This window comes from Oreochromis aureus, linkage group 17 (assembly GCF_013358895.1).
Source record: "Oreochromis aureus strain Israel breed Guangdong linkage group 17, ZZ_aureus, whole genome shotgun sequence".
NCBI lineage: Eukaryota > Metazoa > Chordata > Actinopteri > Cichliformes > Cichlidae > Oreochromis > Oreochromis aureus.
Genome location: NC_052958.1, coordinates 620,631 through 764,809, shown reverse-complemented (window position 1 = coordinate 764,809; position 144,179 = coordinate 620,631). Strand labels below are relative to the sequence as shown.

The 144,179-nt window shown below is 41.7% G+C and overlaps 2 protein-coding genes and 3 long non-coding RNA genes across 7 annotated transcripts; 1 reads left to right on the top strand and 4 right to left on the bottom strand.

Annotated features, from left to right (window-relative positions):
* Positions 1-14,136: 14,136 nt before the first annotated feature.
* Positions 14,137-16,989, bottom strand: LOC120433817. The gene is made up of 4 exons (XR_005608785.1): positions 16,965-16,989; positions 16,752-16,809; positions 14,913-15,024; positions 14,137-14,333 (listed from the first exon to the last, which is right to left on the bottom strand). It is a non-coding gene; the product is annotated as an uncharacterized LOC120433817 (long non-coding RNA).
* Positions 16,990-29,657: 12,668 nt separating this feature from the next.
* On the top strand, positions 29,658-85,276 carry lmo3 (LIM domain only 3). 3 transcript variants are annotated; one of them, XM_039600625.1, is made up of 5 exons: positions 29,660-29,939; positions 30,353-30,458; positions 32,815-33,028; positions 72,057-72,182; positions 83,702-85,276. In XM_039600625.1, the coding sequence occupies exons 2-5, from the start codon at positions 30,434-30,436 to the stop codon at positions 83,805-83,807; spliced, it is 471 nt and encodes a 156-aa protein (XP_039456559.1). In that variant the 5' UTR covers positions 29,660-29,939; positions 30,353-30,433; the 3' UTR covers positions 83,808-85,276. The 3 variants fall into 3 exon arrangements, with proteins under 3 accessions (XP_039456560.1, XP_039456559.1, XP_031610844.1); XM_039600626.1 differs by lacking the exon at positions 30,353-30,458 and having other exon boundaries at positions 29,658-29,939; XM_031754984.2 differs by lacking the exon at positions 29,660-29,939 and having other exon boundaries at positions 29,959-30,458.
* An 8,249-nt stretch (positions 85,277-93,525) lies between these two features.
* Positions 93,526-95,566, bottom strand: LOC120434076. Its single transcript, XR_005608933.1, has 2 exons — positions 95,503-95,566; positions 93,526-93,709 (listed from the first exon to the last, which is right to left on the bottom strand). It is a non-coding gene; the product is annotated as an uncharacterized LOC120434076 (long non-coding RNA).
* A 7,369-nt stretch (positions 95,567-102,935) lies between these two features.
* Positions 102,936-104,269, bottom strand: LOC120434091. Its single transcript, XR_005608945.1, has 3 exons — positions 104,184-104,269; positions 103,623-103,739; positions 102,936-103,427 (listed from the first exon to the last, which is right to left on the bottom strand). It is a non-coding gene; the product is annotated as an uncharacterized LOC120434091 (long non-coding RNA).
* A 24,218-nt stretch (positions 104,270-128,487) lies between these two features.
* On the bottom strand, positions 128,488-142,467 carry dera (deoxyribose-phosphate aldolase (putative)). The gene is made up of 9 exons (XM_031754981.2): positions 142,315-142,467; positions 135,375-135,472; positions 135,031-135,178; positions 133,798-133,893; positions 133,554-133,688; positions 133,099-133,227; positions 130,723-130,835; positions 128,836-128,985; positions 128,488-128,755 (listed from the first exon to the last, which is right to left on the bottom strand). Exons 1-9 carry the CDS (start codon positions 142,406-142,408, stop codon positions 128,699-128,701), a joined length of 1,020 nt encoding a protein of 339 aa, XP_031610841.1. The 5' UTR covers positions 142,409-142,467; the 3' UTR covers positions 128,488-128,698.
* Positions 142,468-144,179: the final 1,712 nt, after the last annotated feature.

Genomic DNA, 144,179 nt, shown 5'->3' with positions numbered 1-144,179 from the left:
GTTAACTAATGGGCTCAAATTTTCAAACGAATGCAAGATTAAAGTCAATTGAATCTCCCATTGGGTTTTGACTGAACCCTTTGAAAAGAGGCCCCACAGTGGGTTTCAGAAATGAAAAATAGGGCTTGTTCTAAAATATTAATAACATTTTATACCCTCATTACAGCAAGCAATAACATTTGTTCAGAAACTTCTATCTTTTACCTTTAGGTGGTTCGTGTGCTGCAGATACAATAGAAAGGTGGTGTGGGCGCTAACGCTAACATGAGTCTGCAGATGTTACACACTGGCACGCCTCATCGCAGGACACGACTGCAAATAGGTTACATTCATATTTCATCTGCAAAATCTCCTGCATCTTCAGATGGTTTTCATCATGAGCAATCCAGACAAAATAAATCAGAGGAAAGACGTTTACTGTCAATATTTTGGTGCCAAAAAAGCAAAGAAAAAACAAAACTAGAAAAACATCAGGAAGAGGAACAACAGAATAACCAAACAAAAGAAAGCGAAGCAAAGGGGGAGGGAAGAAAGGGAAAGAAGGTGCTGTCTGACTCAAAACCTTAGAGAGAGCACCGCACAGATTCCTAAGAGGTTGCTTTTTCTTCTTTTTTAACTTCTCTTCCACTATTTCAGGAGCACACAGCAAATCCTCCATCAACTATGATGACCTAGTTTTTCTACTTTATAGAATATGAATTCAACATATTTTACAATGCGTGCTCAAATTCCCATAATGAAGTGTACATGATAAATGAACAGTGGACACATTAGATGTTCTTCAACAAAGCTTTGTTTTCTGCTGTCATTCATGTGTTTGTGTGCTCGTACACACACACAAATGCTCGCTCTCTCTCTCTATGAATGTCTTAGGAGGATTTAAATGTGTCAAAACTCACATTTGAGTCTGAGACAAAGAGCAGCAGGCCCACAGGAGTGACAGGAGGAAGATCTGAAAATTCTTCTGTTGTCTGTAATGGGCTAGATGTCATTAAAAACATCACTGCCGGCCTAATTAAGACGAGACATCTGGTCTTTCCGCACAGAATGGATTGCAGCAGAGTACAAATAACTCCTCTATGACAAGTTGAGAAGTGTCATACATCTCAGTGATCGTCAATCAACATGGGACTTATGGAGCTCTTTTATCATTAATGAGTAAATGTATTAACGAGCAAAGAAAACAGACACATTTAAAAACAAATAAACAAAAAAGGAGCAAGAGAAATATTTGGTTCGTGTTTTTATTCTTCCAGTGTTCAGTCTTGTTTTTGTTGTTCCCAAATAACTGGAATAAACTCTGTAACAGGTAATTATAGATATCATTTTGTATCTTATCCATTAGACATTAATTTTCACTGATCAGCTGATTCATTTAAATGACCTCTTAAACAGAACATGAATAGAACAAGCAACAGAGTTTAAGTCATACGTGGCTACATGAAACTAAATGGACACAACATAGTAAAAATCAGCTTTAACTTATGCATATCTAATTGTTTTTCATACTTTAATATTTCAGTGTAAACTATAAACAACAGCTTAGTGAGCAAGGGCGATAATATAACATAAAAGATTATTGTGTAACCTTTTATATGTTATATATTAATATTTCATTTGATACATAACAGATTATATATAATATCTTTTTTAATTGGTCCTACTCTATTTTTTATGTCTGTTGTGCATTGATAGTGATAGTGATGAACTCAAAGATGATTATAATCTTTTATTGTTATTTATATTGATTTCTTTCTGTTTAATGTATGGTTTTTAACTTTTATCTCTGTTTTTTACTGGAAAGCGCTTTGGTCAGCCATGTTGTTTTTAAAGTGCTCTATAAATACAGTTGGATTGGACACCAACAATCAGCTGTAGGCACAACTGTAGAGACAACTGTACGCTCAACTCTGGAGTTTACTAGACCCTGGTTACCCAATGATCAGTCACTTCTTCATACTGACAAGAAAAAAAACTCATGACACAGGTCATCTGCTGGGACACACACACATACATATATATATAGAGAGAGAGAGAGAGAGAGAGACGTGTATGTATGTATATATATATATATATAAATAACACCCAGCACGCCCCTGCGGGCGGTTTATCCTTCAAGCTCGGGTCCTCTACCAGAGGCCTGGGAGCTTGAGGGTCCCTGTAGTATCTTAGCTGTTCCCAGGACTGCGCTCTTCTGGACAGAGATCTCCGATGTTGTTCCGGGATCTGCTGGAGCCACTCGCCTAGCTTGGGAGTCACCGCACCTAGTGCTCCGATTACCACGGGACCACCGTTACCTTCACCCTCCACATCCTCTCGAGCTCTTCTCTGAGCCCTTGGTATTTCTCCAGCTTCTCGTGTTCCTTCTTCCTGATGTTGCTGTCATTCGGAACCGCTACATCGATCATCACGGCCGTCTTCTTCTGTTTGTCTACCACCACTATGTCCGGTTGGTTAGCCACCACCATTTTGTCCGTCTGCATCTGGAAGTCCCACAGGATCTTAGCTCGGTCATTCTCCACCACCCTTTGGGGGCATCTCCCATTTTGACCTCGGGACTTCCAGGTTATACTCGGCACAGATGTTCCTGTACACTATGCCGGCCACTTGGTTATGGCGCTCCATGTATACCTTGCCTGCTAGCATCTTGCACCCTGCTGTTATGTGCTGGATTGTCTCTGGGGCATCTTTACACAGCCTGCACCTGGGGTCTTGCCTGGTGTGATAGACCCCAGCCTCTATGGATCTTGTACTCAGAGCTTGTTCTTGTGCTGCCATGATTAGTGCCTCTGTGCTGTCTTTCAGTCCAGCTTTGTCCAGCCACTGGTAGGATTTCTGGATATCAGCCACCTCCTCTATCTGCCGGTGGTACATACCGTGCAGGGGCCTGTCCTTCCATGATGGTTCCTCGCCTTCCTCCTCTTTCTTGGGTTTCTGCTGCCTGAGGTATTCACTGAGCACGCTGTCAGTTGGGGCCATCTTCGTGATGTATTCGTGGATGTTCGTTGTCTCATCCTGGACTGTGGTGCTGACACTCACCAGTCCCCGGCCCCTTCCTTCCGCTTAGCGTACAGCCTCAGGGTGCTAGACTTGGGGTGAAACCTCCATGCATGGTCAGGAGCTTTCTTGTCTTGATGTCAGTGGCTTCTATCTCCTCCTTTGGCCAGCCTATTACCCCAGCAGGGTACCTGATCACGGGCAGGGGCGAGGTGTTGATGGCCCGGATCTTGTTCTTACCGTTCAGCTGACTCCTCAGGACTTGCCTGACCCTCTGCAGGTACTTGGTGGTTGCAGCTTTCCTAGCGCCCTCTTCATGGTTCCCATTCGCTGCGGGATCCCCAGGTACTTGTAACTGTCCTCTATGTCTGCAGTGTTGCCTTCTGGTAGTTCAATCCCCTCAGTTCTGACTACCTTCCCTCTCTTTGTTACCATCCGACTACACTTCTCCAGCCCGAATGACATCCCGATGTCATTGCTGTATAGCCTGGTAGTGTGGATCAGTGTGTGTATGTATGTGTATATATATATATATATATATATGTGTATATGTATATATGTGTGTATATATATATATATATATATATATATATATATATATATATATATATATATATATATATATATATATATATATATATATATATATATATATATATATATATATATATATAGAGAGAGAGACGATGTATATATGTATGTATAACAGGGATGGTTCAGGGTCACCTGATGCAGCACTTATTAAAAGCTTTATTACAGAAAGACCAATACAAAGTGGTGCACACGTGAGAAGTGGAACGAAAATCATACATGATTCCAAACATTTTTTACAAATAAATAACTGCAAAGTGGGGTGTGCGTAATTATTCAGCCCCCTTTGGTCTGAGTGCAGTCAGTTGCCCATAGACATCGCCTGATGAGTGCTAATGACTAAATAGAGTGCACCTGTGTGTAATCTAATGTCAGTACAAATACAGCTGCTCTGTGACGGCCTCAGAGGTTGTCTCAGAGAATATTGGGAGCAACAACACCATGAAGTCCAAAGAACACACCAGACAGGTCAGGGATAAAGTTATTGAGAAATTTAAAGCAGGCTTAGGCTACAAAAAGATTTCCCAAGCCTTGAACATCCCACGGAGCACTGTTCAAACCATCATTCAGAAATGGAAGGAGTATGGCACAACTGTAAACCTACCAAGACAAGGCCGTCCACCTAAACTCACAGGCCGAACAAGGAGAGCGCTGATCAGAAATGCAGCCAAGAGGCCCATGGTGACTCTGGACGAGCTGCAGAGATCTACAGCTCAGGTGGGGAATCTGTCCATAGGACAACTATTAGTCGTGCACTGCACAAAGTTGGCCTTTATGGAAGAGTGGCAAGAAGAAAGCCATTGTTAACAGAAAACCATAAGAAGTCCCGTTTGCAGTTTGCCACAAGCCATGTGGGGGACACAGCAAACATGTGGAAGAAGGTGCTCTGGTCAGATGAGACCAAAATGCAAAACGCTATGTGTGGCGGAAAACTAACACTGCACATCACTCTGAACACACCATCCCCACTGTCACATATGGTGGTGGCAGCATCATGCTCTGGGGGTGCTTCTCTTCAGCAGGGACAGGGAAGCTGGTCAGAGTTGATGGGAAGCTGGATGGAGCCAAATACAGGGCAATAGGGATGGGTATCGTTTAGGTTTTATCCGATACCGGTGCCAAACCGGTACTTTTGAAACGGTGCCGGTGCTTAAGCGGTGCTCAAACCGGTGCTTAAAGAATGGAGAAAACAAAATTGTCCAAAAACCTCTCATGTTCAGCTTTTTTTTTTTTTGTAAAAAGATAACAATGTTAGCCTTTTCTGCAGCTATAGGGCATATATGGTCTCACTCTTGGCTGGAAGCAGTGCTTAAACAATGGAAAAAACACAAAATTGGTCCAAAAACCTCTCATGTTTAACTGTTTTCCACTTTTTCTTTGGTCATTTTAGCCTTTTTGGCCAGGGTGAAGGGAGTATCTGCCATCAAACAAGAAGACAGCCGCATGTAACTACGACGGTGTTTGCTAGTTCACCTTACATGCATTAATGTAATAATGTGGTTAGCGTACTCAACGTAAATTACACACGAACAACATGAAGCTACTCACGCAGAGGAGAACGGCGGCTGCTGCCATCATCATCCGTCATCATTTCTGCTACGCTGACAGGGCTAGGGGCCAGGACTCTACTCGTCGGGTTTTTGGGGGATGTTGCTAACTCCGGGTCCGATAACAGGCACCACACCCTCAGTAGATGTGCAAGGTGTGAGGTCTCGCAGCAAGCTATCAAACACGGCGCATTTCTCGGCTTTAAAAAAAACGCTATGCGTCGCCAGGTGTTTTATCACATTTGAGGTGTTACCTCCTTTGACAGTATCACAGTATCAGCTTAAAGCACTTGTTGCAGGCAGCTGAGTTTGCATCTTTTGCTGTGAAGTACAGCCAGACTTTTGATCGCTTCGCCTTGGGCATTTTTAGTCTGTAGCTCTGCTCTAAAAGAACGTAAGTACCTGGCCCCGCCTACTATCCTCGGAAACGTAAAATGATTGGCTAGAATTGGCTCAGGAAAAAAAAAGCACCGAAATAAAGCATGTGCGCTGCTTTTCGGTCTGGTTACTACCGTTTATGTCAGAACCGGTCCCATCATGACACCGGTACCCATCCCTACAGGGCAATCTTGGAAGAAAACCTCTTGGAGTCTGCAAAAGACTTGAGACTGGGGCGGAGGTTCACCTTCCAGCAGGACAACGACCCTAAACATAAAGCCAGGGCAACAGTGGAATGGTTTAAAACAAAACATATCCATGTGTTAGAATGGCCCAGTCAAAGTTCAGATCTAAATCCAATCGAGAATCTGTGGCAAGATCTGAAAACTGCTGTTCACAAACGCTGTCCATCTAATCTGACTGAGCTGGAGCTGTTTTGCAAAGAAGAATGGGCAAGGATTTCAGTCTGTAGATGTGCAAAGCTGGTAGAGACATACCCTAAAAGACTGGCAGCTGTAACTGCAGCAAAAGGTGGTTCTACAAAGTATTGACTCAGGGGGCTGAATAATTACGCACACCCCACTTTGCAGTTATTTATTTGTAAAAAATGTTTGGAATCATGTATGATTTTCGTTCCACTTCTCACGTGTACACCACTTTGTATTGGTCTTTCACCTGGAATTCCAGTAAAATTGATTCATGTTTGTGGCTGTAATGTGACAAAATGTGGAAAAGTTCAAGGGGGCCGAATACTTTTGCAAGCCACTGTAAATAGGAAAATGTTAAACCACATCTTAAAAGTAGAGATTGTACAGAAGAAGACAGCTGAAGGCTTTAAGGCCTATGTTGTACTTTTCTATTGCATTTCTCATTATTGGTGCAAATGGCATCATTCACCATAGCTAACACCTACTCGTATGCGCACCGTACTAATAAAACTGAGTGACATCCCAAAGCATGTTAGCTTAGTCACTAATAGCTCTGCATCTGCGTTAGCATCCTGTAGCTACAGGGAACAGTTTGAGGGATCTGACGTGTGTCATTTACAAATTATATATCTATTATATAAATTAATCTTGATCACGCCACTAGGTACTACATTTACACTATTACCACAGACTGGGAGGCTCCACAATGCTGAGAACTACGTAGATGTATAGATTACCTTAGACATGTCCAACAAAGTTTTAGAAAGTACTGAAAGATAAAATCAAACCATGCAGTGTCAGTTTAAGTCAGACGGTGGTTTTAGCTGTGCAGAGGTCAGATACTGTGAGAATATCAAGTCAATATCATATGCATCAGTAGCAGCTCAATGTTCACACACGGGGTGGATTCAAAAGTATTTTTTTTTTTACCATTAAAAAAGAACCTAGTCAGACACCAAACAAGCCAATGCATGAAAATAATTGGAGCCCAAGGGGTAATATTTGTTCTCCTGAAATAATAATTATTCCTCTGGTCTTCATGTGCCAACGCTGCACCACAGAGGGAGAGCGCAGTCCACCATTATATTTTCATCAGTAACCATTTGTAGGGTCTATGGAGGCAGCTGTAATTCATGCATGTCAGCAGCCTCGCTGTGGATAACACATTTCCTCTACACAGTTTTATCGGGATGTGATACAATACAGATTCTATTATTACAATATCTACACTTAAATATATCTGAGGGGCTTTTAAGAGCATTAAGTGAACTGTCCCTGTTCAATACTGGAGCAAGGACTAGTTATACACTTCATTTATATTTGGTCAAAAACAATTAAAATTTTATTTTTCTTTGAGATTAAATATTTTTTAAAAAAATCTAGAAATCATCATCAACATTACACCAGCCTAAAGTTAAAGCTTATACTGAATAAATATTTGAATAAATTATTTTAGTATAGTCAGGTTCCAGTAGTGTACAGTGAATGGAAAGGCTTAAGCATGAAAAAGGTAACAATAAGCATAAAGTATAACTGTATTGCGTAAGCAACAACTGAACGAGTAGGCGATTCTTACATGTTATGTATCAGTCAGTGGGCTCCACACTAGCACAGACACACAAACCATACCATATCTTATAATAGAACTTGGATAAAGAACCATATTAAGTGAATAAAAAGTCCTTATTTAGTCTAAAATAAGGCAATTTCTATGCAAATCGGCAATAAAGCAGAACTTCTACAAATGCATAAGCTTTCCTATTATTGACATGTGGTAGTTGAAAATCATTAGGCTGCTTGATAGCAGTCATCTTATCTTCACACGTAGTTGCTTATCTTCCTCTCATATGAATGTTTCCGGCAATATTAAGCTGTCCTCCCTGGAGATAAATATCTGCTGTGCAGCAGCCAGTGACACTATAGCAGCTGATTATTTAGCCAGGTAATTCGTTTAGAGACAGAGGGCTGGAGCTGAGCAGCCACATGATATTAACTGCAAGCAGAAGATCACTTTCAAAGTGAACCTTGAATGCATTATTGATTGACTGCTGATATTTTTCTTGGAAAATGAGTGCCATTTGGCTGTTATCTAACATGAGCCATTATGGCAAGCCTTTGCCTGTCTTATCCCAACCAATGGAATAAACTCTGTTTGACTCAGCTGACATTGTGGAGGTTCCTTCAATAATGATCCATATAGACAGCACAGAGGCACAAATGCTTTTTAAAATGTCTCTTTTATATTATTTGATTGTTAGTGTGCTTTGCTTATGTGGCTGTAATTTGTCTGCAAATTTGCATTTGCTAGATTAGAAGACGACATGCTCTCCAAATACCTTTAATAAAGTTCCCTCTTCTTTGATGTAATCACCTTTATGTATGTGAACGGTGGCTGTAATGACTGAAAAACTAATCATCCTCACACACTCACACAATACAAAGATAAATAAACTGTAATTAGTTAACTGCTGGTGCTTTTTAAAATTTCAGTTGAATCAATGTATCTTTCATTCCTGCTACAACAAGGAGAAATCCTTCCTGCAGTTATTTGTTGTCTAACACCAAAGCCTGAGACATGTTAACCACTCTTGCTCCCATCATATTACTTGGATATTAAGTAGTTATTACTTTGGTAACTGAGTGGTAATAATTTAGAATTACCCCATTATTATGCTCCTGTTTCTGCCTTGTTACCCTGCTATTACCACTTCAGCTTTAATAGAAAGTGCTGCCCTACTTTCTTGATAATTTCATGTTTATTTTCATATATTTTTCCTATAATAAGTAAGATCTGACAAAACGTTTGAGATTCTTATTACAGACAGCACAATACTCAGCACATTTACGTTATTAAATTTTTGTAGAGTAAGAAGAGTATGAAAAGGTTAATAATGTGTTGTATTAGTAATACTAAAGCAGGGGAATAGAAGCGACTAAAGAAGTGATAAAAATCAGTACTGATTGTGTAACACACGGACTCAATCATTGGCTTTTCAAATTCCCCACACAGCTGGCCACTAATAAACTGTTTACTGTAAAGGTAGAACAGTGAAGGCTTATCACACAGTCTACGTTTGTCTCCTCTTCACCGGGCCCCGGCCCAGTCTGCATGCATTCACCTACAGCCTGAAGCCTCCACACTCTGGACTATTCTCATTTTAGTGAAGGTTCTCTTAAGCTTAATGCAGAGGCTGCTTCCTGTTAAAAGGAATTTTTTCCTTCCTGCTCATAGGTCAGATTTCACTGTCTTATTTTATGGTCTTTACCTTGTCAATGCTCAGCTTGTCTCTTTCCATTTGTAAGAGTAACAACTCCTTTTGCTGCACAAAAGACAAAGCAACGGTAGTTGAGACCACAGATTGATCAACCCCTGCCACTAAAGTCTTCATTTTACCTGGCAACACACCTTTCCTTACTAATGCAGCCTTCAACACTTCTTTAATCTCATCTTTCAATCGTTTATCCCCAACATAGACATCATAATGTTCAACAAGTTTCAACAGTTCTTTAGTACAACTATTCAAGAGTTCCTCCGCTGGAGACTGAACAAAAGCATCAACTGTAGCTATAACAGCAAAGTATTGATCCTTGAAATGCAAGTGAAATCAGCACTTCCCCACTAACTGCCTAACCAAAATCTACTTAACCAAAGCCTAGTCTTCATGCAGTTACTTACGGTGGGTACTTATGCACTGAAAACCGCCAGAAAGAGAAAGGCAACTGCACAAACAGCGACCCCCTCAATTCTGGGGACGTGCTCCCGAGACAACTGCTCTAACCGTGTTCACTGCAACAGAAATTTCAATGGATGATTCTCAAGAGAGAAACACTCCTTCAACCTAACAGGGAAAGCACTGGTTTTAATTTATGCATATTCAATAATCAACACAGCTCATAAGCCCCAAAGATCACACAAGACAGCACATCAACACTAGCTCCACTAAATTTAAGTCTATAGCAAAACATCAGTGTTAACATGACTGCCTTAATCTTCCTAACAAAATGGCCTCCCAAACAAAATACACAACAAACCCAGAATATCAAACCACCACAAATAACCAAACTCATCAGCAATTAACTCAACAATTGCCTACAAGGCAAGTCCTAGCCAAGACACAACTAGACAAAGTCACCTAAACAGATGAAACCAAACAGCATTAGTTGCAATCAGCTGCAAACAGACCAGCTCTCAATCAAACGTTAGAAAGCTTACCAAACCAGGATAATTGCACAGACGAGCCCCCATTTGTCACAACCCGGCTCATAGGAAGTGACAAGCAAGAGGGAGACCACACACAGGCTTTTAAAGGCTGTAAGACATATTTAATGAAAATAAGGTAAAGCAACTTAAACACAATTTAAAGGACATAACAGCCACAACTGAAACTTCCAAATGAACATGATGGGTGCCAGACAGAGAGAGCGAGAGCAAGACAGCCACCGCTGGTTCAGTCAAGGTGTCTTTATCTGCACTGGGACAGGCCTTCTCAGGTGTGCTGCATCAATAATTGGGTCAGCTCCACCTACCTGCAAGAAACAGGTAACAGAAAAAGCAAAACACAAGGCCAGCCCACTGACCGTCACAACCTTAAACTATAAAGCACCTTGCGCTGAGGGTTCTTGTGATTTGGCTCTAAATAAATAAAATTTAACTGACTTCATCTTTTTATCTAACTACACTGCTCTAAATATTCATCACATCACAAGGTAGCTAAGGCTTTCTACAACGTCAAAGGAAACCCCTTTGGCAGCTATTTTGACAAAAGTTTAAAGTGAAGTGAAATGCATTCTCTATTCTATTCTATCAGCGGCTTTGGGCCCCTCCTGGGGTATCCTGTCCCCTCCACCTACACTGGCCTCTGGCCACTCCTCTGTTTTGACTCCTGGCTGACCGCCTGAACTGTCATCACTGTTCTGTCGACTTTCTTGCTCCTTTGTTTTGGTTCCGGTTCCCGTTCTGATTTCGTGATCCTGCCTCCCCCATGTTCTCTGTCTGTTTGTCAAGTCTCTGTTTCTGTGTTAAGTGTGCTCTTATTTTGTTATTTCCTGTTTTATTTTGTTAGCATCCGTCTCATTCGCCTTGTTTCCAGTTTTGCTTTCGCTATCTTGTCTTCTTGGATTTAATTGGAGCTGTGTCTCATTAACTGCTGTTCCTATAGTTCTGATTATATGGAAGAAATATAGTATCATCAGAATCCAACTTTTTTTAGACATTGAATTTATAACACTGAATTTTTATCCTCCAAATTTCCTGCAAAATATTCACCTGCAAAATTCACCTGCAAAAATTCACCTGAAAAAATTCACCTGCAAAAATTCACCTGCAAAAATTCACCTGCAAAAATTCACCTGCAAAATTCACCTGCAAAAATTCACCTGCAAAATTCACCTGCAAAATTCACCTGAAAAAATTCACCATCAAATATTCACCTGCAAAAATTCACCTGCAAAAATTCGCCTGCAAAAATTCAACTGCAAAAGTGTTGAACTTAAATGACCCAAGCCAGAGCAATCAGCACTAGATCGAGTCGAGCGGCTCTCAGCCAATTAAATTACGCTGTTTGATCACATGACACCGTTAGCCAGCAGTGTGTCTCCTGAAAAGAGAGCTGTTTAGTATGGAAGAAATATAGTATCATCAGAATCCAACTTTTTTTAGACATTGAATTTATAACACTGAATTTTTATCCTCCAAATTTCCCTGCAAAAATATTCACCTGCAAAATTCACCTGCAAAAATTCACCTGAAAAATTCACCTGCAAAAATTCACCTGCAAAAATTCACCTGCAAAAATTCACCTGCAAAATTCACCTGCAAAAATTCACCTGCAAAATTCACCTGCAAAATTCACCTGAAAAAATTCACCATCAAATATTCACCTGCAAAAATTCACCTGCAAAAATTCGCCTGCAAAAATTCAACTGCAAAAGTGTTGAACTTAAATGACCCAAGCCAGAGCAATCAGCACTAGATCGAAGTCGAGCGGCTCTCAGCCAATTAAATTACGCTGTTTGATCACATGACACCGTTAGCCAGCAGTGTGTCTCCTGAAAAGAGAGCTGTTTAGAGGTGAGTGATTAAGGCTGTATCCCAATTCAGGGCTGTATCCCAATTCAGGGTCTGCAGCATTAAAGTACGCAGCCTCAACGATCCTCAAGGGCCGCGTACTCAAAGACCGCTAAGGCCGGAAGTGCGAGGCTCGTGAAATGGGACGGTCTAGCCTCCGTCGCGCTTCCCAGGTTGCCTAGCAACCATAACACCAACCGCTGGAAACGTTTCGTACAGCTTTGTTTGACAGAAATGAAGGAGAACATATTTTTGTTCGTGTGTTTGTTTCTACACGAGCTTTGTGTGATTTAATAAGTATCTGATGCTGAGACCACAGGACAGTAAAATATGATTGTTGGCCTTCATATCTGTACTGAACAGTCATTTAAGATTAGCTAGTAAATAACAATTAGCTAATGTTGTTCATGAGACTAAAGTCAGTGTAGATATGATATGGCCAATATCATAGTTATTATATTAATCATAAGTTATTGCAGCAGTGAGTCTGAACTCTCAAATCAAATCACTTCTATTGTCACATCACATGTGCAGGTACACTGGTACAGCACATGTGATGTGACAATCATGTGAATGAACTCTGAGTCAAATACTGAGCTTCAGTAAAGATTCAAGTTCCAGTTATTTATAAGTCCTGTCACCTTAAATCTTCACTCAAAGACAAATATCTTTGACAGTGTATATGTAGATGTATTATATATAAGAGACAAATGTTTGTTTAATATGTTGGCATTATTACATTTGGCTGAATGCTTGCATATATGTGTAAAAAGAAAACGTACGAGCTGTGAAAACTGTTTCTGATACAATGAAGATCAGACTGATATATGAAATATTCCTTTATTGGGTGAGAAAATCAGACCATGTCATAACTGCTTTAAGTCATACAGAATAGATATCAGAGCCTTAAACAGGCTGACTTCTGCTAAATGGGTCAAACTGGGCAGAAAGTATACAAACACATAACATCCTTATAGAATATGATGTAACACTATAGATCAACTTACCTCAGAATATATAAAGCATATAAACAATTACAGCAATATGATGCAACAAACACAGCAGTGCTACTAATCCAAAATACTCAAAGCTTCATAGAACTGAAACAAACATTTATTTTAGCTCCATTCTGCTGCTGATACATACTTTAGGTTTCTGAATATTAAACTTGTTGCTGCCTTTCATAGTGTGTAACTTGAAGGCCCTGAGTACTTTCTCCCACACTGAAAACACTGGAACGATAACATTATTTGAACATTACCTAATAAGGCTGATTCAGGACAGACAATTAGTTATGTTAAACTTTTCTAGCAGTCCTTCACAAACAGGGAACAGTCTGTCTATTCTCTCCATCTGTCAGCTGCTGCTGGCTCTTCCTCCTCCTCTTCCTCACACACTGCTGAGTTTGTCCTGGTGGATCATCAGGGGTGCAAAGCCTCACAGATGATGTGCAGCAGTGGGTCCCTCAGTCTGTCCTCACTCTGGACACTTGCAGTCGTCACACATGGAAATCAAATGTGTGATAAGCTGCAGGATTCAAACACAAGTGTAACTTATAAATACATGTTCATACTTTTATTCCACAATCAGAGAGAAAGAAACAGAGAGAGTGTGCAGGACAGACAGACAGGTGACAGTCTCAGGTGTATACACTGCTACAAAACAGCACAAGAGAAGGAGGATTTAGTGTTTGTGTTATTACGAAGTGCTAAACAAGAAGAGTTCCCAGATGCTACAGTGGACACATGCGTGACTCCTGTGATTAAAGCATCTTTCTTTCAGCTTAACGAGTGAACCGTCAGCTCGTTCAAACACACGTTAAAGTCCGTTTGGCTCGACACCACCGAACAGAGGCAGCAATATAACATAGCTAACATTAACAGTGCAGTGAATCCTGCTTGTGCCGTGATATTCAGGACTGCAAACCGAGCAGCATCACTGACTTTCAGCTTGTTGTGTTTGTGGATTTATGACTGACTTTAATTATCCATAAAATCATCACATTCTCTGTAAGAAAATCAATGAGTACTAAAAATGTGCACCTTTACCTGTGTGTTTTCTGGAACAGGAACAGGGTGATATCTGTGACCCAACTCCCACAGCTGGTTGGGACTCATGTTGTTTTTCTGTTCGCAGTGGATGGTTGTCCCATCCACTGCAAAATGTATTAAAATCATCCTCCAGTCGAGGAAGAAAGACGTAATGGCAGCAAAAGAGGTGTGCAGCATTTGAAATGTCAAGAAGGTCTTCTTCCTCAAGGTTGTGAAGAACATCGTAGTAAAGCATGTAATGGCCACCCAGAGGTCTCTCCACAGTCGCTCTATTCTGAAATAATATATAAAAAATATTTAATTAGGTATGGCCTTTCTTTGGTGTGTATGAGAAATTCCTGCTTGTTTCTAACCCTACATGAAATGTGTGCATGACAACAGTAATAATACATTATCAGGGCATGTAGGAAGGACCCAGGCATATCACTTAAAAGGTGCCAAAAGGGTTGTAATGATCAGTGGCAACAAATGAGATGACAACCAGACCATTAACACAGAATGAACATTCAGGGAAGGAAGTAACAGACTGGAAAAGGTGTGTGAATAACTAAAAATAGGGCAGAGTCCTGAAGGCTCTTTGGGGTTTGTAGGACCTGTCCAATATTTTCTTCCTTGAGGGTAAATAATGGAAATTGAAAGAAACAACAACAACAACAAAAACACCTGACACATATCAGACAATATATCCTGCTGGATAGGGCACTGTTCTCTAAAGACATTTTACTATAAAACTTTTTTCATAAAGCTATACCCTTTAAATGTTTATGTATTTTTAAATAATGGAAATAAAGCTGCAACACCTTCCATCTTATGTCAGAAACATTGAGGTTGACAGTATTTTATGAGAACAAACCTTTGATTGTGCTCACTCATTCCTGAAATAAAACTGCCTCTTCCTGTGCCATGAACAGTAAACATCAGCCGTGCAACCTCCACATTTTCCCCATCCGTGGTTGCCACGAACCCTGAAAACAAAGAAAAGTACCCCAAAACATTCGAAGCTTTAAACAAACTTAGATCTGACAATAAAGAACAACATGTGCCTTAATCAAAGTGTTTAAAAAATGTAAAAGAATCCTTAAAATCTTTGATTGCTACTGCTCTAGAAGGCATAAAAAAAGTCTCATGAATGCACTTTCCAGCATGTGTCAGTATGAAGTTTAACACAGCTGTTAAAACATTTTCAGGATTTAACAGGATAGTAACAATTATTTAGATTTATTGAATTTGTAGGAAATTACACAAGTGCCATCTTGTATCATTATGATCTGTGTAAAGAGACAATTTTAAGAATATATTTGCAAAAATACGTTAAAGTTGGAAGTAACTGGCCAATGTTCCACTCTTGAAGATCAGCTGTGCCCATTTGTTGCACATTGTGGGAATGGAGAAGTTGAGGCCCTTGCAGGCTACCCACAATTTTCCCCAAACTGAGCGACCCAGCTAATTCAACACCTTTACCAAGCAGTGCTGTTATGTAATTGGATACAAGGGGTGAGATAGTAATATTTTCCCTCCTTGGTTGTAGCTCCCTGACATTACAAGGGTAATCATTTTATGATGTCGGGTTCAGTGTTACACCAGGATTTCAAATACAATATCATCATCAATAAGAATTAGTATTATCATTTCAGAATTGTAGGTAACCACTTTTAAATGCCATAGACTACTTATTTGTTTAATTTGATGTATTCTCTCTAGGAGAATGCAGAGGGAATATCCTGTTTAACTTATGCTATCTGTTTAAGTTTAGATAGTATTTGTAAAGATATTGACCATATCCTTTTCTGAAAGTGTGGATATAATGGAAGGGGTAAGGTACTGGCATGCCACAACTTTATAGTTGTTAAATTCTGGGTACAAGTATGCATGCCCATCTTGTACATGTTTTTTAATATTATTATTATCATCATCATCATCATCATCACCACCATCCTACCCAATTACATGTTTCTTTTAATCAGGTTATGCTGTTTTAATGACTTTACAGTATAATTTACACTGTATTCCTTCAATTTTCCCTAATTGTATGTTATATTAATCCTATATTTCCGTTTTAATATTTCTAATGTTTGCCTTGTTTTCTTCACTGCCTGGTCTGCCTCTGTCTCGCCTGTATGGATGCATTTACACCTAAATTTCCCCAACAAAGGATGTTTTAATTCACCACTATTTCAGTGAAACACGAGTCTCCCATCTTCCTGCTACCGGTCTCGAAGTTTTTGTTCACCAAAGCACACACCAACTTCATACTGACGGACATATCACTGCCCTATTCCCGCCTTGTCTGACCGTGTTTTGTGGCTTTGGTTCACTTCACCTCACTCTTCCCCATTCTTGTCATTAAATCAGGCCGTTCTGCAACCATGGCAGCCATTCACTCTATGGCTTTATTCATGGTGTATTTTACCCCTTCACCAAATGCCGTTCTCGTTTCCCACATTATATTTGCAGTGTTCGTCTATCTATCAATATCTGCGGAGTATGGTTTTGTACCGAGTATCCTATTTTGTAGAGCACAGCATGTAAAGGTTAGCTCGGTTAGCAGGATGCTAGCATGTAGCGCTTAGTGAGACACGCCTCAGACGAGTTGAGCAAAGACCCCGTCTGTGTACTTTATACGTGACCAACGGATTTAAATAAAATTAACGTTTCAAAAGACAAACTTGAAGATAAAACACAATATACTTACCGGAGAACCGCCAGGGTTTGCCGCTGCCATCTTGCCGCTCCTAAATTCAAAACTGCCTCTGCAGACAGGCAGGGAGGCGCGGAAATGTTCGTTGAGTTAGTCAAATGTTTTCCTCAGTTCGAGTAGATGATAAAATAAAAGAAAATGAATGGGATTTTAAAGGACTAGGCGTTCTGTAATGATCTCTATTTAGGAGAAAACTTAATCACTCACCTCTAAACAGCTCTCTTTTCAGGAGACACACTGCTGGCTAACGGTGTCATGTGATCAAACAGCGTAATTTAATTGGCTGAGAGCCGCTCGACTCGATCTAGTGCTGATTGCTCTGGCTTGGGTCATTTAAGTTCAACACTTTTGCAGTTGAATTTTGCAGGCTTAATTTTGCAGGTGAATTTTTGCAGGTGAATATTTGATGGTGAATTTTTGCAGGTGAATTTTTGCAGGTGAATATTTGATGGTGAATTTTTTCAGGTGAATTTTTGCAGGTGAATTTTGCAGGTGAATTTTTGCAGGTGAATTTTGCAGGTGAATTTTTTGCAGGTGAATTTTGCAGGTGAATTTTTTCAGGTGAATTTTTGCAGGTGAATTTTGCAGGTGAATATTTTTGCAGGGAAATTTGGAGGATAAAAATTCAGTGTTATAAATTCAATGTCTAAAAAAAGTTGGATTCTGATGATACTATATTTCTTCCATAATGGGGTGCCCTCGGCCTCTCGGCCCGGGGCTCGGTCACTCAGGCACAGCTGGCTGCCGGCGGAGCTCATGGGCACGTCACTGCAACCCCCCCTGGCTTCTGCTCCGCGGCTGCTGAGTGACCCCTCATCTGGGACTCTCCTCAGCTCTTTCTGGGATAGTGGCGCGGCTGCCCCTCTGTTGGTCTTCCTTGGTCTCTTGTGTTCTGGGGGCCTCTGGATGTCTGGAGTTTTGATCTCCTCCATACCTGCTTCATGCCCTGGAGGTCGGGGCAGTGGCCCCCCCCACACCCTCTAGCAGATCATTACATGAAGGAACCTTTTAAAAACAAGCGCGCTCATGCTCACAGGTGTACACACGGGTGCTCACACACACAAACTACACCCTTTTGAGCTCCTACCTCAAAGCACACTGTGCGCTGTCGATCTCACGTGCTGCACCATAATGTTTAATATTTAGTATTTACTGTCATATTCACATAGATCATTGTGATCTTGTTTATTACTCTTGTCTTCTTCTGCTTGCTTTCTTTTTTCTTTCTCAACAGGTGATCCAGGTGATCGATATGTATTTTTTTTTTTGTCTGCTTATTCTGTTGGTTTTTGTTTTTTGCCCTTTTTCCTCATCCCTCTTCTCAGGTTTTTTTTTTTCTTTCCCTCTTTCTTTCTCCCCTTTCTTTCCACCAGTCAAGTCTGTCCCGTATTCAGCAAGTGAAAATAAAATAAACAATAAAAGGTGAATCAGATGGACCATTACGGCAAGGCTGGGATGGTCCATTTGGTAAAGTAAATCCGTTGGGCATCTTTCTTCACCTTTAGACAATAATTCTGATGGCAAAAGAACCAAACGGGACAGGTAAAAAAAAAAAAAAAAAAAAAAAAAGGAAGGTGAACGGACGCAAAGCTACTGGTCCAGACGGGATTCCCAGCCACGTCCTCAAGTCATGCGTGGCTCAGCTGGCTGGAGTGTTTACACACATCTTCAACCTTTCCCTCTCTCTGTCTGTAGTCCCAGCCTGCTTCAAAATGGCCACCATCGTCCCTGTACCCAAATCCTCCACCATCTCCTCATTGAACGACTGGCGACCTGTAGCCCTGACCCCCATCGTGAGCAAATGCTTCGAGAAGCTGGTCAGGGACTTCATCTGCTCTGCACTACCCAACTCACTGTACCCTCTACAATTTGCATACCACCACAATAGATCCACTGATGATGCCATAGCCCTGACACTACATACTGCCCTGTCACACCTGGAGAAAAGAGACACGTATGTGAGAATGCTGTTTGTAGATTACAGCTTAGCATTCAATACCATTGTTTCTTCGAAGCTGAACAGCAAACTGCAGGATCTAGGACTGAGCAGCTCCCTCTGCAGCTGGATCCTTAACTTCCTGTCTGACAGACGCCAAGTGGTCAGGCTGGGCAGCATCACCTCATCCCCCATCATAATGAACACTGGTGCTACACAGGGGTGTGTACTGAGCCCTCTCCTGTACTCACTCTACACCTACGACTGCACGGCCACTAGCAACTCCAACATCATTGGGAAGTTTGCGGACGACACTACAGTGGTGGGTCTTATCACCAAAGGTGATGAGACGGCCTACAGGGAGGAGGTCAGCGCCCTGACCCACTGGTGTCAAGACAACCATCTCACCCTCAACGTCGCAAAGACAAAGGAGTTGATATTGGACTTCCGGAGGTGCAGAGAAACACACAGCCCCATCACCATCAACGGTGCTGCTGTGGAGAGAGTGAGCAGCTTCCAGTTCCTTGGTGTACATCTGGCTGAGGATCTCACATGGTCAGGACACATAAACAAAACGGTGAAGAAGGCACAGCAGGCCTCTTCTTTCTCAGGAGACTGAAAATATTCGGCATGAGCCCCCGCATCCTCAGGACCTTGTATCGCTGTGCCATTGAGAGCATCCTCACTGGATGCATCACCACCTCTCTGCGGTAGAGTATCACTTCCTGTTCCTGCTCAAACACAGTGGTGTTTTTGACTAGCTTATCTGCTTAGCAATTTAATTAAAAACTGTTAGATACATTCTTTTTTCAAAGTATAATCTGCATGTGCTTCATCCGAAGCACACTTTGTGTGTACTCACTACCTAACTTATAGCCAAAGTATTCACTCACTGTGTTTTTACTGGTTCGCTAGCTTAGCTTAGCTCGTAGCCAACTCGTTAGCAGCATGGCCTCTTCACCTGTCCGTCCTGCACTTTCATGCTCATTGTGTCAGATGTTTAGTTACTCCTCGGCCTCCTTTAGCAGTAATGATACTTGTAACAAATGTAGCATATTTGCAGCTCTGGAGGCCAGGATTACTGAATTGGAGACTCGGCTTCGCACCCTTCATTCACCCGTAGCTAGCTAGACCCCTGTAGCCGGTGCAGCCGAAGATAGCGTAGGCCCCTCTAGCTGTTCCCCGGCAGACCCCAAGCAGCTGGGGAAAGAGGGCGGCTGGGTGACGGTGAGGAGGAAGCATAGTCCTAAACAGAAGCCCCAGGTACACCACCAACCTGTTCATGTGTCTAACCGTTTTTCCCCACTCAGCGACACACCCGCCGGGGGTCAAATTCTGGTAATTGGTGATTCTGTTCTCAGACATGTGAAGCTAGAGACACCGGCAACCATAGTCAATGGGGGGCCAGAGCAGGCGACATTGAAGGAAATTTAAAACTGCTGGCTAAGGGTAAACGTAAATACAGTAAGATCATAATTCACGTCGGCAGTAATGACACCCGGTTACGCCAGTCGGAGGTCACTAAAATCAATATTGAATCGGTGTGTAACTTTGCCAAAACAATGTGGGACTCTGTAGTTTTCTCTGGTCCCCTCCCCAATCAGACCAGGAGTGACATGTTTAGCCGCATGTTCTCCTTAAATTGCTGGCTGTCTGAGTGGTGTCCCAGAAACGATGTGGGCTTCACAGATAATTGGCAAACCTTCTGGAGGAAACCTGGTCTTGTTAGGAGAGACGGCATCCATCCCACTTTGGATGGAGCAGCTCTCATTTCTAGAAATATGGACCAATTTATTAAACCCCCCAAAATATGACTATCCAGAGTTGGGACCAGGAAGCAGAGTTGCAGTCTTACACGCCTCTCTGCAGCTTCTCTCCTCCTGCTACCCCCCCAAAAACCCATCTCCATTGAGACTCTGTCAGCTCCCAAACAGACAAAAAACAAACTAAAAACCAGCAATAAACAACTTAAACATAAAAAAAAATCACAAAGAAAGAACAATACAGTATCCACATCTGAACCAAAGAGTAAAACAGTGAAATGTGGATTATTAAATATTAGGTCTCTCTCCTCCAAGTCTCTGTTAGTACATGACTTAATAATTGATCAACAAATCGATTTACTCTGCCTTACAGAAACCTGGTTGCAGCAGGATGAGTATGTTAGTTTAAATGAATCAACACCCCCGAGTCATTCTAACTACCAGAAATCTCGAAGCACAGGCCGAGGGGGTGGTGTGGCAGCAATTTTTCACACCAGTCTATTAATTAACGAAAGACCAAGACAGACGTTTAATTCATTTGAAAGCCTGATGCTTAGCCTCGTCCACCCCAGCTGTAAAACTCAGAAACCAGTCTTACTTGTTATCATCTGTCGTCCGTCATTTTTGACCAGGACATGTCCTTCAACGCACATATTAAACAAATACGTAAGACTTTCTGCTTTCTTCCATTTGTGCAACATCTCTAAAATTAGAAATATCCTGTCTCAGAGTGATGCTGAAAAACTAGTTCATGCATTTATTACTTCCAGGCTGGACTACTGTAATTCTTTATTATCAGGATGTCCTAAAAACTCACTGAAAAGCCTTCAGCTGATCCAAAATGCTGCAGCAAGCGTCCTGACAGGGACTAGAAAGAGAGAGCAGATTTCTCCTGTTTTGGCTTCCCTTCATTGGCTTCCTGTTAAATCCAGAATTCAAAATCCTGCTCCTCACATACAAGGTCTTAAATAATCAGGCCCCATCTTATCTTAATGACCTTGTAGTACCATATCACCCTATTAGAGCACTTCGCTCTCACACTGCAGGCCTACTTGTTGTTCCTAGAGTATTTAAAAGTAGAATGGGAGGGAGAGCCTTCAGTTTTCAGGCCCCTCTTCTGTGGAACCAGCTTCCAGTTTGGATTCAGGAGACAGACACTATCTCTACTTTCAAGATTAGGCTTCAAACTTTCCTTTTTGCTAAAGCATATAGTTAGGGCTGGACCAGGTGACCCTGAATCCTCCCTTAGTTATGCTGCAATAGACGTAGGCTGCCGGGATTCCCATGATGCATTGAGTTTTTCCTTCCAGTCACCTTTCTCACTCACTATGTGTTAACAGACCCTCTGCATCGAATCATATCTGTTATTAATCTCTGTCTCTCTTCCACAGCATGTCTTTATCCTGTCTTCCTTCTCTCACCCCAACCGGTCGCAGCAGATGGCCCCGCCCCTCCCTGAGCCTGGTTCTGCCGGAGGTTTCTTCCTGTTAAAAGGGAGTTTTTCCTTCCCACTGTCGCCAAAGTGCTTGCTCATAGGGGGTCATATGATTGTTGGGTTTTTCACTGTATCTATTATTGTATGATCTACTGTACAATATAAAGCGCCTTGAGGCGACTTTTGTTGTGATTTGGAGCTGTATCAATAAAATTGAATTGAATTGGGTCTTCTGTATCTGCACATTCATCTGCTTTGGCTTTGTGACTGCAGTTTACCTTTTTTTCCTCTCTGCACAGGAGACCTGAGCCCAGGATCAGGAGCTGAGGATCGGACTGAGCAGAGCGATCTTGTGATTGCTACTGAAAATAGTGGATCAGATTGCTTTATATCTCTCTAACTTTATAGCTTTAAACTTCATGCATGTTCCTGTAATTGTATTTAAGGAATGCTGAATTTTAAAAAAAATGATGACAGGACAGCTGAAATACTGTTTACTCTGTGAAGTATCGGATGGTTCAGAAGAACTACATACTGTTAAGTCTAAGTAGATATTGTGGCCTCAAGTACAGCATACCTAAAATAAACGTGTGTTATAAACAGTGTTGGCTGTAACAGTGTGATGTATATAGTAATCTGTACTATACTCGGAAATCACATTATAGTTACAATTATGTCATTATTTGTATTACAACAGTTCTTCAATGATCTGCATAATGGTGAGATAGAGAGAAAAAAATCATCCAAAAAACAAGCTTTTTTTTTCCTGCACACCTTTAGGTTGCATGTGGCAGGATGACAGCGGTGGAGCGGAACAGCGATACAGCTTTTCTGGAGCAAAAATGCAAACATTATTTTTATTCTTACATCCAGGATAGAAACAACTGCATTTTTCTGCGAACACAACGTTGACTCTTTGCAACCATCTGCACAGACAGCATGCCAACACAAACCTAGCAAAGCATCCAGAGCGATGATAAAGCCGTGAACGGTGACCCCAGCTCAGCAGCTACCTGATCTTCAACAGGTAACGAGCTGATGAGCATTCAAACCAGCAGCCTCCGTTTCTACCTGTTTCTGTTTCTAAAGTCCAATCACTGTGGAGCTCATTTTGAAGCATCTTTGGGCTGATTTTTAACTTTTGCTTTGTGTTCATATGTAAACACTAAAGAAAGATTGATAGCATAGAGATTTGTGTTGGTGTGTGAGACTGTAGCCTAAAGTTTTATTGTTAACTGGTATTTATCAGTGCATTTTACAGAGTAAAAAGTAATGTAACAAGTAGTGTGAAAAATTACCAAACATACTCCTTTATTTTTAAAAAAAATAATAAGTAATATGTAATACATTATGTTTTTGAGTAATGTCTCCAACACTCCATTTAAACAATACAGCTGAGGACTGCTTTAATAAATGAATTCAAATCAAATAACTTTTAGCAACAACTAGCTTTTGAAGTAAAGATGAAAAAATGAAATAAGAGTTGCAAGTTTACAGGACGTGTGTATACTGTTGGCTTGTAACAGCTCATCCTGTACTGTGACACCAGTCATGCCTGTGATAAACACATTTATTTTTAGTTCCTGTTTGAGTCTTTTACAAACTAATCATGCCAGAAATTTCATTTTCAAGGGCAACAAGGATACATACTGAAAAATAAAGACCACAGTTCAGTTTTATATAAATACTAACTACAACGAACATGCCAGTTAAACATCTCTAGTGCTTTATGTGATGCTGATGTGCACGTAGTTTTGCTCATAATAACAACACAGGACAGTTACACCATGTCATAATTTATTTATGCAATGTGTGAAAAACTGAAAGTGAAACTGTAGTGGAGATATCAAAGATGGGCACGGCTGTGGCACTGATTCAGTCTTTGAGCACTACGGTCACTCCGGTGTGTCGGCCAGAACACCACTTAAGGCCAAATTGTCCCAGAGTAGGAAAGAAGAAGGGAGCTTGAGGTTCTGTTTGAGGCACTTTATTGTCACCACTCAATTTCTGGGGCTGTAAACACAGCGGGTGTACATAGGTAGGTGTGTGTGTGTGTGTGTGTGTGTGTGTGTGTGTGTGTGTGTGGTTTTCTACAAAGGAAATAAACAAGGGAAATAACGATAAATAAAGAGAATAGACAAGTAAAACACTCAAATACAGACATAATACAATATAGTTAACATAATCAAATATAAAGATCAGAAAAAATATAGTACACTTCAAACTGCTCACACTATGCAACTAAACAGCATTAGTGCGAGGTTAAGTTACCGTGGGGACATAGGAACTACTTCCGGTAGTTGTACAAAATAAAAGCTTCCCTATTATAATCAGCCGTAATGCTCTTATTATGAAGGGCAAGCGGGAACGCGACTCTTCCGGTCAAACTACGATCGCTATTTTATTAATCCTTGTACCTAATTGTTCGCTACAAACTCCGCTACTTTAAAGTAAACAATCACAAGCATCACATGCAACATACAGAGAAGGTCTGATACCACAGGAATGACATTATGGACATACGAGCGACCGTGCATGCGTCAACAAAGCTAAACCGGGGTAAGCTAACAACATAAATTAGCATATGAAATGAGGATGAACTCACGCGTTGCATGCGTGGCCTACCGCTCCAACCACGGACTACATTAGCTCCTAAATGGTAACATACTACAGTACTGACACAAACAAAGGCAAAATACAACACAGGTCAATACTTACTTGTCATTTACGCACACATAACACCCCCCAGGAAACAGTGCACCCCCTCCGGACCAACACTGCTCATCCGACATTAAACTGCCCACCTTACTAACCGGATGATGTCACTAGACGGTGGGCTGGCCCAAATTGGAGAGGGTTGAAAATTAAATGAACTTATATAAACTTAAAAACACCAATAAAACTATTCTGTGAACTTTGGGGCCTTTTATACAGAAACTTTCCAACATTGCTTCAGATCACTGACGTTTGCAGGCTTGTGTTTATGCAGAGCTCTTTTAAAGTCCCATCACAGCGTTTCAGTCAAGCCAAGGTCTGGACTTTTACAACGCTTTGATCATCCATTCTGTTCACTATTCACCTGACCAATAATGACACCTCCCCCTGTTTGAAATAACACAGTACGACCAATGAGGGTTCCCCTGTGCCATCCCCAGCATCTAGGGTGATCATTCTTCCCAGTTCCCACATAGACCCACTCTTTTATCATTATTTCTATTCCTATTGTTAAGAATAATACTAATTATTATTGCTATTATTATTCATATAGTCAAATAATGCACATTCACATGACCAGACAGTTTGTTCATACACAAGCTACATACACAAATGACTAATAACTTGGTTGAACAAGAACAAACAAATTATTTCTGGTGTAATATTTGAGATACAAGACATGGGCTACTGGAAACATCCATATCTGCAATAATTAAACATCAGAATCTTAAATATATAAATAAATAAGCACAGATTACTGAAATATTGTCAGGCTCTGGGCATGCTTGTTTTTCTGTCTTCTGCTGCAGGTGGGGCAAGTAACCACGCCCAGGTGACGCAAGTAACCATGCCCTGAGTGGGGCGGGTAACTGCGCCCTGGGTGGAGCCAGACCTCCAGCTGGCTCTTTGCATACATTGTGATCATCAGCTGTATATTTACCTCCAACTGTGCCTGAGAATCTCTGCCAGTTTTGCCCAGCCACTGCAGTGTTTGTTGTTCTGGTTTCCAGTGAACTGACTTGCAACACTCACCACCTGATTCAGTCCCACTTTGGATTCCAGCCTCTGGGGGTGTTGGCTTTTTGGAGGGTTATGCACAAGTGCATTACTATTGCATCCACATTTCTATAATTCACATAATCTTTATTTTTGCATAAGAAAAAAAAACATTCAAACAGATAACCAAAAGAATTATAAATTGTCCTTCAGTCTCATAATAAGGTGGAAAGAAATAAATCAGTCAGCTGATTCTGGGTCTGAATAATCAGCTGGTCTGAATCTGCTTTACATGACTCTAATATAACTCAGTGTTTTTAAGTGTATTAACTTTGGGTTTTACCTGGTTTTGATCTCTGCTTCCTGTAATGTTTAGTCTTAATTTAGATCAGCAAGCAAAATTTCTTATATTAATACGTTTTTCTAATGACTTGCTTAAACAAGTTTACACAACAATAAACAAATATTTTTGGTTTAATATTTGAATATCAAAAGAAAAACCAGTAATGTACAAAAATATTGGGATGAGAAGTTTTTTTTATCAGATGTTTGTTTTATTGTAAAATTGAAATTCATTTTATATTTGCAAATCTGTCCACATGTAGCGTGTTCAGAATATTTCTACTTACAAGACAGTTAGAAACAAACGCCTACTGTGTATGTGTGTGTGTGTGTGTGTGTGTGTGTGTGTGTGTGTGTGTGTGTGTGTGTGTCTGTCTGTCTCTATAATGGAACATGTCTCTAACATGAACACTGAAGGTCACTAACATAGACTAATAACATGTACTGTGTGTCAGGTTATTTCCACATGCACGCGGCTTGTTACCAAATTTTCACGACTTCTGGCCCCAGAATCGGCCAGCAAAGATTCCAATATGGCCCCTGCATGGCTTTGAAAAATATGAAGGCAGGCATGTAATTTTGGGCTTTTAACTGGTTTTGTTTATAAGTTTTAACAGCTTTTCCTGCTGATACAGAGCTCCTCCACAGCCATTACATATTACACAGTCGTTACATTAATTTTTTATAATTAATAGATAAAGAATTAAAGGAAAGGTTCTGTTTTTCACTGTCTACTATAGAAATGTTAGTTTTTAAATTTCATCAATCAACAATTTTTTTCCATATTTATAAAACAATAAACAACAACGTTTTTCTGTATTTTGACACATTTGTCATGTAGAAAAATTGATACATGTGTTTGAAACTGCACTTCTTCAGCTTACGTTGAGATCAGGGATTGAGGGGTTTGATCAGTTAGGACCAAAGTGGGCTCGATGTTCCTGAACCAGATGATCAGGACAAACAAACAAACACTGCCAGATAGCCACCGGGCTTTAACTTGTCCTGTGAGGCCTGCGGGTGCATATCATGTTGATATCTCCTGTTATGAAAACATTCTCACATGGCAACAGTATGTGTCCCATTTCCTGACATCATCAAAAACAATTTTGTTACATTTGTGAAAACTTAAAGATCTGGGAACAATATTTCCCACATCGTTATTATTTCCCCAATACTTTATTAGTTTTCATCATAAAGAGTTTTTTATGTCATGCAAAAGTAGGACATTACCCTCTACTCGACGCTTTCTGTTTCAGCATTCGGGCTAATGAAAAGGGCTACAGGAGTGACACTGACTGGTACTATTAAGCTACATTATCACTACTCTGTAGCTCCTGGCATCTCCACCCAACGCCTTTTCTATTCAAAGTTGGCATCAGAGGAATTATTTGAGGTAAGAGATGAAGACAAATATTACCATTAGGATGTTTTATGGCGTATGTCGACTCAGTTTTCCCCCTCGCTCGCTCTCCCTTTTCTCCATCTGTGCCACTCACTTTCTCTCTCTCTGTCTCCCAACGGGGATGAAAAGGCAAGGAGAGAGAAAGGAGGAATAGAAAACTGAGTGAGCGCTGTCAATAGCAGTGAGTTCACTGCTAATCTGGCTACACTACAAAGGTTAGCAGATCTGACTGTCAATAGTGTCTTGTGGGGAGGAGGGAGGAGACACGGAGGTGAGGTGGTGTAGGGAGGGGTGGTCGCTTTGAGAGAAAGAGATACTTTGATATTTCGGAATGTTAGAAGGGTGAATGTGGAGAACTGGAGGTTGGGGATCTAATTACCGGGCCATAATTGGGGGCTGGGGAATAGGTTGCCGTCCTCTCAACTCGCTGCAGATCAATTATGTTAAGAGAACATCTGTAAGTAGAGCTTAATGAGGTCCATTAGAGCAACATGCGCTGCCTTCCCTAACGGTGCTTGTCAGCTTCTTGGATGAGCTGGAGTGTGCTGCCGACTGGGGACCTTGTGGAGGGGCTTAAATAGGAGAGGAGGCTCGACTGTGCGCTGCTTTTCCCTGTCAGAGAAACAGAGAGACACAAGCAGGGAAGGAGAAGGGGGAAAGGGATGCTCTGTGAGAGAGCTGCAGGAGTCACAGAGCAGCAAGGGGAGCAGAGTTTAGGGTCAAAGCTCAACTATTAACAGTTATCAAACCATAAAACTTTGGCGGCAAAGTTTTCTTTAGAAAAGCAGGAGCTGGCCGAGCTCTCAGAAAGTTACCTTCTGGAGATTTTCATTCAAAGTCAAGAGAACACAGAAGACACGAACCACGGCAGTATTTGTTTTGGGCGTCCCTGGCTGTAGCTCCTTCAAGGTATGTGTTATAAGTGCTCTGCTTTTCTTGGTTCTAAGTTAAAGCTTAGCCACAGCGAGGGCTGCGTGTAAAGTGCTGGTTGAGCTCCCAGGGAAGAGATCGGATGGAAATGTAGCAGATTTGCTTCCTCCTGAAATGTCATTTATGCAAGGCTGTTCAGAGCGTGTCTGGTTTTGGTGCACGTTCGTCTTCATTACAGGCTGATGGTTGGGGTCATAGCGTATAACAGAAGTCCCCTCTCTCCGGTTTTGCATTTGGCAGGAGTACTGTATGGTGCATGAGAAGACCGGGCTAGCCGCGCGATGCTCGCCGCTCCCCCGCTCTCCACATACACTCCTGCTTTCTGTCTTCATCTTATATTCATACGGAGAATGAATAATTGGCTGAACACAGCAAGTGAAAGGAGGGTGGAAGGGCACCAGGAGAGGGGTGGAAGCCTCACACACACTGCACACACACTGCAGCAGATTGCATGATTACCGAGATAGGCCTCCTTGAAATAATTCAATCCATGACAAAACCTAATTACTGGCAGGTAATACCCTGTCAGCTTTAATGCATCTCATCACTCATAATGGCGCGGAGAGCATTTTATGACCCAACTCATTATTGCTGCATTTTTGGCTGGAGTCACATGCCAACTATTGACTTGTGTCTCCTCCTTCTGTGCCTTCCACACTTTCATTTGTCTATCATCATATTTATACGATGCATCTGTGTGTGTGATAGGGAGCAGTGGTGCGGTGGGGAGGAAGGTTTGGGGTAACCATACCGTGACACTCGGGCCTCCTCGTTGTCTCGTCTCATCTAAACTAGGTCGCTAATTGATGCACGACTTGACGCGAAAACCTGGTGAATGCATTTTTCCTTTAATACAAGAATGATTAAAAGCAACTATGGAGAGATGATAATCCGAGTTGTTGATGTTAACCCAGCTGGAGACCTCCCTTTGCCATTAAAGAAAGAACTGGCACAGGCTGGTGTCATCACAGAGCCATTATATGCACTGGGATGTTTGCATTTTCTCACACTAGTCTTTTACCCAACAAAAGTGCAAGCAGTAGACAGTACTTTCTTTTTCTTTCTTTTTTTTGGCTTAAGCTCGGACTGATCTTTTTAAATGTTAATAATTAGAACCCTGTGCAGATGTAACACTGTAGGACAAACCACGACTCTGGCCAATTACCTGAAATAAACAATGCAAGGAGTTACATCTGTGACTCTCTGAGAGCTGCTCATCTCAATATTAGTATCAGTGTTAGAAGAAAACTGCTCTACCTACACGTGGACTATTGCATTTGCTTCTGTGTCTATAATGTAGGCCCCAGGAACCATCTACACGCACCCGTGGCTCCAAAATCAAAGAAAGTGGGCGTGTACGGGAGGCATCCTTTAGCCAAACAGCTGCTAATAACTGAATGATCATATCGTGTCACTGCTGAGAAGACTGGAGGTGGGACAATAATAAGAGAAACTTCATTCTCTGACAGACCCGAGCACTCCCTGCAGCTTCCACCTGTAGCTAGCTGCTGACACACCAAGCAGTCGCTCTTGGAAGTCTTTGTTTCCAAGCTCCAGGTCAATGTGGCGACCAGCGCTGCCAGTTGCTCTGCAGAGGCAATCTGTAGTTGCTTGAAATCTCTGCTTTAGTTTAGGCTTCGGTTTAAACTTGCTGAGAGAGGTGAGTGATCAGAAAAATGAGCCTTACTGAAAACAAAGGTGACAGAAATAGTGTCGAGTTGCATGAAAACAAGGCTTCATACGTGTAAGAGTTTGGGAAGAGCGCGCTTACTGCTCGGTGAGTGAGCCGCTGTGCGTAACCTCTGCTCTGCCTGCTGATGAGCCAAGCAGCATGCAGCAGGAGCCGCTGTGATGAGGTTGCCAGTGTCGTGGAGGGGAAGCATCTCTTTGTCGTTCTGTCATTCGCTGCCTGCCTCTCTCTGCGCACCGATAAACGTGCTCTCACACACTGTGCGACGCCCGACGGGAGCAAACGCATCCGCCTGCGTTTTATTAGCCGGTGTTTCGCCTTCTCTTCATTCCACTTTGGCCGCCGTGCTGGATTGTTCCCTCTCTAACAAAGCCTGATCTCAGTCTGCCTGCAGACAGCTGATCTCCGGTCCAGGCGGTTCCGGGTTGCATGGTGGTGCTTCGGCTGCTCCAGCGGCTCAACAAATGCAGAAAAGGGAGAAAAGTTTCGGTAAGACGCTTTCTTTGGCTTCAGCTTGTATGAACGGAACGTTTTCTGTGTGTTTGGAGTGTTCTGCGACGACAAGTTACAGCATCTCTGCGTCGAAGGCGACGCGTTCACATCTGACCTGCTTTTGCTAGAAACGATCCATTATCTAACTTGCCTCATTTTATCGAGAGCACCTCACGAATGCGTGAGAGAGGTGTGCGTTTTGTCAGTAATTAAACGGCAGATGGGTCCACACGGTGCTCTTCCATGTGTTTGTGCGAGGTGCGCGGAAATGCGAGTCTGTGAAATCCGTTATTGGCCTCTAACGATAATGCGCTCCCACGACAACAGTGATTAAACTCGGGGTGAAAATGCGAGCATCAGCTCGCGCTGGAACACCGTTGTTGTCTCTGTTCGCCGTCCTCCATTCGATCGGGATTCACATGATGATACACGATGATGCTGCGGACGCGCAGCAGCAGCAGCAGCTTGGAAGCCCACAATGAACGGGGGGAAAGGGAGGCTACGAGCCAGCCGCAAATAAACAGATATGATTAGTACTCCGAGCTTTCTTTGGGAGCTTTTGTTCAGCACTTCCCCGGCAATCGAAAAAGCGACATTCCTGCCGTGCTTCCCCCCTCTCTGCCGAGTTTATGGCACAGTAAAAAGGCTGTGGAAACTCTTGCTTCTTTTGGTTTGGTAATGAGTCGCGGGGACTTTGTAGTGTTAACGAGGCCGGACGGATCAGTGCCGCTGAACAGGCGCGGGGGAGCAGCCATGCGCTCCGTTCTCTAAATCCAGCCAATTAACAAATCGGCAGCTCCAACACACCGAAACAAACGAGCTGAGCCGCCTGCCGCACCGCGACGCGTTTGGTTTTTGCAAACGACTTCCTGAGAAAAACAAACTTTTTACAGAATTTGTGGGAGATTAAGAGAACGCATATCTGTTTTTACAGATTATTAATAGTTTTTAAACTGCGTAGTTCCCTGCTGTTGAACACATTTAACGCAGTTTTCACGTAACAATTAAACACGATAGTGGATGCTGTGTTCATTCCAGTGAACAGCAGGTTCAAGTCATCTGGGTAGTAAATACTGATCAGTCTGCACTAACAACTAAGCCGAACTAACATAATAAAAAGATGTTAGTAACCTCAAAGGACAAACGACTACAGCGACACTGCTCAGCAGTGAACAGATTAGCGCAGCCCTCAAACTCTGACAGGTTTTAATATTTAAAAATGAGCAGAGCTAAACATATAGCTAAAACACTGTGGTCGGTGTGTGTATGGGTGGGGGGACAAAGGGGAGTGGGACTGTGCCACTCCTCAGAGAATGGCAGGAGAATACTAATTCCAGCCTCATGCAAAAACTCAATGACCCCCACCTTCTCAGCCTCAACGGCCCAACAAAGGCTTTCCATAGTTAGCTCAGGCCAAACAATACAGGCCACTGCAAACCTCCTTGGCTCTAACCACACCCCCAAACACTAAGGTGCAAAAGAGCTGGGAAACTGTGGCGTGGGCTCTGTGTGGGCATGCACTGAAACTCAGTGTTTTCACTCATCGTTGTTTAAAAGCTGCTGTGCTTGGACACAATCAAATGTAAGGCAAACATGTGTGCTAAGGTCAGAAAAGTGTCGGGTTCCTGTAAGAAGTGTTTCTTTAATCAAACAATGCACCACATCCTGCTCTCTGACTGATGTGCTAATCAGGGAAATTGTTGTTTCAGTCTTTGAATTATAAATGTTGCACAGCTTGTCTTTACTGGGAATATCTGTAACACTTTTATGGAAGCTGCTGTAGTCTTTGTACTAAACCTCATTCTGGATCTACTTTGAACTGCTCCCTTATTCACACAGCAGGTTTGCATGTTTGATTTGGCAGATTTTTCTTACAACAGGTGCAAAAGCCCAAAGGTATTTATGTGTCTTCTCTGGACGGGGCCAATCTGTAAACCACTACACTACGGAGCTCTTGTCTGTGGCTCTTATTGTAAATATTCCCAAATAAAGGAAAACACCACACACATACCTACAACATACATACATTTAGTACATGAAATGTACTAACAGTTCACAATTAAAAAGCAAATCTGTAACTCTGAGCATTTTGTGTAGTGCATGATAATACTGACTGTACAGAGACTGAGGGGTGCATTAAAATCAAAGCTTATTATCCCTGATTTTATATCTCATTTCACTTTTCTTGTGAATGTTTTTAATTGCCATGATTTTAAACAGTCTATTAAATGTATGTAACTCAGGTCTAGGTCTCAGTTTAACCTGGTTTTTAATTTTTCATTTAATCTTTCTGTGATCCTTTCTCTGTTTGCATGCTCGATGACTTTTAAAGCTTTGTTTGTGCTTCTCCCAGGTATACAAATGCTTTCCGTCCAGCCGGACACCAAGCCAAAAGGCTGTGCCGGCTGTAACCGGAAGATCAAGGACCGCTACCTGCTGAAGGCTCTCGATAAGTACTGGCACGAGGACTGCCTCAAGTGTGCCTGCTGTGATTGCAGACTGGGTGAGGTGGGATCCACTCTGTACACCAAAGCCAATCTCATCCTGTGTCGGAGAGACTACCTACGGTAAGAGAGACGCTGACGTTTTGGCAGTAAGCAAACGCAGCACACCAAGTGTTAAATGTTCAATTGTATTTTCTTTTTATCTTTTTAGTATTTTGTTTCATGTATAATCTTTTTAAAAAGGCACTAGTAACCATCACAGGAGTGTGAGCCAATTTTCCTAAATTGGTTCCAGGTAGTAACTGCATCCTTGTATCGGAATAACAAGGGTCAGTTTTTAAAGAATTATGTGCATAAAAGACTGACAGCATGATATTACAATATTAATGTAACTACTCACTGAAATTTGATGATTTTATTGGAAATAGCAGCAACTATGAACTTGAAACATTATCATAATTAATAAAGGCAAAAGGTAATAAAGTGCCTGAAGAACTTTTACTTGATTTTCCAAGCAGAAACAGTCCGACCCATAAATAGAAACTTTATTTCACATTAGCGGTGACACATCCTTTATAGCTTCTCTCTCCTACAAACTGGGACATGGAGTATTTTACTACTGTGACGGCAACTGCAACATAAGAACTGTTGTTACTAAATTTAAAAAAAGGAAAGTTGTTTTTTTGTAACTAAAAATGTGAATATTTTATTTTCATTTATGACCCTTTCAGACATTCTCTCAGTCTCTGTGGGCACGTGTGTGATAAGTACAAAAACAGCAGAAAATAAATAAGTTTGTGGCTGTTGTTACCGAATCACTAAGAGTCAAAGCACCAAAAACAAAAAAACCTCATCACAGTAATTCATTATCTCACAAACCTAATTGGTGCACAGCAACATTTCATTATGGCCAAACGATTCATGCTCTCTTTTTGTAATATTTTATCTATTTATCAGTGTGTGAGTTTCAGCAGTACGGTGTGACCAGGTATGTACACGTGGTCTGCATATTCCCTGGAACAGACTGTAGTTTTGATACGTACAAATAGAAATAGAAGATTTTATTTGGCAGAAATCGAGTGTTTCTGTGCTCCTGTATAGAAACATAATTGTTGGTATATTTGTAAGTATAACTGATATCAAATCTGTAGTCTGTGATCTCAGAATAAATCACTGGATCATTTAACTTCTATAAATGGGAATAAAAACTGGAACTAATCATTTTTTTATTTTACAGATGAGGTTTAAAACTTTTTTTTTAACACTGCAATTGTTTTTTCATCCATTGTAATGCTGTAAATATTAGCAACATTAAGTGTTTCCCTTCTAACAACAATCTTTGTAGCTACAGCATTTTAATAAATTAAATATTAATTATCCATCCATCAGGGTCGTGGGTGGCTGGAGCCAATAAAAATGAATTATTTCCAATTAAAATCTTTTTAAAGAATGTTGTTGTTATTATTATTATTATTGTTATTAAAATTTCAAATATATCCATTTCTGACTTTACATTTACATCTCCTCATTAAGCATTAAAGACAACTTTGAAGCATGTTAGGATACTGAAACACACTTTAAGTTCGATCCCTTCTGTCCAGAGAGCTGCAGTGTTGTGTCCATCCTGTGGGCTGATGTCAGGAAACAGCTGCTGTTGTTTTTGAAGTTACTTTCATGTTAAATCAACTTGTGGTTTAAGGCGGGCCGCCATTACAACCTTGAAATTTAATCTGCATTCAGTTTGAAATTGTTTGATTTTTCGATTTGATTTCTGAGAATAAAAGTTTTGTAATTTGACGTCAAACCTTAGTGCTCTGATGAGGTCACTCTTCTGCTTTAGCTAAATGTTTTAATAGAGTTAGAGTAGGAAGTCACATGAAGGTTTCTGACAGCGTTACGTTAGTTTCTTCTTTATTGATTTTCCATCAAACTCAAAGTCGACTGAATGAGGCTGCAGTCTCAGCTGACTGCAGGTTTATAAACAGTACATTTGCATAATGACTGAAAGTAGCACCTCTGACTAACGGTGAGCCGTAACGTCAGTTTTATGGTTATTAATACGCAAATTATCATGACCATTGATCAACAGCCACACTGATCAATGGTCACTGTTAGTCAGTGGTGCTAGTTTCAGATTAACAGATTCAACTTTTTGGGACTGATAATAAACAGTTCATGGAAGTTGTAGCAGAGTTCATGCTGTCATAGCATCACATGGGTAAAGGGGTAAAATGAGCATGCTGTGGGTGTTGTCCCCAGTAGTGTTACAGTTTAACACCTGTGTCACCTGGAGAGTTTTTGGTCCTGAGAGTGCATGCTCGGACCGAATCAGCATCATGTCCCACAAACCTGATGTTAGGGGGTTTCTTTTGTTTGCAGAGAAAAGTGGCTGCAGTATGCTCCACTGTAATCATTTTCTCACATCCTCGGCCATTTTGACATTTTGACAAATTTATTAATAATAGTAATCTGATTGGTCCTTATGCAGTGTTTTGGTTTTTTTGTTTTTCCCTGTCCTGCCCGAGGAGAATTATGGTCTGAATCCTTGGTTGTGCCAAACATATTTGCTTTCCCAGGAGGAGCACCATAGCCTCTCTGTAGGCTCCTCTTGTTAATGTTTTTGTTTTATTTATTTACTTTATTATTCATATTATTGTCTTGTGGATGTTATGCTGGATCAGTCGGGGGGTGAACACCAGACTGTGAACGATAAGTGAAGAAAGCAAAGAAATAGAAAAAGGAAAATCCCCCAGAACAGATCCCGGGCCCCCAGCAGGCCGCTAGACTTACGCAGACCCAGAGTTCACCCCCAGCAAGAGACACGGGGAGCTGGGGCTGCAGCTGAGCACCACCAGCCATGTAATGGAAGTGATCAGTGCGGACCAGAGAGAAATACACTCATCCAACCACTGAGTAATACACAAACTGGGCATAGGGCAGTGAGGACTGTATGTGTGATGTATTTGTTTCCATGTTAGCTTTGGCTACGATGCACAGCTTGGCTGAGGCTGGGATACACATGTGTTTAGTTCCTTATTCAAGAAACTTACTGTTGTTCATTCCATATTTTGATAAGAGTTCCTGAAATAAAATAAAGTTTCCATCTTAAATAACATTTTGAAAATGTTTTATTCCCTTTTCATGCCATGACAAAAAATTTAGTTGATTTTTTTTCTGGCAGATATCTGGATTTTTCCAGATGAGTGTTCGTTTACATGGAACAAGGTGTAGTGATTTTTTTTTTTTTAAATTCTCACCAGGTTGTCAGAGAGAAGTTTATGTAAAGGCTTTTAAAGCAGTTATGACGTTTAATGCTGAGCGTTTTACTGTATGACAGAGGGCTCGTTCTAGGTGCAGCCGTGGGCCGTCCACCGAGCTTGGTTTGAGCCATTTTGAAAGATATAGCAATCTATTGGATAAGAAGTAATCATAAAAATGTGGCAGTTCTAGACCACCGTTGAGTTTTCAAATTCATGATGGTTTGTTTTTCTATAGAAACTTGGAGATGTTTGAGTGTAGTGCCTTAAACCAGCCAGTAGAGGGTTTATTAGCGATCAGTTTGTTTTAGGCAGAACTTCCCACGAGTGATGAAAGTATTTTAACCTGTGAGATCATCTTCTGCCATATTTAGTAGAGGAATATGGTTCAATCATACCGACTCTAATAGCTTGGTGGAAAAATGTATACCTAAATTTGTAATGTTACCCGACTGCAGTGGGGTGGTGGAGGTGATCAGGGCCACAACGGTTTATTTACTCCAGTTAACAGAGTATTTTGATACTGATGAGAACTTATCAATAAGTGTAATTGTTTTAAGAAGACAAGTTTATTTGTTCCAAAGGAAAAGCAATACACCGTCAGCATATAGGCTTATCTTATGGTCTGTAGTTTCATTTTGAATTTCTTTAATATCTACGTTTTTCCGGATAGCTGCTGCTGGCAGCTTGATACAAACAACAAAAAGTGAGGAGGGAAGTGTGCAGCCCCGTCTGGTGGCCCTCCTGACATTGAAGGTTTGGGAAGTAAGATCATTTATCCTAACACTGCATTTAGATTCAATTTATGAAGACTGAACCATCCAAATTTGTGCAGATGCTAATGAAAACTCCCAGTTTACCTGTTCAAAAGTGTTCTCTGCATCTAAGCAGACAACCATGGCTCCTAATTTGTTGATGAAGCAGTAATCTATTACATTAATTAGTCTGTGTGTATTATTGGCTGAGTGTCGACCATTGATAAAACCTGTTTGGTCAGATGAATTATGAATGGAGTGATTCATCTTTGCAGTGAGAGTGGGTGACAGCTGGATGGGACTGTAGGATCTATGCCTGCTTTAAGAGTTCATGTTTGGAGTGGGTGCTAGCGTTGGCCAGTATTCTTTGTAAAACTCTGCTTTTCCTCCTCTGCTACAATATTACAAAATCAAACTCTGAAAAGTGATACGAATACAACATGTTCATCTACTCTTAGTGCATTCCTCTGACTATTTTGCATTGCGTCATGTTTGTTGCACACATATTCAGCACACAGTAACGAGTGTGTGTGTCTGCTGTGTTGCTGCAGGCTTTGGTACATTTGCTGATCAGAGTCACTGTTAGATGTTGCAGAGTAACAGACCAGAGGAGAGAGTAAGATCAGATATACTTTATTAAACCCGATTTGGGAATTGTTTTGTTATTGCTGTTAATAATAATATTAGTAGTAGTAGTGGTAGTATTATTATTATTATTAAGTGACTGGTGCGTGCATAGACACACACAGATATATGCACATGCACGTGTGTGTGCTATACAGTGGTGTTATGAAAAGCACTATTGATTGGTCAAATCGGACTCAATTATTATTCATAATTGAAACAATAATTTAAAAAGTATTTTAGTTTCTTTAAATTCAAATTCCCTGATAGCAGTAGGCAACATCCTGTCCCACGATAGATACAGACATTGTGGTTGTCTTCCATCGATCATGTATAATAAACCTGCTGTTCAGCTCGGCGTTACTTCCTTCTGTTTGGGCTCCAGAACGTTGGACTCGTCCCCCTCTTCAGATTCGAACAGCAGCTCCAACAGAAAACATGTTCTCAACAGCGTTCACTATTTTGAACTCACTGTATTATTTTTCCCACTCTACCTTTGTGTCCACATCGAGTCCTGTGCTTCTAGAGTTTCTACTTTTAACATTAGACTTAAAACTTGTGGATCACATGACCCTAAAACTCCCTTAGTTACACCTCTGCTCAGCCTGCTGACGAACTTGCTGTGATACACAATGAATCACCTTGACTTTACAGCAGGTTCAGTGCTCTGTAGTTTCTACTGGGATAACTGACATACTGGTAACTGTGGAGTTGATGGCAATAATAAAAGAGAATTCCATATCCGTTAAATATTCCAGACACAGAAATGTTCCTTCATAGTAACATGTGCAGGGTTGCACCTTCCTTCTGGTCACTCAGGTTGATATCTCCATCCACCCAAAACATTTTGAGGTGTGGTGCTGACACACTGTGGTCCAGCGAGTGTTTCTGTGAGACACATACTGCATTCCTGGAATTCCCTCTTGGTCTTGAGTAGCATTCCCACCTTATTGCTGAAAGACGTCTGATTCCCCAGGATGAGAACAGACTGTTCATATTTCCTCCTTTTTGCTCTTTACTCAGTAGCTCCAGCGCGATAGCCCAGCTGTTTCCTCTGTAGATTATTCAGGATAGCAGGTTTGGTTCAGTCCAGTCACAGAGGTATAATCAGTGCCATCAGCTGTTCCCGAGTGTAAACAATGCAGCTCACAGAAAAACAACCAGCATGACATGAAGTGTGTACTGTAATACATTTCTTACTTATTAAAAGTAACTCAGAATATGATGAAGGAAAAATCACAGGAGCTGCCTCGACTGTACTCAAAGTATTTATGACTAAAACACTTGTTAACACAAATTTTCCAAATTTTGTGAAGTACAATGTAAAACGCTGTGTTTTGATTACCTTTAATCAGTGTGAATACATGAAATAACTTTGAAAAGTTACAAAACAAATTTCCCACGTGTGGGACTAATAAAGGTTATCTTATCTTATCTTTATATAACCTCATACAGAGACTTTGGGTGTTTATTCAGTGTAAATATATGTATATAATTTAGGGGAACATTTATATTCATGTGATGTTTCATGTAAAAGTAATTTATTTAAATTATTGAAAGAAATAACAGAAAATACAGTTCTTAAAATAAATGGTAACCATTTTAAAACTGCAGAAACTTCACGTACATTTCAATATAAGACAAAGTAAGAACCTCAGTTTTTAGGAACATTGAGTAAAAACAAACTAATAGCTCATTACCATTTTAAACAATATTTGCTGCAAACAGTACAGCTGTCAACCTTATAAACTCCAGATGTTCACAAGAGGCCTAGATATTATCCAGTCAGCCAGTCATTAGGCAGGTAGACGTGGACTAGGCCCAACCCCACTGACATTCTAATGATGAAAAACAAATATCGACTATTCAAAATTTAAAATATAGAAATTATTGCACGTTCCATCCTGAAAGCAAACAATTCAACTGTCTAAAATTGATACTTCAGGAACTAGTTGACTAGACTTTTAAACGTTGCTGGTTTTGCACGTCAACAGTAGAAATATTAGTTTGTTAAACATATTCTGATTTTATTGATGTACAGCAGCAGTTACTGGTTCAAAGATGTCCTGACAGATGGCTGCACCTCCCTCTCTCCGTGAGCTATACACGAGCACGGAGGTAAGCAAACAACTGAGGTGCACTGACAATGTTCTGCAGTAGTCTCATGTTGAATATATGATTTTATAATTAGAATAATGAACAATAGTAAGAAAACAAAAAAAAATGTCAAAAACCTAAAAAAAAATAATAATAATTTATTTTCAGACACAAAAATGAGGTGAACTGGTGAGGGAGGTTAATTCCACTGAAGTAATCGAAATGCCAATAACAAGAGACCAAAGTGTCACATGGCCACTGTTCAGTATTGCACTTGTTAGGTCACTGAAGTGTCTTTATGTTAAGTCTTTGGGGACAGTTTGTCGCCATCCAGGCTCATCAGCACTTTCTGAAAGAACTCGAATGTGGGTTTTAGTTCCTGAGGATGTAAAACAGTCCAACATGCGTGGCACATCCGAGGGAAATACTCCTCAGCTCAGTTTCACACCCTCTATCACTACGCCAGTATCCTCGGGTTTGTCCTCGTCATCGGCACCGTCTTCCTTACGAATCGCGTAAAGCCCCAGGGTGGTCTGTGCAATCTCTCACTTAGCTTCCTCAGCGCTGACAAATTGACTACTTTAAAATATAGAAAACATTACAAGTTCAGTCTTGAAAGCTCACAGGAAAATCCCGATACTAGCCTTCTCAAGATACACAAGTCCTTTATCAGTTTTGTCTTCTGCAACTCAGTAAAAAACAAAGAGACTGACACTAAAGAGCAGTCAGAGGGGATCAGTGTTGCACTGGCCCTGGCTGCAACAGTGAGCTTTATGTTGAAACAGATATACCGTCCACGTTCACTGTGTGTCTGAAGCTGTAGCGGTTTTTCATTGTAGTTGCACTGAAACTGGAAAATCCACCTGTTGGCTGTAATGTGAGGGTTTGTAGACACATTATAAATAAAGACCCGAGTTATTGACTCTGTCACTACTTAGCTAACATGAACTAATGTAAGTCTGTTAGCAGAAACCAACCAACCAACTGACGTGACGTCTGTACTGACACGAGATGCTGCTACACATGCTCTAAAAACTCAATTTAAACACTTGTTTCTTAATTAGATTTTCACAAAGAGTTAAATCTGTGACAGTTTTTAGAGCACACCTACTGTGTGTGCTGTTACTGTTCAGGACATTCTTCGTACCACTCTTGTTCTCACCTAAGTGTTGATTTATTGATGCTTTGCTTAACCCACAGTATGATCATGCAGAGGTGTCATTTCCAGAAAGTATTCTTGTCAGTTTATGGCCTTATTCCAGAATCAGTTGATTTGGTTTCTCGTCCTTGGGGTGCCTTTTGGAAAACTCCAGGTGTCACGTGCCTTTTACTTAGGAGTGATTGGTGCAGTTTCTTCTCTGTCCACAGAGCCGTGCTGGAGCTCTGTCAGACTCATAGTTCCTAACTTTTTCTGTTTAACAAACTTTTAATGAATTCACAACAATTTCAAGCAAACTTTTTTCTTTTTAAACTTTGTCATTATGAGTTTTTGTGTAAAGGATTGAGGTTACAGGGAAGCCCAGCTGTCACAGGGGGAGAGGCAGGGTGCACCCTGGACAGGTCGCCAGTCTATCACAGGGCTAACAAGGAGAGACATTCACACTCACATGGATAATTTAGAATCACCAGTTAGCCTAGCCCTGCTAACTGTGTTTGGACTGTGGGAGAAAGCCAGAGTACCCGGAGAGAACCACACAAACACGGGGAGAACTCCACACAGAAAGCGGCGGCCTGATGCATCTGTGAGCTTCTTGCTGTGAGGCAACAGTGCTAATCCCAGCACCACTGTACTGTGTTTGAAGATTAATTTAATTCATTCTGGAATAATAACATGACAAAATGTGACCTTGACCTCTGACTTTGAGGTCATTGAGATTCAAACTTGTCAGAGTTTCAGTAGATACAGCTTTGGTATCAGTTTCAAACATCTGCTTCGTTCCTGAGTTATCACTTTCAAAACGTGCGTATCCACGCCACCTGCCTTGTGATGACGATGCCCCACCAACCTTTGAGGGTTAAACTCGACACTAGGGTGGGCGGGCAACTATGTGGTAAGGAGGTCATTTCAACTCAACAGTGCAGTAACCGAGTTCAATGAGCAAACAGGACAAATCAATAGAACACCTCGTGTTTATTTAAATATTATGTATAATATTATTGAAATATAAACTTTGCTCTTTCAAGCTGAATTCAAGCAAAATACAAAAAGTGGGGAACAAAGAAGATTGTAGGTCAAGTAGAGGGGCAACGGCTAGTTTAACTATTTCTTTTAAATCAAGCAGCACAAACCAAACAGGCTCTGCCTCAAGTGTCAGACCTCCAATTACAAACAGGAGCAACCTTAATAAATTCCCATTTTCATGGACATTACCTCTGATGGTCCTTTCAGAGCTGGTAGGTGGTACAGAGTGAGGTTTATTAGTTCTGTCTCTGCATTTTTATGGAAAGGTCAGAATTAGTTTGTTAAGAACATCAAGAGACAGTTTTTATAAATGAGTACACCAATGCAGAGAGCAATCAAGACTGGAATAATACCCGAGTCATGAACAGTGTCAGGAGGGCAGATAAATTCTCTTTACTCCATAACATATGTTCAAGTTCTCCTTGGCAGGTATTACATGTGTGTTATGCAAGTCTTTTGTTTGAGGGTTAAAATGACCTGATTGGACAGCCTTAACCTGAACATCGGAACTCTTAGAAAACCTGCACAGCTAGATACCAGAAGCCTGCTATTCTCCGGGCTCCTAAATGATCAGCAGTGACTGACTGGACTGGAACCTGAATCCAATGATTAGTTCATTAGCAGGCCTCTGGAGAACTTCAGGACATGTTGAGGTGGTCATTTAGCCATGAGGCTAGCACTCAGCATCATGGGAACATAAAGACCAAAGCTTGTGAGACTGTAATCTTACAGCCAGCATATTCACACCCTGTACAGTCAAGTTCTATTAAACACCATTTCAGAATTTCAATTAGAAAGTAACATGTTTCCTATCTGAAACTTTTATTTATTCAGACTGAAAATATGCATTAATGCCCTGTAATAATTGAGCTGTTAATCTAAATGTTGGTAGTTTGTGACGTGACCTCGTCTGTTTGTCCGCTTCTTGAGGATTCCTCGACTTAAAGACCAAATGTACACCAGGGAAAGAAACATTTTTTTAAATTCTTTACTTAGGAATCTTAGTAGATTTAAGTAAACTTTCCTTTATATTTTCTAAGAAAAGCAAAGACAGGTTATGGGGAATATTGGGAGCACAAGGGGTCACCGCGGATCAAGACTGACATTGAAAGATTCAAGCCGAGTACCAGTCCTGCTGACAAGTGTCGGATCCGCCTTCTCTGTCATCTGTCAGAGTTTCAGAACAAAATTCCTTGACTGATTTGATGTGAACGGTTTGTGATCAACACCAATCCAGACTGTAACACGGGGAGAGTATTTTGGAGCAGGAATGACGGCTAAGAATGAGATCAGTTTCAACATGTTACTCTTTCATCTTCAAAGTTCAAGGTGACTGAATTGATTGGATGTTTAGTGTCATGTGAGTGGCCTGTCTTTGGATGCTCCCTGACTAATGAATGGCAAATATAGCAAACTGCAGCATCCACATTTGATCTGCAGAGCAACAAAGACACCCAGGGCCCGTCACACGCAGGGCAATCAGTGGCTGCAATATCACAATGCAATACAAGTTTATGCACACACACACATGCACACACACAACCTCAACAACAGCCTTAACTATTTTATTTCTACTTATTTGGTTTATCTCAATCTGTTCGCTCAAGTTAGCAACATTACAAAAACATAAGAAAGACTTCATATTAAGATGATTTTTATAATCCGCTGGCTTTTTCGAGTGCATGATGCACCCACATCCTTCTCCATGTGAACCCCACTCTGATTAGCAGGGTGACATGTTATTAGCCCTGACATAAGCAAGGTTAATAGAATTCTTCAGGCGTCTGAAACCAAGAACGATGTAGTCCCACCGGCAGAGAAATAGTAATCCTCCAGCACAACACCTGCAATAAAAACAACAGGGGAAACCTCAAGAATCAGCACAAATGCAAACACAATCATAGCTATGATCTTTGTGCTTCACTCTCTCTGAACGTGGGAAAATACAACAAGATTATTTTATGACCCCTGTGAAACCAAAGCTTACACTGGTGATACTGGTAATAGCATGACAACACTGTTTATGCTGATATTTGATTTTCACAGTACAGAGGGATGAAAGCTCGGAGGAGGATGGAGAGCAGACAGACTGACACATTTGAGTTTAAAAATGCGTAAAAAATGAAGACTGTGGCGTGCGTGTCGGTGCTAATGTGTGGACTCCAAGGTTGGATGCAGGAGTGGAAAGGCTACTGGGCATCTGTTAATGGAAAACTGTAAATTGTAGGCATCCGCTTTAAAGGCAGCACCAGGAAAACACTCATTTATTTATCTATCTGTTCATTCATTTTTTTAATCCAACTTCAATTTTCCTCTACAGTGGTTTTAGTAAGATTGTAAATGCCAGCAAATGCACAGCACCATCAACACTGCTGGATTTATTAATGTTTTGAAAGGCTGGCTATCAGAGAGGGATAAACCAGCATGTAGATGATGGGTCAGTTTAATCATTCACATTTTCTTCTCATTGAGATCAACTTTTTACTCCACAGTCACTGTGTATAACCCTGTGTGTAAATATAAATGAAAAATGCATCATTTTTTCATCTGGCTCATGATCATTGTAGTTTGCATATCAGTGTCAGGCATGACTGTGACACCAAGTCAAGCTTTATCTCCAGGGACTGGCAGACGATGAATAGGAAAGCCTCTCGCCTCTAACATTCATTTATTTTAAAATATCATTGAGATCAAATTTCCCATCAATACATTTATAATAATAATTTAACAAGCAGTTTAATGTATGATTTCTTGTTTTTTTTAAAGAACAGGATATTCAAGTGAATAATTGAAGGTCGTAATTGACATTCTGAAATATTCAGTCTTTATAGATCAACTCTACTGATTCATAGCTCAATCTACATCATCCATTCTGTCTCCCTTCTTAATTTGAGCATGTGGATGTAGGCCACATGTTGCAGTGAGTCGGCACTGATGGCCTTCTTCTGCCCTGGACAAATTGGATGTAAACCTTAAGTGGCCCAAATGCAAAAGAGTAACTAGGAACCGAATATGACAAATGTGTAGTAAACATGGTTTCCTCAACTATGCTCAGCATTTATAGCACATTAACAGCATCTGAGCGTCATGTCGTTAAGAAAAAGGAAAAAAAATTCAAGCAAATAATTGACACAGGAGTTGAGAGCTGTATCTTGCCCTTTAGTCGTCGTTTCTACTGTTTGCCTCATCAGAAATGGTCACATTGGAAAGTTGGCTGTCTGGAAACAAGAAGAAAAGGCTGAGGCATTCCAAATTGTGCAAGAACTGGACTGAAAATCAGTGGCAACAGGTCTTATGGAGTGATAAATGCAGATTTTACATTTTTGGTTCAATAGATGAAAAGAGTTCAGGATTGAGATGCAACAGTGACTGTGAATGCGACTGGTTCTGAATGCTCAGAGTAGCAAAGCGCTGCATAAAAGCACACAACTTGCCTTATTCACACAAGCACTATTGTCTATGCAACATTCACACTCCGATGGACGTATCGGAGTGCAGCTTTGGGTTTGTGTCTTGCCCAAGGATATTTGGGATGCAGCCAGGGATCGAACTACCAACCTTCCAATGACAAAATGACCTGCTACAGCCACCCCACACGTGTAAAGCCATCTGTAAAACATGGTGGAGGCTACGTCGTGGTTCGGCACTGCATTTCAGACAGTAGTGTGGGGGATTGATTGACAGCGGCTTCATTTTTCAGGATGACAGTGATTCCAAACATACTGCCAATGCAGTAAAAGCATACCTGGGTAGAAAAACAGGAAATGGATTAGACATGGGCACCCCTGAGCCCAGACCCCAACATTACTGAAGCAGTGTGGGATCAACTTATAAGAGCCATTTATGAACTACTGCATTTATATTGGAAAGGGTTAGTATATTCAGGTGCCCACTGGGGAAACAGGGAAATGATCTTTGACCGCATTCTCTGTCGCAGGAATGCCACTAGTGAAAAAAATAAGTTGGATTGTATAAGTAATGTTCAACTGGGAGAGGAATTGCAATTTATGTCCATTGAACAACAAAGAGGAAGTGGAGGCAAAGATGTTTGGACTTTTGAGTCTTTGTAGCGCACAGCTGTGGAATACATAACTGCTTCGGTAATGTGGCACCAAGTACCAGTTTAATGGAACGCCCTGGACCAGTGGTAATGGTGGAACTGGCAGTGAATTGGACATACTGTGTTTTTCTTGTACACTGTATGTTTCAATACATTGCTGCACTTTTTTTCCTTTTTTCCAAGTATAATGGAATAAGTAGGTGGCTGAGCCTTACATGGTATTGTATGGTTTGTCCTATGTCCTAAATATTCTATATTATTCTATATTAATTATTTCCGGCGCCGCTCCGAGCTGGCAGCCAGTATCAGCAGCTCCGACCTGACCGAGTCCCTTTTTCTCTTTAATATATGTTTCTCTGTTGTTTTGTGTTTATTGTTTTTGTTTTTCTATTGTGGACTGCTGTCCCCACGATGGAGCTCAGAAATCTATGGACGATGGTGTTCTTTATTACATTTTTACGGGCGTCTTTGTCCAGAGAGCGCGTGGAGGTCCGACCTCCCATTGTTTACAGCAGGGATCAGCTGTTAGCCCTCGGAGCCTCCGCTGCCCTGCCTACCGCCGAGCAAGCCAACATCCCCCGCGAGGTGAGGAGGAAGAGACGCGGTACTCGGGCCGGGATCGGGCGTCGCAGTAAAGTTAGAGGTACCGCCAGCGATTCCATCTATTATTATGGGGAATGTGAGATCTCTCCCCAATAAAGTAGAGCGAACTGGCGGCTCTTACCCGACATCAGAGGAGCTACAGGAGTGCAGCCTGATGTGCTTCACAGAGTCGTGGCTAACTGCGCTAACTCCGGACTCACACATAAACATGGATGGTTTTCATCTGATCCGGGCCGACAGAACAACAGAGAGTGGTAAGAAGAGAGGAGGGGGTCTGGCTGTGTTTGTGAACGATAGATGGTGTAACTCTGGGCATTTATCTATCAAAGAGACGCTATGCTGTAAGGACATCGAGCTGCTAGCGGTTAGCATGAGACCGTACTATCTACCGCGAGAGTTTACACACGTGATTATGATAGCTGTGTATGTCCCGCCCTCTGCTAGCGCTGCAGCAGCCTGTGAGGTCCTGCACACTGTAACCAGCAGACTCCAAACACAGCACCCTCAGGCCCTTTTCCTGATCTCTGGGGACTTTAATCACATCTCTGTCCTCCACTCTCCCCACCTTCACCCAGTATGTTACCTGCCACACCAGAGACAATAAAACATTGGACTTATTGTATGCCAACACCAAGGAGGCATACAGCTCATCACCTCTTCCTCCACTGGGGGGCTCAGATCACAACCTGGTTCATCTCCAGCCTGTGTATAAACCTCTGGTACACAGAGAACCAGTAGTGAAACGCACAGTAAGGAAATGGTCGGCAGAGACTGAAGAGGCCCTGAGGGACTGTTTCCGTTCTACTGTGTGGGACAACCTCTGCAGCCCCTGGAGGATGACCTCAACAGCATCACAGACTGCATTATGGATTACATGAACTTCTGTGTGGACAACACCGCACCCATCAAAAAGGTACAGTGTTTTTCTAACAACAAGCCATGGATAAATCCTGAAATTAAGGCTCTCCTCAAGGAGAAGAAGAGAGTCTTTAGATCTGGAGACAAACAGGAGCTGAGAGTTGTTCAGAAGAAGCTGAAATGGAAGATAAGGCAGGAAAGGAAAACTACAGGAGGAAGATGGAAGAGCAGCTGCAACAGGACAACATCAGAGGGGTTTGGAACAGCCTGAAGACAATCTCAGGACAAACACCAACCCCCCAGGCTGCAGGAGACTTGGGGTGGGTGAATGACCTAAATAAATATTTTAATAGGTTTGATCAAACACCCACCCCTCCCACAGCATCGTCCCCCCTGCTGCAATCTCCTTCATCTTCAGGGACTGCCTGTCCTTCATCTCAGGACTTCACACCTCTCAGCTTCACACCTCCCAGCTCCCAGTCATCACACCCACCCCCGGCTTCTGTGGACTCCAACCTACACACCCCTCCCCCAAAATCCACTCTTTCTATCTCAGCACTTCAAGTGAGGAATGAGCTTCGCAAGATCAAGGTGCGGAAGGCTGCAGGTCCAGATGGCGTCAGCTCCAGGCTCCTGAGATGCTGCGCAGATGAACTGTGTGGCATCCTAGGTTATCTGTTCAACCTGAATCTGTCACTGGGGAAAGTACCACAGCTGTGGAAGACCTCCTGCGTGGTACCGGTACCAAAGACCTCCCATCCCAAGGACCTCAGCAGCTACAGGCCGGTAGCCCTGACATCACATCTGATGAAGACCCTCGAGAGGTTGGTTCTAAACCATCTGCGCCCCCTGGTGAGGTCTTCATTGGATCCACTGCAGTTTGCTTACCAGCCTGGCATTGGGGTGGAGGACGCCATCATCTACCTCCTGCACCGAGCTCTGACTCACCTGGAGAAGCCTGGAAGCACTGTGAGGATCATGTTCTTTGATTTCTCCAGTGCTTTCAACACCATCCAGCCACGACTTCTGAGAGACAAGCTGGAGCTATCGGGAGTGGACCACCACATGTCCCAGTGGATACTGGACTACCTCACAGAACGCCCACAGTATGTGAGGTCACAGGGCTGTGTCTCTGATACACTGGTCTGCAGTACGGGGGCCCCACAGGGAACTGTGCTGGCACCGTTCCTCTTCACCCTCTACACTGCAGACTTCTCCATCAACTCCCCACGCTGCCACCTACAGAAGTTCTCTGACGACTCTGCCATAGTCGGCCTCATCACAGGTGAGGATGACTCAGAGTACAGACAGTGGACTCTGAACTTTTTTGACTGGTGTCAGCAGAACCACCTGCTGATCAACGCCGGGAAAACCAAGGAGTTGGTGGTGGACTTCCGGAGACGCAGACCCACCACACTGACACCGGTGAACATCCAGGGAGTGGACATTGAGATAGTGGACTCTTATAGGTTCCTGGGTGTTCACCTGAATAATAAACTGGACTGGAGCCACAACACTGATGCTCTTTACAGGAAGGGTCAGAGCAGACTCTACCTGCTGAGGCGGCTGAGGTCATTTGGAGTACAGGGAGCGCTTTTAAAGACCTTCTATGACTCTGTGGTGGCATCTGTCATTTTTTACAGTGTTGTATGTTGGAGCAGCAGTTTATCGGCAGCTGAGAGGAAGAGGTTGGATAAACTCATCAGGAAGGCCAGCTCTGTTCTGGGATGCACCCTGGACCCAGTGCAGGTGGTGGGAGACAGAAGGACTCTGGCCAAAATAACATCTCTGATGGACAGAGTCTCCCACCCCATGCATGGAAATGTTGCTGAACTGCAGAGCTGCTTCAGTGACAGACTGCTGCATCCTCGATGCATGAAGGAGCGTTTCCGCAGGTCCTTCCTCCCTGCAGCTGTCAGACTGTACAATCAGAACTGCTCCCAACAATCATAGATGTTTACATCTGTGCTGTAACTGCAATAAGTTAATCAATCGATTCGCACTACAACCTGGTTTGCCTCTTATCTGTAGTTATTTATATTTAATTTAATAACTGTACAGTACTCTCTGTATATAGTAACCATTGTCCTTAATGTAAATATTCAAGAAAAATTGTGTTTGTTTCTGTTCTGTGTCCTGTGTACTGTTTGTTTGTATATGTGTCTTTTTGGCTGCTGTTACAACCAAATTTCCCCTTGTGGGACAATTAAAGGATTATTCTATTCTATTCTATTCTATTCTAGATCTAGGCTATTTAAAAAAAATCAAACAATCAAAACTTTATTTATATAGCTCTTTTCTAGAAAGAAAATCATTACAGTAATTAATCTGGTGTCTCTGTATTGGCTCAAGAGAGAAATGGATGGACTTTTGCAATGTTCTTTAAATGAAATTAAATGAAAATGCCATTTCTGTTACGTGTTTGATGTGAGCTGCAAATGTGAGTGTAATCGGATAGTAACAAAGAGAGGGAAGGTAGTCGTGGGGGATCACACTACCCGAAGGCAACATTGCAGAGATTGAGAACATCTACAAGTGCCTTTGAATCCCACAAGTGTATGGGAACCATAGAGAGGCCACCAGGAAAGAGGCCCAGATACCACCAAGTACCTGCAGAAAGTAAGGCAAGACCTGAGGAGTCAGCTGAATGGAAAAAAACAAGATCCAGGCAATCAACACCTACTGCCTGTAGGTCGTTAGATACCCTGCTGGGATAATAAGCTGTTAAGTTTCTTGAAGATGTTTCACTTGTCATCCGAGAAGCTTCTTCAGTTCTAACATTTTCAGACACCTTGCCACCAACCCTCATCACATCAAAAACTCCACCGACACTTGACCCAGATGAAACCAGTGTCCTTCGATGTAGTCTCTCTCTTCACTTGCATACACTACAACTGAGAAAGTGGAGACTGTCAGAAAACAACTACCAGAAGACAGCTCCATGGAAAACAGAACCAGCTTCACCCTCGATCAGACCTGCACACTGTTACACCTCTGCCTTACCACCACATATGTTAAATACAATGAGGGTTTCTAAAGACACAAACATGGATGTCAAACCTCAACATTGAAGTTTACCTGAAGCCCACACACACAGAGACCAGTACCTTCTCTTTGACTCCTACCACCCTCTGGAACACAAACTGGGAGTAATCAGGTTCCCTCTGAAACATGCGGTTATCCTAATTGGGCTTTCATCAAGTCAGCAAAGATGCACAGAAAAGAAGCTCAGACACCAGCGAGGGAGGATCAGGAGGACAAACGCAACAACATTGTCATCCCCTATGTAGCCGGTGTATCAGAGAAACTCAAGAGAGTTTTCTCCAAGCACGACATCCCAGTGTACTTCAGACCCAGCAACACACTCAGACACAAACTGGTTCATTCCAAAGACAAAACTCCTAAACACAAACTCAACAATGTGGTGTATGCTGTACAGTGCAGCGAGGAGTGCCCAGACCTCTACATTGGAGAGACCAAACAGCCACTTCATAAGCGCATGGCACAGCATAGAAGAGCCACCTCCATTGGACAAGACTCAGCAGTTCATCTGCATCTAAAGGTCAAAGGTCACTCTTTGAGGATGCCAATGTTCACTTTTTAGACAGAGAGGACAGATGGTTCGAAAGAGGAGTGAAAGAAGCCATTTATGTCCACTGTGAGCGACCATCTTTGAACAGAGGTGGTGGTTTACGACACCAACTGTCTGCCATCTATAATCCAGTTTTGAGATCCTTCCCAGACGCCTTAACACCCACTCACATCCTGGGCCATCTTACCCTTTGGAAATCACATGATAGGGTGGGGCCAGGTTTCACAATGAGCTCACCCGAAACCCTGGCTGATTGTGACCTACACCCATTTTCACACCTTGGCTCGTTGTGATTAGGTAGAGGATCAATAGGGGGTCCAAGACCCAGTTGTGGACACTCCCACAGGGTTTCAAATCTGGGACTGTCCACCAGTTACTCTTAGAGCTGAAGAAGCTTCTCGGAAGAAACATCTTCAAGGAAACTTAAAGAAGTCCAGACGCTTTCCTTTCCTCCTTAGACTACGATGACCTGGATGACTGAGAACCTTCACAGACTCATTGAGTGTGCCAAGCATCAACCTGAACCCAATGAAACCCAATCAAAAATTAATTGAGTCGGTTATCTTATGCAATTGAACACATCCATCACCTCCTGATACTTTCTAATATTGTAAGTCAGTGGTGACCATCGAAGTCATGAACCCCATCTGACCAAGTAGACTTTATTCTAATGACTATTTCGCTCACTGGGCCCACGTCCTCATTTTAGGTTTGACAGTGTTTTAGTAGATAAAGGTGAAAGGCTTGGACATGAACTGAGCTGCGGTTTGGGGAAGGCCTCGAAGGGGGCTGGCAGCGTCTCCCGGGCCTGGCAGGGAGGGAGGGTGGGGCACGTAAACGAGAACGAACAGCTTGTAGAACTGGGGGAACATATGTAGATGAGAACCAGAAGGAGCGTGTTTGGAGGCGTGGTCCCGCTCCTGAAATTCTGATACTTTATCTCCGGTTTGTAGTTATTAGAATCATATTTTGTTAACTTCATTAGGGTAAATCAACCCATTCATGTATCTGAAACTGGGTTCCACTCTTGTCATCGATGGCAGACTGTCAGCTGCTCTACCTTCTGACACAACTCAAGCTCAGTTGAACTAAGTTGCACAGTGGTAGCTTGTGTGGTTTTTACTCTCATCCCATTTATTTGATATCCTCTGTCCTTCCAGACTGACCTTTATGGTCTTAATAAAATGGTCTATATTGACATTAAAGGAATGGAAAGATGGTGCTATGGCTTATGGGCAGGTACAGGCTCAGCTCACCTTTTCACTGAACAGTGAATGTGCCTGTCCACTACAAAATTCTAATTCAAAATGCACTTCTGTCTTTTTAATTAAACTCTAGTGCAGTTTGGAGGCTATTTGACCTTTACTGCCCTATCTTTATGGGGAATGCCACAGGTCATTTCTATGCATATATTACTGGCTTACCCGCCTCCCTTTTCCTCTTGATGATCCTTGAGGCTTTACAGATTAAGGACAGGTTTGGGTCTTAAGTATAGCCTATTTTTAATCTGCTATGTAGGGAGTATTTTAAGGTAGGAGAGCTCAAATATTTAAGGCTTTAGTTAAAACAATTAGAGAGAGTTGTTTTTTTTATGTCATGATTGTAACATAAAAATGCAGTGCTTAAAAAATATCAACATTAGCAGCCACCAGAGTCAAAATTGTTTTTTAAAGAGTTCCCTTTGAGTAAAGTATTATTAAATATTTCAAATCTCTGCCTTTTTTCTGGTGGCGCAGGCAGGAATCCAAATCCCCTCGTCAAGTCAGTCACTGCATTCCCTGAAGGACTTTGTGTCTGGCTTCCAACAGAATGCTGAGTAAATATTTTTCTTTGCAAAGCGAAGTCCAAGTTATTAATTTAATTCAATGCAATTTTATTTATAGAGAAGCAAATCACAGCAACAGTCGTCTCAAGGCGCTTTATATCGTAAGGTAGACCCTACAGTAATAAAGGTTATTACAGCAAAATAAGAAAATCAAAAATAAGATTTGTTCGGTTATATGCTGGAAAACTTTTCATAGAAACAAAATTGATGCTATATTATGCAGTAATACAGAAAAAACAGACACAACCATGCAGGTCAGTTTAGTATGAGAGTAAAGTATAAACAGATACCAGGGATGCTGACACATATTTATAATATCTGTGCATGATGTACAAATTTGTGATTTTTTTCCTTTGTTGAATCAGAATATTTTAGTAATCCCTAAGAAAATTATGTGGTTACAATCGCTCCAAGACATAAGAACAGTAACAAACTGAACTAAATTAAATAAGACAAATTATTACAAAGACTCATAGACAATCCTGAGCATTGTTCGACAGATGTTCAAAGATCTCAGACGCCTCCAAAAATGGAGAGGACTCTAGGCCTTCCTGTAGAGGGCAGTGGTCAGTCCAGTTTATTGTCAGTGTGTACTCTAAGGTATTTATACTCCTCCACATCACCCCCCTCGAATGAAACAGGCGTCCTCCTAATGTCCACAACCAAATCTTTGGTATTTGTCCCATTGAACTATAGACGATTCTGCTCGTACCACGTGACAAAGGAGCCAACGACAGCCCGGTACTCCATCTCATCACCCTCACTGATGCATCCATCCACTGCAGAGAAGTAAAGAAACCAAAACTAAACTCAAAAGTCATCATCCATCCATTTTCTTAATGGATTCAATTCGAGGTTACAGGATTAGACTTTGTAACCTGTGATGTAGTGGACTCACATTTTCAAAAAATGTATCTTGATATATTTTATTAAATTCAAGGATCACTTGGTCCTAAAACCCGTTGGTTTGACACAGATTGAAGAATGACACAAAGGGCTGTGTGCCTTTACGTTGCAGGAGGCCTTGGTGTTCTAATCTTAACTGCAGCTTGGAGCAATTTTTGTTAGTTTTGTTTTTTTTGTTGGGTTTTTTGTTTGTTTAATGTTGTGTGTGAATAAAGTGCCCTGTATGGACACTGCCTGTGTGAGCCTGTACTCCATGTCTTGCCTGGCTACAGCCAGTGGTGTGTTCCACTGCTGGCTGCAGCACATTTGGCTGCCATTTCTCCTCTACAGGCATGTGAGAGTACGATAACAGCACTGCTGTTTAACACATGATGATATGCAGCATGGACCCCACTGCCAGCCCCTCACTTTTTGGCACAGGTGGTTTTTGTACTGTGGTGGAGAATCACCCACAGATTTCATCCTGTATACGCACACTCGTATGTTACGCACACACATCACACAAATGTTTTTCCCACACAAATGTTTTTTGTGACATCAATACATCTGCATGATTCATGTGGCTTGCATGAAAAGATGACAGATGGACTTAGCTGTATGCCCAGCAACAAGAGGATTGAAAAAACTATGGAAGAGACACCTGTTAGTCAAAACACTCTTAATACAGGATGGATAGCTAACAGCTCAGTGACGATCTGTGCAGCTGTAGTTGTCGGGCAGGAAGCTGTGGTTTGAGATTAGCTAGAGTTGGTTAGGTTCAGTGTGATGAGCACTGCTGCTGTGTGTTCAGAGATTTGGGGAGAGCAGCCCAAAAACTGAGTCTCATTTCCTCCATTCTTACTCAGTGCTCATCATCCATAACCTTGCTCCAAGACGTCTTCGGTCTCAGCTGACCACCTGTTTCTCCAACGCTATGAACAGTACACTTGCATAATTACCAAAACTAACGCCATTGACTGACAATGGTCCTTGAGGTCAGTTTCAGTTAATATGCTAATATGCAAATTATCATGACCGTTGATCAGTGGCCGTGAGTACCATTCACAGAGAGTTTGGGAATGACTGCAATCACAGCACTGTGCAGTGGTCAAAGGTGTACTCTCTGGCCCCCTCCTTCAGAGACAGTCTTTTCCTTTTCACTTCTCTAGGCCTCCTTGACTCCCCGTCACCGTTCCTGCCTGTCCAGGATGTGCACATCACATCTAATGAAGCCAGCTGGTCATTTTTTATATCCTCCCTGGTCAACTTGATGTGTTTGTCCACAGACTTAATGTGATCAGCGAATTGTGGTACAAGATTAGATTTTCAGCTGAACCTGTCGTTTGGTGGTGCTCCAGGATAGGCTAGCAGAGCCTTATTTTCAACTGCCTGTATGTACGTGTTGTCCACGATGTGTGAAACAGGGGAACCCGTGGCCCACTCATGTTTCTGTATTGGCCCTAGTATGTGAAGTTTGTTGACTGAAGAGACAGTTTTAAGAGCACATACACTTGGTTGGTGCCATCCTGTAATTTCTCATAAAGAACCTCCACTGCTTCAGTAACTGGAACAAGTGAAGACAGATGTAACACCATTGTTTCATCTGCCTCCATGAATGTGGTGTTTGCAGCTGCTGACCAACAGATTTAGTCAGTGGTGGTAGTTCCTGTCATTATGCAGATTTACTGTTTATAAGGTTGAATAAACCTGCAGTCAGTTCACTCTTTAGTCTGAACTGACTGCAGGTTTATTCAACCTTATAAACAGTAAACTTGGATGGAGTAAACTATGGTACAGTCACTTGGATGGCTGAAATGTTTCTCCCACTGAAAACTCAACATCCAGGTGAACACAATCAACTTTCTGGGATTTCCTTACCTGGAGGATTGACGTTCAAGCATCATGATGTTCATATATGCCCGCCTCAAAATTGTTGAATGTGCTACTGAGCAACAGTAACAACATAACTGCTTGATCATGTAACTACCAAATCACTGAATTTAGTACATAAATGCAATGAATTAGTTATAGAAACATGGAAGACGATCAGTAACGTGTCACTGTGGAAGACATTATTGATACTGATGCATCCTATAGCCTGTTTGTGTCTGATGAAAGAGATCACCTCATGGTAATAGAATTGATCAAACCTAGAATCTGTGTGTGTTACAAATGAATACGAGTCTCTATTATGGAAAAATGGAAGAAACATGTTGACTTGCATTACACAGAACATAAGATACAGTCAATTCATTCTGTAGTCAGGCTTCTGTAGAAATGAAGCAAGGGTGCAGGAGAGGAAGACGTGGAAGCCAGAGAAGCAAATCTGGCTAAAGCTGTTAGAGGAGGTCGGTTTGGTTGGTGGCAGTCCCACCTACACACAGTATGTGGGTAGTGTAGGCTTTGCTATGAGATCTGTACTGAACCTCTGGTTGAGTTCTCAATTACTAGCTGGTCAAACACCACTGTAACCCTCCCCCACCTCCAAGCTGTTTCCAGTACACATGCCAGTGAGGTGTTTCAGGTAATCAGCACTGCTCAAATGTTTTCTGTGCTGACTTGGGAACAACATGTTATGGTACAATCATTTTTTAAACTCTGTTGTCAGAGTGCGTTGAAATGTTGTTGTAAAGTAATACAGTGTTTTTGATGTTGTACTCTGTATCATGATAAACGAAGGAATAAAACTAAAACCTCTGAAACCTGGATCTGTGATAACAGATACTCCAATGAGAAAAGAGCCTTGCTAACTATAGGCAGTTATAGCGTCTCTCTGTGCTCGTGTAAAATGAGATGTAAATGTGGCAATTTTAACAGCCTGATTTATTCATGAAAAGGCCAAAGAGATGAATGCTAATACTGCAAAACTGCTTTGCCCTTGGCCAGGGCACATTGACAAACAAGTGACTCAGTGAAAAAATTAACAACTTCACTAAGTTACCTGACAGCACATCCAGTTCTGCATCTCTTTGTGTGTGCTGGCTGTTGCAAGCCTTATCTATTGCTACATAAGGTACCAAAGATGCATTTTCTGACTTTAAAGAACCTGTAAAGACGGAGCTTGAATGGTTTTAAGGAATGAATGGTTGTTCAAGCTAAGATCCTGAAAATTTAAGTCAAGCCAAAGTTTCACCACTAAGAGGAAATCCAGTGTGTAATTGGTTTTGTGGTATGAAATAATCTGTGTTTCTGCATCGACATCAAAACCCAAAGTGGTGAGCAGCTGCGAGACACAGTAGTGCTGAGGGGGTACTGCTGCATTGATTGCTGATAGTAGGTATCAGTTTTCCATTGGACTTAAATCTGTGAAATGCTAAAGAGGCAATCAAAGCAATCTGCAGCCATGCTGTCAGTCTGATGATTTCTCAGCTGCCATGACTTAAGAGTGCTTGATCAATGAGAGCTGACCTGGGCTTTCTGTTTAACACAGACAAAGGTGGCAAGCTTCACACACACACAGCTCTATTTCCTGTTCCTGAATGTATTCTCACTATTTTCTGTGCATTGATATCAATGTATTTCTCAGTGTTCACTATACGCAACATTGATATCAGACCTCATTGCCTCATAATTTTCATGGTGGCAAAAATGTCTATTTGGCTGTTAAAACAGCCAAACAACAGTCAGCAAGAACTGAAGTACAGTTTGGGGTCCTCCTGGCTTGCATCAGGGTTAGGGTCTTTTATCACGGTCTCTGCCTATAACGAAATATTACAGCAATCAATGTTTTCACATCATGCAATAATGTACATATTCTGGGCAGCGATTCATGAGCCACTATTAAGTTCATAACCATACTCAGGTGGGAAAAGTGTTCTACATATGACAACAAAAGGCCGATGAGTAAAGCAATGCTAACGCTAGTATCAGCCTTTTTTGTTCATCTTGTAGTAGTGACAAAAACTTGATCTACATTTGTGCTACAGAAAGCTTCTTAGATTGAATGATTGTCACAGCTGGGTTTGACCAGGTCCGGGGCTTTTCTAGGCACTCGGTTATTTAACTGGCTGTGCTCAGTAGATTCATTATCAAGATTTCATTTGTCTGCCTTTTCTTTGTCACACATTGTGCTTCATCACCACATTTTCAACCAATAACGAGCCAAGACACTCCAGCAAATGTAGGCGTTCCTGTGCATAATGCCTCACTGTGATATATGGATATACATAATTTCCTCTGGGGTTAATAAAGTATTCTGATTCTGATATAAAGGCTGTTCGTACTTAAGAATAAATATGAAAAGACTGATGGCTTGTTACAGTGAGAGCAACAATCAGCATGTCAGTCAATCATATCTAACCTTATGAACAACATATTTATTATTTTGAGGTCACAACAAGCTTCAGCTTCATTTTCCATCAAATTTGCTTTTCAGTAAAATTATATACCATTTAAAATGTTTAGCATAAAAGTAGTTTGATTACTTGTTTGTAAATACTATGTCCTGTTATGACATATGGCATTTAGCATAACACAAACAAATTTGTCTATCTGTGCAACTTCCACCTTGCAGCTCGGTGAGGTGGCACATAGATGTTAAAAGCACTGAAAACACCCTATAATTGTTCTGTTGTGTCAAGGGAAGCTTGGCTGCCATTAACCTCCCAATACCACAATTCACTTCACACATTTAGCAATTACCTTCCCAATAATGCTTCAGTTTGAGTGTTCTGGAGTTCCTGTAATTAAATTTGGCTTTTCACATGTAAGCTAAAATGCTAAAGGATCAAATTGGGTGATCTTAATCACAAGCGAATAACTTTGAAGGAGGGTCACGTGTACTGGATGTCTGTTTCACGTCTGGTGCTCAATTCTCCTGATGAGATGGGCCACATTAACTGAAGAAGAGGTCGAGAGTGGGATGCTTTTTTGTTTTGTATAATTTGATGGGGAAAATGGGGCACCTTCAACAACAGTTATTATTTAGCCTGTATTCAAAGTTAAGTCAGTGATTTTGAGGAGAAAACTATTAACCAATCATATTTTAAAGAGTCTTCATGAGAGACCCACATGGAGGCGTCGGATAGTTAGGAAGAGAAACCACATTTTTCCTTCCATTGGATTTTTGATCACTGTGTATACATTGTCCTTGTCCTCAATGACGTTTGGGACTAGGGATGGGTATCGTTTAGGTTTTATCCGATACCGGTGCCAAACCGGTACTTTTGAAACGGTGCCGGTGCTTAAGCGGTGCTCAAACCGGTGCTTAAAGAATGGAGAACACAAAATTGGTCCAAAAACCTCTCATGTTCAGCTGTTTTTTTTGTAAAAAGATAACAACGTTAGCCTTTTCTGCAGCTATAGGGCATATATGGTCTCACTCTTGGCTGGAAGCAGTGCTTAAACAATGGAAAAAACACAAACTTTGTCCAAAAACCTCTCATGTTTAACTGTTTTCCACTTTTTCTTTGGTCATTTTAGCCTTTTTGGCCAGGGTGAAGGGAGTATCTGCCATCAAACAAGAAGACAGCCGCATGTAACTACGACGGTGTTTGCTAGTTCACCTTACATGCATTAATGTAATAATGTGGTTAGCGTACTCAACGTTAATTACACACGAACAACATGAAGCTACTCACGCAGAGGAGAACGGCTGCTGCTGCCATCATCATCCTCATCATTTCTGCTACGCTGACAGGGCTAGGGGCCAGGACTCTACTCGTCGGGTTTTTGGGGGATGTTGCTAACTCCGGGTCCGATAACAGGCACCACACCCGCAGTAGATGTGCATGGTGTGAGGTCTCGCAGCAAGCTATCAAACACGGTGCATTTCTCGGCTTTAAAAAAAAACGCTATGCGTCGCCAGGTGTTTCATCAGATTTGAGGTGTTACCTCCTTTGACAGTATCACAGTATCAGCTTAAAGCACTTGTTGCAGGCTGCTGAGTTTGCATCTTTTGCTGTGAAGTACAGCCAGACTTTTGATCGCTTCGCCTTGGGCATTTTTAATCTGTAGCTCTGCTCTAAAAGAACGTACGTACCTGGCCCCGCCTACTATCCTCGGAAACGTAAAATGATTGGCTAGAATTGGCTCAGGAAAAAAAAAAAGCACCGAAATAAAGCACCGAAATGTGCGCTGCTTTTCGGTCTGGTTACTACCGTTTATGTCAGAACCGGTCCCATCATGGCACCGGACACCGGTACCCATCCCTATTTGGGACAAAGACGTTTGTAGTTTTTCCTCTGTGCAAACAGTCAGTATGTGAGTAAACTGAAGCTTTAATTACAAAAAATTGCATGAACCCTTTAAGAATTGAAGCCAGTTTATACCCTGTCCCCCATTTTTAGAGGTTAAAATTTTAGAGAGTTTTATGGCTGGATCCGTCCTGAAGCCGATATGATATCTCAAGTTCAAAGTGGTGAATTTCTTTTTATAGTTTTTCCATTGTAAAATGTAATGTAGGCTCATTAGGAAACCCAAATAAATCTATCAGAGGGACACCAACAATTTTATAATAGGCCAAATACGCCTGGATTCAGAGATGTGTGGACAATCACATCAAAGTTGTGGGTTGACTCAACATCCAGTTAACTGGAACTGTGGAATCTATACCCTTCAATCCAGGTTTGCGTCGATGAATTTCTCTGAGTTTCTGATGACTTGGGCAGGTACAAAGGGGAGAGATCTTCTCTGAAACCATCTCAGCTGTACTGCAGGGCACCACATGCCCCAGGTGATCGTTTTAATCCAGCGGTCCCCAACCTTTTTTGCGCCACGGATCGGTTTATGTCCGACAATCTTTTCATGGACCGGCCTTTAAGGTGTCGCCGATAAATAAAACAAAATAAAACCAGTATCGGTACCAAAAAAAAAGAAGATTTATTCATAACACACGGGAAAAGACCCAGGGAAAGCGAGTTAACGATAAAAACCCTGAAAACCATAAATTTCACACCCAAGCCTCAACTCTCACAGACCGGTACCGGTCCAACCTCCAACATCCTTGCTTCATGTTCCTTCAGGGTTTTGGAGAACACAGTCAAGTCAATGAGAAAACTACTACCTCTTTCAAGTGCCTATCCACCATGCATGTCTCCGTTAGTCTTTGAAGTTTGCTTCATGCATTTGTCAGACCTTGAGGCATGCAGTTAAATTCACAGAAGCCCAGGGGGGGATGAAGGCAGTCTTGGGTTTATCTGCTTCCTCTTCCTCAATCTGATAATAAACAGACTTTAGGTCAAGCAGAAAAACCCCCGCTGGCCCCAAAACCCAACCAAAGTGGCTTCTAGCTTGGGAAGTGTGAAGGCATCCTTTATCGTCTGAAAGTTGAGTTTCCTATAGTGTGTGCACAACCGGACTACCACAATAGGTGAAGAGAAAGGAGACTGACTCTCTAATTACTTGAATATCAAGAAACTCTTGAATGTGCCTGCAGAGAGCTTCGATGTCCCGAGGCTGTGTCGGACAAGCACGGTGTTGTTAATGTGTTGAACCCCAACGCCCCTGGTACCGGGGCAGAGGGAGAACATCTGGTTTGACGAGCTATTCAATTCAATTTTATTTATATAGCGCCAAATGACAACAACAGTCGCCTCAAGGCGCTGTACAATAATACATACAGAGGAAAACCCAACAATCATATGACCCCCTATGAGCAAGCACTTTGGCGACAGTGGGAAGGAAAAACTCCCTTTTAACAGGAAGAAACCTCCGACAGAACCAGGCTCAGGGAGGGGCGGGGACATCTGCTGCGACCGGTTGGGGTGAGAGAAGGAAGACAGGATAAAGACATGCTGTGGAAGAGAGACAGACAAAGCTGTGCCTCCAGGTCTGGTATAATCATCAGAATCTCAGCTAAACGCTCACAAAACAGTTTCCTTGAATTTGCGGGTCCTCAGGTGTGTGCTCACACACGAGGACCCGCACCAGATTCAGATCATAATCACAACTGGGAGCTTAAAGTTGTGACAGCTCAACCAGACAAGTGTGCAATAATAAACCACCAGTTAAAGGCAGAGGAGGGCTGCTCAACAACAGCTGATCTCATATTCTGAAGACCACTGCCAGTTGCAACCACAGTGGGGCCTGCTGGGACAACATGAGACATTCTGCCCTGCAGTTTCGCAGTACTATAGTAACTGATGCTAGAGTGATTGGTATGGACAATTGGCTTTGGAGTTTCAGGGTAAATATCATAGTCTGTTTGTACCTATCAGTAAGAGGCACTCTGAGGCAGCCCGAACATCAAGAACTATGAAAGTTAACCTCAACAGGCAGACCCAGAAACTCTTGGAAAAGTGAAAGTTGTCTGTGTCTGTCCATTCACCCCTTCAACCTCCAAGAGGTCACAGTGTGCCTTAATGTCCTGCTCTGACGTGCCGTTCATGAAAAGGTTGGGGAATAGCAGTCACTTGTGAGCCAAATGGACACACTTAATGATCACTTGAGGTTTGCTTCTGGTACCAGTTAAGACTTTTGAGCATTCCAGTTGTAAAAAACAATAATTCATGCTTCCTAGATTCATACATTTGTGTGTTTGCTGTTAATCTCTGTCTGTGGGACATTCCACACATTTTTAGCCCCTGTTTGTCTTGCACCAGAGACTGGATCTAGTTCACTGGTGAGTCGGAGTTGCTGGGATAGCTTTGCCTTTCCAATGCATGCTGTTTTTACTCCAGCTGCTTCTTCTTTTCAAATACTAGGGCAGAATTTGCAGTATTTGCACAAAAAGAGACAATATACTCATCTTCTCCACACTGAAAGCAATACCAAGGCCTAGGGCTGCCTGTTGGCTTTGCTTTTGTCAGTTTCTGCACATCTAGATTTGTGCTGTCCATCTTCAGTTTACAGGTTTTCTTTTTGGTATGTCCATTCAGCTTCCCCTGTGATGCAAATGAGGCTAACTGGCTTTGCAAACTAGCTATCTGCTTTTTCAAGATCCCTAATAGCATTGGGACCACTGTCTGGATCACACGAGTCCTGTTGATGAATCCAGGAACTGCACATGGGCAATAGGAGGTGACCTGAGACTTAAGCCTTGGACTACATCAGCTGTACCCCTCCCCCCCGAAGCCCATTGCCTCCTGCCTCAGGAAAACCAGGTGACCCCATGTACCCCGCCCATCACCTCTTTGACCTGCTGTGCTCCAGTCGGGGCCTCAGATCAATCAAGGCCCACACCTCCAGACTCAAACAGCTTCCCCTGTTTGTTAGACAGCCCTTGGCTGGACCTAGAACAAGTCTTCTGTGAAAGAGTAAAAATCTCTAAACTGTCTTTCATTGGGCTCCTGAAACAGTGCACAGTGATGTTGCACAACACTGCCTAATGTTGCTTAATCCACCGGCACTAAAATCAACAATATCCCGACAATCTGGTGAAAGCGTTTGAGGCGGTCCTTGCCAATGTGTTCATATGGTACCTCCACTGATGGTAAATGGCTGGCTGATTCACTAACTGGCATTCCAGGCAGGATTGACTCCACAGAGACACACCACCACAGATGTCTAGCCAGTAAGAATTGAGACATAATTCAGTCCATTGTTTTATCGTATCCCATGTGACCAGTCATCAGGTTGTAATGAGCTACCTAGAAGGTTAACACCCAATCGCTTCGAGGTGTGGCCTTAAAGATATCCAGGAATGACTGTGGGTCATCTGCCTCCCCCATATTATGAAGTTTGGTAAGTAGCGGCTGTTACGCCATGGCCCACAAGGCTTTCAGGCACCTGAGTGTGCCATTTGGCCTGAGCCTGCAGTGCCTCCAGCTGGCTGCAATGAACAGCTCTAGATGGTGGTTTGGCTCTTGGTGTATGGCAGCCTGTTACACCAACATCTGCACCACAGCTGGCACTGGCTGTGGGTCCAGTCCTGTGTATGAGGTAAAGTTAGGCACCAGTGTAGCACCAAGCTGCCCCACCAGGAATTCCCAGCACATAGTCGTGCACAGTTTGTGGTTAAGCTTGTGAGCCTGTTTATTTACTCTGTGCCCAGCTTATAGCCCAGTGACCCAGTGTCGCTCAGTTCATTCTCGATCCAGCTTACTCTACACACAGATACTGGTTCCAGCACACTACTTCTTTTTATTTTAGAGGAAACCTGATTAGCTGATGGTCGACAACTGCACCAGCCGCCCTCTTCTGGCACTGCAAATGTATTTGCTGGACTACTTTTTTCTCAGCTTTCTTCAATAACAAAACCACCGTCTGTGTGTGTGTGGCAGGCGCTAGCCTCTCAGTACAAATGCTGAAAGCAACATACTTACCAATTAAGAACTGGGTTGAACTCCAAGTGAGTTAGGTTAAGGTTAGAAAGAAAATGAGAAATGAGAACTGATAGAGCTTGCAGGTTCAGGATTTCCCCAGGACTCAAGGAGGAGAGTCTTATCCCAGATTATCCCCACAGAAAATGAAATAAAAATGTGTTTTAACAACAATCAGTAGTCATACATGCAGGGTATGTAAACTACATGAGTCTGATTAGATCTTCCAACATTAACTTTAACCTAACACAGTTCACATCAGCACCTGCAGCAGATCCATATTTCTGTTTGTGTTCTCCGTCTTGTGCGTTTCTCATAGGTAATGTTTGTTTTGCTGGTTTTTGTTGTATTTTATCATTTAAACTTTTTTTTTCCAGCTGTGACTAAATTCCAAATCAGACAAAACTGGACGAAGAACAACCCCATTAAAAATCCTGTGCTGAGATGCTAGAAATCATTTGGCTGTTATTAACCCGGGGTCTGTAATTATGCAGATTGCCATAGATTTCTTTCTGGGTGCCTAGAAGTGAGATCCAGGGGTTGTTCTCAGCACGACAGGCGGATGAGGGAATGGTTGTGCATTACTGAACTTGCCACATTCATCATGTTGACTGATGGCACAGGGAGTCAGTCCCCAGGTCCCGGTGGTTAATGTAGTGGGTAATTAACTGTCATTTGCCTAGTAATAGGCTGATGATCAATGGTTTGTTAGGAAACAAATTCTAATCCAGCAGCTGATGAATGCCTGCTGAGGCTGGAGCAACTGATGTGATAAGAGGGATAGAAGAGATTGGGGTTTGGGGAAGGAAGTGGAGAGCAAGACTGCTATCAGGATTTCAGATGGCTGCTTGAAGCTCTGCTGCTATCAGCAGCTGCTGTCCAAGCTGGATTAATCCAATTGTTCTCCTGTGCTGGAAAACTCAGACAAATGAATGATAGACGGGTCAACTGATGTCTTTTTTTATTTATTTATGTAACTGTGCCTGCAGATGAGTTAGATTTAGTCTCTTCACATATTATATTTGTCTCTAATGTGTGGTGCTAATAAAATATAAAATAAGACACCATTCAACAGCAACCTGATGATAGATATATTTGGAGGCCATGTTTAATGACCACTTAGTTTCTTAATGTTATATTGTTTCTACTATTATTATTATTCTTTTCCATTAATGCTGTAACTCCAGAGATGTTTTCACACAAGCATTAGAAGTTCTTCAGTACTGCCACCTGGCAGCCATCTTGGAATCACGCCTGTATTTATCCCGCTGACTACCTAGTGTTGGTCAGCACTGGGAAAACTGTGATAAGGCCTGTGGTGTAATATGGACTTAAATTACTTAATATTTTATAGAGCAGGTTCAGAAACACACATGGCGACCAACAGAGTGAAAAGCCGTCACTAGAGCCGCTGTGTCACTCGACCATTTTGAGCTACGTGGTGTGGGACAGTATGGTGAAGTCATGGAAGCTGAATAAATGAGCAAAAACATGTTTTAACAAGAAAAAGAAACATAAAATTTGGGTCCACTGGATTAAAACCTTTTGACCTCTTTAAAGATACATTATTATTCTTAGGTATGAAGCATATGTGATGCCTGGTGTTCTCTTAAAGCACAAGCAACACTGTTCTAGATATGTCCAACCGCTGTACCACCGACAGTCTGGACAAGATGCAGATGACAAATAAGCAACACTTCACCAATTTTCTAATTTTCTATTCAGCTCTCACCAGATGTCAGTAATAACCCATCCAATCCACACATGCAAAGAAATCAAACCATAAATGTCTATAATTAAGTTAAAAGTAATAATGAGAAATGACACAGGGAAAAAGTATTGAACACATGAAGAAAGGCAGATGCATAAAGACATGTAGAGTCATGATAGTATCAGTAATTAGAAAGCAGTCCTGCCACTTAATGCAAATTAATATCAGCAGGTTCATTTACAGCTGATGGCCTATAAAATGTGTCACACAAGAAACACCTCATGGTGAGCTCTCGTAAGACTTTCACAAACTTGTGGTTGCCAAATATACTGTGGCATTGGTTACACAATAATTTTAAATCCACTGTCGGTTCCAGCGAGCACAAGATTTCAGACAGAGTCAGAAAAATGATCAGAAGAGTTGTCTAAGAGCCAAGGAGCACTTAGAAAGACCTGCGATCTGCAGGTATGGTTGTTTCAAAGAAAACATGTTCTGCATGTACCCTCACCATGCATGACTCCAGTGCTGAAACTTCATAGAACCTTCGGGACTTTGTGTGGAAGAATGGGCCAAAATCACCTAAACAATGTGTGCGACTAGTTTCACCATACAGGAGGCCTCGTGAAGCTTTTATCACCAACTGAGGCTTCTGCCTGAAGTCTTAAATAGATTCCAGTAAACGTGTTCAATCACTTTTACCCGTCATTTCTCATTGTTATATCATTTATGGACATCAAATGGTTTGGTTTCTTTGCATTCGTTGTTATTGACATGTGAGGAGAATTTTATGTGAATAGCACCTCAGTACTTATTTTACTGCTGTATTTGTTACCAGTCACAATCTGGTACCATCAGACTCACAGGCCCTGGGTCTTGTACAACTGGTCAAGCAATGAAAGACGGATGGCAGGTAAACTTCATCCATCTTCCTTCCTTACTGGGTGAGCCGAGGTCTACTGTGTACTACTTGTTTGAACAGCCTTTGGCAGCCAGCAGGACAGCAAAGACTGAATCCTGCTTAGACTCGGCTTTTTAAGAGACTCCAGGAATACGTTTAAACTGGTCATATGTTCCCATTAGTATAGGTTTTTAGAAGGTTTTTAATCTTTAAGGAGATAGTTGAAGTCATACAGAAAGGTAGGCGATGAATTATGCAGCAAAAAAATACATATCATTCTTAAATAAAAATAAAACTTAAATGTTTCATTTTCTGTGTCATTTAGTAGAAAATCAATTAATGCATTGTTTCAAAAATAACAAATAAATGACCATTTTCATTCAGACTAATACTGTATCATTGTTAGAGGCAACTGATATTATAAAACAACCCCAGGCAAACGTGAAAGATTTCTTTTATTTTGTAGAATCTAAACAAATCATTGATAAGACAAAAATATTTTAGTTTAATAGCTGAATGTCACTGTTTTGTTTTTTCGGGGGTGGGGGGGGTCCTCCTCTAAACTGATTAATTTGATTAATTGCACTCAGCTGATTGAAAAGCATACCCACTGCAAAGTCAATGAACGCTAATTTATTGTATTGTTAATTCATCGTTTATAATTTACGGTTGCACACCAGGTAGAACACCAGGAGAGATTCCCAAAGAGTGCAAATTTTTATGTGAATCCTTAATTTTTTAATTGCAATTTGATTTATTTAGTTACAGTTTTATTCAAAACACACATCTTGGACAGGAACCTGTCATATTTGGGTGTGTATGCATCGCAGTCTATATTTTTCTTTCAGTTAATGTTTGTGCAAAGATCACGAGGGAATTTTTAATCATTACTTTTTTCTTTGTTTTAGCAAACGATCTTGCACAGTGTGCAATCACTTCTGCATTACGTAAGATAAAATGATACTTTTGTTAAGGTTTTGTGCTCTCGTGTTACATTTTAATTCAATCAACCTCAGAGGAAAGTCATAGGCCTATTTACTGATTTAACCATCCACCATATCAAGCCACCAGAGGACTTTCACCTGAAGTTTTCTAAAGCAAAGTGTCAGTTCTTTTCCACTGCACAGGCTGCCATACGTTTCCAGGAGGTGAGAGGAGAGCATGGCTAGACCCAGAAAATGCCAAAACTGAATACCATTTAGATTCAAACAGAATCCTGAAAACTTGGAATGATTCATTTTTAAGGGCAATCATTTATTATCCAACTACTGATTCAGCTGCTGAATGGCAAAGACGCCCTCCTCACATGTGCCTGTGTACAGTGAGAGAAAGCTACAGTGTAACTGATGGTCCAAACAGTTGTTGTACAAAGCTGCTGTGCTCGAACACGTATTGTCTCTGCAAGTGGACAAATCAGCAAAAACTTTCATAAAATCCAGTTTTCTGCAAGGAAAAAAACCAAATCAGAAGAGATGCCACCCAATTTTCATTTCTCCGATGGAAATGCAGAATTCCTTTAATTAAGCCAACACTAATCCATCAAATAGGTCCTATTTGTTTTTCACCCAATTACTGTGTAACAAGAGATATGCTTCACTGTCTGAAGGTATGTTGACAATGGCCCTTAGTTCTGTAGATATTCATATGAGCACAATCTGCTTCTTTGCCCCTGGGAAACATCCTTTCTGAAGGTTAATAAACAACCCTGCATATCCCACGCTCCGAGTTCATTCATCAGATGGTGATCTCTTACAGACTGAGTGGCATGCTGTTTTATCATTTTAACAATGGAGGCTAAAAGTGCCTCCAGAACTCTGCCTAATAGGTTATTTTGTAATGTGATTTTGTTATCAGATATGTGTTTGCTCTTGCTAGCCTGGTCTTGGTCACTGAGTAGTAACGAATGGTCACATTAATGTCCCTGGAGCAGGGAACACAATAATAAGGTCCTCCCTGGGCAACAGAGCTGGCCACGTCCCATCTATTTCGATGGCACAAGCTGTGGCCCTGCCATTTTTCACTGTGGCGTATTTTTGTGACTGAAGCAGGGGCCATGTATGTCTCAGTGGAAAAATCCTCTCTGACACCTGTCACTCTCCTTCTCGTTCACCAAAAGCAACAGAAGTAGTTGCATCTCCATAATTCTCTCTAGGGAATTTCCCAGAATAATAAAATACATGCATGAGATACAGATGGAGTCAAACTTGTTTAACAGTGAAAGTAAATCCTGAGCTCAAAGCAGAAATTTCTGTTGATTCATAAAAAAAACTATTTCCGAACACGTTTACCAACGAACCGACCACTGAACGTTTGACTGTTTAAAGACCTGGATGACTGAGAACCTTCACAGACACTCTAACATCTATGAGACGACTAAAAACTCATTTTAAAAATAACAATGTGGAAATAAAGGGAAGACAAATAATTAGGCCTCATTCATAAACAGGGTGTAAGAACAAATCTGAGCATGAATTGTGCATACAAATCTTTTATGTACAAGTTTGTGATTTCTTGCCAGAATACAATAGAATAGAATAAGACAGCGGGAATAAATAACAAACAGGAGAAATAAACACAAAACAACAGGATGGCGGACATTAGAGGGCAGGTGGCAAAGTTCTTGGAAGTAGTGCAGATGATTTGGTCTGAGTAGAGTCTGTAGGAGTGGCCTGAGCGATGAGGTTACCCAGACCGTGGCTCAGATGGGTGGATGTTTGTTAATAATCCGAATGCCCCAGAGGAAGAAGCTGTGAGTCTGGAGGTGGACCCGATTCACCTGAGGCGCCGTTCGGAGGGCAGCGGGTCAAACAGGGGATGGGTGGGATGCAAGCGGTCAACTGTGATGCCGCTGGTTTTCCTGAGGCAGAAGAGGCTTACAATGGCCTCCAGGGCAGCCAATTATTTTTTGGGTGGTGTTAATTACCCTCTGCACAGCCTTCCTGTTCTCAGCAGTTGCTCCTGCGTAACAAACACCCAAGCAGTGGGAGCGGTATGAGGCCAGCAGCAGCTTCTGGTCTAGTTATTCTTCGTCAGGACACGGAGGAGGTCCATGATAAGTTCATTTGTTTTAAGAACGTTCAATATCAGGTTATTTTCTGAGGACCAGCGGGACAAATTCACTGCGTCATCTCTGTCAGAGAACCACCAATCCACTCAACCAGTATCATCAAGTATGCCGATGACGTTGGCTGAGTGGATTGGTGTGCAGTCATGTGTAAACAGGGGGTACAGTAGGGGGCTGAGAACACAGCTCTGCGGGTCCCAGTGCTGAGTGACAGCCGGGGGGGAAATCTTTGATGAGGTGGCTGGGGGATCTGATGGTGGTCCAGTGTTGTGGTCAGGATGTTGAGGATTATGGAGCTGAATGCTGAGCTGTAGTCCACGAAGAGCGTTCTCATGCAGCTCTTCCTATTCTCCAGATGGTTCAGGTCATAATAAACTCTGTCTTAGCAAATTAACTCATCTTTTAAACTGAATACTACTACTATTAGTAGTGGTGGTAGTAGTATAAGTTGTCTTTCCCAAAACACTGTAACACTTTACAAAACACAAACATGACGTGATGCATGTGTCCTCCAAACACACCAATTCAGTTCACGTAAATTGTATTTATATAGCACCACATTTCAACATTAGTCACCTGAAGGCGCTCTATATCAGAATGCTCTTTATTTGGCCAAGTTTGTGCACACTAATAAAGGATTGGACTGCGGTTCAGCTGGTCAACCTCCTTTTTCTGTACGTGGACTCCTCATCGTTCTGGATCAGACCAATGTAATGCTCCTCAGCTTCACCTGCTGCTTGTCCGTCAGGAAGCTCGTGATACAGTCACAGGTGGAGGCGGGCACTGTAAGCTGGGTGAGCTTCGGATGGAGATGTCTGGGATTACTTTGTTGAAGGCTGAGCTGAAGTTCACGAATAGTATCCTGACGTACGTTCCAAGTTGGTGGAGGTGATGCAGGATGTAATGCAATCCCATACTGAGTGCATCCTCAGCCAACCTGTTTGCCCAGTAGGCAAACTGCAGGGGGTCCAGCAGGTGCTCTGTGATGTCATTTCCATCCTTCCAATGGACTTTGTGACCACAGACGTAAGGGTGACAGGCCTGTAGTACTTTAATTCTGTGAAGGTGGAGAGTTTGAAACGGGGGGAACTTCACACAGCTCCAGAGATCTGTTAATGATCCAGGTGAAGATGAGGGGCCAGTTGGTTGACACAGGCTTTCAGGCATGAGTGTAACAGGTCCTGGACCCTTTTGGGTCTTTGTCTCTGGAAGAGCAGACGCACATCTTCCTCACAGATCTTTAGTGTAGGAATCAGAGGGGCAGGGGGAGGAGGACTCCAATTAGTCTTTTCTGTGGGTGTGTTGTTAGGGTGAGTAGATTAGTTTTTAGTTAGTTTAGTAGTTTTAGTTACCCTGATCTCCTATATTGTAAGACAAAGACCCTACAATCATAGAGCCAATGAAGAGAACCCAGTTTGTGAAAGATATGCTCTCCCTTTCTAGTCCCTGTCAGTATTTCAGCTGCAGCATTTTGGATCAACAGAAGACTTTTCAAGGAGTTTTTGGGACATCCTGATATAACACTATTCAGCAAAGGGAGTCAGTATAACACTGTAGCCTAGAAGTAATAAATGCATGAACTAGTTTTTCCCAGCATCGCTCTGAGACAGGATATTTTTATTTTAGATGATTTTAGATGATTTTTACATGAACAAATTGGAGTCTATTAGATAGATATGATACAAACCACTGCAGTGCAGTACCTGTAATACCTACAGCATGTTCTAATCGCTCTAATAGGATATTATGGTCAACAGTATCGAACGCAGCACTGAGGTCTAGCAGGACAAGCACAGAGATGAGTCCACTGTCAGAGGCCATAAGAAGATCATTTGTAACCTTCACTAAAGCTGTTTCTGTGCTGTGATGAGCTCTGAAACCTGACTGAAACTCTTCAAATAAGCCATTCCTCTGCAGATGATCTGTTAGCTGTTTGACAACTACTCTTTCAAGGATGTTTGATATGAAAGGAAGGTTGGAGATTGGCCTATAATTAGCTAAGACAGCTGGGTCTAGAGATGCTTTTTATGTAAAGGTTTTATTATTGCTCCCAGGCATTTGATATGTAGCCTATTAACAGAGAGAGAGACTGATCATATTTAATGGCAGGACTTCTTTAAGCAGTTTTGTAGGAATGGGGTCTAAAAGACACGTTGATGGTTTGGAGGAAATAATTACTGAAGTTAACTCGGAAAGATCAATCTGAGAAAGAGTCTAAATAAATGTCAGTGGTATTGAAAGTAGCTGTAAGTAATAATGTGTCGGTGAGATGGTTACTTTTTTTAAAATATTTTGTAATGATTAAAATTTTATTTGTGAAGAAGTTCGTGAAGTCATTACTACTTGCTTGGCTCAACAGCGCTCTCACACTATAATTATCCTTGAATTAATGCACAAAAGTATGAAAAATAAAAGCAGGTATGAGTTAGAAAACAGTTTTGAGGCCAAGTGCTAAGTTAGATATCTAAGGAGTTTTCCATTGATTCCTTACTTTAATAACTTACATATATTTTTGTTCGCATCTGTTCATTTGTGCCTCAGGTTGTTTGGTGTAACGGGGAATTGTGCAGCCTGCAGCAAGCTAATCCCAGCCTTCGAGATGGTTATGAGGGCCAAGGAAAATGTCTACCACCTGGACTGCTTCGCATGCCAGCTCTGCAATCAGAGGTGAGTGGACTAAACTTCTGCTCCTTTCTCATATCTGTACTCATGCAAATAGCTGGTCGGATAGCAAGGCACTGCTACGGTGTAGACTGTTACAATGTACTGCAGTTCAGTACAAGATGCACAAAAAGGAACATCAGCAACACATCATGATGCTCAAGATTTGTTAAAAACAGGGCCATAGTTAGCAGAGGTTGATTTAATTCAATTGCTATAGTTTTTTTTAAACTCATTTAGAAAATAAGAACTAAACAGTTTCCAGTATTTTTAATTTGCCTTGTTTCTTTTTTGTGGAATGGAGGGGGGCCACTGGAAACAGGCTCACAGTTTTATCTACTAATCAGATCAGAAGATGACTGAGGGACTCGTGGTGATGCAGCTAGTCCAAAAAGCCTTGGAATTTGTTAAACATTCATACACAGACTCATGAGACATGCATATAAGTATTTAACATTCAGGGGAGCCCATGAGGTTTCATTTTGCAGAACATTAGCTTCATTATCATCATGGAAACAGTGGAGGGTTTCAGAAGACACTTTTTGGAGGCAATGACAAAAACAGAATGTTGCCAGAAGTTTGTGAAGTGTATCGTATCTGTTTGCAAGGTTCATATGAATCACTTGTTGCTTTTCCGCAAATAGCTTTGTTGTAGCCACATAGAAACAGATCTCCCACATGCACACACATACCAGCCATACTAAGCATCCTAAAGGAAAAGAGTTAGTTTTACACAATTAGCACTGAGTAATTGTTCTGCCACTTCAGTCTTCAGCCTCTCCTAATAGAAGAAGTCAGCTAACTCGATTAAATTCAATTTCATTTATATAGCGTCTAATTACAACTGTCTCCTCGAGGCGCTTTATATTCTAGGGTAAAGACCTAAAACCCCAATAATCAGACGACCCCTATGGAAAGCTAATGGTGACAGTGGGAAGGAAAAACTCCCTTTTAACAGGAAGAAACCTCTCACAGAACCAGGCTCAGGGAGGGGCGGGGCCATCTACCATGACTAGTTAAGGATTAAGAAGAAGAGCAGTAGGAGAAGGCCAGAGTTTAAAATTAATAACTAAGGATTAACCAGAGGTTGGAGTCTCTCCCCCCCTGCCCACTGCAGCCTAAAACCTGCCCCCACAACAAAGGGTAGTCTGGAGTTTGCAGATGACTCCCAGTCTTGGGGCTCAAAGGGCCTGAAGGTGCCCAAGAGCCCATAAGTCACAGACCAGACATCTCAACATGGGCCTGCTCCCGCCACACTGGAGAAATCTGAACACAACCTAATCTTCCTCAAACAAAAGTACAAGCCGCTCGTACAGAGGGAATCAATCACAACGCTACTCATCAGGAAGTGGTCTCCAGGTCGTAACACTTCCAAGCTCAAATACACAGAGCAGCCATCAATAACAGCAGCCAAGACAGAGGTGTGGCAAAAGAGGTGGGCTACATGCTAAACCAAACACGAGAGCCACATGACCCTGTAGCCTTTTCTTTGCTAATGTCTGCTCTCTCAAAAACAAGATAGAGCTAAGAGAAAAATCCCAACATGAAATCAGTGTTTTCCTGTGATTTTTACAAAACCCGGACTGCTGCAAGTAAGCCAGACTCAGCCATCTATCTACAGACCCACTCAACACACTGTGGAGACCACACACATGCCTTGAGTACAAATAAAGGTGAAGGTGTATCAGTTTATGTTAACGATAGATGGTGTGTGGACATTCAGGTGGTGGAGATGATGAGCAAACGTCAAAATGCTGATGGTGAAGTGCAGACCTTTTTATTTACTGAGGGACTTCAGTGCTGTGTCTATACTTCCTGTTTACATCCTGCAGTAGCATGACATCATCACCAAACATGAGACTGCTCACCCAGATGCCATGTTTGTTATTTTAACAACTAGAACTTCTTGACTGTGCTTTCAAAGTCCCATCAACGTTCTGTAGCAACATGAGGGGCATGTAGAAGGCTGTGGCCCAAACCCAGCTATAGTTCTGTGTTCCTCTCAGTACAGGCAGCTCCTCAAACAGCCCCTCCACTAAATAAAATATTAAAGTTTGGAGTGAAGACACTGATTTGGTGCTTTAGGACTGCTTTAATGCCACAAACTCAGGTGTGTTTAAGATTGCTGCCTTAAAAGAGGACAGTTATGATTTACAGGAATATGAAACAATGGTTAATAGCTACATCAGCACTGATAATATTGTCCCAGTCAAATGCTGTAAAATATTTCCAAATCAGAAAAAGCACCTCAGCAACTTTTACGATCACAGTGGAGATCAACAAACTCATTGCAGTACTGAATGGGACCATTCCTGCACCATGAGGATGGGATCGCGCTCTAGCATGTCTTTAAAGTGGCAAAATTGATTGCTTTCCCATAAATACAGGACACTACCCCGGCACACAACATTTAATTAATTTACTTTTTAACGCAGTTGAGTGTTATTTTTGTTTTTACAGTTATTTTATTTTGCTGATTTTTAGGTTTATCTATTAATGGTCTGGGGTCTCTGTGGGGAGGGGGAATGACAGCAGGGAGGCTGCAGAGAGGTGTCTGCAGGACTAAAAGTCTGCATCCTTGTCCCAACTCTGGATAGTTACATTTGGGGGGGCTTAATAAATACTGCCAGATTTCTAGAAATGAAAGCTGCTCCACCTAAAGTGGGATGGATCTCTCCTAACAAGACCAGGTTTACTGCAGAAAGATTCCTGATCATTTATGAAGCCCACATCACTTTCTAGACATCACTCAGACAGTCGGCCGTTTAACATATCCTCATCAGTCAGACCCGGGCAGGTCAGCCCTTCTCTCCCACATTAAAATACATTTAAGCCAGTGTACATCTCTTTTAATATTAGGGCAGTTCATAAACTGTCAAATAAAAGTAGTGCATCTCATATATGTTGTAGACTGAAAGCACCATTTAGATGCCTCTTCTCATGTTGTGTGTAGAATGAAGGACCCAAATTCAAATTTCAGAGGCAGACTTGATGAAACAAGAGTCGACCCTTTTATTTGGCTGATGGAAGTCCAACATAGCAGAAAATTAACATAAAAATAACAGAAGCACAGAAACACACGGGGAACAGTTTGATGCAAAACAGGATGAATGAAAACACACCGTTTATACCAGGCGTAGGGAACGTTAGTCCTCGAAAGCCGGTGTGCTGCAGGTTTTAGATCTCACCCTGGGTCACCACACCTGAATCAAATGATTAGTTCATTAGCAGGCCTCTGGAGAACTTCAGGACATGTTGAGGAGGTAATTTAGCCATTTAAATCAGCTGTGATGGATCAAGGACATCTAAATCCTGCAGGACACCGGCCCTCGAGGCCTGGAGTTCCCTACCCCTGGTTTATACTAAGGCTACGTTCACACTGCAGGTCTTAATGCTGAATTCCGATTTTTTGATCAAATCCGATTTTTTTGTCTGCTTGTTCACACTACAAATAAAATGTGACAGCAAACGCGCTCTAGTGTGAAGCCTCAAAGCGTCCCGCATGCGCGAAAGAAGACGTCACACACAACGCGCTCTGTTTAGACCCAGACCAAACAGTGTTGTTTGACTGATGGCCTTAATATAAAGACTTGTTTTGGATTTTTCGTTTCCCAATTTTGCTTTAAGTTATAAAGTTATTGTGTTATTTACATATGGCCTAATAATGATCCTTATTGCTGTTTTAGAGAGGAGCGGTGCTTCAAAGGATAGTGTCAGATTTCTGTCAGAATCTGCAGATTATACAGTACAAATAAAGTGTTCACGTTTCTCCAACGTTGTCTTCCCATCAGTTTCACTAACATCTACACTGGATGGCCAGGAAGCGTTTGCGATGTCTCCTCGGGCGCTGATAATTGGCGTCTGTCTTGTGTCAGTGACGTAAAAAACTGATTTACTGCGACATGACCGTTCAAACAGCAGTCGCTTTCTAAAATATTGGATTCAGTAAGTACCACATACGAACGTGACCCAGATCGGATTTGAAAATATCGGATTTGTGCCGTTCACACAGTCATACCATGATCGGATATGGGTCGCATAGGGTCAAAGAAGTCGGATTTGATGCGCTTTCGCCTGCAGTGTGAACGTAGCCTAAGACACAAGGAAGCTAATCAAGAGAAGAGGAAACGGGTGGGGAACACAGCTAAAACTAATTAAGAGAAAAAAGGTAAGGTCATTAAAACTAAAAACAGATAATGAAGGCAAAACACTACCAAAATAAAACAAATTTAAAAAACGGCACCAACCACAGTGATAAAGAAAAGCAAAAAATATTATACTCATCTACAGTTAGGCTGTTATTTTAGCATCAACAATTTAGATGCATTGTAGACCCTACGGTATATTATTGTAGGGTCTACCTTACAATATAAAGCGCCTGCCTGACTGTTGTTGTGATTTGTATTTGTATAAATAAAACTGAATTGAATTTCTCTCGATAAGATTCTGTTGTCTAAAAGTCTGTAAGTCTAAAATGTGTTGCCAGTTAGTGATGACCTCAGCATTGCTAAGTCCTGTCTTAGTGGGTCTCTGAAACATAAACCCGGATTAATTGGGTGACCTGTTATTTATTCTTTCAGCTTGAGATCTGTTCTGAAATCTTACTGAAGTTTCTCTGAACGGTTTCTTTGCATTGTTAGCATGGAGATGTGTTACTGTTCTTTGTCTGGCATACTCATCTGATGCACTGTTCACTTATATCAATTTTATCATCTCCATCAAACACGCTAGTCCCCTTGACCCATGGACCCTTCAATAAAGCAATCTAATTTTACAAATGACCCAGAAATGTCTCAGTGGTGCAGCAGAACATGTGAAACATGTGAAACAAATGAGCTGACAGCGAGATCATTTGAGGTTATCAAGTCTAATTATTCCCCAGTCCTGCAGACTGGTTAGTTAGAAGCTATGCTAAAGTCTTCAAGCTGAATTCCTACACCCGGGTTTGGATGTACCGCTACTCATGCACAGTCATTCAGGCATGTATTCATGCCATTAGTAGGTTTGTGAGTACATCCGCACCACAGTATCCCACAGATTAAAGACAGAAAACTCAAAGTCAGTGATTATTCTGATTTCACACCCACACGGGCAGTTTCAGGAGGAGGCCCTGCTGGGCCGTAACAGTCATCACCATTATTAAACTGACAGCCGCATTTTACTTTCCATGAAAAAAGGATCTGGAGCTCAACCCACTTCAGGCATAAAATGTTTGTCACAAGGAAAAGTAATTTCTTTAAAATGATAACTGAAAAATTACTTTAAAATGGTGTCAAACTGAGGGACTAAAGGGGACTAGATCCAGTACGAGGTCTATCAGTGAAAATAAAGGATCCCCACAGTGGATCTGAATGTGGACTTACTCTGTTAAACTGGACAAATCTGTGATTGTGGCCTTCCCACTAGCCAGACCTGTTAGTTTTTCACTAGCTAGCTGGGAAAGAGAGCAACAGTACTGTCCTAGAGCTAACAAGACACACAGCTGCTTCTGAGGAGAGAAAAGATGTTGGCAATACTGGATGTAAAGAATAAGGAAGGAGATATGAGACTCCATCCAGCAAGCAGTTACCCACAGATCAGCCCTGGGGGACAGCTAATCAATGGGGCTGTTGTCAAGTCTCATCATCTTTCCTGTGCTGGCCCAGTTTCTCCAATAAGTCAAGGCCACAGCCCAGAGAGGCTCGGGAAGGTTACAGTTAGCAAGGTGCAAAGGAGAGCAGGACTGACGACAGTCTGGGAGAAGGCCAGTGCTGATAAAGGTGGAGGCTCCACTCTGATGTGGTGGAAGGGGAAAAAACAGACAGCATAGCTAAGCAGAGACACCGGCCTAACAGACAATAAGAGGTCTTTGTCACTTTGTGCCTGTGTTGGTAACTGGGCATGTGCAGCCAGTGTGTAAAATAATTCAATGTTTATTATGTCATTGCTGGCAGAAGAAGAAAAATCTGAAACGAACATAAAAATGAAATAATTGCAAGTGTAACAGGTAACCAAAGGTAACAGTTTGACAGTCATAAAATATTTAGTTTTTTAATTAGAGCTTGTAGGATTTGAAGGTACAGTCACTTCAGTAATCAGCACTGCTCTCCTGCCTGGTGTCTTGAACAAGACATGGGTAACCACTTCACTGGGGCTATCAGGTCTTTAAGCCCCCCTCTGCTGTTACCTAGGGATGGGTATCGTTTAGGTTTTATCCGATACCGGTGCCAAACCGGTACTTTTGAAACGGTGCCGGTGCTTAAACGGTGCTCAAACCGGTGCTTAAAGAATGGAGAACACAAAATTGGTCCAAAAACCTCTCATGTTCAGCTGTTTTTTTTGTAAAAAGATAACAATGTTAGCCTTTTCTGCAGCTATAGGGCATATATGGTCTCACTCTTGGCTGGAAGCAGTGCTTAATCAATGGAAAAAACACAAACTTTGTCCAAAAACCTCTCATGTTTAGCTGTTTCCCACTTTTTCTTTGGTCATTTTAGCCTTTTTGGCCAGGGTGAAGGGAGTATCTGCCATCAAACAAGAAGACAGCCGCATGTAACTACGACGGTGTTTGCTAGTTCACCTTACATGCATTAATGTAATAATGTGGTTAGCGTACTCAACGTTACACACGAACAACATGAAATAAGACATGGGAAATAAGATGGCGCCGGTGAGGTCGGCTGCCGTCACGACTGCTCCGACCACCTTTTCTTCGTTTTTGTTTTTTAAGTTAGTTTTCAGCGTTCTTACATCGTCAAATTCATCACCATTGGGTACATTAGGTATAACAGTGACACTCTTGTTTCTATTGGTATACAATGTACTCACAATTCAAGTTTTAACTCCGGATCCGAGCTGGCCGAGTGAGATCTTGAGGGAGAACAAAGGGACGCGACGCGAAGCGGCGGCCTCGAGGGGGAAACGAGCGGCGCCAGGAACAGGCTGAGAGCTCGTGCACACCGCACACCTCTGCCTAGCATCCTGCTCGCCAACGTCCAGTCACTGGAGAACAAGCTTGATGACCTCAGGGCCAGGATAAAGTTCCAGAGAGACATTCGGGACTGCAATCTCCTCTGCTTCACCGAGACATGGCTGAACCCAGCGGTGCGGACCACGCCATCCAGCCGGCCGAGTTCTTCTCGGTTCACCGCATGGACAGGACACGGGACTCGGGAAGTCAAGGGAGGCGGCGTGTGTTTAATGGTGAACAACAATTGGTGCAACAGCGCGAACGTTGTTCCTCTCACACGCTCCTGCACACCAAATCTGGAACTACTGTCCATCATGTGTCGTCCCTTTTATCTACCTCGAGTTTACATCGGTCATTATAAGTGCCGTTTATATACCACCACAAGCGGACACGGACACTGCCTTATGCGAGTTGCATGAGGCTCTCACCCGCATCAGACACAACACCGGGACGCCCGGCGCTTATTGTGACGGGGACTTCAATAGTGCCAACCTCAAAGCAGCGCAGCGCCGAACTTTCACCAACATATCACCTGCCCCACCAGAGGTGAAAGGACACTGGACCACTGCTACACTACGGTCAAGGACGGCTACAAGGCACAATCTCGCCCTCCGTTTTGCAAAACCGATCATGCCGCCATCTTCCTCATGCCAAAATACAAACAAAGGCTGAAACAGGAAGTTCCGGTTCAGAGGAAGGTCGCGCGCTGGACGGACCAATCGGTGGTCAGCGTTACAGGACGCACTCGACGACGCAGACTGGGACATGTTCAGGAACAGCTCCGATGATGACGCCAACGTGTTTACGGAAGCGGTGGTGGGATTCATCGAAACCAGCGGATGATACCGTGGAGACAAAGACCATCACAACGTTTCCCAACCAGAAGCCGTGGGTGGATAAAACCATCCGCGACGCTCTGAGATCCCGCACCGCTGCCTACAACACGGGACTCGCGACGGGGACATGGACCCGTACAAAGCCGCTGCCTTGGCGACGCATGGAAGGCGGTGAAAGAGGCGAAGCAGCGCTACGGAGGAAACTAGAGTCACAACTCCAACAGAGTGACTCTAGGAGCCTGTGGCGGGATTAAGGACAATAACGGACTATAAAGCACCAACAACCGGTTTGACGAACGCGAACGGGACTCTGGCAGACGAGCTGAACACTTTCTATGCTCGCTTCGAGGCTGCAGCTAAGGACTACAACGATGCTAGCGCTTAGCGGCGCTAACGGCTGCAGACAGGAAGATACTGCCAACACCGAAACGTGCTCGTCATCTCTGAGCATGACGTGAGGAGAGCCTTCAAGAGAGTGAACACCAGGAAAGCAGCAGGACCAGACGGCATCCCAGGTCGTATCCTCAGGGACTGCGCATACCAGCTAGCACCTGTGTTCACTGAGATATTCAACATCTCTTTATCTCAGTCGGTGATCCCCACATGCTTCAAGGAGTCCATCATTGTTCCTGTCCCGAAGAAACCCCACCCTGCTTCTCTCAATGACTATCGCCTGTAGCCCTCACCTCAGTAGTGATGAAGTGCTTTGAACGCCTGGTCAGAGACTTCATCATTTCTTCACTACCAGACACACTGGACACACTACAGTTCGCATCCGTCCAAATCGCTCCACAGACGATGCCATCTCTCATCTCCTCCACACATCACTCACTCACCTGGACACTAGAAGGGGAATTATGTTAAAATGCTCTTCATCGACTACAGCTCTGCATTTAATACCATAATCCCTCCACACTCACCACCAAACTGGAGCACCTGGGACTCAGCTCATCTATGTGTCAGTGGATCTCCAACTTCCTAACTGGCAGACCACGGGCAGTAAGGATGGGCGGACATGTCTCAGCCTCCATCACTCTCAGCACTGGAGCCCCCCAGGGGTGTGTTCTGAGCCCCCTGCTGTACTCTTTGTACATATGACTGTGTGGCCACTACCAGCTCCACCACCATCATCAAGTTTGCTGACGACACCGTCGTGGTGGGCCTTATCTCTGATAACAACGAGACGGCCTACTTGAAGGAGGTTAGGAATCTGGAGACCTGGTGCCAGAGGAACAACCTCCTTCTAAACGTCAGTAAAACAAAGGAGTTGATAGTGGACTTCAGTACTAAGCAGGAGAGGAACTACCAGACCCCTGTCATCAACGAGTGCCCAGTGGAGAGAGTGGACAGCTTCAAATACCTCGGAGTTCACATCACGCAGGACCTGTCATGGTCCTGTCACATCAACACCATAGTGAAAAAGGCCCGACAGCGTCTCTACCACCTCAGACGCTTGAGAGACTTCCGACTGCCCTCCAAGGTGCTCAGGAACTTTTACACGTGCACCATAGAGAGCATCCTGACGGGAAACATCTTAACCTGGTTCGGGAACAGCACCATGCAGGACAGACGAGCTCTACAGAGGGTTGTGCGATCAGCTGAGCGCACCATCCGCTCCGAGCTCCCTGACCTGCACTCAATCTACAGCAGGCGGTGCTGGGCCAAGGCCAGGAAGATCGTGAAGGACCTCAGCCATCCCAACAACGGACTGTTCTCTCTGTTGAGGTCAGGAAAGCGATTCCGCTCCCTGAAGACCAACACAGAGAGACTGAGGAGGAGCTTCTTCCCGCAGGCGATACGGTCTCTCAATCATCACACCACCACATAGAACGGACCCACATATATGGTTCTTACACACACACACTGGACAGTCTGGACTTTGTTTACACTTAATCACTTTAAGCATATTTGCACTGCACAAGACACCTACAATGTGGTTTGCACAACACTGGACATTATATTTCTCCATTTCCATTTAATACTTGTAAAATGCTGCTGTTATTGTATATATATTTATATTTCTTCATACATTCTTATATATTTCTATACTGTGTATTGTGTATTTTGCTGTACAGTTATTTTATTTTAAACTTTAATTCATATATATTTTATCTTATTCCTTCCCAGCTAAATTTACCCTTCATTCTAATTTGTGTTGTACAGTTATTTTATTTTCAACAAATTCATATATATATTTTATTTTATTCCTTCCTAGTTAAATTTACCCTTTTTAATTTTCATATTTATTTCCTGTCTTATTCATAGCCCTTTCTTTTTTCCTTAGGTCACGAGCAGTTGTGTAAGCATTTCACTGCATATCGTACTGTGTATGACTGTGTATGTGACAAATAAAAATTTGAATTTGAATTTGAATTTGAAAATGAAGCTACTCACGCAGAGAAGAACGGCTGCTGCTGCCATCATCATCCGTCATCATTTCTGCTACGCTGACAGGGCTAGGGGCCAGGACTCTCTATTGGGGGGATGTTGCTAACTCCGGGTCCGATAACAGGCACCACACCCGCAGTAGATGTGCAGTGTGAGGTCTCACAGCAAGCTATCAAACACGGCGCATTTCTCGGCTTTAAAAAAAACGCTATGCGTCGCCAGGTGTTTCATCAGATTTGAGGTGTTACCTCCTTTGACAGTATCACAGTATCAGCTTAAAGCACTTGTTGCAGGCTGCTGAGTTTGCATCTTTTGCTGTGAAGTACAGCCAGACTTTTGATCGCTTCGCCTTGGGCATTTTTAATCTGTAGCTCTGCTCTAAAAGAACGTACGTACCTGGCCCCGCCTACTATCCTCGGAAACGTAAAATGATTGGCTAGAATTGGCTCAGGGGAAAAAAAAGCACCGAAATGTGCGCTGCTTTTCGGTCTGGTTACTACCGTTTATGTCAGCACCGGTGCCACACCGGTACCCATCCCTACTGTTACCCCTCAGTGGTCATCTCGTCACCCAGTTGTAGTTGTTTCTTTTGATCCAGCACGAGTTTTTGTGCTCGTACAGTGTGTTTGAATCATTGTCACTTGTCCCAAGTGGATGTAAGAAATTATGCTCTGAATCTGCGATGTAGCCCTGAATAACTCCTGCATACAGGTGGGTCATGTCAGATACCTGAGCTCCACTCACTGTGTGGAGGTCCCAGCAATGAACTCAGCAGTCTTAACACTAAAGGAAGTCAGAGGCTCACTGCCCCCCCCATCCCCCATCCCACATCCCAGCTCCACTTCCCCCCTGGTAAAGACAGGCACTGCTGCTTGCTGACTTTGGTGAGCCTGCACACTGAGGGAGATAAGCAGCTCTCAGGACAATACAACAAAACGTCCTGCTCTTACATGTTCATCATAACCTTCACTGCCCTCTCCACAACAAGACATAGGAAGGTGGGGCTGCCTGGGTCAGTGGGGTTTTGTTTCTCCTGCAAGGGAAAAGGAACCCTGGCCTGAAACACAGATAATTTACTTAGGATACACTAAACACTCCATTAGTAAATATACACACATGCATACACATAAACACTCCACACACTCAAACCAGCCCCTGCATCATCCCCAACAATAATCCCAACACTGCAGTTAAAAGGACAGTGTTGGGATTATTGTAGTTAGGGTGAAGCGTTTGTTGTCAGGAAGCTTGGCCTGCTAGTTTAAAGCCTCGCATTAATGAAATTCATACTTTGGTGAAACTTTGATACTCTTATGTAAACGTTCTCCTTCTTTTCTCTTTGTGTGTGGCAGGTTTTGTGTTGGAGACAAGTTCTTCCTGAAGAACAACATGATTCTGTGCCAGACAGACTATGAAGAGGGGCTAATGAAGGAGGGCTATGCTCCCCAGGTCCGCTGACCTTCACAGGCCAACATGGAAGAAGAGGAAGAGTGGGAGGAACTCCAGAAAGAGTGCTAATGCCTTCCTGTCCATGTTCCCCACATGTACATAAGAAAGACTCCCTGAGAGGGAACACACACTGTTGTACAGAACAGCCATAAAGACGACGTGGCAGGGAAAAGCCCTGGAAGCCTACAACAAACGTTATCATATGAAAAACATTTTTGGATTTTTCTTTGTTCGCAAACGGTGGATGCTGCCTTTTCCCACCCAACCAACAAATACTGGCCTGAAAGGGAATTTTTAACCAACAGCTGGCATTGGTTGCTCTTTTAAAAAAGACTAGTCCCACCCACCGTCGCACCCAACTGCACTGCACAGTCTGTGATTGAATCTGAACTAGACTGGGATATTGTCAATCACTAAAACTGTGTGCTAAAGAACTGAGTATAAAAGTATAAAATCCATCCAGTTTGCCTCAAGTGTGGCAAAATAATACTTTTGGGAGTGTGTGTGTGCGTGTCGGTCCATGTACATCCTTTCAGGCTAAAGACTTCTGTCATACGTCCTTCAAGGCTTTGCATGGTTCAGGTGATCCTTTCAGAAACGTGAAATTCCACACCTGACAAACAAAAGTGAGAAACACTTAACTTTATGCTGTAGGACCATGCAGCATTAACATAGACAGCAAAAGGGAATATATGTCAGACTTAACCAGGGTAAAAATGGAAGTTAATTGTGGACTTGATATTGGACATTTTGGATAAGGTAGACAAACATCCAGCTCCTGAAGTTGCCTCATGTCTGGATGTGTAAATAAGCAACTGTTTGCTAACACCTCAGTCAAATGATTCATTGGGGAATAGTACAGTATGTCAGCTCCTTCTGCAGCCCACAAGTGTGTAAAAAAACTCTATAAGAAAAACTTTAAGTGTAATAGGACAGACTTAACACCTATAAGTGTGAGATATTTCCATGGTTTGACAAGAGTTCCTAAAATGCAGTATTTTCAGTATTTTGGACTGGGACTCTGCCACTATGATTCTGTGATGGGTTGGTATGTTGTTTTAGGTGGGGATGGTCTTTCTTTTATTAAAAACCTCCAGTCAAAGTGAAATACTCATGGACACCGAGAATATTTAAGTGGTTTGTAGAATTTTGAACATGGATAGTTTCAGTCATTTGCACTCACACATGGCCACAACGCCTTCCTCCCACAGTGGGAAGTTTTCCTCGTCAGCTGAGAGGAAAACATCTCATCTTTCTGTATGAGCCCCATCTGAGCTCGTGGCACCATTTCTTAGCAGGACAACAGGAAGAAGCTTCTCTAATCTGTAAATTGTGGATGTACATTCATTTCTGCTTGCTTGTACAATGATTTCTTTTTATGTGTCATCCAGCATGAGAATCTTATTTTTAGGACAATGCTTGTAAATACTATAATTGTAATAATTTTAAACACAAATGTAATAAAGTTTTATTGTCTAACCAGTGGTTATGGTGTCTTTCTACTCTTTCCTATTGATTTGACTGTTGATTTACAAATACATTACAAATATATTTGCTACATTTTACAGTGTTTGCTGAAGCAATGAGGGTTAAGTATCACAGCCAAAGACGCAGCTTTAGTTGTAAAGCAGCCTCAGGAGCAAAGCTGTTCTCTGTCCCATGTTACAGCTTATGAGATATGAGTCATCAAAAGTGCAGTTATTAGTTTCTTTGCTCTTTCTGATGTGCTGATGAAACGGAGGTCACATAACCTAAGAGCAGAGAGCTTTGGTTGACAGTTAAATATTTCCACTGATGAGTTTTTGTTTTGTTTTTGTCAAATCTTTCTATTTTGATCCTGTTTCATGGAGCAAAAGAAAAAACAAAGCTTCTTTTACATGTTACTGTTGCAGTTCTCAACAACAGTGACAGCTGTTTCCACGTAAGGTTTTTCAGTTAATTACCTGGATTTCAATTTAGGATAATCTGGAAAGGTAAATTATTTGAGGTAAAGTTAGACTTCACAGATGTTTCCATGACTTTACAGTTAAGCCAGCTGAATCTCACAAAGAGAGAGAAAATCTTTTTATTTTAAAGTGTGGCACCAATAAGAATAATTCTCAATACTGACACATAGATGCTCTTATCAACACATCTGAAGTCAGATGTTAAGCCCTGAATCTTGATGCTGATTATTATTGGACTGTCTATGTTGTTTGTCTTGGTGATGATGAAGAGGAACACAGTGATGGTCTGTACCATTCAAATGTTGATGAATGCTGTTTTTGTGATTTTGTATATTTTCCTAAATGTCAGACAAGGTGTCATATCTTTTATTAACTCAGGAAAGGTTTGGTGTGGAGTTCTATAATCATCATTATAACTAAAAACATTTAAAACCACAATTAAACCACCAATCACCACTTACCAACAGCAACACAACTTAAGGAAAGTGTAACCACTAACACAGTGAAACATGCACTTTCTTTGTGGGTGGATATAACCCCTTGGTTAACCTTGATAAAGTCACTTGTGTCTTTTGCATATTTTTGAAAATTTTACCTTTTTTCCAGTAAAGGTTTGGATTAAACTAAATAAAATAAACTAAAATTATTTGCAAATAGTTTTAAACCTAAAGACAACATATACATATTAGAGCACAATTAAAACTGTTGTTTTTACAACAGTGTCTGCTAAGTGAGGAGCAGTGTTGGTCAAGTTACTTGAAAAAAGTAATCAGTTACTAATTACTGATTACTTCCCCCAAAAAGTAATCCCGTTACTTTACTGATTACTTATATTCAAAAGTAATTAATTTTGCAATAGTAATCCCTTACATTACTCGTTACTTGAAAAAAGTAATCAGATTACAGTAACGCGTTACTGCCCATCTCTGGTGAGGAGTTGAGTTGTTGCAGTTTAAAAACAAATGTATTAGTGTTTGAAGATAAAGAAATAAAAAATAGTTAATACTTGATTAATGTACCATAAGACATGATGCTGTTATCAAATTCATTTTTAAAGCAGCATTTTTTTTTAAGTAAAATTTCTCGACTGATGTGTTGTCTGTTGTTCTGTTATTTACATTTTAGGTAGCATCCATTCTTTTTTTGAACACTTAGTTTTACTCAAGAGAAGGCTGAGCTGTGAAACACAACATAGTCAGACTGTCTTTTCTAATCACAATGTAAGACGCTCGCTCCTCAGTGGGATCTGCACTGCCCTCCCTCCACCTGAAGACATGTAACCTTGAGAGTAGTAGAAACATGTCCTTGACATTTTCACTGACCTTACAAAGCATAAAGAAAAACTACGATGCAGAACCCTTCACTCATGTGCGTTAACAGCTATTAAGAACCTTCAAAAACATATTAGCTCCAAGCCTGCATGTTGTTAGCATCTTCATCCATGTTTTACAGCTGACCCTCGGTGTGTGGATAGCCCTGCTCCCTTTGCCAAATGGCTGCAGGGGCAAAAATAATGATCTTTACAGACATACCAACGCTATCTGGAACAGATAACACAGGTTTAATGGCTCCTTATCCTTTGGCCCTTACATTGTGATAGGCATACTGGAAAATATCTCCCAGTTGTTGGATCATTAGCTCTTTATTGTAGGCATAATGCACTGTTGATTTTTGTGTGGGATTTGAGTTTTCTAGCGAAAGTGTAGCTCTGCTGTCAGTAGCAAAGGACAACAAAATGCAGAATCAGTAGGTCACAAAACACAACACAACGTCTGCTTCGTAGAAAGAAAAGACAAACATAAAACTGATTTTTTGTATCCAAGTCGTATCTATCTGATTTCTGCTGTTAAAGAAGTATCTCAGATCCTAATCTCAAACTAACTGTGGAGACATTACATCTGTGCTTATTATTTCTGTATAAGCAAACTTTTGCACTATTTACTACCATTCAAAATCAGTTTGGGACCTGTACTCACAAGAAGTTTAACAACAGCAATATACAGTGTGTGTGTGTGTGTGTGTGTGTGTGTGTGTGTGTGTGTGTGTGTGTGTGTGTGTGTGTGTGTGTGTGTGTGTGTTCAGGGAAAGCATTAGGCAAGTTATCACTGTCAGTAGCTTCAATGCAATGAGGATACATAGAAACAAACAGTGAAAGCAGGACTGTGCAGACTTTCAGCCTCTTTGGTCTCAGGGTCTTTCTTTTGATGTAGCAGGGTAACTTCTACCAGATGTCCATTTAGGCCCCAGCCTGCCAATTCAACCATGAACGGAAAATTACAGCAAGCCACCTTGCGCGCACACACACACACACACACACACACACACACACACACACTATTCTTCAAAGTGGCCTGATGATGATGGTTAAAATGGACGAATCATTCCTGAAGTCTTAAAGCTGAGAGTAAGATTTCAATTATTTGAACCAAATATCAAATAATACCCATCAACAGACTTCACACTGTTCAAAATGCAGGAGCAGGACTTCTCCATATATTACACCAGTTTAATGACTCTACACTGGTTGTCCATCTATTTTAGAGTTGATTTTAGGATTTTACTTCTTACTTTTAAGCTCTTGAGGTCCTGGCAGCAGAATATACAGCTCAGCATGTATCAAAAGAATAATCTGGTTTCAAAGTCTTTGAATTCTACAGTTGTTCACTGATAATGACATTGAAAACACCTACTGTGTTTTCTTTCTTTTTTTTTTCTTTTTTTGAGATTTCTTTTAAATTTAATCGCTTTACACAAATCATGGTCACAATACAAAATGAAAACGTTGCGATTATACATTTAAAAAAAAGAAAAGAAAGAACCCCCACACACACACACACACACACACACACACACACACACACACACACACACACACACACACACACACACACACACACACACACACCTGAGGCTCATGTAAAGAGAAACAGAACAAAACAAAACAAAACAAACAAAAAATGTACGTCACACATCTAGAAAATACGTTTATATATAGTCAATAAATGGGTTCCAAGTCGCAGAGAATTTTTGTTGTGATGAGAGAACTCTGTATCTAAGTTTTTCCAGTGGTAAAAAGAAAAGCACCTCCTTTAATCATTGTATATATGAAGGAGCCTTATCAGACTTCCAGTGGAATAGAATGAGTCTACAGGCAAGCGATGTAGCAAATGCTATAGTATTTTCCTGAGATTTACTAATTTCGTATTGAGGTGGCAATGCAGAAATCAAGCACTAAATTCTGCACACTGATGTGAGATAATACATTTCCCCAGTAATTATCCAGGGTTAAGACAAGACCACATCATGTGACCCTCATTTGCCGGATTATGTCCACACCTGGGACAGGCAGGATCGGCTTCTGGGAAAAATTTTGAAACTGAATTAAACCATGGCGAATGCAAAGGGAGGAAGTATGTATATGATTCAAGCAAGATCTCCACTCATCATCAGATAAATCCACGCCAATGTCTTTTTCCCATTAATTTTTAGTTTTTTCCCAAGTAATAGGCCTTAAGCTCTGTATCAGTTTGTATATGACGGAGATTCGCCTTTTGCCAAAAGGATCCATTTCCAAAATAGCATCCACTTGATTTTTCGGAGGTAGGGTAAGGGAATGAAGGAAACAATGTTTTTGCAAAACTTCGTATTTGCAGATATCTAAACATATGTGAGGTTGGTATATTGTAATCTCTCATCAAAGCGTCAAAGGTGTTAAAAGTTTCTGCTGAAAATAAATTGTAAAAAAAACTTCGAACCATTATTATGCCAAATTTGGAATGCTTAACTGAAATGGATGGCAAGAAAAGGGTTAAAAGCAACAGGGAAAAAATTACTAACCTGTTGCAAACAGAAGTGCCTTCTGAATTGAAGCCATATTCTAATAGATGTTCTTACAATTGGATTTGTTATTTTCTTTTTGATTTAGAGCTAGGGATGAGGTTAAGAGGGGAAGTGGATTAGACATCAGTTCCATTTTTACCCAAGCCTCACCCTCGCTATTCTCAGCCGCCCAGTAATAAAAGATAAAATTTGGCAACCCTAGCCCACCAGCCTGTTTTGGTACTTCCAAATATGTTTTTTCCATTCTGGGATTTGAATTTTTCCAAATAAATGTTGCTATTAATCTGTTTAAATCTTTGAAAATTTATTTGGTTATGAAAACAGGAATCATTTGGAAAACATAGAGAAATTTTGGTAAGACCGCCATTTTAACTATATTTATTCTGCCTGCTGTGAGATTATTCTGTTATCATATGTTACCTTATATATGTAATCAAAGTAGTTGAATTATGATACTGCTGTAGATCATATTATACCCCTTAATATAGAGTGTGTGATCAGTATGTAGTTTTAGTTTGCATTATACTTCTGACTTAAAAGAGTGTGAAAATCATTAGACCTATTTGATTGACCTGTATTACTCGACACTGTTGAATGTGTTACACTGTTTCTTGCCATTTCATACTGCTGAATCATGAAGAGAATGTTGTGTGCAGAAGACCTTGTGCCGATAATAGAAGAGAAAAGACCACATTCCATACCCCCACCTTTACAGAGAGCAGAAAGACAGGGAGCCGAGGTCATAACTTAGGCGCCGTAAGAGAGAAAACATGTGAATGTTTAGGCTTTTTATGACTAGGTGGGGGCTACTAGGGGCTATAAAAGGCTGAGTAACCCGTCACCATTTTGAGACTTGCTGTGACCCTCTGCAGGCAGGTCTCCCCATCATGATGGTTCTTATGCTCTTAAGTGTTGAATTATATGGAAATAAAATATTGTTGATTGAGCATTTATACACCGAGTATTGTCCTTCCTTCAGCCCAAAGATTCAAAGAATTGGGAGATTTTAACACTGCTAATGAGATTGGAAGTGTTGCCCATTTTTTAAAATCTTGTGATGTTTGTTTTAACAAAGTGTCAAAATTATGAATCTGCAACTCCATTATTGTGCGGGTTATATTTGTTCCCAAATATTTAAACATTTCTTTTTCTAATTTAAAGGGGAAGGCAGAGAAGTCTTTCTCTTTGTTATTAATAGGGAACATCTGCATAAGTCATCTGCATACAATGATACTTTGCGCATTGTCCCGCCCCTAGAGATTCCGGCAACCTGACTGTCCTCCCTAAGAGCGATAGCTAAAGGCTCGATTACTAAGTTGAAAAGATAGGGAGATAAACTACAGCCTTGCCTGCAGCATCTACTAAGCTGAAAAAAGTCAGAAGTTACATTGTTTGTCCTCACTGCCGCAACCAGAGAGGAAGGCAGTATTTTAATCCATTTTTGAAACAATGATCCAAATTCAAATTTATTTAGGGCCGCATGAAGATATGTCCATTCTATATGGTCGAAGGCCTTTTCTGCGTCAAGAGAAATTATTATTTTCTGACTTTTCTTTTGGCTCTGATGCATATAGGATATTAAGTAGGCGGCGCATATTATAAAATGACTGTCACCCTGGTATAAAGTCGGTTTGATCATGATTGATCATTTTTAGCAGTATAAGATCGATTTGATTAGCTAAGATTTTTGTGAGAATTTTGTAATCACAATTTAAGAGGCTCACCGGTCTGTAGGAGCTGCATTGTGTTAGGATGCCTGGGTCGCTGACCCAGAGTTTTGAGTTTATTATATTATTTATCATTTCTAGTCTTTGGTTTCTTTGTTAGAGTTCTTATGGTTTACGTCTCTGTTCCCTCTGTTGCAGTGCCTGCCTGTGAGTCTGTCTTTAAGTTCAGTCTGTGTTATGTTTCCTGTTTTACTTTGGAGGTGCGTGTCTTATGTTAATGTATCTGGTTTTGCTTCCCCTGTCTCGTTAGGCCTGATTTGCCCCAGCTGTGTTTCCCTCCTGTTGCCCATTCCCTGATTGCTCCCTCTGTGTATTTAAGCCCTGTGTTTCAGTTTGTCCGTGTTGTGATCTACCCTTATCCACCCGCATTTATGCTGTGTGTTCTGGCTGTGTTTATTGTTTGTATTTTGGAAGTTTGTTACTTTGAGTTCAGCATTAAAGCTGTTTTGAGTTCACGTTTGTCTCTGGAGTCTGCACTTTGGGTCCTTTTCCTGCCTGCACACAGCCGTCACATAACACATTGTGAGGGATCCTTACCCTTTGTACCCTCTGTGCTGTACAAAGGGTACAACACAGAAATGATGGCTTGTTTCATAGTATCTGGTAGTGATGGGTCTGTCTAGCACAAACCCCTCACTGGAACGAGACAATTCTACTACAACAGCAAAAAGCATTGGACACCAAGCAGAGCTCTATGATCTCGTGCACGAGGGAGAGAACTGTGACGAGCGCCGTTCCTTCGCTTGACCCCAGTTGCTCTCGTCTGCTCCCTCGTAACACTGCTCTTTATTGAGGTTACATGAATATGCATAAGTTCATTAACATATGACGTTTTACATAGGCATACATGTGAAAGAATACCTTGTCCGTGTGTCGTGTAGGTGTGGGGGGGGGTCAAGATGTGACCCTGTGAAGACTCCCCACACCTGCTGGAGCCAGGGAGTCCAGCAGTTCACTTAAACAAAAGGCTCTTACACTCAAACAGATATACGTGTGTTTGCTATACCATATATCAGCAGGAGAAGATACGACCTCTCTTGACCCTAGGAGGCGTGTGATCTATGCCAGAACACTCTGAAGAGGAGTGAACGCACTCCCCTCTTCACGCTACACAGAATTGTTACAGACCTCCCAGGATGAGACATTCTTTCAATCTACAAACGATTATATACTTCTAAGCATAAATGAAAATAAATAATAAAACATAAACCCAACAGGTAGTTTCTCTTGAAAGAATATTTCCTCTATACAACTTTGAGTATTGGTGCTAGTTTGTCTATAAACATTTTATATAATTTAATAGGGAAACCATCAGGTCCCGGTGCCTTGTTACTTTATTGATTTAATTGCTTCAACAATTTCACCAATGGTTATCTCTCTATCAATTTCTGTTCTGTCATTTACGGATATTTGTGGAATCGGTAATCTATCAGGCATTTCAGCAACGTTTTTTTATATCAAGCGGATCTGAAGTGTAAAGGTTGGACTAGAACATTTTAAACTGGTCATTAATCATTTTCGGATCGGACATCTTTTCTCCAGAGGTTTCACAGATTTCAGAAATCGTGTTAACTGATATGGATTACTTAATTTGATGTGCCAAGAGTTTTCCGGCTCTCTCCCCATGTTCAGAACTTTTGCCTTGATTTGAAAAATAAACGCTCTGTTTGCTGAATGGACAGGATTTTGTGTTCTGAGTTTAGTAATACTTTACACCTACTGTGTTTTCAATCATTAAACAGGAGATTTATGAGTTTGCATGAGTTTAACACAGTTGCCAGTAGGTAGCATAACGACATCAGTGGCTGCCGTGACTCCAGACATGCTTGGAAAAACTATGGGACAACTGTTGTGTGGACATTTGCTTTGCATCCAGAGGGGCAAATATTGATTACCTGGGAACATTGTAAGTTTTGTAGTCGATGTACAAGATCAGGTCGACCACCTGATCTTGTACATCAGACCAGAAGCTGACAGAACAAGAAACGAGGTACAGCACTGTGGAAAAGGAGCATCATGCAATCCAGCGGGCGTCATTTCCCTTCGCTGTTACCTCCTGGGACGCTCATTCACGCTCTGCTCAGACCATGCCCTGCTACAATGGCTCCACCACATGACGGATGCCAATGCTCAGGTCACCTGGTGGTATCTGGCTTTGCAGCCATTTAAGTTCAAGGTGATCCCTAGGCTGGGGGTGCAGATGGTCGTGGCTGATTTTTTTTTTTTTTTTTTTTTCTCTCTCGCTCACAGGGGTGTGTGTGGCGGGGGTGTGGTGTTTGGCTCCACTGCAGCGGAGGGGTGGTGCAGCAGGCTTGAAGGGTAGTGCCATGGAGGCTGAGGTCTAGGTGGAGGTAATCAGGCTGATGAACTCTTTTCCCTTTTTAGTGATGCCGGGAACCTGAGTGGGGAGAGTGGATTCAGCGGAAAACTGATCAGTCCTGGGAAAACGTCAGTGCCAATATATGAAACATTTTGTGCAAATTAAATAAACTCAGAGGAAACAGTTGCCGCCCGAACACTGTGTGGGGTCCAGATCATATTGTCCATCAAAGACTTCCTATTCACCAAGACTGAACGCGGTTTTCACAACATCAAGCCGTGGATCGACCAAAGACCTGAATGTCCTACTGAGTGAGGAAAAAAGAGGATTTTCGGGTCTGGGAACAAAGACGAGTTGAAAAGGATACAGCATGAACTGAAACAAAGGCTGAGAAGGTGTAAAGATCATAGTGTAGCAGGTTAAAAATGACAGCTGAATTTAATCTAGTTGCATCAATTTGTGGGTGCATCAGGTGCATCAGGTGCAATTTGTGGGTGCCAACCCTCCTGATTTTTCAGGGAGAATCCCGAATTTCAGTGCCCCTCCCGAAAATCTCCTGGAGCCACCATTCTCCGGAATTTCTCCTGATTTTCACCCGGACAACAAATTTGAAAAACCATATCCCAGATTGGCCCAGCCAGTTCCACTTTCCAACAATGGCTACTACTACTGCAGCTACTTAGTTTTAATATTACTCTTATTATTCTTTCTGGGTCGCAAAATAAACTTTTAACATATTTTCAGGCGAGAATGTAGCTGTGTAAACTTCAAATATCTGAGCCGGCGAGAACAGCAAACTCCCGGCACATCGTTTTCAAACCCCCGCGGTCTTTCGCTACTCAGGTTAAACATGATATATAAGTCACTTAAATAACTTATTAAACATGTTATTGTTTGGCTTTTTTCAGTGTTTTATTTGTTCGTGAGTAAATCGGTTCGGCTGAGATTAAAGAGATTAGATTAAATTTAACTTTATTAATCCCTCGGGTGGGTTCCTCCGGGGTTTTCACACAGCTGAATAAACGTCAAACAGAAAACTGATTAAACAGAAGTGTGAGATGGTCGAGAATCTACGCCAGCGTCCGGTTATATTTTAGATAGCAAGGAGCAGACGGCTGAGTTTCACTTTCCCGAGAGAGCTCGTGACGTCATTCTGAAGGCTAGACCCTCACAGTCACTCACTTGCGGCCTACCCGGCTTTTGGAGGACCCAGCCCACTTAGACCGCGAAGGCCCGGTCCGCCGGACAATAATAACTGTGACATTTAACTTATTTTATCCGCTAAATAACAAGCATGGTAAAGATGCATGCCAAAAAGAAGTTGGAGACACCACCCGAATAGCATTAAAGAAGTGTGGAGAGGAATGAAACTGATCACTGGCTTCAATCAAGAGATCAGCAGCGGGGAGGTAGCCTGGAGCCAATGAGCTGAATCGGTTTATCAGCAGGTTCATTACTGGACCTCCTGTTGCCCCTCCTCACACATTGCCAATCTTAACACCTCCTCAGCCACCAAACAATGCACCGCTACATGCTCCTTCCCCCATACATCCACACCCTCCTCACAAATTTCCCTTTTATAAATGACTGTGACGTGAGAGAACTGGAGCGACTACACCAAGGTAAAGCTGCAGGCCTTAATCGCGTCATTTCCAGCTTCCTGAAGTCCTGTGCTGCCCAGCTTTCTCACATCCTGCAGTATCTGAGTCTGCTGCAGGAAAAGGTACCAACACTACGGAAGACATCACATTTAGTGTCACAGAAAGCCGCCCCTTTTGACCTTAATGATTTCAGACCAGTTGCCTTGACTTCACATGTCATGAAGGTGCTGGAGAGACTGGTTCTTACTCGACCCTCTTCAGTTTGCTTACCAGTATCTTTTTGAGGGTGGATGATGCTGTTGCAGTGTGCTGACTCTCGGCTGTGGAGTGGTCTAAATGACAGCAAAACAAAAGGAGATGGTGGTTGAAGACATCATGGGTGAAGAAAGAGTGGACAGCTACAGGTACTTGGGCATGCACCTGAATAATAGACTTGACTGGAGGATGAAGAGTGTTGCTGTGATGCTTTGTAAGGAAGCTCAGATCCTTTAATGTGTGCACCAACATGTTTCCAGCCTGTGGTAGAAAGTGCCATCTATTTTGCTGTTGTCTGCTGGGGGGGGGGGGCAGCATCAGTGCCAGAGATGCCAGCAGGATCAACAAAGTAATCTGCAGGGCTGGAAGCATCATTGGTCAGAATTTGTAGAAAACAGAGACAGAAAACATGTGCTCCATGTCTGTTTAGTGAGAAGAATAAGCATTCAAAGCCTTTTTTGAGTAGCTTGATTGCACTATGTGGATGCATGAAAAATGACTTTTGCCATTCTGCAAGAATTTCTGGAGCCTTTTCCTCTAACCTATGTCTCAAAGAGTTGCTCTCGGGAAACAGTGGGTTATGGCCAAGCTTGTTTTAATATTTGAAATTACTGAGTCTCCAATAAGAAGAGTTCTCATCTGGTTCTGCCAGAGGTTTCTTCCTGTTAAAAGGGAGTTTTTCCTTCCCACTGTTGCCAAAGTGCTTGCTCATAGGGGGTCATATGATTGTTGGGTTTGTCTCTGTATGTATTATTGTAGGGTCTACCTTACAATATAAAGCACCTTGAGGCGACTGTTGTTGGGATTTGGCGCTGTATAAATAAAATTGAATTGAATTTGAATTCTCATCTGCCATTTGTGAAGTCTGGAGGGCTCCAAGATGGTTGGCCTGGAGGTGGAGTACTGAGGACTTTCAGTGGCTGCTCGACGCGGCACCATCCCAGGATCTTAGCCAGAGGAGGACCGACAGCAGGCAGTTGTTGTGGCCAAGTCCAGCTGGCTCAGTGAGCACCTCAGTGTACAATGATTGTGTACGGCCCATTTGGAAAATCCTTTGCCTTGTATAGTGTGTGCTGTGGAGAGCTTTGTATTGCATAAATTGTAAGTTGGGGCTTTTAGTCATTTTGAAGGTGTTTAAACTTACAGTGGGTAAAATAAGTATATAAGGCTGATAAGGTGTTAGGTTTGTAACACTGACCACTTCAGGTGGAAAAGAAGGGAACAGCTTTTTAATCTGCGTTAAATGTTTAATGTTTCTGATGGAGAGCCATGCCCTCTGACTGTGTGGATATGTAGACCAGGGGTGTCCAACTCCAGTCCAGAGAGCTACTGTCCTGCAGCTTTTAGATGCATGCCTACTCCAACACAGGTGAATCAAATGGTTGGATTACCTCTTCAGCAAGGCCTGATAACAAGCCATTCATTTGAATCAGGTGTGTCGGAACAATGATGCGTCTAAAAGCTGCAGGGCAGTAGCTCTCTGGACTGGAGTTGGACACCCCTGATGGAAATAATAAAGTCCATTTGCACATACAGACAGCCACTGTGGTCAGCAGAGTGGAGTGTTGTTCAGTTCAGACAAGTGTTCCAGATGGGTTCCTGGAACAGACACAGTGGAGAGTCTGACATCTGGATGTTAAGATTGTAAAGTTAAAAAGTTCAGAAGGGAAGTCACCATGTTCTCAAAGATTCTGTGATTCCTGCTCCATGAAGGTTGGAGAAACTGGAACAGAGGGGTCTTGAGGAGTGGAGGAAGCCCCTAGGGACTTTGTGGTAAACTGAGAAAGAACTCAGTAGGCAACCAGCTGTCATAAGTGTTTTAAGCTGATGCCCTTAAAGTTGAGGCTTATCAGAGATTCAGTATCTTGACTACATTTGACATGTACCTTTTGACTACAATAAAACTAACATGCTTAATAATTCAATTCAATTCAAAAACATTCAGTAACTACTACTTAAATGAGTACAACATTCACATTTTTCAGTTTAGCAGAACTCCGTATTGTTCACGTTTGTAATCTTTTTTTAATTAAACAAAAGTCAAACATGGAGACATTTGGAGAACTCAACTATGTAACACAAAACTTGAACAGCTTAAATATTCTTCTTGAACTCTCTCATACTGTAGTATCTTTACCTTACAGCAGAGGTTCCCAAAGTGTGGGGCCCGCCCCCTAGGGGGGGCGCAGAGCCATTGCAGGGGGGGCGCGGTATGAAAAGAAAAGGAAAAAAAAAAAGAGCGCTTGGACACTGTGGACAGGTTTTTGACGGGGCTCCCACATAAACACAAAGCAGGAGATGAAGCATCGCCAAATATGTTTCCAAACCAACTTCCTTTCAAGCCAAAGACTAGAAAATATGGTGAAGCATGTCTTCCCTTTGGCTTCACCTGCACAAGTGCCGAGGTAGGTCTCCCCTGCAAAATTAGTTTCCCTGCGTGGGGAGCAGCGCTGGGCTCTCCAAATCACGGACAAACAGTATCCCACATTCTTGATTTTTAGTTCACAAACACTTCTTGTAATAACTAACTACTCCTGACATTTTGGACATGTTAGCTCTTTATGCAGTAAAGTTACAGCGGGATACAAATAATATCAGGCTGATCCTGCCGTAATTTGTTCCCCTGTTCAAATCACGGACAAACAGGATCCCACAGCTGTTTATGTGTTTAAACCCATTTTGCACAGAGAGACATTTTTTGAAAAATGTATTGACAGCAATGTTGAACATTATTACACAGGAAAAAAAAAAACAACGTAAAATAATCACACCGTGACGCCTCTGCCTTTCTAAATGGAGGGACAGTAACTGCGTGTGTAAATGTAAGCGTGTAAAACCTGAAGATAGTCAGATTAACAGTATTTTGTCTCTATCTGCCATTCTGCAATTCATCTCATGTAAACAATAACGTGGCACACAGCGTGACGTGAAAAGAGGCACATACCTTTGACGTTGCGTGACGAACTCTGTAATCCTCGTCCACACGTAAACGCAAAAAAGGAGTTTTAAATAATCTCCATTTTCGGTGAATCGCAACGCCGTTTACGTGTTGACGAAAGGCCCAAACGCATAGAAACAGCTGAGTTTTCAAAAATACCCGTGTAGGTGTGGACGCAGCGTAAAAGAGTTAGTAGTATATTTTATTGTGTTACAGAGTATAGCATGGTGGAAAAGGATGGAGAGAATCCCCCACTAAGCTTTTGGGCTGGCATCACTTTAGATTTTGTTTTGTATTTAATTGCATGCTTTGGTGTTTTTTTGGTGTTTGATGTGAAGTGTGGGCCACACCCATGTGGGAGTGGAGATTCTACTCTAGTCCAGCTGCCAGCTATTTGGAGTTGAGTACAGGGAACAGCTGATTGGGGAGGATTGGAGCCCTTCTCTATAAAGGGGAGAGGAAACAGGAAGTGGGGTTGGTCGTTGTTTTGTTTTTTTTGTGGGGCACTGGTGCAGTAGGGAAGCCTCGGAGACTCCAGGAGGAAGTGTGCACATTTTAAAGGAAAAGATTTTTAACCTGGCCTGGTTTTGCTTTTAAAATAATCTGAGGATGTTGGAGGGAGGACTCATTTTTATTGGGATGTGAGTGGATGTGCTGGGAGGCAGGAAAACAAACACTGGACTGGAGACTCTCTGTGCCCCTGACAAGGAAACTGGACCAGTTTTGGGGAAGTTCTAGCTCCCAGGATGTGATGTGGAGATCCAGCCTCGAACGAAGTCAGGCCTGAAAAGGTGGGTGGCAAGCCTTTTTGAGGAAGATGCAGGATTGTTACGTTTTGGCTGCCTGTTCTTCCAAGTAACCACCTTTCCCCTGTTTGTAACCAGGCTAATAATCCTGACCGCGGTGGCTTCGGGCCTTGGCTTCCTGGCCAGAGTCGTGTCTTCAGCCAGTAGTTTTACCCGGAGAAAGAACAAATAAATCTTGTGTAACCCAGTGCAGTGTGCGTGTGGTGGTGTGTTACTGGTCAATATTAGAGCTACCACTTTCTTGTACGGAGGCCGTTTTGGGCCCTACGTAACAATTGCTACCTGTAATTTATTGCCGTTTACTTGTATTTGCTTAATTGTTTACTAAATGTTTGTGCGGGAGGGCGAACATTTTTCTTGTAAAACAAAGGGGGGCCTGGCAAAAAAAGTTTGGGAACCACTGCCTTACAGTGTAAAGTACCTTCAGGTAACTGTTGTTGTGAATCGGCACTATAAAAAAAATGTAGCGAGATGAACTGATAAAACACGAACATGTAAACACCACATCCTCAAAGCGCCCAATGATTCCCCAACGTCTGAGAAAGATTTTCCAATTGTTGAAATCTTAGAACATCCACAATTGGTGATAAACCTCATCTCTATGATTTCTGCACCCCAAATATGGATGGATGGATGGATGGACGTGACAAAGACAAACGTGGTGAACACAATGTATTTGATAAATTCTTTGAAGTGATGGGTACATTAAGAGTTACATATTCATCTTAGACACTTTCTGTGGTTTATGCCATAAGTGAAAGATGACACAGAGCGCTGGGCAGTTTGTCTCTGGCACTAATCATCACCGCTGTGTCACATGTATCTTAGCAGCCCATTCTTTCATTTGAGGGAACCAGCGGATGAAATATTGAGCTGGAATTTCACCACAGCTCCAACACAGCTTCTGCTAAGGCAGGGTGTCTGACAAGCATAAATTATGTTAATAGAATTTAATAAAAAACACTTTACTCCAAAGGTTTCAGTACTTTGAACTGTCAAAATGATGTAGTACGCTACCTGCAGAGAATTCTAAAACTTAAGTTAGAACACTAAAATATTAAAACTAGAAATAGTGATCCTTTGTGAGAAATGACCTAATGAAAAGTGGAGAATGCACAAGTGTGTCTCCCAGGTGGAGTTTTCTGCTTTTATTAATTGGTCTTCCATTATGGTTCGGTATAATTAAGAAGACATGAAAGAGATTTGGGAATATTTTAATGAATGAATTGCTAGTATCATTTTTTTTTTTTTTTTTTTTTTGTCAATCCCACTTTGTGCACAGAAACACACAATGCGCACTGTCCTCGTTATCTAAAAACACCAGAATTGTAATTAAGTTTAAAAAAGGGGGCTTTTATGTTAACACTGATTGATTAGTAATGACGGCCTCTTGAAGAGTGGACTTATCAGAAAATTATTCTTTTAAAAAAAAGGAAAAAATCAGTTTTGTCTGCAGCCTGCCACCCACACAATCTCCCGCCCCCGCCACTCTATTTAACACACAGATGGATGATTAAAACTGGTTGCTTGGCTGAAGTGTTCAATTCCATCATGCAAGAGTGGAAATCAATAATATTTAAATTACCTATGGTAATCACCTACAGTCCAATAACTGGGATCAGCACAAGCTTTTTGCTCTGTGCTGCCGTCGACTAAAACATATGAAGTGGATCATGTATGTCTGTGTTCACTAATGGTTACTCTCATTGTGCTGACGTACAGAAAAACCAGACCCCCAACGTCCACATTATTCTTTATTTAACCAGAATTCAATAAAACATTATTTTAAAAAATTATGTATAAGTTTTATAATAATATTAATAATATCTATTATTTATTTATTTGTTGACTTTAGTCATAAATATTAAATTAATAATCCATCAAATTCTGTCAGGGATCTTCACATAGTTTGAAAATATGGCAGCAATTAAAAATATTAACTTAGTCAAGAGATTTTTACTTTAACTGTTTCCCACACAGAATGAACAGAATGGCTGACAGCTGAGGCGTGTTTGTTTTAAGTTAAATACTCATCAGTCATTTGTTAGTAAAAAAGAAAGAAAAATACAATACACGCACGCACACACACACACACACCGGGTAAAATGGCTACCATTGTCTGTTGTTTGGGTAAATATTATCTGGGAACACTGGGAATCATTTATTTCTAAGTGCTGCTCATGGCTGTGGCTGTGTGTTGTTTTAGTGTTAATATTTTGGGGGGTTTGTCAGGCTTTTTTTTTATTGTAAGTTTTCAACCTTTTAGGATTTCTGATGACGCCACAGAAAACAAAACTGGAATTAAACTGATGATGTAGGCACAGTCCCAGTTATGCTGCATTCATTGTGAGTAAGGCGTAGTGGGCGTGTCTGAGGCTGTTGGTTATAAACGTACCTGTTCTGTTCTGGTCTGAGGAATGGGACAGACCCTGGAGGAGCCAAAGGTCCTGAACAAATGAGCTCCCATGAAACAGGTTTGCTTACAGTAAAGGACACAATGTAGCAAGCAGCCGCCCAAAGCAACCTTGATGATAATTTCACTGTTTCCAGTGCACACCTATGAAGCCAGTCACCTTCAAGTGTAGCGCTGAGGCGTTCATCATATGAGCAGCTGACACTCCTGAATAAGCCAGTCACATCACCTTCTAACAGAACATATGAATCTGAAGTCTCTGAAAATATAATAAGGAAATGAAATAAAAGGAGACTGTGGCCGCGCAGTTCAGGAAGTCTAATGAAGAAAACTGCTTGAGCTGAAGCACTTTTATGAGCTACATCTGCTCCACATGACTTCTAACATGGAGCAGCTCAGTTGACTTTAAAATGCCTCCCTCTAGTGGAACACATGCCCAGCTTAAGAACCACAGCAGGTTCTGCTCTTTACATTTTACTTTGAACGTCTCCAGCAGCTCGTATTTGTTTATTTCTGTATACAATATGTTCTTGAATTAATGCAAGCTGTAGTACAATGAGGAGATTTTATGTTTTTATAATGAATGGTTTTAAAATCTCCTAAATTTGAACTTCACTACACATGGATTCATTCTGTGTGTTCATCAGTTAACAACAGTGAAGTCGAGACATTCAGCTCTAATTCTTAGGAGTGCTTTAGGGCTTTACCACACTGGAGTCTGCTGTAGACTACTTTTGATTTTATCCTTTTATTTCACCTTTAAAAATGCTTTTCATGCTTTATTTGGTATCATTCTTTTCAGCACAACCTCACGTGTCTGAATTTAGTCATTTTTTCATTTTGACATACTGAGTTAACACAATTAATCTAAAATTACACACAAAAAAACATCAGCGTACAAAAAACTTTAGCAAATTATTTTCTAACATGAAAATCAAATAGAAATTGTAAATTTCAAAAACTTGTGCACAAATTTTGCAATGTTATATGGAACTCTTTACATAAATATACAAGCAATGCTTCAGGCTTTGGTATTATTTAAAACTATTTACAGAACAATTAGGTGTCACAGTAATATCCCACACTAATTATTTGTGCCACTCCAGCGAGGTGTATCACTCCTCCTGTCAAATTCAAAATTCAAATTCAATTTTTATTTGTCACATTCACAGTACGATATGCAGTGAAATGCTTAGACAACTGCTCGTGACCTAAAATAAAAGACTATGAATAGGATAGGAAATAAATAAATATGAAAATTAAAATGAAGGGTAAATTTAACTAGGAAAGAATAAAATAAAATAAAATATAAAAATTAAAGTTAAAAATAAAATAACTGTACAACAAAATACACAATATAGAAAATATATAAGAATATATGAAGAAATATAGAACAATAAGAGCAGCTGTACGAGTAATAAATGGTAATGAAGAAATGTAATGTCCAGGGTTGTGCAATCCACATATTTAAGTGTCTTGTGCAGTGCAAATATGCTTAAAAGTGATTTATTTAAGTGACTTGTGACAGAGTGATCTTGTTAATCAATAACAAGATGGCAAATGTAAACAAATGTCCAGTGTGTGTGTAAGAACCATATGTGTGGGTCAGTACTATGTGGTGGTGTGATTGAGAGACCGTATCGCCTGCGGGAAGAAGCTCCTCCTCAGTCTCTCTGTGTTGGTCTTCAGGAATCGCTTTCCTGACCTCAACAGAGAGAACAGTCCGTTGTTGGGATGGCTGAGGTCCTTCACGATCCTCCTGGCCTTGGTCCAGCACCGCCTGCTGTAGATTGAGTGCAGGTCAGTGGACGTTTACATAGCTTTGACTTTTTAATGAATGGAAATATGCTGCAAAATGTGACAGCTTGTAGAATAAAAAGTTTAAACTTCTCTTTCTGTTTTTGTCTTTTTTACAGTAACAGAAAAAACGTGTGACTGATATTTACATGAATATGAGAGCTGCAAACTTATATTTCACCTTTTCCTCATGTGATCATGCAGTATGGTTGCAGGACAGCGGCGAGTGAGGTCGTCTCATTGGCTGACCAATTTTCAGAATCATCTTATAAGATAATCAAGCCTCATTCCTGCATTTCTACAGGATAGCAAAGAAAAGTAAAGCTTTGGACCTCGTGGACCATCAGCGGTCCAGGAAGATCGTCCCCCTCAAATTCCTGAGAGACGGGGGCTTCTCTCTGTTAATGTTAGTGTCTGAGTGCAGCAGTGTGAATCTAAAACGAAGCTACAGTGCACGTCTGTGTGCAACAAGGACAAAACACAAATATGAGACAAACCAACTGTGCAGTATAAAACAACGAGACTTAAACACAACAAATACATTCCAACAGTTCTTTAGCATGACGGTGAGTTAGTTCCTATATTCTTCTTATAATGGTGTTATTATTGCCATTATTGTTATTGTTGGTGATGATGAGTTAAAGTTGTTTTAACTATTATTACCATCATTGCTATAACTCACTCCTTAATCCAGGACTGAGTGGGAAACACTCTCCCTGCACACTCACACTTGTTTTCTTACCAACTCCATCTCGTCTGTAGGTTTCCTGATCGATCCGCTTGAGTCTTTATGGTGTAAAACAGACAAAATTTCAGCTTCCTCTGTCTGTGTTGGTGCTGTGGTCCCTCCCCCTGCATTTCTGCACAGCACTGCTAGCAGCAGCAGCCTCCTGTGACTGGGAGGACTTGGTACTGGTTGTTACATGTCAGGCAAACTGACACTTTTTGTTCCATCTATTTTTACTGTCTTTTTCTGTCTTAGACTTTCAGTTCCACTTTTTTCCACTTCTTCCACACCAAACTGAGTTCTACAAAGTGTGTGAGCACACAGCCAAGGTAGGGGAGGGCCCGCTGCTTTGGGGCCATACAGTGTTGGTAATGATAACGAATGAAGGGGCCGGGGTCAGTGCTTGTAGGGCCGATAGGCAGAAGCCCTTCAATTGACCCATCGGCCCACCAAGCAAATGCCCAGTAGTCCAAATTACCAGTCCAGCCATGAAGAGTCAAACAGGGAAAAGTGGATTATGAAACGTTAGGTCTCTCTTGTCTGGGCTAAAATTTCCTTCTCGTAAAAATCCAACATCACAGTGTTTCACTGAGAGCTTTGAACTGCCCCCATGTTTCAGAGGTGACTGCCAGTTTTCTGGGTTTTCGTTAGAGACTTTGAGACTTTGATCATCTACAGCCTACGTCACATGTTTTCTGATTGGTTGAGGGTCACCTGTCTTTTATTTACTTTACTGGTGGTTCAGGTGGCAGCTCGGACCCTCAGTCATGCGTCCTCTCATCAGGCTGTGCTGAGAACATCCATGTTTCTCCGGGATGGTCGACTCACACGGAGGGTGTCGAACTTTCACTCTGATTGTGAGTTTCTGTTTTTGGATTAAGTGTGTGTGTGCGCACACACACACACTGTCAGAGTTAAAGTCATCATAACAAAGTAAAATCTTTGCCGATTTTTAGCATCATTTTACTAAATATGACCAAAGTAAAACTCTCTAAACTTCAGAATCATATTACCAATAAACCCCACTGATGCTTTTCCATTGGCAGTGTGTTTCACACTGCTTTGTTACATTGCATATTATTCTGTAACCCTATATTATAGAATATAGGGTTACAGAATAGTATTTAATCTATAATCCTTAAATAATGTATTTATTTATTACCTAACCGCAGTCCAAAACCCTGTGTTATGTCAAAAACCTGTATGAGTGACACCTGATGACATATCATACAATGTGATTACCAAAGCGTGTCAGTGCAGGAGTTTAGGCAGGGAAATGCTGCAACGAAAGCTGAGACTCTGCTTCATGTTTCAGTTTCTTCATTGCGGCAGTGCATCTGCTGCTCGTCAAGCAAACAGAATATATGGGTCCCAATTAGATCATCTTGGAGAGCGTACCTAATTTACTGACGATTAACAAGGATTTAAGGAGTGCGAGGTGAAACCTGCTATTTATAAGAAAGCTAACATATAAGATACCACAGCACTGCCTTATAATGGAGATGAAGTTTAATAACCTCAGTTCCTGGTGTTGGCTGCTCGTCTGTTCTCTACATCACTCCTACTTCCCTCACTGTCAGTCTCAATACTGACATCATTTCTCTGTCCAATCATCTTCTTGTCTGCCTCCTCTCTGCACGGTTTAAATCTGTGCTCTTCATCATTCTCCCTTTCAGACTCAGACCCTCCTCCTCCCCGTCTCCACCTCAGACAGAGCTCCACCCGAGCCTCATCTTCATCTTCACCACCACCAGCATCGAGACTCTGAGGGATCCTGTCCCAACATCATCAGTGCATTTTAATGCTTAGACAGACGTTGCAGGTGAAACAGCACTGACATGTCTTCCTCTGTGTCATTAAAGAAAGCAAACTGAATTTTACAATCCACCTGATGATGTTTCTCAGATATTTGAAACTCTGCATAATCACCAAACAGCCGATTCTATTGAAAGTCTCCAGGGTTTGGATCTCGTCGCGCGTCTCTTGGTGGCATTTTTATTTTTCACGTGGCCCCATTCTTCTGGAAAATGCTAATGAAGGAAATTTCCAGTGACAATGAAAGTATACTTCTTTTGTGTGCAAACTTCCCTGTGGGGAACACGAAGCTGCTCTAATTCTGTCATTGTCAGACTTTAACATAAGCACTTGTTCAGTTGCCTTTGTTGAACGATACAACGCGTAGCACGGTCTCAATTCTTCCACGTTAATTTAAAAACAAAAGCCTGACGTTGTATTCCTTGTAGAAACGTTTGGTGCTGCTTACGCGTCTCTCGCTGCATTCAGGCAGTAACCGCTTTCGTTTTTCCTTTTTTGCCTGCTCTCATCCACAGGAGGCCTTTACCTTTGTCACCGAGCCTCACAGCACAGTCTTCACCATCCCTTAACTAACAGGATACAGGTCCAGTCTGAAGAGTTCAGGTTCAGGATTAAAGAGTTTGCAGTTTTGCTGCAGCGAGGTCAAATGAATCAGGACTGTTAAAGGGTCTGTCCTCAGATAGAGATACAGCGACAGTCCAGATGCTTTCATATTTGCCAGCTTGTGTGTGAACAGAAAATGAAGTGTCAAGCTGAGCGATGTTCTCTGATGAAAGAATAAATACATGGAGAACATTATGTTCTGCCACTCTGAAATATTTACATAAAATATAACAACAGGGATTTGCGTGCCTGTAACCTTTATTCTAGATTGATGTGACTTTGATTTTTAGCTTGAGGCCACGTAACAAATGTACGCACCGCTCACACGGCAGGGATTTATGGAGACAGCCTACTATAGACGGAAAAGTTTCTCCGACTTTCTTTTCCTCGCTTCTCTTCTTCTTCCTCTGACACATAAATCTCGGGATAAATCTGGAGGAGAAATTTCACAAAGAAGAAGTTCTTTAATTTCATCAGCACTCCTGACTGACAAGTATCATTATGGATAAAATTATCTCGGTAATTATCCTGCCCAGAGGAGATTTATATCCCTTTGTGAGAGCTTAGAGGAGAAGCAGGAACGTCAGGACGTGGTCTGTGCAGCAGAGTAAGTGCTTTGTTAAAATCAGCCTTTTACTGTGCGAGAGGCTCGTTGGAGGACTTAGTGTGAGGTTCCTGCTCTGCACTGGTTATGCTAAACACAACTATTTGTTTTTGTGAGAGAAACTTGGTTATGAAATATCAGCGTTAGCATTAGCCTAATTTCTACTGTTAAACAGTATTGAGACTGTTCCACTTTTAAGGTGGAATTGGGTCTCATTTGACTTCACCCTGAAGTTTAGTTTTGTTGCTTTAAGCCCAGTCTGACAATGACCGACATCTGAATGTTTTCCTTCGACCGGGATTTATTCTTCTTTTCCTTGTTTGGGATTTCCTTGTCCTGTCGTTTTGATTTGTTAAAAACAAATAAATAAACACTGAGAATGTGTAGGACAAATCCCAGCTGCTTGGATTTTGACATTTTCATCTGTAAAAATGTTAAAAATGTATTTTTTAAAGACAAAACGCGTTCAAACTGTGTAGATTTCGGTTAATTACAACCTTTCTAATTAGTGGACACAACTACACAAACTCACATATTCATTCACTTTGTAACACTTCTTACGGCCACGATCCTGAGTTTTCAGTTTTGGACTTTGAATTTCTGTTTGATGTTCTGTGTTTGACAAACTTTGGGCAGCTTTGCAGTTTTTAATTTGGTTTAATTTTATGACTTTGCTTCGGTTGTGTTTCTCGTTGGTGTTTGTTATTTCGAGTTTATCTTAAACTGATCGTGTGCTTTACTCCCTTTGTATTTATTCCCTTCGCCTGTCTTTCCTGTTCCTTATTTTGCTGGTCTTCATCCCGTGTGCGCTGTGTTTAGCTTTGTGAACTGTCACACTGGCGATTCTGTTTTGAGACAAACATGAGGCGACGTTGATGGAACCCTGAAACTGCAGATAAACATGAATTCCATAAAATTCTAATTCATGTCAGCAGTAATGATGTTACAGACACATCGGTCAGAGGGCACTAAAATTAATATTCAGTCATCGTGCAGCTTTCCCGAAACAGTATCGACTCTGTTGTTTTCTCTGGTCCCCTCCCCAGTTAGAACAGGAGTCACATGTTTAGTTGCATGCTGTCTCTAAATTGGCGGTCTGAGTGGTGTCCAACAATTACATGGGCTTTATAGATAACTGGGAAACCTGGTCTTGCTGGGCGATACAGCATACATCCCAATTTGGACAGAGCTGCTCTTATTTAAAGAAATCTGGCCTAGTTGTAATAAACCCCCAAAATGTGACTATACAGAGTTTGGACCTGGATTTTCAGTCTTACACTCCTCTCTGCAGCTTCTCTCCTCTGTTTATACCCCAAAACTACATCCTCTTAGAGCGGGGTGGGCAAAAGATCAAAGATCTAAAACTGTGAAGTCAAAAATACAAGTCATAAACAGGAAAACAATAATTACAATAATTACACCAGTATTTCACTTGATTTTTGACACATAGCTAAAAAATACTGAATAGTTGTTTCACAAATGTAATCATTTAATCAACTTCATAAGATGTCTTTCAGCTCACGTTTCTCATTCAGTGAGAAAACTAGAGCTGGACCAGGTGATGCTGAATCCTCCCTTATGCTTCAATAGGTGGAGGCTGCTGGGGGATTCCCATGATGCATTGGGTGTTTCTTCTTCACTCACTATGTGTTAACAGACCTCTGTGCATTGAATCATATCTGTTATTAACCTCTGTCTCTCTTCCACAGCATGTCTTTATCCTGTCTTCCTTCTTTCACCCCAACCAATCACAGCAGATGGCCCCGCCCCTCCCTGAGCCTGGTTCTGCCGGAGGTTTCTTCCTGTTAAAAGGGAGTTTTTCCTTCCCACTGTCGCCAAAGTGCTTGCTCATAGGGGTCATATGATTGTTGGGTTTTTCTCTGTATGTATTATTGTAGGGTCTACCTTACAATATAAAGCACCTTGAGGCAACTGTTGTTGTGATTTGGCGCTATATAAATAAAACTGAATTCAATTGAAAATTAAAATCTGTTTTGGGCTTCGACACGTGCACTGATTTATATGGACACAGCCCTGCAGAGTCCACCATCAGAAAGCAGCTCATTGTCTCTTTGAAGATTTTGTGGGATATGACATCACTCGCCTTGTCAGCTGCAGGCCTGGATGTGTGTAGTTTTGTAGCTAACAAAGCATCGACTCCTTAACCCGCTATTCATCAGACAAGTTCTTGTATTTTTCTGCATGTTTGGTCGCAGAGTGATTTAAATTGTAGTCCCTGAACACAGCGACCTGTGAACTGCAAACTAAGCTCACAGCTTTTTCTTTGACTTCTGTAAATAAATATTTTACAGTCCAGACCTTGTTAGAAATGCAGCAGTCAGTATTAATCTCTTTTTTTTATTACATGAGCTGACGTGTCTGACATGAGGATTCACCTGCACATGCATCCTTACACAAATAAAAGTCACACTTTCAAAATAAAAGCAGCACAGGGTGCAAACTAGGGGGCGGGGTCAAAAAGAAAAGACTTTGCACTCATGAACCATGGAACATTGTCATTGATGACCATTACTACCCTCTAGGTATAGCCTCTGAGTCATCCCTCCAGCATACAGTTGGGTTTATGCTCAGATTATAAGTTCTCACAATTTATTATCAAACGGTTAGTGAACGGTTAATTTCAAATGAGTTTCGTATGGCGCCATGGACCTCCATCTCTCTGGCTGCTGCACCTGAGCAGTAAAAACTTTTATAGCATCTGGTAAAAACTGAATGTTAACGTGATTGGTCAAAGCTTCTATAGTTCAAACTGAAGAAGCTTCTTGGATAAGAGGTTTCCTAGTCTATCCAGGGAAACAGGGAAATGTGGATTATTAGACATGAAGTCTCTCTTGTCTAAGTCTCTGTTAGTACATGATTTAACTCGCATAGAAAACAGGTCTGGCCTGGATGCGGCATCAAGCTGGCACTTCTGACTGACAGGTGTCATGGCAGGGTGTATGTCAACCAGATGTGCGCCAGGTCTGGCAATGATGTTCCTATTTTCCTATTTTAGTTAGAAGACCCAAATGCCATGTTGCAATCCTATACCGCTGTGGTAGCCAACGTTTCAAATGCTGGTTTGACAGGTTTGTGAGTGTGCACTTTATCCAAAACCTAGTGAGGATTTACTCATGTTTACTATTGGGTGTCTGTAGTTCAGGAGGTAGAGCAGGGCACCTACTGATCGGAAGGTTAGTGGTTCGATGCCTGACTCCTCCAGGCTGCATGCGTGTGAATGTAGTTAGGAAGCACTCAGTTTAGAGAAAGTGTGTGTGATTGGGTGAATGTGGCGTGTTGTATAGACAACTTTGAGTGGTCTACACAGCAAAGGACCACCAGTGTGTCTCGAACTAGCCATGTGTAAGCACCTTGTGTGGGTCAGGGCTGGGAATAGTGTGTGTACAGGACGGGAGGGGGTCATGAGTGAGGCGATCTCTGGCCAATGACAGTTATTCTTACAGTTTCTGGGACGACCAACTCAGATACCAGAAATTGAAAACTCACTGGTTGTCATGGAAACCCCAAACAAAAGATTACCCTTCTGTTTGTGAAACAACAGATTTTACTCAATAATGTCTCAGAAACACCAAACACGATTTCATTCCCATTTTCATAAAAACTGTTTGGGACCCTCAAAGAGGCAGCGGAGAATACTGAGGCAGTCAGCAGCAGAATGTGCCTGAAAATACAGATTTTATAATTAATCATTTTTAGAATATTTTAAACGAATATTTTATAAATATTTCTTCTTTTCAGTTTTATGAAACACGGTGTGTTTTGCATTAGTAATACTGTGTTAGTTGCATCATATTGCTGTAAATGCTTCATATATCATGGGTAAGTTGTTCTACAGTGTCACATCATAATTTAAAGGATGTTATGTGTTTGTATCATCTCTGCCCAGTTTCAGTCAGCCTGTTTAAGCTCTGATTTCTATCCTGTATGATTTATGCCATAACTGGAATATTTAATATTTATTTAACATTTAATCAGTCTGTTCCTCATGTTATCAAAAACAAACAGTTCATCATAGTTTTATACACACAGCACACGCACTGCAAAAGATACTCGTCTTTGAGAAGATGATATGAAATTGAATCTTGAATCTCAGTGTTTGAAACGGTTCAATTTTACAGCTGTAAATTTTGCATTAAATCATTTTATTTATTAATACAATAAATTTAATTTTGGCCATATTATATTTACATTACCAGTGTGAGCTGACACTACTCATGAACAACATTAGCTAAGTACTATTTACTAGCTAATCTTAAAATTACTGTTGGACACAGAAAAAAGCCGACAATCCAACAACCCTTCTGACCCTCACGGTCTTCTAAAGGCCCAGCCTGACTGTGAAGCCCGGGTCCTGTGAAGGATGCAGTCCCTGACTTAGGACACACCTTTTGTTTTGCTGTCTCCTGTTTTGCCACTTGATGTCACTGAAACAAAGCTTTGAATGAATGAACTCATCCACCAAGTAAAACTGGAAACCAGCTTTGCTGCAAGCTCAGAGAAGAATACAAAGACAAACAGGTCAACTGCAAAATTCAGAAACTATAACTCTTCATAGAAATCACAGGACTTGGAAGACGGGGACAGGTTGTGGTCTTTGTCCAGCCTCTCTAAATGAAAGGCCATGATTGATCGCATGATCAATAACAGTTGCCTGAATTTCATCTGAAACTTGAGACCTTCCAGCTACACCTCTACCTCACACACATTTGGAAGAGGCGTCTCCTGCTCTGCTGAGATAGAGACAATGAAAACTGAGAGGATCCCAGGTTCTTTAGGCGGGTCAAAGCAATCAAGAAAAACTGTAATTACCGTCTGTGTGGCCTTCCTGTTCTCAGTGGTGGTGCCAGCGTACCAAACTCCCAGGCAGCAGGAGAGCACGTTCTCCACTGAGGAGCGCTACAAGGCCAGCAGCAGCTTCTGGGCCAGGTTGGTCTTCCTCAAGGCACAAAGGAAGTGCAACCAGACTCCACCCGCTCTTCATTTATAATGAGAAGAGGCTGGACTGTGGACCAATTATTCAAACACTGACTGTGAGACCAACACATGGGTGTAGCACAGCTAATGAACCAACAACAAGCTGCTAACAGGTCTGTCAGTTGCAGTGAAACCATTAGCAGTTAAAGCTGGAGCAGCCGGGCCACGTAGAAAGTGCAGGATAGCATGATGGCGATTGTGTCCAGCAGGTGTGCGAGCTGGAGCTGCACAGAGGTAGTGACAAAAATGCAACATGGCAGCTCCTATAAATAGTACAGTGGGGGGAGGAGCCAAGTCATCACTCTGTGACACAGCCACAAATAGCTTTAGCTGTTCTTTGTCTTGAAATTGTGAATTTCCCTCATGAATCTTGTGTTTTAATTTATGGATTTGGATTTTTGTCCTATAATAAAGTTTTGTTCTTTTGCTTATGAATCCCATTCCCACTGTATGACCTTTAGCTCCTGTTTAAATTAAACGTTTCAGGTTCAATGTAATAAAAATGAACTAATTACCAGTGTCACTGCTTAAACAATATTTTTACTATCAGCCCATACGTTGATATGATTTCATTTTGGCTAAATAAATTATTGCTAATCATCCCCAGTCTTACTGAACAGTTTGTCCCATCTGGATGTTGGTGTGATTCACTGTTTTCTTGTTGTACGTTAACCTGAGAGAAGCAAAGAGGGTCAAATGAAATCCGGTTGGATAAGTTCACCACACTATATCTGAATATTCTGCCACAGTTTGTAGTGAAAATGCTTACACTGATCAGCTCTGCCAGCTGAGGTCACCCTCCAAACTCTGATTAAACGTGTCAGTTTATTCACCCTATTATCATCCACTCGCATCCTGTTGTCACTGATTGTCTGCGTGTGATGGTGCTGATGTGGAGACCGCTGCTGATCAATAAAAAACTGTACGTGTCCAGAACCTGGGAGGCATTCTGTAATTAAATCAATAGCTGTGCTTGGCTCGTAGCATTAAGATTATTGGCTACGCTGGTATTTAGTCACTGTTGTCTTAAACCGAGAGTATAAACTGGCTACCATAAGAAATCAATGGCTGCATATCACAACCAGCATCCTAATTACCTGGCAAGGGATCAATGTGGTTTTCTGCGTTACCGCTCTCTCAGGAAAATCACAGGACGCTATTTTTCTTGGTGACTCTCCAGCTCAGAAGATTACGCCCATCAGAGTCAGAATACTTTATTATTCCCAGAGGAAGTCACAGCTGCTCCAACACAGTAAAAGAGCAGCGAGGAACAAGTTAAAGTGCCAATATAAAATACTGGAGTATATTACAGAATAGCTCTAATATATATTCTGATATCACACAAAATTGAAATATAAATGAAGCTGAAATTGAGGTGCAGATACTAAGGGTGTACAACTATTGTCGTACGAGTGCTTATAAAAGCTGTACAGAGAGAGCACCACAGGCAGGAATCATTTCTTGTGTCGTTCAGCTGAACATGCTCCTGTGACTGGTTAGCACCTCATGGGGAGGGTGGGAGGTTTGGGAGGGGATCTCTTACTGTTTAGGCTGAAATTGTTTTGATTTATGAAACCATGCAAGGATGTAAAAAATACCGCACCTCAAATGCATTTCACTTTAAAGTAACAAGCCTGTTTTGTAAGGAGTAGAAATGACAGATATTTGTTGTAAAATGTTTGGAGTAAAAGTAAACAGCTGTCAGAATTCAAATATCAGACTGTATTAAAACACACATTTTCTCATTGCTTCAACAATTAAATAACACAGAGAAAAATGTTTCAATAATTAATAATAATAAAAATTTAGAATAATTCATTAATTTTAAGAGGATGGAGGTGCTGCAAGCTTTGACATACTCTTCACGTCCATAGTGTTATATGTCCATATACAACGCCTGACTTCAGGTTCATTGTTAAGGCCTTTCACATCGGACGTGGCATGCACTGCCTCACTGCTAACTAGAGCGAAGGACCCAAAGTCTGTGCTGCGCTGGCCGCTGCGCTCTGTGGCCGCTCTACTACATGAGCCTGCTGCTTGTCATTTCAAAACATGCATCTCTCTGACTTTATATCCTCTCCGAGGGTTTGTGTTGTATTATGTTCAAATGTTTAATAAAAAAAAAAGATGTATCACTCATTCATAAAGAAGAAAACTTTGTAACTATCCTGACTAGTGAAGCGTAAACAGCCACTTCCCTAAAGAGATCATGGAGCGACGCAAGATACTGTTTCCAGTCTGACACACCGACGCACAGTCCTGGGCTCCCGCCTGTCATCATCGTCGGGGACCGGCTCTACTTGGACGGACGGCTCTACCACGACCCCGGCGCCACTCCCTGGTTGTTTTTGAAATAAGTCTTTATGCAGATGATGCTTTTCCTCCAACACTCACAAACCAATCTCTCTGAGGTAATTATATCAATAAACTCTTTTTCAAGAGATTATTAGATAAACTGGTTAAAATCTACAGTTCTTCTAATAAATTGCTCCTTCAAAAATATTAAATATTTAGGTGTTAATGTCTCTCCTAAGCTTGCAGATTTAACTAAATTAAAGCACATCCCACTTTTGAAGACAGTAGAAGTTGTTACGGGTTCGAAATTGAGGATGAGAGTAAAACAATGATAGTCCAGAAAAGGTCGTTCAAACAATTGATTTTAATGAATGCACGCAGCGTGGAGAGGTGTAAACTGCAAAACAGTTGTACATCTCTGCCCAAAATACACTCTAGATTGCTTTTATAACATCAGGGTATTGTAACGCCCCTTCTTGCGCTTACAAACACATAATTTGCATGTACAGAACATTCATGTATTTTAAGAATTAAATGCAACATAGAGGTTCCTCCTTGTGGCATACTCTTCCGAATATGGTGATGACCTAAGGCCTTTGAGGTCACCATGGGCTGGACATCCTTACGTCACCTGTAACTAAGCAAACTCAAATACCACAAGAAGCTGAATACATTCAGGCCTTTGCTCAGCTACTATTTTACTGTAACAATATACTCAGCATATGAGTTATGATACATATATATTTAACTCAATCATTTTAAAGTAGTTATAACTGCACCTGTAATAAACATGTTAATATTTGATTATGATAACCCCTATAATATAAATTATAACATAATGCCAGCAGCTTCAATAAACACTTTGATGAAATGATAATTACTGCAATGATAAGATGATGGTTATGTAAAATAATCCCTGTAATTCCACAATTCCCTCTCTTGACGTCTTCCAAAGACGTCACTACACCATTCCCAGGTCCACTACCTTCGCTCTGACCCTCTCTAGCCGCCCCCTGACTCAGCAAATCCGACAACAACCTCATGTCCTCTAGGTGGTCCAGCAATAAAACACCAGCTCCCACTTGAAAACACTTCATGCTTAAGTGGTCTCTGCTCCTTTTCTGGGTCCCTCTCTAGTGGAAATCTTCTCCTGTAAGGGATAGAAAACAAACAGCCTCTCTCTGCTATACCTTACTAACTTACTGTGTTCATCTCAGGTTCCTGTCATTATTCAAAGTTGGTTCCCAATATCATATCAGGCAAAATCACAAACCCTACTGCCACGTCTGCTTTGTTAAGCTCTTCAGCTAGACTCTGTACCGGTTTGCCAATCTGTGTGTACATGTCTCTACACTTTTAATGTCTAAATGCACATCTGGATGTATGTGCACTTGTGTGTCTATCTGCATCTATGAGTCAGTGGTTTGTCAGATATAAGGCGTTAATGTGAGAAATGTTTCCTGACTATTAACTCCTGATACTCAAGGAACTTTCCTGTTTGCCAAACTTCCTAGGTTTGGCCTTTTACACTTTTACTAAAGAAATTTTAACAGAGCCCAAAGAGATTTTTATTTCTCCTGTGCTTGACAGGATAAGGGAAGTTGTTTTTTTTTTGTTTTGTTTTGAAATTTTTCCCTTCTGTGTGTGTGTGTGTGTGTACATAAGTAAGGATATGATAATCAACATAAGATCCCTGGTTTGCAAATGATTTTCTGCCCCCGCTGCAGGGCAACATCCTACATCATTTTGTGGTGAGTCTATGTTGGCTAGTTTAATACAAATATGTAACAATTACTTCATTACATTGCCCACTCAGAGTTGCGCAGTTTCAATGTATGTGGAGAGTGTTTTCACAGTTTAAACATAGGTTACTCACATTTCTAGCCTGATTATTTCCCAATAAAAGTGAAATCATACATTGCATTTGATTTCACTCATGTATTATCATGTTCTGGGCTCTATCCATTATATTAACTTTATTCAATCTCAATACTCTTTATGTGTGTGAGCAACGCTTTTAGTTTTATTAAACACAACCCAAGTAAAATACACACCATCCCCATGTCAGCCTGACTCTCCGCTAAAAAGCACACTTCAAAATTTTCTATCTGGATTTACGCCTCTTTTGGCCTCAAGCATATACATAACATGCAAAGGTTACTGTTAATGCCCGTTAGACAAGTTTCCATTATCTACAACATTTTGTTTCACCCGGCTCACCCTTACACATTTCCTGTTCACTTATTGCATATTTATCTTTAACACCATTTACCTCAGTAGTTGCTAAGCAGAAACAAAGCAACCTGTGGTCCACCTTTACCCTGTAAAATAAACCCCTGTCATGTTTGTGTCTGTAAGCATGTTTTGCATTCATTCATTACACTCCCCGCCATTCCTGCAAATTAGGAGCTGTAAAGTTAAAAGCTACATAAAGTCCAGGCCTTCGGCCTGGCCTATATATAAATCATGTGTGTTTGTAAGCGTGCATGCAATTAACCTGCTATGTTCTCATCTTCCCTCAACATGTATCACCTGGACACTCTCACCAGTGAAGCTTAAAACCCTCTTGGATAGAACATCAACTCTAAACTAGCACAGTTATGCAATGTGTCTTTGTATACTTTGTAGTGCATTATGCTAAACAAACCAACCCTTTCAATTCCCCAACCCTATCTGTCTCCTCAACGGGTTGTATGTTTTCAATGTTTCCTTATTATTTTGTCATAAAATAAATCAAACAAATAACTTAAGCTGTGTGACGGCACCTTGCGTTTACGCCAGGCTGTGAACTGCCCTGAAGCTACACCCCCTTTCACCCAATTTAATTTCTCAATCTTAGTTTAAACTATTCCTGACCTTCTCCTTCTCTCGTCTGATCATCTCAAGTACGTCCTGTACCAAATTTGCTTCCTCTTTTCAAGTCCCACATTTAATTACAACAGGGGTCCCCAATCTCAGTCCACGAGGGCCGGTGTCCCTGCAGGTTTTAGATGTGTCCTTGATCCATCACAGCTGATTTAAATGGATAAATTACCTTCTCAACATGTCTTGAAGTTCTCCAATGAGTTAATCATGTGATTCAGGTGTGTTGACCCAGGGTGAGATCTAAAACCTGCAGGGACACCGGCCCTCGTGGACTGAGATTGGGGACCCCTGAATTACAAGCTCTAACACATTTGCCCTATACGGCGGTCTCGACGTGTTTCCTGTCTACTTACAAAAATACCAAAGTTATTCTCAGAACTCAGAGCTGAAGTTCCCCTTTCCTAAGTCTATATGTTCTACAAGAGAGCAAGTCGGTAAACAAGTTTATCATCACAAAGGTTGTTAGGTAAAGGTCACGTAGACATTTGCTTAGTAACCCTAAAAGAGCACCTTTCATGTAGCTAATCGCATATATTAACACCCCCTTTTTGTGACACATCTCATGTGTTACAAACTCAAAATCCTTCACTCGAGCTTAGGAAATTAAAAGAAAAGTTTAATCCTATCATATTATGTATAAATGCTCCGGAGCTTAAACCTGTGTTATAAGAAAGAAAACTTAAAACAGAAAAGTTATCAGTCATGTGTCTAACCTTAGTCCAGTCTTTATGTCAGTGTCCAGTCGGTCCAACCTATAGTCTGCCTCGTCCGTCCAGTCACCATCCATTTACACACATTCACTCACATGCATTAACATCAGGTATTGCTGACAGTGGAGACTATCTCGCAAATATTCAGTCTTCACTCTCAGCAACATCAACTCATTTATTTGTTTTACTTTGTTTAAGAAAATAGTTCTTTCTGCTTTTAGACTGGATTGGCTCATGGCAATCCTTTTAGACAGAGACTTAGCCTTCTCCTCTGCCCATTGTAATCTGGAGAAGGTCACCGAGAATTTTTCAGCGCTGTTATCCACTCTTTTGCAGGCCTGCTTAGAACAAAAATGAGAAGAAGAGAGCTGATTGTTAGCTCATCAAAGTACAAAACAAAATCACCTGACAGGTTTTTTCTAAGTGCACTGTTATAAAAACTATGGGCCCTTTTAGACATGTCCATGTTTATCAAAACTCCCTCTATTAAAATGAAAAACAACAGCCCCAAAAAATCTTAAACCATCTTAAATTTCACCCGTTCAACGCACTGAAAACCTCGTCCAAACTGCACCGTTTTACACACAACCATGTCCCCTTAGACACTTCACCATACTTAGATTCAGCCTAAAATATAAACACGTTATAACAATGTGTCAACACTAAATTATAAATTTCTTGTCCAAATCTGCACCTTCAACAGAAATGCATGTTGAAACCTTAACACCTTATTGAATTATTTTCATTTTCTTTCTATACTAATCACTTACTCTTATCAATCAGTGCAAAAGCACTCCTAACTCACTCTTATAAAACTGCTTTAATCACTTTTCTTCTGTTAATTTCCATTTATTTTATTAAACATTCACACCATTCTCTCACTCATACAACCAGCAAGCTGATCTTCATTGCATATGCTTGTGTTCTTAGCCAAGTTTTTAATCAATATCTGTGCATTAAGCTTCAGGAGCTTGTCTTGGTAAGGTTAATGCATTTTCTGTTTGTGTGTGTATGGGTATATATTATTTTGCATCTATGGCTTCACAGTCTCCCAGACTTCTTCCCAACTCTCCAGTTAAGCAGTCAGTTTTCTTTTTCCCCGAGTTACTAGCCCACATTTTGATTTCCCACCTTAAATTACCGCCCTCCTGGTCTTCAGCCAGGAGCTGGGGCTTGCTTTTCAGGTTCCTGGACACATCATTCTGTGAACAATTCCACCAGAAACTTGCCTTAACTTATCCATAGATGTTAACCTCTAACTTTCTTCCGACTGCTGGATCTGGAGAGCCGGTCCAAGTCTGCTTTACTCCTGAAAATAACAAAACTAAGACATTTTCATTATTATCACCAGTGGTTAAATAACCCATTTCTCTGTCTCTGGTCAGAAACACCAATTATGCCAGGCATGTAAGCGTGTTCTTCCCTGCATTTTATGTTAATTGGGTGTAAACTGCTTCTTCATTAAATTAATTCATTGAGTTCTTCGTTGCCTTGCGATGTATTCATGTTAATGTACACTACGTGTGAGCTGTTTCTTCATTGCATCCTATATATTCATATTTAATTTATGCATTTCACCACTGAGCTTTAGATTCAAACTATCTCACTTCTGATTCATTTCAAAATAATCTCACATGTAACAATTTGTATGTGTGTTTTCTATTCATTAAGGTAATGACAATTATCTTCGTTCATTATTCTTACCTTTTCTAATGTTTACCTCTTTGTTATGCTGTAGTGGACATCCCTAAACAATTCATGAGTTCAGGCTTCAATTTTCATTCCAATTATATCCTATATTCTCTCAGTCAAACTCGTCCAGCTTCATCTCTCACTGGTCCTCTCTGCACAATGTCCTGTTCGGGCTTCAAAGCTCCAGCAAACACAGTCTCAACTCAGCTGTTGTCTTCTTCTCTGTTTCTTTACAGTCTTTTCTTTCAGATTAAGTCCCAGCGTGGCAAAATATCACTCAATGTCCAGTGCTCTTCCACAATTCTTTATCCCACTGTTCAACTGCCCAGCCTGTATTTTCACAGTACATGTTGCATTACACTTACATGCTGCTGCTGGTCGTCAGTCGTCATCAGGGTTAATGGATCAGTGGCACTGCCGTTTGCCTGCTGTATTCAAGTTCACGATGTTCTATCGGTCTTCATCAGGCGATTGACTGTCCTTTGAACTTCTTCTCCGCTTCAGGGACAAAGTGAGAGATCCAGCCGCACAATTTCGAGCCAAAAACTGGCTTATTCTCCCAATTCTTTTAATCTACTTTTCTGCTGCTGAACTCAAGGTTGCAATGTTGAGAGAGTCCACCTGTATTGACACACTAAAGCATACAATTAGTAATATATTCATTTTTCTTAAAGGCTTCATTTGCTCCATGGGCCTCGTCTGTCTCTCTGTGTTCTTTCTGTACACACTCAGTTCCCATATATGGGCATGCCAAGTTCCTGTTCACTATTTCCTGTCGCTGCAGCCCCGGTACACAGAGCCATATTTCCTGTTCTTCAAACTAATCTAACTCCTTTATTCCATACACACGTTTAAAGGTTCTAACCTCTTTAGTCATTCAGTAATCGTCTCACACACTGCCTTTTCTTTCAAACTCCCCCTTTTCACTTACTCAGACAAATCACACAGTCACTCAAATCAAATACTGACAGCATTCACACAATTAAAATCACTCGAAATACGCTTTCATACGAGTATCTTGGACATGCCTTCCATGATCAGAAAGAGCAAGTCAAAAGAAAAAAGAAAAAGAAAACTGAAACCTCTCATAGCATCACTGAAGGTCAAATATCTTCATAGACCCAAAAGTAAGCATATTATTTCCCTAGTCAAAAGTCAAACCGTTACTCACAGTAATTTTTAATCTAACAGCCTTTGTGTTTTGAAACTAAAAGAGGAAGGAACAGCGCCTAATTTAAACTGCGCATGTTGTCACTCAACAACACACACACAGAAAATGTAACTGTATATATTATCTCAAACTGAAACAGAACCCATCTAAAAATCCTAAAACATCTTACTTCAACACCCCAAAACACACATCGCTTACAGACATCTTTTTTAATTAAATTATCTCAAATTCAATTTCAGTTCTCAGAACTCAGGTAACAGTCTTAAGTATCAACAGTTTATGTATCCTATCTCAAAACCCCGCAAAAAGTCATACAGTCGTGGCAAGAAATAAAACTTTACTTACATATTGTAATAAACAAAACCAGCGTCTTAAGTACAGGCATCAGCCATGTGTAGCAGTCTCTATAAACTTCCTATCAGTCTTACACAGTTTTACCTAGTACAGACACGTGTCAAGCAAACCCCATACTCATATTCTACAGTTATCATGAAATACTTATCATAATCAACAACAGTCACACAAATATAATAAACATAAACTGCATTTCTTCCCTTAAAACACAGATTGAAGTCGTCCTTAACCCAGGCTCTGCAGTCTGTCATTAGCCACTCATTAGTAAACAGGAAATGTCACTCTAAATAAGTCACAGGCATCTCATTTACATAGACACAGACACACTCTCAAAATAACCAGCCTGCTGCAGTGCCCGTGGCAGACAGAGCCTATATACAAACATAGAAATTATAACACAGAGACGTCTGATAAATTAAATAATATTTACAAGGCCTTAAATTGCACAACCTACATAATTTAGACAAAATTTGAATTAACCCTCCAAGGGACAAACTCCAAGTTTTTGATCATCAATGACAGTCTCAGTTCCAAACTGTATCTGCTCTAATCCCTAAATATCCTAAGTAAATTTAAAAGCGCCCAACGCCCAAGCTCCAAGCTTTACTGCCCAAAAAGTGCATAAACCGTTCCAAACGGCAAAGTGGTCCAACCACTAGTTATTCTGGAGTGCCCCAAGCTCCACAGTGACCAACTGACTATCCTCATAGAGGACGGAGTCTAAGCGCCCCTGACTCCGCAAGCGTTACCTCTGAGCGATGCACTTCCTAGAACATCCCACAGTTCCGTTCTACATAAATTTAATTATGTTTTTAAAGACATCCTATGAAACCACCAAACCAACTTTATTGATGTCCAAGCCCAGCTTTATATTCAATTATAACTGTATGACCATATACAGATTTCAAATGACCTATAATCCTAAATTCAGTAGTCCAACTACTTTAAATTCTCTTTCCTTAGCAGTCCAACTGCATTTCCTTTAATCAGTACTGTCACTTAACCTTACATTATCATTACTTCAACTTCAATTCTCATGAGATTTTCACCAAAATCAAAACAGACCTTTACCAGTAATTTTCAGTGAGTAGACTTTCAATTTTGTCAGAACCAATTCAGCACTGTTTGGAAATAATTCAACAGGTAGTGCCTTACCTTTGAATAAGCCGGCTTATGTCCACTCACTTCGACCACTGACTCATGTCTGCTCGTTCGAGCGCCTCGGACCCTCTCAGTCTCAACCTCCAACTCTCTCTACTCAACCTCGGCCAATGCACCAAATGTTACGGGTTCGAAATTGAGGATGAGAGTAAAACAATGATAGTCCAGAAAAGGTCATTCAAACAATTGATTTTAATGAATGCACGCAGCGTGGAGAGGTGTAAACTGCAAAACAGTTGTACATCTCTGCCCAAAATACACTCTAGATTGCTTTTATAACATCAGGGTATTGTAACGCCCCTTCTTGCGCTTACAAACACATAATTTGCATGTACAGAACATTCATGTATTTTAAGAATTAAATGCAACATAGAGGTTCCTCCTTGTGGCATACTCTTCCGAATATGGTGATGACCTAAGGCCTTTGAGGTCACCATGGGCTGGACATCCTTACGTCACCTGTAACTAAGCAAACTCAAATACCACAAGAAGCTGAATACATTCAGGCCTTTGCTCAGCTACTATTTTACTGTAACAATATACTCAGCATATGAGTTATGATACATATATATTTAACTCAATCATTTTAAAGTAGTTATAACTGCACCTGTAATAAACATGTTAATATTTGATTATGATAACCCCTATAATATAAATTATAACATAATGCCAGCAGCTTCAATAAACACTTTGATGAAATGATAATTACTGCAATGATAAGATGATGGTTATGTAAAATAATCCCTGTAATTCCACAAAGTCTAGATGGAAATCTCTACCCACATCACTCATGTGAAGGGTCGCTTCAATAAAAATGATGCTCTTACCAAGAATCAATCATTTATTTTCAATGATCCCGAGTAAACCCTCACCACACTGGTTCAGAGCTCTGGAGTGTATATTTCTGAATTCCTTTGGAAAGATAAACCCCCGCGTGTCAGCTTAAAAACACTACAAAGGACCAAAGATAAAGCAGGACTGGATCTGACTAACTTTTATCAGTACTGCTGTCGTAGCTTTGCTCTACATACTATCCCGGGTTAGTTTGTGGTTGCATTATGTTACAGTTTACATCCATGTTTTTAAAGTTAACACTTCTGAACCATCAGGTCATTTTTCTGTTAAAGGAACATTTTTGGTGAATTATGCTTGTTGACTTTGCTTTGCTTATACTTACCATTGTTTGTTCCTTTGTTCAGATCTTACATCCAGAGCAGGTGTGTGGGCGGGGCCGGCCCAGCACTTCCTGTTTATATAGGTTCATGATGTCATTGATTGCATCACTGGGTACAAACTAAGCTTTTTGAGTTGCACTGCATAAAGTGTTTTACTTTTGAAACCATTTAGTTGTGTAAATGAGTTTGTAAGATAGATGAATAACCTTTTGTTTTTTGGGCTAAGCTGTTGTTAGTGAGAGACTGATGAGGTGCACAAATCTGTATAAAACCAGTGAGATTTGGACAACTGGGGTTTTTTAAGATGACAGAAAATAAAATACACCAAGAAGAAACTTGACCAGTCTGCTGATGCTGTCTTCTTATCACTACCTCACACAGTCCCATTACAAACACCACCAAGTGTGGTACAATCCCTCACCTCAAAAGCCCCAAAATTACTGTCTAACACATACAGGACACCCCCACCCCCCCCCCCCCCAATGCTAACCAAGCACAGGATCAGGATTCATATGGAATCTCTGAAATCCACATCAGCAGCAAATGTTCCAACACTGGGAAGAATTGTTTCTTCCAAGAGAGATTTCCTCAGTGGGTTTTTTTTTCTTTTTATTTAAATGACTCTCAGTATGTTTAATATCCTCCAGAATCTTGATGTAGTCGATTATTCAGATTACTAAATTGAAGTTTAAAGGTGTGAACGATCCTGTTAAGTGATCTAAGATATTCTCTCACCTCAAAGCTGAACTTTTCTACAGAAACACATTTACAAGATAGAGGCCACTTTACACTGAAATGTCCTTGGGAGTGCAAATCTGCCACTCATTCAAACAGACATTACATCTTTAGACCGCTCGTGGTCACACCTCCGCCTAATCCCCCACACTTAAATCTGTATCTTATTTTAACTTCAAAATGGGTGTGTTGACTTTTGGAGACTTCTTAATCCACAAACAAGGACATATTCTTTTTTTTTTAATCTTATTTCTGTATTGATTTTTTTCACTGACAGTTTAAAGTGATTCCCTCTGACTATCATCCAGCTGTGCTTTTAGGACCCCCTTACTCTGGACTCTAGACCAATCCCGTTTCTCCTTCCCATGGGGTTTCTATTCATTTCTGCTTTCAGATGAAATATTTAATAACTTCATTGCATCAGCAACTGGTGAATTTTTATCTATTAATAATAACAATTCAGTTTCTCACTCAGTGTTATAGGAATCTCTCAAAGCTTATCTATGTGGGCAGATCATTTCTTTTTCAGTTCATGGCAACAGAACCCAAAAATCCAAGCTGCAAAGAGAGGCGGGAAAGCAGGGAGGGAGAAAGAGAGAGGGGGAAGACGAGCAGTAAAGGGCCGTGGGTCCGACTCCAAACCATGCTACTGCCCTGCAGCCAGGCAGCACGTGGTCACTGAACTGGCAAACAAACTGAATCAAATTTTAACTCAAATTAAGGAAGAAAAAATGCCTCAAACCCACCGGAGAGGCTAATGGATCATCTCACAGCACATGATGCTCAACATCTGATATTACATTCCCGTGCTGTTTATTACAAATATGGTGACAAACCAATCAGGCTTTTAGCACGACACCTGAGACGTCAGTCTTCCTCTCGACTAATTTGTCAAGTTAAGGATTCCTCGGGTGATCTTGTTTCTGACCCACTACCTTTATCAGTCTGAGTCATTGTCAGATGATGTTTCTGTTGTTAGTCTGATGGTCGCTGACAGGCCTGATGCACTTCTTAGTCTGGGGTAAATTTTATTTCAATGAAAACAAAAGTCATGCTTTCTAATAACTTTTTTAAAAAGTTTATTATTAAACTGGTCCCTGTACCGTTTATTAACACGGGTATCTAAAGCCTGTTTCATTAGTTCCTACTTGGATTGACTCGGCTCGGATCACCACGGTTTTCAGGGTTTTCCATCACCTGGTACTTTTTTAGTACCTGCTCGCCCGCGTTCTAAGCAATCTGAGCAGGTACTAAAATGTCACGTCGTCAGACTGCACGCAAGGTAGTACCTTAAACCAGTCGATCCAAGTCAAGTCGTGGCGAGTCGATCCGAGTAGGTACTAATGGAAAAGTGGCTTAACTCTACTAAAAAAGAAAAGGACCCCAGCTCCTGTACCTCATAAATGCTAGTTAGACACTTTAGATGCTTCATCTTGAACTAATATCTCAGGAGCCAAACGATGTGATTAAAGCCCATCACCTGTTTGTCAGGGTTCGCACACTGACAAATGTACTTCTCTCTGCTCTCTCCCTTCTGCCCTCGTGATGCAAAGGAAGCACTGAGTCGTGTTAACTGTGATCATCTCTCTGCTGTGTTGCTGTGGTTTTAGGGAGAGGTTTGAATCTCGGGTTAAGTTTCTGTAAACTTCCCCAGCACAGCTCCAAACATGCAGTCCAGTTATTTTACATCATTTCACGACATATTCGACTCTCCGCTCTCTCCCCTCCTTTCTGCTTTGGCTATAGAAACACTCTCAGTTGCTTTAAAATAGCTGCCTTTACTTCATGGAATCTTCCATTATGCTATTGAACTTAAACTGTGTCTTTATGCAGATGACCTTCTTTTATATGAATCTCATAAATCTTTGACTTTTGCTTCGTTCTCTGGCTGTAAGGTTGATTGTTTTCCGGTTAACTCTCTAGCTCTGGCACTCAAACAACCTGATTTCCCTTCAAACTTACGCTGACAGGGTTTAAATACTGAGGGATCAGTATTACCTGTTCTGGCTGTTTGGTTCCCTTAGTCGGCCACATTAATCTCTCCCAGTTTGTAAATTGGTCAAATTAATATAATTAAGATGAACATCTTTCCTAGATTTAATTTTTCAGCACATTCCTGCCTAAACCTTTTTTGAATGATTAGATCAAACTGTCCCTTCATCTCTGTGGGATCGAAGGACCCCCAGGTTGAAATGATCGTTATTACAGAAGCTGACATCTGATGGTGGGGTTGCCCTCCCAGTTTGGTTCAATGCTATTGGTCTTCACATATGTATAAATTGATGTACTGGCTTCATTTTCCTGAATTACTTTGGTGTAATAGAATAGAGGCATCAGAGTTAGCAGAGATATTTATAATGAAGGTGGATTTGCAAATTTCTCAGATTTATTCACCATTTTGAATTTGCTTGCTTCCCCTGTTTCTTCCTCAGTATATGTCCAACACTGGGTTGCATCTTATATACATAGATACTAAACAAGATTTTTCAAAGTCCCAACTGTCAACAGTTTATCGATGCCATGACCCCCCTGCAGTCTGAGCCATATGTTTTATTCCTGCTATGAACTGCAAACATGCTGCACTGATTATTTTGCTATTATGTCCAACATACCCAGATAAATATGAACCCTTTCATTGCTATTTTGCGAACTTTCTCACTTCCCTGCAAAGGTTCTTGCTTTTACATCCCTGGTGACAACACGGTGTATCCTTACTCCTGTGGAAGTCACCTCACCCCCCAAACCTTCCCTGTGGCTCAAAGACATGATGTCATTTCTCAAACTAGAAAAAAAAAAACACCTTCTTTTTTTTTCCTTTTATTGATTATTTTAGTTACTCACCAACCTTGTCTTTAGATTAGCCCACTTACTTGGTAGTTCTGTAGGGATAGTGGCTATAGTGGGCAGGTGATGTTGAAGATGGAGCTGACAGGCAGAAGGAAAACAGGAAGACCACCAAGAACATTCATCGATGTAGTGAATGTGCAGGGTTCGTGTGATAGCAGAGGATGCAGAGAGATCAGCTGAGGCAACCCCTCAGAGGAAGGTGAATGAAAAAGAATTCCTAACTCGGCATGGCCTCGTTCCCAGCTCTTCCACTACGCTACCCCTCCCACACTTCCCCCCACAGCTCGTGCGCCCATCACTCCACAAGTAACCGACTCATTCAGCCAAGGTCAGTGTCTGTAATGTCTTAAAGTATAAAAGAAAGAACGTTTTCTGCCTCAAGATGAACCTCAAATGTATTTGTATGCTGTTCAAACCCTGTGTCTAATCCTCAGTAAAGCAAAGGAAGCCTGAATAAGACGTTCAGCACAGATCAGTGGACAGGTCAGGATCACTTATGGTTGGCAGCATAAGCTGCACGCTTCCTATCGCAGCTCTGTTGCTCTAATGCAGGGGTCCCCAACTCCAGGCCTCGTGGGCCGGTGTCCTGCAGGTTTTAGGTCTCAACACACCTGAATCACATGATTAGTTCATTACCAGGCCTCTGGAGACCTTCAGGACATGTTGAGGAGGTCATTTAGACATCAGCTGTGTTGGATCAAGGACACATCTAAAACCTGCAGGACACCGGCCTTCGAGGACTGGAGTTGGGGACCCCTACTCTAATGGCTCATTTATATTTGCCATCACTGCCAACACGAATGGTGGTTTCTGCCATGAGTGACGTCAAAACTGCTGCAAAAGCCACACTCTGTTGTTTCAGCTTATGGTGCATCTCTTGTGCACAGCATGGTGGTGCATGGTCACCTGACAGCAAAAGTCCAGTTTTGTGTGTTTTTCCTCAGCACATCTCGTCTTTACCAGAGTTCAGAGTTCAAAAGTTCGACTTTATTAAATATTGAAATTTTGACTTTATTCCCAAAATGATCAGTGATGTTTTTTCCTTAAACATTCTTCATCCTTTCAGGAGAAACTTTTAAAAACCGCAGACTGAGATTGCTTTGCTTTCTGTATTTCTTCACTAACACTAATGTGCTGCATTTTACACTCAGAAAACTGGAGCTACAGTATAAATGGCTAATGAGGCTGTGATGTCACAGCTGATACACACCTACAGCCAACATCATAACTTTATACCAACCTCAACTTTGCACTCTGCATCTTTTCCACCGTTTACAAGAATAAACAGGAAACAAACTGTTTTTCACTGTGTTTATTTTATGAAGTGCGATTGTTAAATTATAAGAAGTAAAAAACTTTGATCTTCATTATGTTCTTCGCTTCGAGCTTTAAATTACCAGCTGGGTTATTCATCAGAACACTGAAAACACCTTGAACGAGCAGCAGATTTATGACTGAGGCTCGTGTGGATCTTCTGAGCTTCTCTTTAAAACATGAAGCAGGTGAATTCAAGCCATGGGAAGGTCATGATACGCTGCATACTGTCCAGTCACCTGATGATAAATCTGTCCAAGCAAAAACAGCTGTAACAACCACATGTAAAATAAGACATGTCACATCTACTGCGTGTTTACTGCGTACCCACCTGCCTCTCAATGTCAGCCAATAGGCTGCTGGCTCCCAGGCGAAACAGGCCAGGACAGAGCCAATCATCACCCAGCTCTTCTTTGATAAGAGTCAGCCAAACCAAAGACTCTTCAGCTGTTCGGATGCCCCCTGCTGGCTTAAAGCCCACCTAAAAGAAGGCATGCACATGTGTGTCAATACAACACACAACACAGTTGGAGCATGATGACACATCTACAAAGGTGGTACTTGTAAATACACACGCCTAAAGTGTTACGTGCGCATGCGTCAACCAGCAGTTGGACTCGGGCCATTTACCCATGTGACCTCGGTGGCTGTTTACGTTCCTCCCTCTGCTGTGACATTATCCACTCTGCCAGAGCCCGGCTACAGACTCGGCACCCGAGAGCCTTCGTTGCCATCTTTGGTGACTTCAACCCTGTCCCCCTGCCAGCTTTCACACAGTAGAGGCCCTGGTCCATCAGTACCTACTCGGATCGCCACGGTTTGCAGGGTTTTCCATTAGGTCACAGTACCTGGTACTTTTTCAGTACCACCGCTTGGCTGGTCAGTAGCGTCACTTGACGAGTCATGAGAGTATCTTGTTCACGAAAATAAAAACCGCTGTTTCTGAAACCCGGCAACGAAGGAAATGGCTACAAAAACAAGGCCGCGCTCCTCCGAGTGGGACGTGGAGGCGCCACAGACTGAGGAGCAGCTTTACCGTTGCCTTCACGTCCACCTTTGTTGTAGCTTTCATGTCGTGTGCCAATTACGTCACGGGATGCTCGGCAGCGTTGCTATGACGACAAGCACACACATTAGGTAGCGCTGGGTTGTAACCGAAAACCAGTCGACCCAACTCGATCCAAGTAGGTACTAAAAACCACTCATTACACCCAAGCTACACAGCAGAGCATCTGTGCACAGCTAACCTTAATGCTACAGCAGCAGACGACCGAGTGTCCCTCAGGGAACAACTGCAAACTGAGGCAACAATTCAACTGGACCCAGCAAAGTAACAAACAGACCAAAGATCATTACAAACACTGTTGATGCATCTACACGTCACACGGCAGCGTCAGAATCTGGCTTAAAAATCATGAAATCTTCTAAAGGCTCCTTCTGCTGGGATGATGTCACAAAGCTCAGATCGGTTTCTTGATCGTCATGGTGACTTCACTGAACTTAAATGACCTCCAACAGAATAACTGTGACCGGGGGTTAACATTATGAATGTGATGAATGTGGAGCTGACAAATCTGCTGTGTAGTGTTATCATGTCAATATGGACCAAAGTGTTTGTCGCACCACTGAGAATAAAGTTCTGAAGGCAAAAGCAGGTCAGAACTAACACGGTGTAACTAACAAAGAGTGTTTTAATCTGGTAAAATGAATTTTCTGAGAAACTTTGCTTGAACCTGATTACACAGTAATGAAATCAAAACCATCCATTTTTGACACTAAATACAGAGAGCACACTGTGGCGAGGCTCCACTGGCCTATGATTGGTTATTGTTCCATCCATGCTTGGCATTATTTATGTAGACACACGTCACGGTGACTCAACCTGTCCTGCAGCACTGCCCTGTAAATGTTTACATTAATCGTTGTTCAGCTTTTTGTTGCATCTTAATGAAACTGAGCAGAATTAAGTTCCTGCTGTTTGATAAACTGCTTCTTATTTACTCGAGTACTCGAGCTGCTTTATACAACACATCCTGCCTCACTCCACATTCATACAAGTACTTCTTTCCATGTCCAAGTACTTTTAGTCCAGCAGTCACACTCAGTCACACTCCAGTGAACACATCAGAGAACATGATGCTGGTTTTATGCACATTAATAAATGTAATAACTGTTCTACAGTCAGTGTATCCACAGTGAGTGTTCACGCCCACTGTACCTTGTGGCCCGTACTCATGAAGTAGTCACGGATGGCTCTCACCATCACTATGGCAACAGGATAAGTAGCATTGACAGCCTCCTTCCCTGTAGACGTCTTGATGAAGTCTGAACCTGCCGTGTTGAAACAGATGAGATGTCTTCAACAAAAGCAGAGGTTATGTTGCATCGCTCAGCTGTCGGGTTTCGACTTCAAATTTGTCCGACAGGACGACAAACAGCTCGAGGCCGGCGTTCCCACGCAGGTCGACGTGGACTGCACCGACAGTGCGGCCGGAGAAGAGCGTATGCTGCTGCAACGAACGACAGCTTAATGCTCATCAATAAAAATCATTATTTCTTTCCTCGCCTTCCTTCACAGCCAATTATATTTTATCAGCTTGACTGATAAAAATAGAAGATGAAATGACGCAGTTTAACAGATTACCCACAAACTGCAGGGGCAGAAAAAAGAGACGCCGCCCTCCTGCCTCCCTGAGTTATAATGACTGTTCATTACCGAACAGAACAAGATGGAAATTTTACAGTTCATTAAAGACATGTTATATGTATTTTTTCAGCTTCTCTCCCCTCTTTCTCAAACTGGTGTAATCCTTAAGATTCGTTATACGGAGTCTTAATTACCAGATAATGGATAACGGTTATTAAATGTGGGTGGCGGTAATGAAGCTCTATTCATTTGCGTGGGCAGGGAGAAACTGGCGGGGAACGGCGGGGTAAAAAAGGCTATATCAGAGATTAATAGGTAAAATTATCATTCAATTTCAGGAATCTCATATGCAATTCATAGGAACAAGAGGAGATTAAGGAGCAAGTGTGGTGACAAAAGCAATGTATTTTAATGACGATCTCTATCAGAGCGCCTGACAATTTAGGTCTGTAATCGGCTTACTATGTGATGGCTAGTTAAGCATGTGTGTGTGTGCATATGTGAGCGCGCCTGTGTGTGTGTGTGTGTGTGTGTGTGTGTGTGTGTTTGCCTGTGTGTGTGTGCGTGTGCCTGTGTGTATGTGCGTGCATGTGTGTGCGCATGTGTGTGTGCGCATATGAGCGTGCGACAGCAAGAATCACACCAGGATTTTTGTTACATGGTGTAAATGTTTCTACATACACTGCAGGTATTCAGGCAGTGAGTGCAGATCAGCTGTTATTAAAGCAGAGTTAGGATTAGATCAACATGCTGCTGTCATGCAGCCTGTGTGGACCACCTGCTTGATTAGACAGGACAGAACAGATAACCAATGAAAACACGGGCCTGAAATCCTGTGTATCAACTTATTCTTTAAGCTAGTCTAAGTCATTTTAACAGCTGTCAGAGTGAAGAGCCCGCAGAGTGAGTGTTTTACACTGGAGGCCTTTCCTGGTGCGAGCCCAAAGGGCATTTGTGACTCTGCCTAAAAATCTTCATGATTTCACACCTTTGATCAAAACCATGAGTACCCAACGTTACATGGACATGAAGCCCTACACGTATAAGGCTCATTCACATCATGGAGCCCCGTTCTCAAAAACTGTCATAGATGTAACTCTGTGTGACGCTGGATTTAAAAAAAAATAAGTGTTTAAAGTTAAAGTTTAGTCTTGTGCAGAACACGACATCACCGGGTTGGTTGGTTGCTGCTAATAGTTCATGTTAGCTAACCAGTGACAGGAAACAAAAAGACTACAAATAGAAAGCAGTGTGAGGGGGTCACTGTAGTTCTGCTCCTGGCTGCAACAATGAGCTACACTCAGAAACCAACCATACACCGCCCTCTCTCTTCCTCTCTCTCTCTGCAGCAGTATGTGGTTGTTCACTGTTTGGCTAGCTGGACTGAAACAGGAAAATCCACCTGCTACACATCAGAGTGATGCTTTCCATCATGGCTCAATGGCCTGGAAGGTTTTGGTGTGTTACCACACAGGCTGGGTCATAAATATGACTCCGAAGTCCAACTCGAGCTTTGATGTTCAGGTTTGTAGAACACTTTAAATGACACCAGTGTCTGAGACACCAGTGGGTCACCAGACCAACAGGCTGATTTGTCCTCGTTAGCCTGGCTGTACACAGCTGTGCATCAGCTGGCAGAGCAGAGAGCAGACGGGAATCCCAACATCATCAAACTCTCAGAAATCTCTGTTAGACTCTCCCCCTCACTCTTCTCATTTATACAAACCTGAACATCACAGCTACAGGCAGACTTTCCCATTTTAGTGCAGCGACACAAAGAACGACGAACAACTCGAGCGACAGGAAGTGAAAGTGGACGGGATGCTGTTGCAGCCAGAGGCAGTAAACAACCCCTCACACAGTGGGTTACCGGTTCTCTCAGTAGTTACACACACACACACACACACACACACACACACACACACACTATTGAGTTGTGAGACTGACCAGCCATCATGGCGACCATGCTGGCTCTGTAGACGTTGGTGAATGAGCCAAGCTCTCCGACAGCCAGGATGGTCTTCATGTGGGCGGGGCCACAAGCCTCCCGAAACTGACGGATCTCGTTGTACATGGCTGCAGAGGGAGACACAAAACTGAAATCACTCGACATATTCAGGGCACGCCCGTGGGGGGGGGGGTCATCACTGAGGGAGGCGACATGAGGCAGGTAGGTCTCACCTTCTCTGCTGCCCTCATGACGCAGTCAGAAGTGACAGGAAACGGGCAGATTACTGGATTAGCCAATGGTTTTTGTTTTGTAACTGGCATTTCATCATGTATTAAAATCTTACTAAAGGCTCAGACATCAGTATTAAACACACAGATCTAAATGAAAACCTGCTGCGACTACGCCTTCCATCACATACAATCACAGTGGCCACAGTGAGGTTGCAGCATACCTTCCCACTGTCCTGTAATGGCCAGCATCCTGTTGATGACGATGTCGATCTCCGTCGCACCGTCACTCACTGCTATGCGCACTTCCTGCAGGCGGGTCTCCAGTGGTGTCTGGCCAGCTGGGAAGCCAGTGGCCACTGGGAGAAGCAGACAGATAACACAGTGAAGCCCAAGCAGCACAAGCCTTTCATTTTGTATATTACACACAGGGTTGCCATAGCTACGACTCTCTTTTAGGTGACTTACCTGAGGCGACAGGAAGGCTGGAGTTGGCTGCTTTAAGTGATCTGACAGCATCAGTCACACGAGATGGATACACACACACCGCTGCTGTTGTCACGCCTGACATCAGGGATCAGAGCAAAGAAGAAGAAACGTGGTGATAAACTGGCCTGTGGCTCCCTCTGCAGGTTGACTAGTGTCTGGCATGCTTACTCATCAGGTAACGATGAGAAAAAGGATGATAAAACTGTGATAAAAAAAATTAGATTATGGTAGCAGAAAAAGGTAAATAAAACATTTGAATTCATGCAGTTGTAATGCGAGGTGTTGTTAATGACTCAAAGCCTCCCTGTGTTTGACTTTCTCTGTGAATAAATGAGCGACAGCCGTCCTCACCACCAACGCTCTGTTCACACTGGCTTTAAAGGGGAAAAGCAGCTGTGTGTCTTTGTCAGAGTAAACTGGAACATGACCGAGTAACCACAGTGATGTGTAACCATGTTCTGCACGGAGACGTGGACACTAATAAAGACCAACACTATCTCTGCTAAGATTAGCCAAACTAATCAAATCTGTGTGTGCAAAGTAACGCACATTTCAACAAACATTATGGGATTAACGATGAACGTGATTAAACTTTGAAAATGCACGTGTAATCTTTTTTTATTTTATCCATGTTCTCAGACGTTCTTTTGTCTTTTAGAATTAATGACCCGTCACATCCCTGATCTGGACTTTGACTGGGACGTGGCAACAACGGTTAATGGTTATTTTGTTTCTCAGCAAATCAGCAAACAGGAAAATCTCCGTTTAAAGTACGGCTGTGCTTAGTTTTGCCACACACGACTTTTTGTGTTAAATAAATACATTTCACAGCTTTTTGTTCATGCAGGATTATATTTGTCCGATGTTACGACCTGTGATTTATACATTATGTCCTGACAGGTCAAATCTTAACATGGAAACAGGCGTTACGTTGTTTTTCACGTGATGTCGACACGATTTTGCCGGCATGATTTGGGAAAACTGCAAATGAATACAAATTTGTTGTGATTCCTTTTACACTAATGATGCTCAACACAACAATATTCAAAACAGCAGATAGATTTATTTTACTTATAGAGACTTTGAGAATTAATCAGCAGCAATGAAGCTATCGTGACAGGATACGCTAGTTCATTATTTACTCATAATTATTTTATGACATTAACGTTTGTTTTAATTTTGTCAGTTTTTCTGAAAGACGTGAGGGTGGACCTTTGTCGTGCATATCAATCTTCTTGAGCAGGTCGTATCGAACTGGCTGCACAGCTTTCAAACAGAGCCTGTGGACATTGGAGGACGTATCGTCTCCGGCCAGAGTGGTCAGGTCGATCAGTGTCACAGCCTTCAGCAGCCATGCAGCCTGCCAGGACACACAAGGAAACAGTCCTCAGAGAAGGATACACCATGAGACATGTTAACAATGTAACCCTGAAAACCCCGCCTTATAGTTAATACTGTTTATGACCACCAGAGGTGTGCTTACAAGTTAAAGCAGCGTGGGCTTGTTGTCATTGTGCACCACAACATCCAAGCACACAGGTTACAGCACAGCTCACCTGCCACTGTTTCTTGGGGATCTTCTGTCTTTGGATAAACTGAGCCCTCTTCAACACAGCCTGTGTGTTCACTCTCACTTTGGATATCCATTCCAGGTCTGTCGTGAACACGGAAGAACAGAAACAAACTCACTTTATTAAAGTGGCTGAAACATACGGAGAGTATTTCAATCAGTTATCCTCTCGATACTAAAGACCAGAGGCAGAGAGGCAGCAGCACAGAGGGACGTGAGCATGAGGTGTCTAAGCACAACAAACTGTTTATTTATATAATGTATATAACTCACCCACTTGCTGCGCATAATGTCCTCTTTGTATATACTCATTCACTGTATATAAAGTTCTGTCTCTCTTTTTTGCACAAGTCACATTTCACTGAGTGTTATATCTGTATAACTATGCACGTGACAAAGAATCTTGAATCTTACAAAGACTCACAGCCATGGCTAACTGCCCCGCAGAGGAATACCAGAGAGACAGAAGCCAGGAGAGTAAGCCAGCTTTGAGCCATATAAGGTAGAAACTCAGCATCAGGGGAACAACATGAGAACAGCCGCCAAAGGCTGGAGACTCAGTAATACTGGAACAATCTGGTCTTTAAGTCTGACGCCATTAGTCAAACGAACACATCACTGAGAGTTAAAAACTGTTTCATCTTTAATAAAATGATCAGCGTTGCTGCTTTACCAGGTGTAACAATTAAGTTTAACATCCAGGCATCCATGAAAACAGAATTTATTACATTTAACGGCGTTAGAAGTTAGCAGGAAGTTAGCTCACTAGCTTCCACCTAAACATGATATAGCATGTTCTGACTGAGAGATTTCTGAAACATTCAAACGTACAGCTCTGCTATCACTTCCAACATAAATGAAGACAGAAAACTAAACAGCAGTGACGTTTGTAGGGTTACTGAAGTTGGGCTAGCTGGTATATAATGATGTGCTACGTGATTGCTAGCGACACAGCTATGTTAGCATAGCATAAACACAGTGAAGCTGGAGGATGAACGCTAACTTTTTTCCACTGGATAAAAGTTAACGTGAGGGTTCCCGATGGTTAGGGACAAATGCAATCGCATGGCAGGATGCTGTAAACGGACCAAACTTCAGTCAGGAGAACAACTGAGATAATCCATCCACAATACCAGGTTAGTCATTAATATACTGCAACAACATGGGAATAGAGCAGCTGCAGGAGAATTCAACATTAATGAATCAATGATACGGAAGTGGAGGAAGCAAGAAGAATGAGTTGAGTAAAGTTTGACTTATCTGACTGCTTTGTTTTTTTTAATGCACCTAATAATCTGAAAAATACGGTAAGTCTTAGAGTAAGTTGAGGTATACCATACAATGAATAGTTTATTCTAAAAGACATGCGTTTTTTTATCTTTTGAATATTTATTATTGCTCATTAATAAGACCAAAGTATTTGTTATCAAAATAATCGATGGAATAATCAATACTTATTTACTTAAATAATCAATAGCTGCAGCCCTAACATGGATGGCATCAAGCTGTATGCTGGGAGTGAATGAGGCTCTACAGAAACAACTTGAGAATTTCTTTCATATTGGAGACGTGCAGTTGGAAGTCAACAAAGAGACAAAAAATGGTCAGAAATGAGGGGATTGTACTACCAGTAGGTGACACTGCAGACTGAGGACGGCTGCAAGTACCTCAGAATCTTGCAGGTGAATGGGAACCATGAAGAGGAAAGCCAAAACCACCAAATACCCAAAATCTTGGGTATGCTCGCTCTTGGAAAGAACAAGATCCGGGCAATCAACACCTACACCCTGCCTGTACCCTTCCATTAGTACTAGGGCTGCCACGATTAGTTAACTAGTCATGATTACATTGACTATCAAAATCGTCAACGACTCATTTAATAGTCGACGCATCGTTTGAAGCTTTGTAAGATCCCGAAAGATGCAGGAATAAGTAGTAGGATTTAAGAGTGTAATAACGGACTGAAACAGAAGATGGCAGCACTGCATGTACAAGGATGCCAGCTGCCGTTAAACCCCGAAGAAGAAGCAGCAGTCTCCGGTATCGTAGCTGTGTCCAAATTCAGGGGCCGCATCCTTCGGAGGTCGCATTTGTAATCCGATTACGTTACAGCGACACGACGAAAGCTGTCCAAATTCGAAGACCCCCGAATGCGGCCAAAAAATGCATCCTTCATTTCCCCAGATTTGAAGGATGGGTCAGGTGTATCCTTCGTGGCCCAACCTATCAAGGGTTCATAATGCGGCCAAGCCAATTCCAGTTTCCAACAATGGCGGCAGCTGCTTAGTTCTAATATTACTCTTATTACTCTTTCTGGGTCACAAAATAATCTTTTAACATATTTTCAGGCGAGAATGTAGCTGGGTAAATTTCAAATATCTGCTCAGTTTATCATGACATCACATATTTGCAAAAGTGCTCTGACGTTTTCGGAGACGTCTGTTACCCACCAGCTCGATAGCTGACAGGGAGGTCGAGGGTCACTAGAGCCGGCGAGAACAGAAAACTCCCGGCACATCATTTTCAAAGCCCCGCGGTCTTTGGCTACTCAGATTAAACATGATACATAAGTCACTTGTTTGGCTTTTTTCAGTGTTTTATTTGTTCCTGAGTAAATCGGTTTGGCTGAGATTAAAGTTATAGTTTTTACACAGCTGAATAAACGTCAAGCAGACAGCTGATTATCAGAAGTGTGAGATGGTCGAGAGTTTACTCCGGTGTCCTGTTATATTTTAGATAGCAAGGAGCAGAAGGCTGAGTTTATTAAACTCCACCGAAACAATCTGCAAATTTCATTAGAAGTTTAATAAACTATTATCTTGTCTTTATTTTTAGTTAGCACCTTAAACACTTCAAGCTGTAAGCTAATGATAGTTGTATAAGAGCAGATGCACGCTGGTGCAATAAGCTGTATGTTTTACGTCCAATGGATGCATGATCTGATTAGTCGACTAATCGCAAAAATAATCGGTGACTAGTCGACTATCAAAATAATCGTTTGTGGCAGCCCTAATTAGTACCTACTCAGATCGACTCGCTATGGTTCGCTGCAGTTTTCAGGGTTTTCCAGTTGGTCATAGTACCTGGTATGAGGTACTAATATAGTACCTGCTCACCTGGGGTTCCAAAGCGATGCAAGCAGGTACTAAAATGTGATGTCATCAGACTGCATGCCACTGATTGGCTAGTCAGTGGCGTCACTCGTGAGTCATGAGAGCGTCTCGTTCATGAAAATCAAAAGCACCATTTTTGAAGGAAAGGCTACAAAAACAACGCCACGGTCCCCGAGTGTGACGAAAAGACACACCGAGCAGCAGGTATATCGTCGCATCGACGGCCTCCTTTCTTGTAGTGTTTGTGTACCAATTACGTCATGGGACAATGGTCACGTTGCTATAACAACTACCACACACATTAGGTAATGGAAACCAGTGGATCCAAGTAGGTACTAATGGAAAAAGGGCTTAAGTGTTTTCCCTTGTGGTTGTGTCGGATTGTTTTCTATGCAACAGTTATGAAAGAATGAAAATGCTGAGAGTTTTTCACCAGTCGCTGTTTTAAGGGGTAAACATATTTGCAGGGGTGGGAAGTACTTGGTTACTATAATTAAGTCGAATTTTCAGGTATCCGTACTTTACTTGAGTACAGGGCTCGCAAAATCGCTAGCCCGACGTCCCGGGGCTAGTGATTTTTCCAGTCGGGCTACCAAAGTCTACCTCAGCCCTGCCCGTCGGGCTATCATAGGAAGGGAAAATATGTGTCAATGCTTTTGCATTTTCTTTTGCAAATGTAGCTGAGTAATTATGTCATTGGCATCGATGAGCCACTGCCAATATGTGACATATTGAAATCGCGTTTGAATTTGCGCTTGTTTTTTGCTTTCACTTTGCGATCGCGCGAACGGTGTGTAGAGAGCGGCAGCACTGATTGGTGAGTGACGATTAATTGCGCACCATTTCCTCTGACATCATCTTATCACTCATTAGCTTACTATTCAAACGTGACAAGTGAAATCTCCCACAGCAAGCTTAAACATGTGAGAGGTTGATTGCGCAGAGAATCGCTGACCGTTATGTAAGTACGTGTGTAAAAGCAGCAGGATTTACGCCGGTATTTTAGTTCTGCTGAGCCAAATAAGACAGGTCAGGGTGAAGAAGGGACAACCAAATAAAAGCCGACCACAAAACGGAAAAGTTATGACAAATCAGACTGAGGCAAAAAGAAAGCTCAGCTTTTTTGGTTTCATGGACAAAAGAATTTGTGGCTGGAATATGATGAGCTAAATAACATCATGTTCTGCCGGGTGTGTCGTGAGTTTCATTTCATTTGAGTCGACAAGCGCGTTTGTAACTGGGACCAGTAATTTTAAGAAAGACCCCATCAGAACCCATGAGAAACGCAAGAAATGCATTATACTGCAAACGAGGCTAATCAAAAGCAGCTGTGTCCTGGGGAGAGAGGAGAGTGAGAGAAACAGAGGGGTAGGAGTGGCAAGAGAGGAGGCGGGGAAAACACCACGCCCACACAAGGGCAGTTTCAGGAGGCCCAGCTAGGGCCGTAACACCCAGTCTGCAATATCTTTCCCAGAACAAACAGCAATTGCAAAAAACATACTAAAAATAAACCAAGCAGAAGTCCTGAAAAATCTTTCAGAAGCGTACTATGTTGCAAAGAGTGAACTACCATTGGCCAAATTTAGCAGTTTTGCAAACTTCAAAAAGCAAATGGCCTCGATCTTGGTTCCACTCACCTCTTACCCTTGACTTCAGTGGAAATTTCAAATTCAGGATCTGACACAGACTGATTCATGTTCTACACAGTTCTTACAAGTTCATAGAAATTTCTGTTCAATTAGAAACAAGTATTTGAGTTGATGATTGTAATTTTTATACAGTTGTTGTGATTTGTATTTAACAATTTTCTGATTAATTTTTGTTTCCGTTACAATATTATACTTTAATGTATAATATTGTAAAGGAAACAAAACATTAAAAAATTGCTCTCTTTTTTATTCGGGCTACTTAAATTTATTTTGGGCTACCAAAAACTGAAGAGTGCCTGCCCGAAGGGCTACCAGAGATTTTGAAATTTTGCGAGCCCTGCAGTAAATGGTCTGTCAGTCACAAGGGCCTATCAAATACAAAGAGATGAAAGAGGCAAGACAATGAAATGTATGCGTAGTGTATAGCACCATATAGGGCTGCTCAATTAATCGAATTTTAATCTCGATTACGATCTGGGCTTTCAACGATCATTAAGAATGACTGAGCCGATTATTAGCACCTCCCTCGTGCTTTACTTTCGCGGTGCTCCGTGTGGCAAATTGAGCACACCTCTCTGCGTTTCGAACACGCATCACAACAATAAAGCTTCTAGCTTCTCGGAAAGCTAGAAGTTAGCTTTCCGAGCTAACTTCTACTTAGCTCGGAAAGCTAAGTAGAAGTTATTTAGAGAGGAGAGGAGAGGATAATGGCTGCTAAAGAAAGTATGCCGTTGGTTGAAAAGAGAGATAAAACAACTTCAGTGGTGTGGAAACATTATGGGTTCGCGGAGTCAGACGTGGATCAAGTAGACGTGTAAACTTTGCTACGGTGTCGTAGCTGCACCACAGACCGACACTACAAACTGACATACCTCAGTGTCAGTTTGATGCAATTGTGCATTGTGTGGCTACACAGCTTGCCTTGAGGTTTGGTTATTTGTATGCATAAATATTATGCAGTATTTTGAAGTTCACTAAACATAGATGTTTACATTTTTCATTTATTTTGTATATTGCAAACATTTGCACTGTTATCAGTATTTGCAAACTATTTTATATTATTTTTTGACAATCTTTAAAGCCATTATTCAATATTGTTGAATAATTGTTATTGTTAAATAAATATCGTCAAATAACCGAGATCTCAATTTCAGTGAAAATAATCGTGATTATCATTTTTGCCATAATCGAGCAGCCCTAGCATCATAGTCAGGTGTTAAAGTAGGCTGCTTATGTTTTTGGTTCAACACCAGAATGAGTACAGGTGTCTATAAGCTGTCCTCATGTTACTTTAGCATGTAGCACTACAGAAGAGCAGCGAGCATAAAGAGTAATGTGTTTTTTGTGTCACATAATTTCAGATGCAACTTTTCCATCAGCTCAACAAATGTTAGAAAACACACAAACTGTTAATGTGACAGCCAGGTTAACCTGTGACACGTCTGGATTCATTCTGACCTGATTTCAGCTTTTTCATGTTCATACACCAGATACGACCTCTGTGCTAATCCCTTACAAGTACACTAGAGTACAGGTGCAGGTGTCTCACAGGTGACTCTGGTTGGACTGACAAACATCCACTCTGAGTTCAGGTAACTTAAAGTGTACTGTGTAGATGTTGAGGTGACCATCGTCAAATCACAGAAGAGTGAGTGGGAAGAATAATAACAGCAGAACATTTGTCGAAATATAGAATATAAATCAACTTTGTCATTCTTTAAATTTTGTAGTGTCACGAGGTAAACCCACGTGCTTTTTTCTTGTCCGAAACAAACTGTCAGCAGACTGCAGTACTGTGTTTAGTCTTAATCAGACCTCATGAGCATTCAATTACACAGTAGACCCAGCAGTCACATGACTGGTCAGTAAAACCTAGTTACACGTCGGAAAGCAGGATTAAAACGTTCCCTTTGCGCTGTTCCGGTTCCGTTTGTTAGTGTGCAGTAACATCCATGCTCTCAGGGTCAGTTACCTCTAACTGCTTCACTGACTTCACCTGTCGTAACTTAGCATCGTACATTCAAAGTTTCAGCGTGAAATCCTGCGCAAAGCAACATGACGAAGTTAATATTCCTTGGTTACAAAATCAAATCGTGTTATTGGGTCACGGTAACGTGAGAGCACTATTACTGCGGACATTCTCTCCGTACGTGCGTTTACTTACCGAGCGTCGTGCCCGGGTTTCTGGGCGACATGTTTAGCGTCAGAGAACGCTGTCGTTTGTCAACTTCGTCATCAGTCGCACCCAAAATACGCATGAAGTGCGCTCAAAATGCCCGGATGTGTTCTTCTCCGCCCATTTCGTTAGAAAGTCAAACGCCAACGAGGGTAGAAGTTTGTGTGTGATAAAAGAAACTTCCGGTATTTTCAGGACGCAGCGACCTGTGAACTGCAAACTAAGCTCACAGCTTTTTCTTTTTCTGTAGATAAATATTTTATAGTCCAGGCCTTGTTAGAAATGCGGCATACGGTATTAATCTTTCTTTTTTTTATTGCATCCGACATGAGGATTCACCTGCACATGCATCTACACAAATAAAAGTCACACTTTTAAAATAAAAGCAGCACTGGCAGGAACTAGTTTTCATTTACCTTTCCTGTTTCCCTGACCCTCCACCAGATGTCAGTGTAGTGCAGGATTTTAATGATGTTTCAATTGCAGAATGGGATACACAAAATAAATCCTAATTTTGTCACACATATTCAAATCAAACAACTAAATTAATTCAAAACCCCCAAAGCAAATTCTGAATTGAGATGGAAATATAAAAAATGATTCTCAGGGTCTGAATATTTAATAATAATAATAATAATAATAATAATAATAATCATGGATTGCATTTATATAGCGCTTTTCGGGACCCCTCAAAGCACTTTACAATACCACTATTCATTCACTCTCACATTCATACACCGGTGAAGGCAAGCTACTGTTGTAGCCACAGCTGCCCTGGGGCAGACTGACAGAAGCGAGGCTGCCATATCGCGCCATCGGCCCCTCTGGCCAACACCAGTAGGCAGTAGGTGAAGTGTCTTGCCCAAGGACACAACGACCGACGACCGAGACTTCTTTATATAGTACTTGTACGGTGCATTCAGGTATTCACGATGCTTCACTTGTTCAAATTTTTTTCCATGTATTAAATTCATTTTATAAGAGAGTGGCACCCACTGCCACCGCTGTGGGTGCGCCACCAATAAGAGCGCAGCCTCCAGGTCGAGTTCTATGCCAGTCGGCTTAGAGCAAAGGCCCACCTTCAGGGCCCTGGCAGGATCCAACACCCAGGACGAAGAAGCCTCAGTCCTCCTAGCTGTGAGAATGGATGGAATTGGGGTGTGTTAAATGTTCAGGTGACCATGTCAAGTGTTCCCACTATATTTCATTTTTGTTCCGCAATAAGTATTGAATGCATCACCAGTTTTTTAAGTAAATATATTACTAAAGGAGCTATTAATATTAAATTCTCACCAGAGTTGGTTGGTAACAACCCATCCAATCCACGGATGCAAAGAAATCAAACAATAGATGTCCATAAATTAAGTGTAATAATGAGAAATGACACACGTTTGTAAAAAGTTTAAAACACGCCTACTGAAATTGATTTAATACTTCGTACAAAAGCTTTTGCTGGTGATGACAGTTTCAAGATGCCGCCTGTATGGAAACACTAGAGGCATGCAGGTGTGATTTTGGCCCGCAAACAGTCAATCCTGAAGGTTCTTTGGGCCCTGCAAGTCTTGAACAAATATCTACGAACGTTCCAGTTCTAACAGTCAGACAGCTTTTGAATGTGTTTGGTCCACAGGACAATCTAACATGGCTAGACACCTGAGCTCCAGGCAGTTTCTGAGGTTTGCATTCCTGCATTTGCTGGTTCTGTTACACATTCGGGCACTGGGTTTCTTAGTGAACTTTAAAAAGAGCTCACTAACCCCAAGTCACCAGATCTCTTTCTTCGATTTGTGACTGGACACATTAGTCGGACCACAGAGGGGCCGCGTTTTATTGCTGCCTCGCTCAGTTTCAAC

Bases quoted from the DNA above. Each gene is read 5' to 3' on its own strand.
- lmo3 (XM_039600625.1), top strand. From the start codon at position 30,434: ATGCAGAAAAGGGAGAAAAGTTTCG. The intron at 30,459-32,814 runs GTAAGACGCTTT...TGCTTCTCCCAG, and splicing joins GAAAAGGGAGAAAAGTTTCG to GTATACAAATGCTTTCCGTC. The intron at 72,183-83,701 runs GTGAGTGGACTA...TGTGTGTGGCAG, and splicing joins TGCCAGCTCTGCAATCAGAG to GTTTTGTGTTGGAGACAAGT.
- dera (XM_031754981.2), bottom strand. From the start codon at position 142,408: ATGCGTATTTTGGGTGCGACTGATGACGAAGTTGACAAACGACAGCGT. The intron at 128,986-130,722 runs GTACAGTGGGCG...GCCTTCTTTTAG, and splicing joins TCATGAGTACGGGCCACAAG to GTGGGCTTTAAGCCAGCAGG. The intron at 128,756-128,835 runs GTGGGTACGCAG...TTGCTTGGACAG, and splicing joins TGGCTGACATTGAGAGGCAG to ATTTATCATCAGGTGACTGG.